Raw genomic sequence first — 144179 nt, forward strand, 5'->3', positions numbered from 1 at the left:
CACACACACACACACACACACACACACACACACACACACACACACACACACACACACACACACACACACTGTAGTTAAAGACATGTACAAAGTTTACCCTGTCATTTCACGCAGTCCACCGGTCATTTTTGCTTTTGTAATTTACAAGGCCCACACCGTTTTGGCATTTTGGAGTCAGACCTCGGTCCTATCCGTCCAACTGCTAGGTCATTTTAGCCCACAATGTAATCAGTTCCTAAATCCAAACCCATTCACACTCTCACTCATGCTTAAATAAATTCTTACTTATTCACATAATTATTCATCGGGTGGAGTACCACCAGTATATTCCTCCGTCACCTTTTACACCAAATATATACCTTACCTAATGAGGGTCGATGGAGTACTCAACATTCCGCCATCGGCCTTCTTCTTCTTTTTTTGTTTTTTGTTTTGGAACATACAGCAAGAGTACGGACCTATGAAATATCAAACTACATTTTTTAGCATGACTAGAAATTCATAAAGCAATAAAGATTGATTGACACAATAAGTACTAAGAATAAAAAATTTCGGTGCGAAAACAACAACAGCAAAGGATAACAACAACATGAATAAATAAAGGTGCAGACCTACCAAATAACAAATTACATTTTAACAAAACTAACAATTTGAAGACACAAACTAATAAATAAATAACAAGTAACAGATGCAATAATTAACTATCAACTAACTACAATAATTACTACAAAATCCATCCAAATACAGATCAAACGCTCGGGAAGCTAATAGCCGTCCTACGAGGAGGGGATCTCGTCCACAGTTTTACACAATTTAAAAGGCTGCTGTTCTTCATAAAACGGGTGTTTCAGGAGGTTGTGGATAAAAACCATTTACAAAATATGACGCATTGTCCTATGGAAAAGTCCACATCCCCCCCACATCCCGGGGACTAAATGCCCAGCGCGTTTAGAGAGCCCGACCCGAAGACAGCTCCGCATCCGGGCTGAACCCCAAGGGGATTGAACCGACCTCTACCTTAACGATTTCACGTTTACACTTTGATGCCACTATTTTGTAAGAAAGAATTTATGACCTGGTATACGTCCACTCTGTTAAGAGCAAGTAGGCTCTCCCAGCTGACCGGTTTGTTGATTTCTTTTATGTTGTACAGATTTTCAAGGAAGTCTATTCTGGAAGACTCGTATTCTGGACACTCTAAAATCAAATGCTTGATAGTTTCTGGTTGATCACAGGTGGCACAGTTTGGGGACGCTCTACGATCGGCCTTCTTACATTACACATTTACGCCAATACGTTGATTCACGGTTCATCCTGGTACTCAAAATTACTTGTACTAGAAACAATAAAACAGTTTCCTCCAAGAAAGAAACAGGGAAACCAGATACTGCTGCCGTGCGCAAGCACGATTATCATATCGGGTAGACTCCTTCTCGCTCTCTATATAGAGCCAAGGAATTGCACCGTTCAGTTTAGTAGGGCTCGTAAGCAACCTTTCTTTGCATGCAGGAAACACACAGGCTTTGGTTCAAAAGTTCATGTCTGTGTGTGACCCTCGCATGGCCTATCCTTAATCGATTGAGGGGTTCAATCCTTCTTCTTATGTGTATAAGAAATGAAATAATGATTCAAACGCATATTCAACTAATTTCTTGTCTTTATAATAACTGGACCGTCCTAATGATTGTATGTTCTTACTGCGCAATGGGACGGGCACAATCAATATTATTTTCGTGATGTATTACTTAAATTTTTAAGTTCCGACTCTGTCGTCAGGGACACATCGTGTTGTGACATAAATTATGACTCAGGGATGACGAAATAATTACACCTCGGGTGATCCCCTCGGATATTTTTTGTTTATTCTTCTTTTTCTTCGATGAGACTAGTAAGATTTCAATTGATTTTGATAATTACATTAAACAAGAAAAACGCATTAAAAACTGACATTTATTTATGTTTAGAGGATAACATAAACGAACTGTCCTTGGTCAATATATTTTCCGCCAAGATAGCATTGTAAATTTTTATTATTTAGAAAGATAATAAAGTGCTACTTCAATATTTAATTAATTAATAAAGTTTCTGTGATCCGTTTATCAATCTTTATGTTGAATTATTTATTCATAGAATAATAGATTCAACAGCATTTTTTCTATTTATCTTGTTCGTTTTAAATGAATTATTTAATAAAAATAATGTCATGGTTTTCTGGTATTTGAGGTCAATAAATAAATTGTGTAGAATCCAATTACAAAAGTTTGTCATTATTTATTAAAACACATTTTTATGATTGCAGCATGAATGTTTTTTTACAGAAACGACTGTATCTCATTAAAGCCAAGAAAATGTAACTACACTTTAAGTGTTAGGATTGGTCGCATGGGATTCGCAAGACCAACTTTTATTTTAGTCTTCACGTTACTTACAATTGATTATTTATTATATTAGTCTAAACGTCCTTGTAGGAATTCTGGTACTTTTCGGTAGTCATCCTAAGAGCGAATTGTTCCGTCGGAAGGCGGATATTGCAGCTCTAAAAGCTTTTTTCTGTTTTCGCAATCGGGCTTTAATTATTTCCAAACTGCAAAAGACCTTGCCGAACATCTTTCTCGAAGCTTGAACATCGCTCAAAACCTTTCATTCAACCCGTGTAATATTTTTCAGCCGCAAAGTTGTCTAATCCTTTCTGTCGGTCAATAGTTATCAACACAGACTTATTGAGACTTAAAATTCATCACGATTATTGAAAGATTACCTATAAAAGATATATTCTGTAATTTTTGAAGTCAAAAACTGACCTCAGTTCTTAGCGAATCTTGAAAAATCAACGTTTTTTTGGTGACGTTTACGTGTGGAAATAAATATTATAATGTAATTAATAAAAACAAAAAAATACTTGTAATACGCATAATGACATGCATTCCCTTCTAAATTTTCCTTCCTTATGAGTTCCTTTCTAAAATATGGTGTAAACTAGCATTAATAATGCTTTCCAAAAAGAACACAGATCTTGTGGATAGTTGTCAATGAATTAGTGACTATGTGCTTTGACACTTTGTATATAGTGTATCGTCTAATTCGTAATCCATGTAAATCCTAAGGTAAATAATATGTATCGCTATTATCCTTGGCAGTGCGGATTAAGCCAATGTCACCCTAGTACAACAGAGATCAAAAAAGACTTGCCTTATTTTGCAATTCGCACTATAATAACGACCGGGAATAAATGTTTACAAATCGTTCGTTACATATTTAAATTAGGATTAATCATGTCTAATATCCAAGGTAGGGTGTAGCATGCAAATCTCTTACCGAAGAAATGAATATAATGGCAGATAACAAAAGGCAATTTTTATACACTGAAATTTTTTAAAGGTATTTTGTGTTGTCGAAGACAGATGCCAGGTGGTAAATTCTATATGCCTTTGTTTTTGTCTAGTAACGGCTTGCACAATACCATTTCAAAACGAGAAAGTTTTCGTTTCAGGATGCCCGAGTTGGTGTACGAAGATACGGTAGGGGACGTAGAAGCGGACCTGGACCTTTGCACAGTCCCGGATGATGTCAAGGAATTTGCGAGGGTCCGGTTGGGAGAGACGCCCGAGAAGAGGATGGAGATGCTCGACGAACTGCGCGAGCTTATCTACGGTAAGCTTTACAAGTACTTCAAGAAAACCAGTCCAAAAAAATACACAAGCAGCAAAATTTGATCAAAAACAAACAAAAATGTATTAATTTCTAGCTTTAAACATTTAATCGTTACAATCCTAGTAGGGCGGTAGTGTTTGGCTCTGGCGGTAGTATATGGGAAAGTAAACCAGAACTTTTTCTGGCTGAAGTCTTCGAAATTGAGAGATGTATCAGTTCAATCTGAAAAAAGGGTACAAAATAAAGGACGTAATATGAAGACGGATAGCCTGGTAGCCTTCAGAGTACTAAGCTCAAACATTAGTAAATGCTTGTAAGTGCTAATTACTAGACTAAATTAAACGAATTAGGTATACAAAATAAATAATTAATTAAGGTTTTTAGTTGAGATGAAAAAAAGTTAATGGCACGAGAGGGATTCGAACCCACGACCTTCGGCTAGATACGCCGCTGCTCTACCACCTGAGCTATCGTGACCTCGATCCACTCGGACATCAACTCCCCATCTCAACCCCACTCATAAGGTCACGATAGCTCAGGTGGTAGAGCAGCGGCGTATCTAGCCGAAGGTCGTGGGTTCGAATCCCACTCGTGCCATTAACTTTTTTCATCTCAACTAAAAACCTTAATTAATTGGCCAAGCGGACCACGAAAATAGTGAATGAATACAAAATAAGGTTACTCTCGCTGAGTTCGAGGACACGTAGGAGTACAGAGAAAGGAGCAAGCCGTTCTGAGTACTATAGATGAGTACGTATCTTAGACAAAAAGACTCATGAGCATAGATGTAAGTCTGGGGGATCTATTAAGCTTAGACCACAGTAAGGTCAAAGTTGCGCGTTTTTGTTGGGAACAGCCCTGATTCAACTTTGAGCGTCTGTTTGGGGGCTGCCCTGCAACAATAAGTCACGTCTACACTACAGAGGCAGTTCCCTAAAAAATGCCTCAGGAGTAAGATATTTTTTTATCCTTGTTATTATTAATTAAAAATAGAAAAAAAGAAATTAAAGAAGTTAGTGGATCCTAAAATTGTTTAGCAACAACAATAATACATGCCGCAGTCATTTGGACTCATTTGGGGATGGGTTTGTCAACTTTTTAAGAATGACAGATTTTGAAAATCTTTCGCAAATGGTTGCTCCGAAGGTGCTTAAAGAAAACACAAAATTCAGAAAAATTCAATTTCCCATATCGTGAAACTCGCAACCGTACTCCGGCCACCCCAGGAACTACTTTTACAATATTGCGCAACATAGTATCACTTAACCCCGCTTTGATGGGGTAGCAACATTGTATCCCAAGGGGACATGTTGCGGGGCTGAATCTCGTATGAACCAGGAGTGATGAGACCCCCGCAACAATGATGCGCACTTTGAGTCCAAGGTAAGGGCATCGATCAAGAATTCTACTACCACAGTAAGAGCAATGTGTTAGATAATTCAATAAAAAAGTCATCACTAGAGGTTGTACTGAAATTTCATTTCGGGCAAAAAAATCTAGAACGTTTTTCGATTAATAAAACCTTAAACCTCTTAAAAAAACCTTAAATGTGCACTTCCAGACCCAAGTGAAAAGCTGTTCTGGAACTTTGATAGAGATTTTGAGAGTACCCAACAATGCGCAGAAAAAGTAATCAAAATCGTACAAGATCCAAATAATAGCCAAATACTTTTTAGATCCTGATGGAGCAACATCCATTAGAATCAGAGGTCCTTGGGAAGTATGGGTATCCTAAGAAAAATACCGATCTGTTCAAACCACAGGAACCAGGTCATCGTGGCTGTTGAAATATTTGCCTTTACCGAAGAAATGGCGTCCTTTGTTCGAACCGCTCCATCTGTCCTAACCAAAACATAGAAATGTCAAGCCAAGAAAGTACCTTGGCAAACGTTGTGTTGACGCATGCACATTTCAAAATTCATGCTCAATCGAGGACATTGTCGAGCCAAGGTCGAAGAGAAATTATTAAAAGATTACATATTTCATCTCTAACTGAATGTTTTGGCGCGCCGCATAACTCTCGCCAGTTGAACCAAGTCATCGCGAATGGTCGGTTGTCATGACGTTTGTAAAATTTAAAAATGTACGTTCTGTCTGCAAAAAAACGTGCTACCTTTCGACATTGAACGTTGCGATATAGACATTATCTGTTAACCACACGGGGAGCGTAGAGTCAAGAACAACCGGTAGGCAATTTGATACAGAGGTAGCTAACCTGTTTATCTTGAAACGTTTTTTTTCCTCCAGCTGATGAATGAAATCGATAGCCACAATAAAGTGGGAATTGAAATAAAAGTTAAAATTAATAACACGTAAAGCAAACTCTAAAATGTTTTAAAATTAATATAGTTTTTATAGACAAAAATTAAATCTCTAATAATCAATGTTTTACAAAATAGAGCATTTAACAAAATATTTTTATCTAATAAAATTAAAAATATTGTATATAAATTAGAGCTTAAGCTTAGTGCACGTAGTTCCTGTTGTTTCTAACAGAGTAGTTTGTGCAAGTAAAGCTGTTTTATTTTTGGATTTAGTGCAGAAAAGTAGGTTAAGGCAGAAATAAGGTCACGGTTTCAAACCCAGCAAAGCTAAGTTTTGTTTAAGCATAACTTTTTTCACTGTTCTTTTATTATCACCTCCAAAGAGTGCAGTTTTCCTTAAAATTGCGGTAACGCGAAACAGAATGATTTTAACGGAACGAATCTCAAAAGGCGTAACACACAAAAAATTTAAATTATAGAATAGCGTATTTAAAAGATTCGGTGTGGTGAACTGAAAGAAATTGGCTGTGTTGCAACTGTAATTGCGGAGAAAACCGGTCGGACTTAAACGCAAACCACTTTCTTTTGAGGCGAAGCAAAAATAACTGTCCCAGACGCTCTATGGAATAAGAGACAAAAATGATCGATTGATCACACAAATAAATGGCGTTCATTACCGATGATTTAACTTCAAACAGATTTCTCTTAAAAAGTAACCAAGGTTAATCAAGAATTATTTGTAAATTGCTGAATTGTCGCTTGTAAGACCAATTTGATGATTATTAATGAAATAATATTGTTACTGATATTTCATGAACATAATTAATAGTTTTGATTATACTTGAGAGAAACAGATAATATAGTTACCTATCATCTAGGACTGCCCTGATTTTGTCAGTTAGGGTTCACCCCCCCCCCCAGACCATAGGAGGCAATTTCAAAGTAGATAATATTGTAACCAGTGAAATTTATGTAAATTTGAACCATTGTATTGCGATTTCAAACGCTATGTGAAATAACACGGAATACTGTTTTCCTTTGTTCAAAATGTGAATCATGTGAAGAAAACGATAACGATTATCTTCGTAATTTTAGAATTAAGCTTGAACGAAGGTGAATTAACTTAAAAGTAGTAATTTTAGTCATTTACTGGTTGACAATTTCTTCCGGTTGTTTGATTCAATTGTATTCCACCTTACCATTTCATTCATTTATGAAGAATAGGTTTTATTAAGTGCATTTACAATCCTTTTATTTGTGTGCTGTCAGTGAGGAAGATTTAATTGAAATAGGTTTTCTTTTCTTTTTCTCACAGGCTTTTTACAACTACTTCTCCTTAGTAAGTTAGCCTGTCAAATATTTTTCTACATCACAGTAACGAAGGTCAAGTCTTTTGTGTGGTGTGACAAATAAACAAATAAATGTTAGGCTAAACAATTAATTAAGGTTTTAAGTCGAGATAAAAAAGTCGGTGTCACGAGCGGGATTCGAACTCTCGACCTTCAGCTTGATACGCCGCTACTCTACCACTTGAGCTATCGTAACTTCCCATCTCAACCGCACCTTTTGAATTTTGCCTCCGTTTTGCCATTTTTCAAATGTCGTGTGAACTATTTGATTCTCGGCGACAAGTGAAATGACCACGGAGAGCTTTAGTGAAGTATACTTCTTCATTTTAATTCATTAAGTTCACTATTTTTCGTGGTCCGCTTGATCAATTAATATCATACAATTAATTAAGGTTTTAAGTCGAGATAAAAAGTCGCTTTCACGAGAGGGATTCGAACCCACGAATTTCGGCTAGATACGCCGCTACTCTACCGCTTGAGTTATCGTGACGTCGATCCACTCGAGCACTAACTTCTCATCTCAATCCCACCTTTTGAATTTTCCCTCCTTTTTGCTATTTTTCATTTGTCGCCGAGAATCAAATTGATTACACGACATTCGAAAGGTGTCGTTGAGATGGGAAGTTAGTGTCCGAGGGGATCGAGGTCACGATAGCTCAAGTGGTAAGCAGCAGCGTATCAAGCCAAAGGTCGTGAGTTCGAATCCCGCTCGTGATACCAACTTTTTTATCTCGACTTAAAACCTTAATTAATTGTATGATATTAATTGGTCAAGCGGACCAAGAAAAATAGTGAACTTAATGGAGTTAGGCTAAACTATCTTCCATTACATAATTCTTGAGGATTGTGAAGCTTTACAATAAGTATTACTGAAGAGAATGAATTTACGAGCAATCGAAGTCAAACTAAAGTAGCAAAAGCATGGATTTACTTATGTTGCGTTTAGAATGAATAAATATTTCAAGCAATCTAGTAAACCAAGGTGAGAAGCAGTGACAAAAAAAAAAAAAAATCGTTCCTGGTTAATTGTGTCTAAGACCTATTGTTATATGACCTTGCCATAATCTAAGGTCTTTCCTGCATGTTATTCACATGTGCCCTGTATCATGGGGCTGGTGATATGCCCTCGTTGTAAGGTTGTAACGACCCCCCCCCCGCCGTATATCATACATTTATTGTTTTATTACATTTACAATTATTACATTTATTCTGGTTAGCAATTTTTGTCTTTTATTAATAAACCAGCATTTGTCTCAAAATATGGACAAAAAATCATCTATAATTAACGTATTGTACTTTTTCAGGCAATAGGGCCAGTTTTAGCTCAATTTTTTGTAGAATTGGTTGGTGATTAGTGACCGTTGGTCGATGATTATTCAGAAATCGTGAGATGCGGTTTGGTGTGATGTAGGTTTCAGAAAAACATTTTCTTTATCGTGCCACCGTTTCGATCTTTATAGAGATCATCTTCAGGGCCTGGGATTTACAAACATTGTTTAAATTTAACAAAAACATGTAGGATGTGGAAAAAAGTGAATTTATACAACGCAAAAAATATTTTTTATATACAGTCAGATTTTCAGTTGAATTCAATAATCAGAAGGTCGCATACTTGTTTTTTTTTTGTTTATTAACGAATTTAAATACAATATCTTTATTTTTCTTCTTCTACTTATAGGTTACCGTTTAATAATCGTGGGCGATCAGTTGACTAATCAATTGTTATCATCCATCGAGTTATACATTATACAGAATTTCAACGATCATTTGTAATTATATTATTCAATGAAAGTTAAAGAAAGGACGAAGGAGAAAAGGTAGTCGAGGTAATAAGTGCGTCTTCATGCCAGGGAATTGAAGTCGCCAAATCGAAAAGGATGATTCCTTGACCGTTGATTTACGTTATACAACAGGCGAGGCACGACGCGGACGAAACCGTACCAGTACCACACCACTACTCGCTGATTTGTTGCCATTTGCCATAGTCGCGGATACTCTTTCTCTCTCTCTCTCTCTCTCTCTCTCTGTCTCTCTCTCTCTCTCTCTCTCTCTGTCTCTCTCTCTCTCTCTCTCTCTCTGTCTCTCTCTCTCTCTCTCTCTCTCACTGTCTGTCTGTCTCTCTCTCTCTCTGTCTGTCTGTCTGTCTGTCTGTCTCTCTCTCTCTCTCTCTCTCTCTCTCTCTCTCTCTCTCTCTCTCTCTCTCTGTGTGTGTGTGGTTCGGTTAGTTTTATTTTTGATATGTCGTTTCGTTTTGTTTATTTAAAACATATACTTTTACAATTACAAAAAAAACATTACAAAAAAAAGAAATTTTACAATTTTCTTGTTCGACTTAATTGTTAATACTTCCGCCGTGTATTTTTGACGATAATTTTAAGATTTTGATTCCTTTGTTTCAGAAAGGGGCGAATTCGAACCATTGCGCATGGACGACGACTACTTGACTCGATTTCTCAGAGCGAGAAACTACAAACTGGAGCCGACCTACAGGCTGGTAAGCGTTTTGGTCAGCCTTCATAAACTTGAGCAACCGAGGAATGCTACGGCCCCGTTTGTTTTTACACCGCACAATAAATATACCAAGAAAATACTTAGGTTTTAATATAGCAATATAGCATACAGGGTTTCGTTGTTAGTGGCCTGGCTGAATTTCTCTTAAACTGATAATCTTATCGAAAAAGCAGCAACAAGTACAGCTTTGAAATTTTAAATGAGAACTACACCGTTTTACCCACTTTTTTAAAAGGATTTTTAACACTGAAGACAATGGCGGAATCAGATTTTAAACGGATAAAAAACAAGTTGACACATAATGTGAAAATAAATATCTTAATTTTGTTTTTATTATTAAGTATTTTCATTTTGCTGTTTTGATGCTAGTATGTTTTATGTATTTTTGGGATGGTATTGATGAATCTGCTAGCAGTGGGTAAGCACGTTTTTAGTAAATAAACGGTTTCTTAAAAAAATGTACTCTCAATTTACATCAAGAACAACAAACAGGCACGGGCACCTGCTCTTGGGCCAAAGCCCACGCAGGTGCCCCTTATGCAGAGAAAGGTTGCTCGATGTGTCCCTCATACTGAAAACTACAGGGAGCGTGTAGGCATGCCATCCAATCTGAAAATGGTACTCGAGTACTGCAGCGGGTTTCTGGGTCCCCTGTTCCGCTTTTTAGGGGAAATTGTTTTTTTTTTATTGTATATAATATGCCTTATGTGTTGTGTGTCTATATGTTATGTCTGAGTGCATGTATTTTTTTTTAGCGTGAATGGCGAGGGGTGAGGGTGAAATATAACGTCATCATCGCTCCTCGAACTTTGAGAGTGTATGAGTGTGTATTGGGGGTCGATGGCGGAATATTTATAAAAATACTCCATCGACTCCAATCTACAATAGATTAGTTTGAGTATATATAGAATGTGTGTACTGTATGGATATTTATTTGTATGAATGTAGAGTTTGAAAGGGTAAATAGAATATAGGCTTAGTTGGGGGCTGAAATGACCAAGATGTTGGAAGCGCCCCCCCCCCCCAAAAAAAAGGAACAGAGACGTTCGAAACATGTTCGTTTTTAAAGAAATACAACCAATTATTAACTAAAAACGTGCGTACCCACGGCTAACAGACCCATCAACATCTGGGGTTGTTGGTCCCCAAGAACAAACAACATATTCTTCTCGTCTCAAGAAATTCATAAGTATTTAGATAAAATGTGGCCATTAATTTTTTTTCTCTGCTCTGTCATTGTTTTGATATTGTTTGTTCAACTGATCTTATTGGATTTAGACAACAAGAAATGCACTGAAGCTAAATTCCAACTTTTTTTCAACTCAATTAACTTTAAATATCCTTCAATAACGGGTAGAATTGTAGACAACATGAAATGCTTTGAAGCTAAATTCCAACTTTTTTTAACTCAATGAACTTTAAATATCCTTCAATAACGGGTAGAATTATGTGCATTTTTAGTGAACGTTGATTAACAATTTGTTGGAGCCGTGATGGACGGTCAAGAACGAGGTAGTTTAGAAAAACACCTTTTTAATTTTTTTTTTGCCGACGTTTGGATTCGGATCATATTCAGGGCATAAAGTATGGCGCTATGCTTGTAGTGTCATGTTGGTTTTGTGGGAAATTGTTGTGACAAACTCGCAACAACTTCCTACACTTTATGCCCTGAGGATGACCCGAATAAAAGTCCAAACGTCGGTAAAAAAATGGAAAGGGGTTTTTCTAAACTATCTCATTCTTGACCGCTCCTCACGAATCCAACAAATTTTCTTCAATAAGCTTTTATCAGTGAGTCAAAATGAGTCAAAGTGAAGGAATTGCTCATCATGCAGTCGAGTTGTACCCAGAAGAAATTTTCCAATCGATTTTGGGTGTTGTGGTTCACTTTGCTTAATCGTAGTATACACGACATAAGGAGACGTGTATCCGTTAGGGGCCCATCAAGAAACAGACCACATAATTTGATGAAGAGCTAAATATTTTATTGTATATTCTCTCCACTCCTCCCTTCGAAAGTCTAGAGAAGTGTTTCGATACATCGAGATTAGCGATATTCTCAGAACATACAATTTTAAACCGTATCGATCTCATCTTTCCTGGGGCTTGATTGGAAGTTAATGCCCTTCCAGAGAGGTTGATTTGGAATATAGAAAATACTATTCTCCTATACATCCTATGAACTGATGAATCCAAGTCAGAAAGGGTAGTCTGAATCGGTGGAAGCATGTGGTGGGCACATGAAAGCCCCCGAATCAGGTTTCCATGTCATAACAAAATTGAACAACAACACATTCTGTGTCATAACTTTATTATTCTTCGACCAATTTAAGATTGCGCCATCGTTTTAAATGCAAAAAATCCTTTTAAAAAAGTGGGCAAAACGGTGTAGCGCTCATTCAAAATTTTAAAGTTGTTCTTGCTCTGAACTATCTGACTATAAAAAATGGTTAAAAATTTACAACTAGACTAAAAATATTAGTTTTTGTTTTGTCGATAACGTTAACTGTTCAAAGTTAATCCGAGCCATATACGGTAAAAACGAAACCTTATTTTTAAATAGTTTTTTTCAGTAGCAGGCCCACACACATACAAACATCTACATCCATTAAAGACTGTCGTACATATAATTACGTATATACAATTTGGACAGTGCTTGTATACATTACGTTTTACACTCTTTATTCTGTAATTTGTGTTGCTGTATTGTCAGGTTATAATAGTCTAACGTAATGTGACTACAGTCTTCACAAGAAAAAAAATCTTACCGTTAGAATAATTGTATCTTTTGAGAAGACTACTGTTTCCTTCCCAGCGTTGATTAAAATCCTAGATGTGAACCCTTATTTATGTACAATTATGACGTTTACAACAGCTTTTCCCAGTGCATTCGTTGCGATGTGAAGCCATATTTCGTAACTCATAACAGGGGCCACTTTGCATCGGTTGCACAATTCGGCTGCCCACTCGTGGATACCTCTTGCGGATTTGCTCCAATAACCTGCAGCCGTTGGAAATCCGGCATGGAATATTACCTTAGTAATCCAAGGTCAAGAATCGATATCCATGACCGCTCCATAGAAAAAAAATCCGTTAACAATGAATTAATAATTTCAAAATATCGATAAAGGCTTGGATAGAACCCGGCAAGAAACTCTTTTGAGGTGAAAGCGTGGGTGAAAGGCTTAAATATAAAACCAAATACTCAAAAATTACAATTCATCTATTCATTGTTTATGGACACAATTGTCCAAGACGAAATCCTAAATGTAACTATCTCGCCTGTATCACATTGACTGAATACTAGCTATATAGTTATTCAGATATCGTGAGATGCTGTCGTGCACGACAAAGAAAATGTTTTTCTGAAACCTACATCACACCCGACCGCATCTCACGATATCTGAATAACTATCGATTAACGGTCACTAATCTCTACACACACTAGCTATATAGTTCATTATTGTTCCCCTCAGACGTGCGATACCTGCGAAGCGAAATGTGAAAACAGTTCAATGGGTAGTTGACGTATAAAGATAAGTTTCTAGTTATGAAGAGATAACCCGCCAGATTTAGAATGTTACCGGGCAAGTTAATAGCGGATTCATTTCTCAATAGATTCCCGGTGTGTTGCACATGCCGGTCAATACTGGAACCGGTTGTGTGATTGTCAGCCTTTTCATCGTATACTGAGCATTCCGGGGTAAATTGTACTTCAAGTTTTCTTAATAGCTGTTTATATATTAGCCAATGAAATTTTTGTCTTCCTATTTGTTAAAAACGACGGTTCAAATACAATTTAACACGGCATGATTTCGGTTTGATGTTTCCTCTCCGACCACTTTTCTTCATATGAGAACAAGTCTAAATGTTCCTGTTCTAAAACTTACAAAAAAATGGCCTTCGCCCTGTAAAAGTCCAAAGGCAGTCTCCTAAATAGCTCTTATTAAACATAATTATTATATTCATGGAGTCAATTTTCCGGCATTTAGAATGTTTTTCGTTTCTGTATAATTATGAAAAAAAAATTCAAGGGCCAGTATATATGTGCTATTAAATCTCACTGTCGTATTTGGTTTGGGTTCATTACTGAAGATTCGTTGAATTGGAACATCGGCTTTCCTTTACAATTTTTAAAACTGGTAAACTTTCTATGAAAAATGCTAATAAACGCACATTTGAATAAATTATTGCTAAGCGTTTTAGCTGACCTTAGCTTCTTCTTCGACCGTTTTATTTTTGGCAAATAAACAAAACGACAGAAACAGAAAAAATTAAACATTATAATTTCAATGTGCTCAATGTTTATTACAACTTAATACAACAATAAATAAACGACCATTTAAATAGTTTTTAAATTCATATCAGATCAACAAACTCACTTCACAATGGCCTCGACATCATTAGTTCTCTCAGATTGCTGTCGATCCTTCTTGACTTCATAATTATAAGTCACAATTCGGTTATTAAAGATCCAGAATAGGTCGGATTATGTAGTGTTGACACTATGAAAAAAAAAAGTAATTTTACATGTAGCACATAATCCTTTAGTTATGATGATATAAAAGTTTATTTAGAAAAGAAAACAAAATATTACGTTTTTTTTATAAAATAACAAAATAATACTTGTAATGGCATGATCTAGTCGTCTGCCAGTTGACCCTTACATATTTACATTCAAAAAAAACTTAAATTAACATACAAATTATAAACTTAACATAAAATTATCTCTGCAATTCAGCGCATCTATAATATATCTATACAAACTAAACCAATCTTTCCCATTTAAATGGTCTATATACTCACGGAATGTCAAACGACATCTGTGGAACCAAATTAACCTAACGTTCTCCAAAGTTGGACAAACTGCCAAAAAATTAAACAAATCTTCCACCGTTTTTAGTTTACATATATATCATGCTTGGTCTCTTTCCTTCGGGCTGGAGTTGGAAAATCAGTACTTACAAGTACAAAGTACGAGTACAGTACTTGAAAAATAGTTGCAAGTACAATTACAAATACTGTACTTGGAATTGAAATAGAGTGAATAAATTCAAGTACAAGTACATATAATTGAAATTACAAGTACAAGTCTAAGTACTTGTACTTGTTAAGGTCAGTTACTCAAGTACTTGTACTTGTGGTCAGTAATTGTACTTTAAATACAACGAGTACTTTCTTTTTTTGGAACTTTACTATTGTAATGGATTTGTAGATACTGCGCAAAAACTGTTTTTACGGGCTTTTTGCCTATATTAGTCATATTTTGTTTGGATTATTTTGAAAGACATAAACTGCTCGCTGTTAAACCCGTACTTAGCAATCTGTGAATTTTATAGCTTGAATTTGAATTCGCATTCACATTTTGAACCGACCGTGTGGAAATACAGTATCAATAAAGACATATTATATCGAGTTTGTTCTGTATAATTACAACATTATAGAAACACAATACCATAAAACCATATCAACTCCACTTGGTCTTAATATTTATAAAGTAGTGATTAGGTTCTGCAATGTTCAAAGGGAGAAAAACCCCGTAAAAAGTTAATATTGGCGATGAGGGAATCGTCTGAAATTTTTATCTTTGAATATTTTACTAATGATATTTGTGTGTGTATTTGTTTGTGTACACGAGTATCTTAACGTAAGAGTTCGAGTTTTATTTCATTTGTCTCATTTAATATATAGGATTTGATTATTTATTACTAGTGTATTTAAAGAATGTTTAAACTTATGATGTTTTTAATCTATAATATAATTTTAGTTCTAAACTAGAAAACCATCTCAATGAGATCTCTTAAGACTTTAAATGTATAAGACTCATACATTGATCTTTTATATTTGTTAAGGGAATAGGTAGTAATTGTAAAAATTTATACATTGTCTGTATAAATATTTGATATGAGATTACTTAATTATAGCGACATCGGTAAAGGCGATTTGAATAGGAAAGGATTGATTGTGAGTGAGAAAAGAATAAAATTGAATTAATAAAGCTATACGGTAAAATTGTTTAAAAACATTGGTTGGGAAAAATTATTATAAGTGTAATTCAAATTGTGGTAATAATATTGCGATATTAATAATTTACAATGACAACAGTTTCAACTACATCTACTTGTAAACGGAAGTACAAGTACAAGTTTAAGTACAAGAAATTGTACTTAGGAACACGCAAGTACAGGTACAAGTACTTGTCATTGTATTCAATCTTCACAAGTACAAACACAAATACTTGTACTTGTACTACCAGTGTCAAGTACTTTTACTTGTACTTGTTCTCGCTGGAAGTCAAATTGCAAGTACGTGTCAAAGTACTTGTACTTGCAATTGCTATTGAAGAACTTGAGACTTTTAGATAACTGCGTTGTCCCGCCCTTTCTTTCACTGATGTTGCTGAAATAAAACACTCACACATTTACTCAAATACTTGAAAGAAGTACTTAAGTACAATTGTACTTAGGTTGTCACAACTCTGCCTCCAGCCAAGGCTTAAAATTTAAATATAATAATTGACCTCTCGCGCGAAAAATAACCTTGATCAAATTCCAGTTGTATTCCTTATACAAATGTTGTCTCCAAGATCGAAGTTCAATTTCTTGAATATTAAATGGTATGTAGAACATTGCACTTTTCTTAAACATTCTTCTTTATGATGAGTTTCTACTGCCTGCAATAATTGTACTGCCCAAATTTTGAAATCTTTCGCCTCTGTAGAATTTACACGAGAACTACAGTTCAGTCCGGAAGACAACACTTCCAATTCTTTAAACCAAAAAATGTTTTTTTTATTATCCCCTGAGCAAGGAGGTAGGGCAAATGATCTTGTTTCAGACCCAAAACCAGCCGTATATAATTTAAATGACTCCTCAACGTATACACAAACAAAGGTCTAAAGCCTAATTCCAAATAAAGAAAATAACTTGGTGTATAATAGGGAGCGCCAAACATCTTCTTAATAAAAAAACAAAGAAGTTTTTCTACCACTTCATACTGATGGTAGCCACATACTTGTGACGCATAACACATCACAGCCCTAAAGACGGAATTAAAAACTTTAAATTTACTTTTTAGAGGAACATCTCCTCTATTGAGAATACCGTTCCAGGTTATATTCAATCCTTGTTTAGCAACCCTAAGTTTATTGGCCAAATACATATTGAAGGAAAGTAGAGGAGTCAACGTTACACCTAAATATTTGTACTCTTTTACTACCTACATTCTTTTATTTTCTAAAAACCACCGTTCATTCTTTGATGGTCTACCGCCATTTCTAAACACCATAATCTTAGTTTTATTCAAGTTTACTGACAAATTCCACATTCGGCAGTATTCTCCCAACCTGTTTAACATCTTTTGAAGTTGTGCCGGTTCAGTACTCATCAAAACCACATCATCTGCATACATTAAACAGTTTACATTTGATGCTCCGACAAACAGACCACCACCCAAAAACTCGGGTAAATCGTTAATAAACAGCGAGAACAGAAGAGGGGAAAGCAGACAGCCCTGCCTTACACCTACTCTAGTTTCAAAGGTACTTGTGACCTCACACAGCACTCTCTGTCCCGCTATACAACGACTTTAATACCTCGATAAACTTACTAGAGATCCCATAATTAAACAGTTTATAGAAAATGGCCATTCTGCTTGGCGAATCGAACGCCGACTTAAAATCAACAAAGCAGCAGTAAACTTTTCTCCGTTTTACAGATAATTTCAATTTTATAATGTTAGTTAAACTAAAAATATTATCCTCGGCGGAATATTTTTTCCGAAATCCTGCCTGGCTCTCTACCAAGATATTATTTAAATTACACCATTCTTCTAATCTATTCAGTAGTTTCCCCGTAAATATCTTAGAAATAGTGTCAGTAAAGGATATTCCTCTATAATTACTGACAGTATTCACTTCACCTTGCTTAAATAAAGGAAAAAGGATAGATTTTTTTAATGATGATGGTACTAAACCTTTTTCAAAAATTAAATTAAAATTATCCAATAGTTTTTCTAGGAAGTTACGTGGGCTATTTTTAAAAAATTCATACGGAATTCTGTCTAAACCCGGGGCAAGTGGTAGAGCAGCGGCGTATCAAGCCGAAGATCGTGGGTTCGAATCCCGCTCGTGCCATTGACTTTTTTATCTCAACTAAAAACCTTAATTAATTGTAATATATTATGTTTAGTTCCCTAATACAATTTGAAGTTCATTGAACGATATTTTTGCGTCCAGTTTCACATCAACTATATTAGGAGGTGCGAACATAATACTTTTTAATTCCGTTGTGGGATTGAGAAGAACATCGAAGTGTTTTACCCATTCTCGCGCCTCTATAACAGAACCACAAAAATTTCCTTCTGACAAGTTGGCCCACCAAATTCCAAAAGCCCCTAGAATCTTTAACAAATTTAAAATTGTTACAAATATTACTATAGTACAGTCTTTTTTTAACTCCACAGATAATTTTTTTTTGACTGGGGCTTCCAACATCTAGGACATTTAAGCCCCCAACTAAGTCTATATTCTATTTACCCTTTCAAACACTACATTCATACAAATAACTACATTCATACACATAAATACATCCATACAGTACACTCATTCCGTTTGGTCGGTATTCCTCCACCGACCTATACTCAAACTAATCTAGATTGGGGTCGATGGAGTACTTTTATAAATATTCCGCCATCGCTCTCAACGTTCGAGGGGCGATGATGACGTTATATTTCACCCACACCCCTCGCCATTCACGCTAATAAATACATGCACTCAGACAAAACATATAGACACATTAGTTATTATTGTTTATTCATGTTGTTAATGCCAATTTTCTAATCATCGGATGTATGATTCAAAATTGTATTTATTTAAAACGGCCAATTTTACCATGAATTTTTATATATTTTTTAAACTCTGGCACAATCGTTCGACGCAGTATGGCATAAGGACCTTCTGTACAAATTAAAGAGTGTCCTGCCAAGTATCCTTTATTTTATCCTCTGCTCTTATTCGGATCCGGCAAGGACCAATTATGCCGACTACTGCTCAGTAGCCGCGGGAGTACCGCAAGGCAGTGTGCTTGACCAATCTTTGTGTGTCCTTTATACCCCAGTGGTCCCAACTAAACCTACCAGTCTATTGCACTATCATCCAGCCCCTGTCCTATAGTTAGTTGGTTGCGAAGATCTGCAGATATATGTGAACAACTTAGCAGATTGTTGTAAACAATGGAAAGAAGATAAATGCCAGCAAATGCGTCCGAAGAAAATCTCTTTCCACACTCTTCAACAATGTTCCTATCCTCATTCGTTACCTTGAGTTCCACCTACACTCACACTTAATACGGAATCAGCATACATGACTGAATGGACAAGACCAAAGGTCAACTCTACAAAGAGTATTGTGATATGTGGTACATAATCCTTTTATTATGATTGTTTACTCACGCTATTAACGCGAATATTCAAATATTCGGATACATTATTCGAAATTTGACTTGTTCCCCGATTGAAAACGACCGATTTTAACTTTAAGAAAACTGTGACATTTTCGACATGCTGGGAAAGAAGTTGATTTTTTTTTAATGACCAGCAAAACCAAATTGCACTATCTATTTTCTGTCATAGCTTTTATTAGCTATCATATTTCTCACATACAATTGTATATTCTACATTTGTATTTACCCTTACCCTGGAAATATCCGAACACCATCCTCTTCCCGAAAATTCAATGGTTCATCATATAGTCCAGTTAGTTTAATCCTCATCATGACCAAAGTATTTGAATAGAATGTTACTAAACTTGAATTCCTCTAACCTTCTCCTAGATCATCACCAAAAGCATGTGGTATGGGGGGGGGAGCTTTCTTGAAGTGACACAAGCGTCCGACCCATGTGTTACCCGAGGGTCTTCTGTACAAATTAAAGCGTATCCTTCCATATACCCACTACTTAATCCTTCGACGGCAGGGTACTATACCTATCCCATTGCATTCTTTTCCAATGGCATAGATTTGGAGACACATACCAAAAAAAAAAAGAAGAAAGATAAATGAGTGCATGTGCGTCCAAAGCAAACCTCTTCTCACAATCTACTAAAACAATTTCTATCCAGAAATCTAACTGCGTTTTACTTTGGGTTCCATCTGGACTCACGCCATGCATGCAATTAGCATGCTTAAACAACAAGACCTAAACAGACGCAACAGTCTACTCTGAAACTCATGAACATCAACAATCCACGTATCTACGAAAAACAATATTACAATTCAAAAATCTCTAACACAAACGATTGGACGTACGTTTAAACTGTTGGTATCTTGTAAACTTTCCAATATCCTACGTCTCCTTTCAATCTTACGTCCTCAGGTACCATATACATCCTCCATACGATGTCACACCCAGAATGGCCCATTTATCCAAAAATGAATTCCTCAAAAATAAATGACCAAGAAACAAAGTTTCAATATAAACACTTCCATCACTAAGAAAGAACTAAACTTTGTCCGACTATCCCTACAAACCCGTAATGCATCTCAGGTTGAAATGGGCACTCCTCAAGAACGGCTTCGAATTAAAGGTGAAGAAGTTTAACGCCTTCAGTGCTGCTTGACAGTCCAAGAATATGTATATCTTTGAACCTTTTAATCGTTTTTGAAGTATTTCTTGTGCACAAAATTCTATTGCATGGATCGATAGTGTGACCAAGCGGTTCGCTTGGTCGAACGTTATGTCTTTGACTTCTGTCCCCACTCCATGTTTGATCTATCTGTGTCCTATTAGTGTCAGGGTTTATTTCGTTATTCTTTCAAATATCTCTTGTTAGTTTTATTTGAATGGGTCTGTCACACAATTTTGTCAGGTATTTTTGTAGCTATCTCATTTAAAAAAAAATCTTATTAAGGATTTTAAGAGTAAGCTCTTAGGTCAGATTTTATTTCCTTTGTCCTATGAGGCTGGGAAAATGCAATTTAGTATGCCATTGTTGGATATATGAATTCAACGGTGGCAACACCAGTGCCATTTCCATTGCTCAAGAATGCATTGATCCTATAATGTTAAGACATGCAAACTTTGTACTTATGCCTTATTTTCTAACGACTTTGGTCACCATGGACAAGAGGTCTAATCGTTGTTATGTATAGCTAATTGATACCCCAAGTAATACTGCAAAATCTTTGGCCCACAATAGTTTTTGCTTTTTGTATTATTTTGCCTATATGTTTCTTCCAGGTAAGCTTTAGATTTAGTGTTATCCTAGATACTTTGCTCGTTGGAGAGTTATATTTTTCTAGTTGATCGACCTCCGTATTTTAAACTGATGTTGTATTGGATCTTCTTGAGGTCATTACAGTGAATAAAGAACATCACTATTGGGTTTCACCAAGCTTTCGGCGAATGTTCCGCCATCATCAGGGCCTAATTTATTTAAAAAACAAAATTTACATGAACAGAGTTACATAACACATTTTGTATAAATNAAATGTGTTATGTAACTCTGTTCATGTAAATTTTGTTTTTTAAATAAATTAGGCCCTGATGATGGCGGAACATTCGCCGAAAGCTTGGTGAAACCCAATAGTGATGTTCTTTATTCACCTGTAATGACCTCAAGAAGATCCAATACAACATCAGTTATATTTTTATTTTTTAAAAAGGGCACTCTAAGGTTTAGCTCGCTACTCTTAGTGAAAGGTATTTTGGTCGTGTTGACACCCTGATCTATATTATCACACCATGTTTCTACTAGGTTAAGAGCTCTATGCATTTGAGATTAAACAATTTCATCATATTTGCCCTTTATTATTACTACTAACTATTCAGTATAACCTACGATCTTAGGCTAAAGCTCTGATAAAACTTCCCTCACGAGATAAATCAAAAGCGTTTGCACTAAGGTCGCCCTTTCGTTATTTGCTCGTTACATTATACCGCAATTATTCAGAACCAAATTACCCTATCATTATCATTCATTTCAACCGGTTTTCCTTCTTAATTACCTTCCAATTGAGAATTTGTAAAAATAGTAAAATTTATTTACGTAGAAACATGAACGAACGCGATGGTTCAGTGAAGTTTGCCCATTATCATCATTTGGGATGATCATTTCCTTTTCTTAACATCATTAGGGTTTATAGAGGAAAAAATTAAGCTAAAATACAATATTTTTTTATTTATTATTTTATTTTATTGATTTTTTTAACCAGTTTTTTAAAATCTTAATTTTTTGTTGTTTGTTTGTTTGGTTATTTTCATTCCCAAAACTTATGAACCGGTGGCAATCACCCGATTTAAAATGGCCCGACTTCGAATCTAAAATCCGGTGAACTCGACGAAGAGGAAGACGAGCGGTTATCGTGCTTGTCCGCCCGGCAGCCTCGGAAATGACATAACACAACGAACTGGAGAGGGTCGGTGAACTCCGGTGAAAGTTAAGATCAAAAAGCAGCGAAAGTACTTTGCCGGTTTCAAACGACGTCGTCTCTATAAATTAAGTTCCGCGTTTTGTACGAAAATTGTACAAAAATCACCCTCTTAGCCGAAAAGTAATTGTTTTTTGAGTATCATTGTGAAATGCTCGAAATGCTTGGTCCTTTACCTTAAAACATGACTTTATGATGTAATTCATTCGACACTCCAACAAAGCATAACTTATCGGACTTTTCACCTTGTGTCTAAATATAGAACAAAACCGCAAGTAATATTAGCCTATTTATTATTATTATTGTTTTTATCTATGATTTCAAAATGCCAAAATTATTTAAAGCCGAATCAATTAATAATCGTTTAATAAAAATTAATAACCGTAAGTGTAGTCTATTGTAGTCTAGAGATGTGGTTGTTACAAATTTTGGAATTTCAAAGTAGCTAGATCAGGTCTCAATCACATTGAACGAAGAAATGCCCATGTGAATTGGAAGTTTTCTGAACTACTGTAATTCATAATATCAAGGTTTTGGAATGGTTACCAAGTCCTGCCGGAGCTTTCATCGCCTATAATAACTACTTTTATCTAACAGATCATCGGTTGTGATGAAATGTGGGTCCATTTCACCAGCATATCCCTGACATAAGTAACCTCGGAAACAACTCTTCCAGTGCCAAAACTGGAAAATTTAGTCCAAAAATGTCATTTTGAGTCTCTTCCTGACGGACCACTTCTTCTCAGTTTTTAGCTGTCCAGGGCAAAAATACTATAGCAAAATTTATGAATTTTGATATATTGGGTTGTCCGGAAAATAATGCAGGATTTTGGTATTAAACAAAAAAAAAGAAACTAGTTACTTTAAAGCAATGTTCTTTAATCAAAATAATTNATCCTGTAAACGTAAACAGAATATTTTATATAGATTTTTTTTAATGAAAACTTAAAATCCTGCATTATTTTCCGGACAACCCAATATTTAAAAAAACTTTACTATCCTTACATTTTTGTAGTTTGTGTTGTACTATTTATCATCAGTCCAGTTAGCAAGAAATATTTCATGTTATTTTTGATCAAAACGAAACGTAAAATCCATGGTGACAATTCTTATAGTGTGTTTCAAATGGGGGGGGGGGGTTATTGTGAAAAAAGGGCCAGAGGCGACGGTGGGAATCGAACCCACGACCGCGGCGTGAGTCTCTCATGCTAACCACTCGGCATCCTTACATTTTTGTAGTTTGTATTGTACTATCATCAGTCAGTACTATCATCATCAGTTATCAGGAAATATTTCATATTATTTTTGACCAAAACGAGACGTAAAATCCTAATGGATGTTGAAATTATTTAAAAACTTTACTATCCTTAAATTTTTTTAATTTGTGTTGTATTTACCATTTATCATCAGTCCAGTTAGCAGGAAATATTTCATGTTGTTTTTGACCAAAACGAAACGTAAAATCCTAATGAATGTTGAGTTCGTGTTGTACTGTTTATCATCAGTCCAGTTAGCAAGAATTGTTTATGGTTTATTTATGGCCAAAATAAGTCAAAAAAATTCTAATAAATTACAATTAATTAAGGTTTTTAGTTGAGATAAAAAAGTCAATGGCACGAGCGGGATTCGAACCCACGTTCTTCGGCTAGATACGCCGCTGCTCTACCANTGGATCGAGGTCACGATAGCTCAAGTGGTAGAGCAGCGGCGTATCTAGCCGAAGATCGTGGGTTCGAATCCCGCTCGTGACACTGACTTTTTATCTCAACTAAAAACCTTAATTAATTGTAATATATTAATTGGTCAAGCGGACCACGAAATTAGTGAATTTATCCTAATAAAGTTTGATAATTACTTTAAAACTTTACAGTCCTTACTTTCTTATTTGTGTTATCTTGTGTATAATCAGTATTTTTAGCAAGAATTGTTTCATGTTATTTTTCAACAAAATGAAGAAAGGATCTTAGTTCGTAAACACAAGCAAATGTCTGTACTAAATAAATATTTATAAATTAATTTTAGGGCGTTGGTTTTAGGTACTACGTTTTGTCTAGTGAACCTCTATAGAAGAGTCGTAAATTATATTTATCTCCATCTTATCGGTTTTTGTATTGAAGTCTTTAGTAATCTCAGTGGAGGTGTAACTATCTATTTTATCCATTATATTTAGTGGTCTATTCACCAAATTACTTCTTTCAAATAATTTATCTTTTTACGTAAGGTTTTGATTGTAATGAAAAAGCTAGTGTCACGAGCGGGATTCGAACCCAGGACCTTCGGCTCAATACGCCGCTGCTCTAACCACTTGACCTATCGTGACTTCGATCCACTCGCACACCTATTTTATATTTTCGTAGTTAGTCAATTTTAATTTGTTTGGATTGAGTTGTTTATCTTTCTATTCTTTTCTGTTTTGTGTTCAAGTTAGAAATCAATTAGGCATTTCAATTGTTTGCAATCACAATTTTAACGTTTAGAACATTTTGCGGGACAGCTCAGAATCTTTGTCATCGATTTTTCTTGGCATTTGTCACTTATGAACGGCGTTAATAACAAGTCTCATAGAATTTTTTTAAGATGAAATTATTCGTCACCTTTCTGTACTTAATTTTCATAAGGTCAATGTTACTTATAACAATTATAATGGTTGACATTAATCATTGGCATCCGTCACAAAACGACTTGTTCAGCCGGGGCTTAAGTGATTCGGGCTTTAGTCGCACTATCTCGTGGAATAATCCAACCTTTCCCCACCCATTTGACCTCTGACGCAGGTGAACAGTGGTAGAACCCGGCTGCTATTAACCGGTGAAATTAGCATTTTGAAAATATTAGCAGCCTGTTTTTTTAAAACACTCTCGCTTAAATCTTCAAGGCCTCCACATTTCGACTAACAAGGAAACGATAAAAACTCCCCCGAACTATTCCGTGTAATCTCTCATCCCAAAAAGGACAATGAATGTCGGAGCGACCTTACTTGTCAAATAGAATTTTTATACAAGTTAAAATATTTTTTGTAATTTACAATTAATTAAATCTTGCCAACTTTGCACAAAATATTCTTGTACACTGTCAACTTTATGCAAAACACAATGATTAAAGCGTTTAATACTTTAATCAATTAATGGGTTTGTCGGCTTCATATAAAATTTATCAATTCATATCATGGCTAGATTTTGAAACTCCAGGTGGATATAAACTGTATTTACGTTGGTATTCTCGAAATATTCTGAAATATAATTTTTAATTCGGACAAATGCAGTTTTGAATTTTCTAAGAAAAAAACTCCGCTCATTTGTACACAAGTTAGATAGGAAACTTATTGGGTTAATTCAATCTCCGATGTCGTGGTTGCTTTCATTGCTAACTGAGACTATCTCAACGACCTAAAGCATACCGAGGATTTCAAATGCATGTTTACCATCAAGACCCCAGCCATTTTCCAGTCAGCACCCGTTTAGAATATGGCAGTATTGTTTTGGGCTCCGGGTTCTTTTCGCTAGCACATAGTAAATAGGGTCTAGAAACGATCTCGATCCTGTTTTCAAAATGAATTCCGTTGATGGGGGTAATCTTCCCTTTTCCGATGGAATATCAGGTAGAATTGAACATTTTCAAGTGTAGGAGGATTTTTCTCTCCTTTTAGTATTAAATTGCAAGACATTTAATGATTCACGAGAAATAGTGTATACAATTCTGAAATAATTGCTCTCTTCCTCTCTTTCACCCTCTTTCACTCACTGCCTTTTTTCCTTTCTCTGTCACTCTATCCATTTCTCTCACTCTTTCTCTCTCTCTAACTATTTTTACCATCTATACATATTCTCTCTCTCTCTTTTCTCCCTCTTCCTTCCTCTCTCTTTTTCACCCTCTCTCTTCATTTTCTCTCTCTCACTATCTCTTCCTATCTCCTCCTCACCCTCTCTTCCGTTTACATGTTAGAATGGTCCTTGTGACCAAATCTTGTGTGGTTAATAAATAAGGCGCTCATAGTCATCATCATCATCTCTCTTTTTTTCTCACCCTCCCTCTCTTTCTTTTTTCATCTCTCTCTCGTTCTCTCTTCCTTCTTCTTTTTCCTTTCTCTTTCTCGGACTCTTCCCCCCTCTCTCTCTCTCACTCTCACTCTCTCTCTCTCTTTTTCTCTCCCCCTTCTCTCACACTCCCTTCTCTTCCTTTCTCGGTTACTCTATCTTTCCACCTCTCTCACTCTCTCTCTTTCTTTATCTATCTATTTATCTATCTACCTTTTCTCTCGCTTTTTCTCCCTCTTCTTTCCTCTCTCCCTTTCTCTTTTTCTTTTTCACCCTCTCTCTTTTATTCTGTCTATCTCACTCTCTTTCTTTCTATCTCCTCCTCTCCCTCTCTATTTCTCTCACTCTCTCTCTCTCTCTCTCTCTCTCTCTCCTTCTTTCTTTTCCATGTCTCTCCCATTCTCGTTTTTATTTCTCTCTTTCTCTCTCCATCTTCTATCTTTCCCTCTCTCTCACTTTCTCTCTCTTTCTTCTCTGTATCTCTCACTCTCTCTCTCTTTTCTCTCCCCCTTCTCTCACTTTCTCCTTTTTTCCTTTTTCTGTCTATTCATCTCTCTCATTCCCCCTCTCTATCTATTTATCTATCTATCTATTCTCTCTCTTTTTCTCCCTCTTCTTTCCTCTCTCCCTCTCTCTGTTTCTTTTTCACCCTCGCTCTTTCTTTTTATCTTTATCTCACGCTCTTTCTTTGTATCTCATCCTCTCCCTCTCTCTTTCTTTCTCACCCTCCCACTCTTTCTCTTTCTTTTTCCTCTCTTTCCCTCACTGTCTCTTTTTCTTTCCCCTTCTCTCCCTCTCTCTCTCTCTCTTTCTTTTCACCCTCCGTCTTTCTTTCTATCTTTCACTGCCTATCTATCTAACTATTCTCTTTCTTCCACTCTCTCCTTTCCTCTCTCTCAGATCATTACATCATGGTGTCGTATGGTTCAATATTTAAATTTGTACGTAAACCTCTTTATGTTTTGAATCAAATTGTTTTGAAACTCATTGAATAACTTATTGCTGTTGTTACACATTATAATGTTATTCATTGCGTATTTCTTTTGTTGTATGTCTTGACTCTTCTGTTTTGGGATTTTCCCGCTAGGGTTATACAGTGAGGAATATATACATGAGGTTTTTCTTTCGACATTTAACGAAAAGAAGTCAGTTAAAAATGTAAATAACTATTTCATTATTTTTACTTCGCTAGTTTGTTTGAATCTGTGATCGGTTCTTTACTGTGGTCAAGGACAAAATACGAAATTAAGGTGGGGGACCCTTTCTTGCAAGAATATGTTCGCCTTATTTCTTGGAGAAGCCGTTCGAGGTATTATTAATGACTGAAAACTAGTTCTTTCTCAAGACACTGTTTACATGACCGTATTAGAAATGACTCACGAACGGGATGTCCGTTTGATTCATTCTCTAAAATGTTTCATTCTGGGTATTGCAGCGGATTGGCTTCCGTAGAAATTAGCTAGCCGCAGTTGAGTGGGAAATTTGGCTTATTCACCCACTGTGACCAAATAAAACGGTTGAACATTTTGAATTTACAACAGACGTGCAATCTTTGAACGTCCAAAAAGTGTTGACAGTGCAAACTGTCTGTTTCCGGAACGTATATTTAAATATATGTTATTTTTATAGAAAATAATACGTAAAAGTTAATACAAAAATATTATATACTTAATTCTATGATGGTTCACAAAGTGCTCAGGTTTCCGCGAATTAAGAGCATCTCTGACGATGTGATTAAGGGTTTTCAATTATTGTACTCACAAGTGTATTGGAAGGGGGGCTGATTGATTGATTGTCCTGAACCATGTCAGGAATGCACATTTCATACCACATTGTGCATGAATTCCTAACATAACACCGGGTTACAATTATTTGTCTATAGATCCTCCTATTTTAATGTGTCTCTTTTTATTTATGATTTGTAAGCTGGTATTCAATCCAACTTTGAAAATGGACAAATCTGGAATTTTAGGTCACAGCCGAATAGTTTTTTATATAGATAACATGGGGATAGATATGTAGATGTATAATAGTACATATATACGTTTATAGAAACAGTAAATCATTTACAAAAAGTAAATAAGTTAATTTCCATTAATTTACACTGTTTGTATTCAATGTTTTAAATAACATGGGACATTCAGCGTATGGTGTAATCTCTTAACTACTTGATTAATTATCTCTTTATTTGACAATTTATATCAAGGGAAAAGTAATATAAACTCTTTTCGCTTAGAGAAATATGGTTTACCCTTCTATGCTGTAGTTTCCCAGAACTATTTTGTGGCATACCGGACAAAAGCAGATTTATGGGATAATTGATTAATATTAGTCTTCTCTTCGCCACCGCAATGTACTTCAAGGCATAGGCACGTCAAAAATTCATTAAAGGCTCATCGCAGAAACTTAACGCTAGACCTACTTAGCTAGGACGAGAATGGTAGAGGAACTGCTGACTGGACACTGGAAACTTAGAGACATTGCAAGCACTCGGATTGGTGCAAACAAATACAGGGACAACCAGGAAGAAGAAGAAACGGGGGAACATGCTCAGTTGATGTGAAGCCCAAAGCTTGAAACACTCGTGAGTCTTGAACAAATCTTTGGGATCTGTTAAGAAACCTCAAACTGAATAGCCCTAAATAATGATGCCCAATGGACCAATGTTGCGGTCTGCCATAGGCAGTTCCTAATAATCTATTACTTACTCCGTAGTGTTACGTCATAGTTCCCTATGACTCTACAAGCTACATCATCACTATGTTGACCCAAAGGAAAAATCGATTGTCTTTAGTATCCGATCCTTCACGTATTCCATATTGGCTGATATCTGGGTTTGAGAAATCCTAGACTGTAACCAGGAACAATAACTTGATGTGCATAATCTTCTACGAGGCGATGCTGTGCAAGCAGATCGAGCTCCAGGAAGGTGAAGCAGGAGTCTTTTTAAAGAATAGTGCCAATATAATTTCTATAACTCTATCTTGATGCGAGGCTTAAAGGTCAATTTCTTATCACGTTTCAGCCCCAGGTAGTTGATATTGGCAGAACCTATCGCGAAAGGCGATCCAACTTTACAGCACCGTCGCCTAGTGAACAGTATAGTCTAAGTATGTGTTTTGGTTTATTCTTCTACTTTTATTGGTTGCAGAATCAACCGATTCATTGGAAGATACTTAATAAGAATCAACCAAGCAAAAATAGAGAATTTACTGATGACTAAGGTCAACTAGTATTTTCTCAAATAGTGCAGATATTTCAGTAATAGTTGGAAAGAACTATTCTTTTGCCTTGTTATACTCACTCCATCATAACCATACTATTAGTATGCTAGTTAATGATATTTGAGCGTTTATTGAGTTCAGAAGCAAGGTAGTGGTATCAGTTCAATGATTTACACCACGTTTAGCATGTGTTACTAAGATGATTTTATTGAACTTTTTATATTTCAAAAATAGATGTGCTATAGGTACTTAGCTAGTACCTACAGAGGTAATAAGGACCCTGTAGAGGTCTACGATACACAAACTAATACAAATTATCAAGTTGTTGGATTGATAACGAGAGCTACCTGGCTAAAAGTAAAATAAGCAAGAAAAGGTCGCGATGAACATCTTTACACGTACCCTCCCGTACAGTGCGAATTTACAGAAATAGCTGCTCGCTGCAAAAATCCGCTGGCATGTATCCAGTAAGAATTCTTTTAATTTGAGCAGAAAATCTTTGTGCCGGATACGATAAAATGCTTTTTCAGTTTTTATACAATGGCCTTAGAAACCCCATTTTGTCATAAGTGACAAAAATGTAATCAACTGACCGGTATAGATTGCATGGAGCGGTCTCAATTGAAGTGGAGGAATTTGTGTCATGCGCAAAAAAAAATTACGACAATCGTAAATATTAAAAACCCCTTCGGTGGACAAATTTATGCTGACAGTTTTTCCGTCCGTCGGCTTACACATTTTATTCTCGACGTAATTAACTTTTTTTGTTTTATTCAGAGACAGAGGTGGGAGACAGTTGAAAAGCCGCTCCAGTATTTAAATCTTTCTTTTTACAGACAGTTTTCGTTTTACCCCTTTCCTCTCGCTTTACAATAATGAATAGTGCAGATTACAATAAACTTGTTCTAAAAGTTTTAAAAAGTACAATAAGTAAAAGTACCCTTTTTTGTGTACCCCTTTTGGATCACAGTGTGTATTTAATCTAGCAAAGGATTTCGGTGAATGTAAATTTAATTAATTAAAAGTTGGACCTGTATTTATCAGACAACAAAATCGCCAACCTCCTTACATGAATGGAGTTTCGGTTTTAGTTGTTTTATCATTCGATAAACAAATTTATTTTTTAATTCATCAAATTTCCTTTTTGTTTCCAGTTGAATAACTACTGCAACTTCAGGGAAGAGAACTACGAGTATTATGACGGCGTAAACCCGATGAATTTGTACAGAATCGGCGACGCCAACATTTTAAGCGTGCTGCCTTACAGGGATCAGAACGGAAGGAGAATCCTTATCTACAGACTCGGTGCGTGCCAAACCTCAAGGCTTTATTTAACACATGTCCTCCGAATATGGAAATACCCATAAAAAAAGTTTACGAGTGACAAAAGGTTAAACATGGAAATGAAAAATGCGACATTTCGGATTATCCTTTTATGACTTATAACGCATGCTGTCATAAAATAGTTACAAATTGTTGTGAGTTGACCGAATCCTGAGCAAATTGATTTGGTTTGCTCATTAATATTCCAGTATAAAAAGATCGTGATCCAAGAGAACTTTATGGTATAGGAGATGCCATACCAATTGTATTTATCCTACCTTATAAAGCATGTATCCTCATGTATAGGCATGTCATAATATTAATATGATATTACAAAGTATATAAAAAAACACTACAATTTTAGTAATAAAATCAACCAATTCATAAACAAAGTGCATTCCAGATACTTCTTAGGATCTTTTATTTTAAAATCCTCCTTGGAAGATTTTTATTATTCTAAGCACGCATTTTGTCATGTATCATATAAATATTGCGCGTTTTTCTTTCACCATTGTGTTTTTTTTATCAGTATTGACATGCAAGAGGGCGTGAGTAATTTTTTTAAAAAGCGTGCATTTTATTTTCGATTTTCTAGCACCAATCAAAATTTGAATAAAACATTTATAAAGGGAAAAAGATTGTTTCAAACCAAATATACCGCGTAAGTCGTAAAAAGGCTATAATACATGTTAGATTAAAAATTAACTAACACGAAGCACTCAACAAAAATAATAATAATAATAACAGAATTAATTTGTCCGTTTGTCTTTGTTGAGGATCGTGCGCCGTGTCTGAATCGACAGTAGCTCGACTCCTTTTTCTGACTTGAAGAGGTAATTTTATAGTATAAAGACAATTTCATATCATTTCGTTGTTTCTACATACCAGGAAGCAGAGAAAGATCGTCCGAAATTGGCATTTCGCTTGGAAAATCACGATTCAGTAAACATTTTCGAGGACGGGTTATCTATTTTGAAGGCCGTACAAAATGACCGCTTGTCAGACTTCTAGGTCAAAAGAGTCAGAAATCATATCTCGTGAACGAGTTTAAACTATGCAATGTTTCGGTTTTTTTATTTTCTTTTTTAAATCGAAAAGGAAGAAATTTATTTAGAAATCGTGAGGTGCGGTCTGGTGAGATGTAGGTTTCAGAAAAACATTTTCTTTATCGTGCCAACGTTTCGATCTTTATTGAGATCATCTTCAGGGCCTGGGATTTGTTATATGTAAACAATGCTTGTAAATCCCAGACCCTGAAGATGATCTCAATAAAGATCGAAACGTTGGCATGATAAAGAAAATGTTTTTCTGCAACCTACATCACATCAGACCGTATCTCACGATTTCTAAATAAATATCGATTAACTGTCACTAATCACCACACAAAAAAAAGGAAGAAAGTTTATTAAACTGGTCCTGCAAATAGTCAATTTAAGAGCCTCTCAGTGTTGCAAGTGCATCGTTAAAAATAAATCTGTATGCATTGAGAATAAGTATGTAAGTACAAAATTTTAAATAGTATGCTGATATCAGCACCTTGGTGTTTGGAGTTTGGTTCCCAAGTGCCTAGGACTCGCGTCCTGGAGCCGATAATTACAAAAAGATTCGAATTCGAGTTCGTCTAAATAGTCATGAAAACGAGTGAACGATCCAAACACGTCAACTTGTTCTTCGGATTGCGTAAAGTTGAGAGAAGCGAACGGATCGAAATCAGTTTAGATCTTTATTGATAATTGGATCGAACCAGTCTTACTAGCCCATCATGGTCTGCGAAAAATTATTCTCTTTGAGAAGAGTATATTTCAGGATCCAAAGGGGGAAATTGTCTACATTCCGTTTTTACCATAAATTAAATAGACAAATCTTTGTACCTAGGTATAAACCATTATTGAACGATCGTTCATAAAACAATTTTTAAATATTTTTATTATTTATTATATCTACGATATTTTTTAAGGGTAAACTTTAAAGAAAAATGTGCGGTGATTAGTGACTGTTAGTCTATTATTATTTGGAGGTGGTGAGATGCGGTCTGGTGTCACGTAGGTTTTAGAAAAACATTTTCTTTATCGTGCCAACGTTTCGATCTTTATTGATATCACCTTCAGAGCCAGGGATTTACAAACATTGTTTAAATTCAACAAATACCAATAACATTTAAATGTTTGGAAATTCCAGGCTCTGAAGATAAGTTTAATAAACAGGCTCCACATCAGACTACATCATCTCACGATCTCCGAATAATTTAAAGAAAAAGATGCCAGAATCACGACGGAGATTGTTGGATACGAGCTCACTGTCTTATTTTCCTGAGATCTCCAAAGAAATGAAGAACTAAAATAGTGGGTGTGTTATTGGATTAATTAGACAGTGTAATCGTAAATGATAGAAAAATAGAATTCATTTTAATTAACTAATTAATAAGTTTAATGAGTAGGAGATTGATTTAGAATTATGACAACCCTTTCCTCCAATACGATCTAAGTAGATCTATTGTGGAACCCCTATAAATTATAGCCATGTCTTGGAAAATGCACTTTTTCTTATAGGAAAAAGTTTTCTTAGTGCCTTTTTGCGGACCTCTTTTGCCGTGTGGCTGTACAGTGAATGAATGAAAAAATGAAACCAGTGCTAATGGTTCTCATTCACAAAGGATATGTGCCGATGTCTCTGGTTTCTCCTGACAGTCAGCTTGTTTCTGTCTCTGCTCTACCTATCTTTTTTAGGTGATGGTTAAAATGCAAAAGTCCTATAATTTTCTTCAAAATCTGCTTGCTGAGGAGTTCCTTTTTGAGAGATTTATAAATCTCTTGTTTGTTACTATAGTTATTCTATTTTATTTTATCCAACCCGATATATTTGCCAGGATAAAAGTTGATGAAAAAGAAAAAGTTCATGATAAAAAGAACGTTGTTGCGTCCAATGTTGACCAGGACATGCCTCATTTTCCGCAATTCATAAGCACGACGGTTCATAAAACTAGCCGAGAACAGGATTCAAACTGTTTCATATTTTGCATTCGCAACTGGCGTTCCCGACAATTGCACCACTCTTTCCCAAGGGAGCCCACGAATCGAAACGATATCGTTCTACAAAATTCGTGTGTTACGTTTCACAGGAAAATGGATTCCATCCGAAGTGCCTATGGAAGATTTGTTCAAAGCGTCGATAGCGACTTTGGAAGCCGGCATCCTAGAGCCGAGGGCGCAGATCCTCGGCGGTGTGGCCATCTTCGACATGGCAGACCTGTCGATGACACAGGCATGGTACATGACTCCGTCCGTCGCCAGCAAAGTTCAAGAAATCATGGCGGTAAGTGTCCTCACCGGCCGATCACAGATTTGACTCACGGCTTATTTTTTCTTCTTCAGACTAGCTTTCCGATGAAAATATCCGCCATCCACATAGTAAACGAGTCGTGGGTATTCGAGAAGGTCTACTCCATGTTCAAACCGTTCTTGACAACTAGGTACAAGGATATTGTAAGTATTAAAATACTACTTGTAGTGTACTATTTTTTTAAAATATTGTACTCGAACGTAAAACTGTTTCTTGGATAACTCGAAGCTTATTTGTATTTGAATTTATATGGATTTATAAACGCCCAAGTCTATACATGTAAGTACATATATACACGCATGTACAGAGTTGCCACCGGCAGTTCAAACTTTCGAAATGTACAATAAACTACCGCCAGGCCTCGAGAATATCCACCTCAAGTGTGGGTAGGCCAGGGTAAGACCTAAGTCTTATACGTCCAGCCACCGAGAGCTGTCAACTGGTAGGTCAATTCAACACCCAACCCATGCAGCTCCTAGATCCAAACCAATAATCACACTCTCACTCATTCTTAGATAAATTCTTTCTTATTTACATTCACTCAGTTAGGGGATGGATTACTCGATATGCCTCCATCACCCTTTACACCTATTGTACAACTATGCTAATTGAGGGTGGAAGGGGTACTCAGTATTCCCCATCAGCCCTCTTACACAACACGTTCACGCCAATAAATACATTCACTCTCAACACACATTAGGTACACAAAACTAGGAGTACTAAAAACATCCCTGTGTTCTCCAAAAATCGGAACAGATGACCCAAATATTGCTGCCTTGCTAGAGCACAATTCTTCTATTGGACGGCATTCCTACTCGCTCTATGTATGGAGCCAAGGACTGACCACTACCTTATGTTGGTTATCTTTCTTTGCATGCGGACATATATGCTGGCTTTGCTCAAAAGTATGTGTCCGTGTGTCAACTGTGTATGTCCAACTCTAAGTCGGGTTAAGTTGATCCTTCTTCTTCGGTTTTGATTCTCCGGAGCCACCTACCAATCGGCTCTTGACGCGTAAGAGCTAATCGCGATAGTAAAGTCAGGGGCCTACTTTATAATGTTACTAATTGTATTAGTTAAGATATACAAGTACACGAACTACGAAGTGCTAGCACCATTCCTTTCTATTTCATAACGGAGAAGGCCTCACTAACACAACAAATAATCTTACAATTAATTAAGGTTTTCAGTTGAGATAAAAAAGTCAATGGCACGAGCGGGATTCGAACCCACGATCTTCGGCTTGATACGGCGCTGCTCTACCACTTGAGCTATCGTGACCTCGATCCCCTCGGACACTAACTTCCCATCTCAACGACACCTTTCGAATTTTCCCTCCTTTTTGCCATTTTTCATTTGTCGACGAGAATCAAATTGATTACACGACATTTGAAAAATCGTGGGTTCGAATCCCGCTCGTGCCATTGACTTTTTTATCTAAACCGAAAACCTTAATTAATTGTAAGATATTAATTGGTCAAGCGGACCACGAAACTAGTGAATACAACAAATAATATTATAAAAGAAAAAAAAAACTATAAAAGGACAAGTCAGTACATGTATGGCTATCAAACCGGGATACCTGCAATCAAGAACATTTGTTTTTCAAGCAACACAGCTTGCTTTAGTTAGTGAATCGAGTAGGTTGCTGTTATTGCTTATTTCTGTTAACCTATAAATGAGCAAAAGGGCTCATTTTTAAGGCGGAATCAGTGAGCCATCTATTATTCCACAACCGTGAGGAAAATGGGCCATATTGAAAAACTGAATTTAATTTGGTTTTCAGGCCTGCAGCATTTGTGAGAAATAAATGAGTATTGACGACATTCACATTGTACACACCCAGAAGCGGTAGCATTACTTACCGTGGCCACGCATGTCAATTACTGGTGGTACTTTCTACTACTTTCAGCAAGTGCAATGTAGTGTTTGTTTTGCCCAAAGTGCTGCCCTTTTTTCGTAGGGTTAGTTTCTATTCTATTTCATATTCTATTTAATAGAAATTAGTGGTGCTATCTCCATCGAGTCTGTATAATGAAATTCTGAACGATTGTTTCTATTCAAAAGCCCTGGAAAAATGAAAATTGATCCATGTGCTGTAGGTTTTTCTAGTATGATTTCGTCGAGCCACAGTTAATAAATTGTTCGTCATCACTACTGAAAAGTAATCATCTGACATTATAAAAAAATGCAGGAGTAAAAGTAGCAGCAAACTTTTGGAAGTTTTCACTAATAGTGATAATACAGGCGCCCTGAAACTCGAATTAAAAATTTGTATTAATAGTAAAAATAAAGGCAGTTATATTACAAATATCTCTATTATTTGTGGCTGTCAATGAAACGGAATTCATTGTATTTTAAACAATTTTTCATGTACTTTGGGCTTTACCACTGTTTTGAAAAAAAATTGTACAAATTAAAAGCTACGTACTACATTGATATGTGTTTCATTATGAAACAGGGCTTTCCAGCCCGACGTGTCCACTCGAAGTTTATTCTTTAATTAATTCCTCGTTCAACATCTCTGTTTATTTAATTCAAATAGAAAATATACGTAATTAACATTTAAACAAAAGTTGATATTGCAAAAAATTATGAAAAGTTATCCCGTTGAGCCGCTTAAGTACGCCTTACGATGTTGCGGAGTCTAGAAGAATTTAAAATCTGGTTTTGTTTTTGCGGTCATGGCAGTGATTGACGTGAATGTATATTATTGGCTTAAGAAAGCACATTTTTTATTGTTGTTGGTTTATGCATTGAAAAATATTGATAGATAAATCACATCCAACCGGCGACAGGCAAGGCCGAATGCTTTAAAAGTTTCAATCACTCTACTCTTCAATTTCCTTCATATTTGACAAAAAAATATATCATGCCTAGTTTTTATCTCTTAATAATCTAATCATTTACCGTTCTTTTTAGAAACAAAGTACGGAATAGAGAAAGGTTGGATTTTAATTGGGTCCATTAAACCTTAGAAATTTTTTTAGTAGGACTGGTCGTTTTATCCTATAATGAATAAATTGTGAAGCTAATTCCCTGTTGTGAGATTTTTTCATGTGTTCTTCAGGTCAGCGTGTTATATTTTGTAATTTGGTAATTACAGATTATTTTGTTGCCAATCCTTGTCGGGTTGTTCTGTAGCCTCGTTTCAGCTTTTCGTGACCAGAAAAACTATCTTCAATGTTTGGTCTGTTTTTTTTTTTTAGACTTTTATAAAGCCTTGAAAGGTGGAAGGTTACGATATCTTTGTCTGTCGGAGCCTTTGTTGAATGAAATTCGAGGTTTCTTTATTGTTCCCGTCGGACTTTGAGATCGTCACTCCTTTTAATGTTTTTTTAAATTATGTATGCGAGCAGTTGTTAATTTGTATATTTAACGATTTTTTAGGGTTGAAGTATTTTGTATATTTCTAACTTTTCAACATATGTTTATTTTCATTCTTTTTTTACGTCGTGTAGTACATAGTTTCATGCTTGGCTGTATTGTTGAAGGTAGGTGATGATGGTTTTCTATAAGTGAATTGCTAGTTTTATTTTCCCATCACGGGCTGCGTAAAATTAATTCTTCTCTTTGAAGAGAATTAGTATTTACGGGATCACAGGGAAACTTTTTTTACATTCCGTTTGTAGCATAAATTAATTACATATATCTTTGTATCTAGGTATACATCCATTAGGTACTGTTTATTCAACCATCGTTCACAAATAATTTTTAAATATTTTTATTATTTAAAGCAAAAATATTTTTTTAAATTTATTTGTAAGGAAAAAGATTCCAGAATCATGACGGTCATCAGTTTCTTATGACCTTACAGTCATGTTTTCATGAGAAGAGTAAGAACTTTATTCACAAAGGCAAAATCGTGTCTCGCTATCCTCGGGGGCGATCTCTGGGTTACTTTTTTACACACATAATCAGGAACAGAGAAAGGTCTGGATTTTCATTACGTCCATTAAACCTGGGAAATTTTTAGTAGGATTTGTGGAATGTTTCTCCATTGAATTAAATTGCTAACTAATTCCCTGTATATTTGTAATTTGGCTGGTACCGATCATTATGCCGCCCATCCTCGTCGAGTTGTTCTGTCAGCATCGCTTCAGCTTTTTGTGACAAGAAAAACCATCTTCAATGTTTGGTCTGTTTTTTTTAGACTTTTATAAAGCCTTGAAAGGTGGAGGGTTACGTTATCTTTGTCTGTCGGAGCCTTTGTTGAATGAAATCCGAGTTTCCTTTATTGTTCCCGTCGGTCTTTGAGATCGTCACTCCTTTTAATGTTTGAGTGTTGTAAGTTATGTCCGTGAGCAGTTGTTAATTTGCATATTTAACGATTTTTTAGGGTTGAAGATAATATTTTGTATTTTTCAAAGTTTTCAAGAACATGTGTTTATTTTCATCGTTTTTTTACGTCGTGTAGTACATAGTTTCATGCTTGGCTGTATTGATGAAGGTAGGTGATGATAGTTTTCTATATGTGAATTACGTAGTTTTATTTTCCCATCACGGGCTGCGTAAAATTAATTCTTCTCTTTGAAGAGAATTAGTATTTACGGGATCACAGGGAAACTTTTTTTACATTCCGTTTGTAGCATAAATTAATTACATATATCTTTGTATCTAGGTATACATCCATTAGGTACTGTTTATTCAACCATCGTTCACAAATAATTTTTAAATATTTTTATTATTTATAGTAAAAATATTTATTTAAATTTATTTCTGAGGAAAACGATTCCAGAATCATGATGGACATTAGTTTCTTATGAGTCATGTTTTCATGAGAAGAGTAAGAACCTTATTCGCAAAGGCAAAATTGTGTCTGGCTAGCCTTGGGGCGATCGTGTCTGGGTTAATTTTTTTATATACATAATCAGGAACAGAGAACGGTCTGGATTTTAATTAGGTCCATTAAACCTTGGAAATTTTGTAGTAGGATTTGTGGAATGTTGCCCTCTCTATTGAATTAAATTGTTAACTAATTCCCTGTTTTGAGATTTTTCCACGTGGTCTGCAGGTCACGGTGTTCTTCAATGATCTGGGTGTTTTTTTTTAGTCTTTTATAAAGCCTTGAATGGTAGAAAGCGTTATCTTTGCCTGTCGGAGCCTTTGTTGAATCAAGTCCGAGGTTTTCTTATTGTTCACTTTGTCTTTGAGATCGTCGCTCCTTGTAATGTTTGTGTGTTGTAAATTATATTTGAGCTGTTGACAATTTGTATTGTTAACGATGAAAATTTAATTAATAATAATGGATTTTACAATCGATTGTGTATTTTGTAAATAATGAAAAATTTTTTCCAATAAATTTCATTTAATAAAATATTAATTTTACACTGTCTAATAAATATAATGATAATATGTAATAACAAATACACATAATTTCACTCATAGTGAATATAATAATACATTTTGAGACATTTTATTTAACTTTAATTCATACGAAAATGTGTTACTTCCAAAAGTTGTAGTTAGGATTTTGATTTTTGAAAAAATGTCTTTTTGGAGGATTGATCGAGGTTCCAAAAATAAAAGTGTCCCGCTAGGTCTGCGCGTGCTGTGCTTTGTAATTCGGGCATGGTACCTGTGATAGTAGTGCAACTGAAGTCATGCAACTTTTCGACTTGGCCGCCCATGTGAAAATGGTCAGGTTCTCTACAATTAAATTACGCAACAGGAGCGATACAACGTTTGTAAAAGTTTTTTTCCCACCCGAAGCGTGCTCATGAATCTCGCTAGGCGGACAGTTTGTAACAAAAGACTCGTAACCAGAACAAAAACTGTGGCAAATGCGTTTCAATTTTGGCCAGACGGTTCCAAAAGCAAATTATTATTTGTAGCCCAATGACGTTGTTTCGCCATAGAAAAACCCACCATAAATTAGAACATAGAATTCCGAGACCAAGCCAAATTCGATTTTTATGGTAAATTTGTGCAAAAAATGAATGAATTAATAAAGAAAAGGTGAATATATTTTATTTTTAAACGCCGTCAATTCTTACATAACAAAATCAACTTGAGGTCGAATTGCGGATATTAAAGTCATTGTAAGGCCAAGGTAAAATTTTCCCAAACAACAAGGCCTTGAACTTGCGAAAAATTTCTGAAACTAAAGATGACATCATGGACCATCTTTTACAATTATTGCGCAAACCAATTTGGATTTCGGATCCAATTAAAATAATAACAGCCTTTTAAAAATGTACACAAATTCGATAGACAATCTAAAAATTTTCCACTTACGTGAGATCTAAATTTCATATCAAGTCCTAAGGTCAGTTAAAAGAGAACAAGGATACATAGTATGAATAGGAGTGCCAGTTCTCAGTATTTCTCCCGGAGTCAGATAAGAATCAACAAAACTACTAAATTACTTTTTTGACGAAATCGGTTATGACGATCGTCGAAGACTATCAAACTTTATAATGAAATCGGTCTCCTAAATTTAGCTTTGACAAGCCAAGAAACAAATGGCGATAGATTTTTTCGAAACGTATTTTCACCGAATTTTTCTACAATTTCCCAATCGTGCAACAATGCCGGCGTTTAAAGGGTTTTCGATGATGAACCATGTTTGGACTGATGACAGAAATAACCATATAATAAACATACCCAAAAACATTATAGTCTGGTTAGCATTCACCCCCAGTGTACTCAATATTTCTCGGGATAACTGGGGATAAGTCCTCTCATTCGCGCTAATAAATTAAATTCCCATACCAGATTTTGTTCACACTACCTCAGAGTACTCAATATTCCTCGGGGTATTTGGGGACAAGCCCTGCCATTCACGCTAATAAATGACATACATACACCACAATTCATTCAAAATTAACGTGAGATAAATATGAGTTAAAATGAATTATTATTGATTTGTGCTGATTTTGTTGTAAATATATGCATTAATGTTGAATAAGACGTCTCGAAAAACAGCAGGGAATTTGATATAATATTATTCTTTTACTTTTTGATACCAATGTTTTAAGCTTTTTTATATTTCATTTTTAGTTTTAAACATTGTTTTTGTACAATTTGGGCAAATAAAATTTTTTACGGGATCGACCTGCATTTGAAATAATGATTGTGATGATTAGGTTGAGGTTGGTTAGCGTGGTTACAGATTGTTATTAACTTTTCAATTAATTAAGGTTTTGGTTGATATAAAAAAGTCAGCGTCACAAGCGGGATTCGAACCCCCGACCTTCGGCGACCAAATACGCCACTGCTCTACCACTTAAGCTATCGTGAACTCGATCCACTCGGACACTAACTTCCCATCTCAACCCTACCTTTCGAATTTTCCCTCCTTTTTGCCATTTTTCAAATGCCGTGTAATCTATTTGATTCTCGGCGACAAATGAAATGGCCACGGTGAGCTTTAGTGAAATATACTTCATTTTGCTTATTACATTTTATTAGGTTTCGTGGTCCACTTGACCAATTAAATTCTTTTCAATTAATTAGACAATTAGTGTCCGAGTGGATCGAAGTCACGATAGCTCGAGTGGTAGAGCAGCGGCGTATTTAGCCGAAGGTCGTGGGTTCGAATCCCGCTTGTGTCGCTGACTTTTTTATCTCAACCAAAACCTTAATTAATTGAAAAGAATTTATTTGATCAAGCGGACCACGAAACCAAATAAAATTGTTGTTAACAATGATGTTAACAAATTAAAGCACGAAAACCACACAAGTTATAGTCATCCTCGAGTCACAGCAATCTGTGTCTTGCAGCAACAAATCAGTCTTCAAAAACACTCAAAAATTAAGGTAATTTGTCAACATGTTCTTTCTAGATTATTCCACATACTATAATATAAAATAGAACAGTCAATTTTTGACTACAGTCCTCAGAAAAATCTCCAGATATAATTTTCATGTTGGGCCCAATAATGGAAAAAATGAACAAATTCTAAGAATGAATTAATTTAAGAAAATTGAAATACTGAAAAAAAGCACGTTTTCCTTTAATAGATACGTTTAAAATAATAGCCCATGAAAATTGCCGGAGGTGGTGCGACTTGTTAAGACTTCCTCGATCTTCAACATTTATCTGTTCTGTAGTGATGAAATTCCCACCGGTGAAGTGCGTCAATAAGCAAACCAGTTGTTTGTCCGGAAAGTATGCAATAGGAACTATAACCTAGCACAACAGTACACAAACTAACAATTTATTTTTCTTGACATCTTCAAGGAAACAAGCTAGTGTAAATACGGAATACTCGTTGCTTACGTGATAGCATAACCCAAATACTAACGTATACAGTAACGTAATGTGATATATTAACATTGCAAATAAAGTACTTGAAACTTCGTTTAAGCAATATATACGATAAAACATAAACAATTGTAACGTAAGCATAAAATAGTCGTGATTGTAGTTAGAGTAACACTTAACATTTCTAGTTAGCTATTAAAATTCCACAGCGCTAATAATGAAATTATAAACGAAAATTTTAATATAAATTCTAACATATAGAATGCCAATAGTTGAGTTTAAATTTGCCAAGAGAATCATGGGATTTTGTACTAGTTCCTAGAAAGCGTGAAGGACTTTTATGGTTTGTGAAGGAGGTAATTTGGCAAAAGGTTAAAAGAAAACGTAAAATAAAGGCGGCTCTAAAAATAGCGCGAGTTGTTAAGAAGCTTGTGTGAATACAGAAGTTGTGTTTTACATGACAACATAACCCAAATACTAACGAATGAAATTATAATGAAAATTCATTGAAATTATACACTAAAATTTTAATATAAATTGCAACATGTAGAACGCTAATTTTTGTGTTTAAGTAAACTCGATTGAAACCGGTTCGACCCCTTTAGCAGAATTCCTTCTTCTCAAGGGAGGATGCGGTGATGTCCACAAAACTATGGCACTGTCGAATAGTGGAATGAAAACGTCTAAAGCGAAACTGGTGGTAAAGTGGTAAAAAAACAATCCTGGCAGTTAGGAGGATTGCAGAATATTAGGTCATAGAGTAGTTTTTCAGGTCGATAATCACTACTTTTTACCAGCCTTAGTTCCTCGAAAAAGTGAAGAACTTTTATGGTTGTTGGTAGATGGTAATTTTCCCGAAGTTTAAAACGAAACTTAAAATAAAGTTGGCTGTAAACTTTTTCCTTTTACTCTTCCTGCCAACCGAAGGCGCTTTCCGATGGCGATTAGCGGTTAGAAAAGCCATTTTGTCGTCAGCTGCCGATGGCCAAAACTGGAAAGAGAGCGGCTCGACCAGTCACGCCGTATTGTCCTGCATTGTGTAACGGCCTCACGTATAATGAATGGTCAACATCAACCTTGACAACTGCCTCTGACCTTGTACCATCCTGGAATGAGTAAATACACGGCCAAAATCGGTTCGATCCGCTTTCCTGTGCCTCCGTTTGTCCGCGACGAAACAATTATTTTTAAAAGTCATTATTGTTTTTTATATTTCTGATGTATTATCAATATAAATAGTTATTCAGAAATCGTGAGATGCAGTCTGGTGTGATGTAGGTTTTAGAAAAACATTTTCTTTATCGTGCCAACGTTTCGATCTTTATTGAGATCATCTTCGGGCCTGGGATTTACAAACATTGTTTACATTTAACATTTAGGATGTGGAAAAATGAATTTATACAATGCAAAATATATTTTTTATATTAAATCAAAGTATTTCTACTCACTCAAAGTGTTTGTCTTCTGTGTGATTGTGCCATTCTTGCGTCAACTCAGTCGCAGCTACGCCAATATCATTAATCAAATCCAATATAGATAACATACATTTACCATTACATTACATTCCACACATCAAATATTTTTCATAGTCTAATTGTCCAACAATTTAGCTTTCCTTTTCCTATTTATCCCTTTCTATATAATCCTGAAAGGATAATCTGGCCGAACCATTACCAACACATTGTTTCCCTTCGTCGGCTTTTTTCACCTCAAAGAAGCCGACGCTTTATACAAAAATGTCTTTTCTATACCGACTTCCTTCCCCACCCCTTCAAAATCCAATGTATATAAACATAAAACTGGCTCTCTCAACACGACACGCAAGAATGGCACACTTACTCAGAAGACAAACACTTTGAGTGAATAGAAATATTTTGATTGAATATAAAAAATATATTTTGCATTGTATAAATTTACTTTTTTCCACATCCTAAATGTATTTGTTAAATGTAAACAATGTTTGTAAATCCCAGGCCCTGAAGATGATCTCAATAAAGATCGAAACGTTGGCACGGTAAAGAAAATGTTTTTCTGACACCTACATCACACCAGACCGCATCTCACGATTTCTGAATAATTGCAGAAAGTTGTGAAACACCTGTTAAAATAAGAACAGATCTCTTGGCTTTGCAGAAGGCTTGATAACAGGAAAGCACCTCAAATGGCACCATAAAGAAAATGTTTTTCTGAAACCTACATCACACCAGACCGCATCTCACGATTTCTGAATAATTATCGCTTAACGGTCACTAATCACCACATATTTCTACAATATAAATAGTATTTACTATAAACATACCCATATTTTAAATAAAAGGAGTGGATATATTTTATCGACCCACTGACTCATGCCACATTTTGAAATTAATTAATTATTATTACGTGAGCCAGGCGATTATATTGCAAAAGTATTCCTTTTTGAAGGAATTCGAGTGACGGAACGATTAATAATGTATAATCATTTGATTTGTCTGTCTTTTGCCCGTATTATTAGCCAGTTATCACAGCCTGTGCTAAAACCATATTTTTTAATGTATAATTAACTGTCCGTTCCTCTTAGGTGGCTCTTTGAATCTCGATTTGAGTTTTCCTACATTATTTTACACATCTTAGCATGTCAAGTGCCAGACAATAATATCGGCTTGTCCATAAAACAATGCAGGTTTTCATGTTTTCTTTCAATTACCCCTCTATATAATAAACTGTTTACATTTGATGGATTATTCTTTTTACGAATGTCAACACTTCTTAATCCTCTTCCAGGCAAAAATGTTTGTTTATCTGGAGTATTTCGTTACTTGAGAATAATTCAGTCTTTACTAAGAGTTTAAACTCAGTCGGGACGGTGCCCAAATAGAACATTAGGAAGTGTGGTGCGATGGCAGTGGGAGTTCAAAGATGGTTTAAAAAATTTAGAGAGAGAGAGACTTTAGCCTGTAAGATAAAGAAGGTCGTGAAAGATTTCTTCCTCAGATGATGATGTTCTACGAGCACGAGAAGAAAATCCCAAAACTTGCAAAGAATCCTTCAGTTTCAAATCGTTCCTCATGCATTAAACCGGCAAAAAATCCATATGAAGTTTGCGCAACACTTCTGTGCCGAAACGGAAACGGTCCATTTCTGGACATAATTGTTACTTATGATGAAAAGTAGACAACGATAACAGCAGTGGTTCTGGATAGTGGCTCGGCAAAGAAGAAACAGTATCACATTTTCCAAAGCCCCAATTCATCACAAAAAGGTGATGGTGATTCTTTGGTGGGCTTCATTTTGGCTGATTTACTACATCTTCTTGAATTCTGGCAAAACTGTCGATCCCGAAATGATCTCAAATTGAAGCAATGCACCAGAAATGGACTTTATTGAAGCTATATTTGGTCAGTCGGAAAAGGTCGATTCTGATACAACTGTCATATTTTCAGTCTCCTGAGCGTTTTACAACATAAAAAATTTATTGATCAAAAGTCATTAGAAAATGATTCGTTAACAATAAAGACACAAAATTATATTCAAAGGGTATGGAGAAGTTGCCATTATGTTGGCAAAAGTGTATTGGGATTGATGGAAGGTATTTTAATTAATAAAAAATATTTACACTCATTTATTTAATTTTGTTTTTATCACCACAAACCTACTTTTTTTTTTACATACAACCCAATAAAAAAGGTAAAGAAAGGAACTGAAATGGTTTTGATTTAAATCATTTTTGATGATGACCTTGTTCTACCGGTAATAAAAGGCTGCAGCCAATTTAACGAAGTGCATGCACTCCATAAGATTTTAATTTAGAAACCAAAACAGAATGATCAACTGAGGCAAATGCTTTGGAGATGTCTGTGTAGAGCGAGTCAATCTGAAAGCCATTGCATAATAGGCACACATAATTTTGAAAGCAAAATAATTTATAGAACGTCTCAAATTTCTTTGTCACAAATTGACAAACGTACAAAAGTTACCATTGTGAGAAAACCGCTGAACTTCGCGGACGTGGAAGTTAGAAGTGTTGTGGTCGCTGGTTCACCTTACCCTAATACTGACCAGAACTGATTATCTACGACCGCAGCACAATGTAACGTACAATTTCAGTGTTTCCTTCCGTGCTTATTTTTAACATTTTTTTTACTCGAACCCGATACAGCAAGCGATCATGTACTGATTAAAAACTAAATGTTTGTCCTGTCGACTATGTGAAATGTAATATTTACACAGACTGTTTTTGTTTTATTTTCAGTTGTTCTTTCATGGCTCGGATATGAACTCTTTGCACAAGCACATCGACCCGAAATTCCTGCCGGAATCTTACGGCGGGAAGAGGCCGGAATTCCATTATGCCGAATGGTTCCGGAAGCTGACAAAGAATAGAGCTGTAGTCGAAGGTAAGTCTCGCTAAGTAGCAAGTAAATGTTAAGAGCAAAACTTATCGTTTTATTTGCAATTTAGCCATGACCGAGCTTGGATACAAGACAGAATACAACGAAGACAATTCCGACGAAGACGACGTCAAAGATAAAGACGAGTAGCACGAAGAGACTTTAATTTTCAAAAACTAATGTTGTGATATTAAATAAGTTTTCGGAAATGATTTTTATCCCGTGTATAAAAGATACAACAATTTAGATTTAGGATTTTTTTCAAAATAATTGAATGTCAAGAGTGTATATATAGTTTATATTTATTTTTTGGCATATGGTGAAATTTTTACTGTCAAGTTTTGTATTTTAGCACATTGATAATACAAATAATATTTTATTTAAAGCCTTATTATTTTTACCTTACGAGGTCCTTCCACCTTATAATTTTATTTCGATATGTTGAGGTTTGGCTTTACGAGTTAAACACACTCCGAAGTAAACTAACATAAGTTAACATTTATACATTAAAAATATGTTGCACCACGTGAACAGAGAACAGCAAGAATCGCACATGCAGTATACAGCAAAGATAACTCTTATCACATTGAAGACAGCGTCCACCTCAACACTCCCCATCGAAATCGAAGATGTGACGATTTCAATTCCTATTCCTTCAGAGCAGAAGTTGTGCTTCACCTGGGCAGTGGTTTAGTAAGGATATCAGCTAAAGTTTTATCAGTCGATAAATATGTTAGCAAAACCAAACCTTAATTTATCGCCTTTCGTAAAAAATGAAATTTTGCGGCGATATGTTTCGTTCATTGCTGGATAGCTTCAGTGTACTCTGACGTGGGACAATTTCCTGAGTTGCTAGTTTTTTTATATTTATTTTTTTACGAAGGTTCGCAACAGCAGAGGTTATATCAACCCTCGGGGTGCCGGTGTTTTTGAAAAAAAAGCCTATTTCTAAGTATGTCGGATTCGAATGCTGGGCCGCTGGATTCGAACCCGGGACCTTTACGTTACAGTGATGAGCGCCGTCTCAACGCCTAAACCGTTGCGGCCACCGACGCCCCTGAGTTACGAGTTCTTATTTCATAAATCACTTCAAATATATTGCTTCTTTTGAGACCAAAATGATATCATGTAGTGCATTCGATACCACTTCTGTCTTTTTTTTTGTTCCAAATTCACCGGTTCTCCGGTCAACGTTAAAAAGATTCCAGGGTCTGTTATCTTCAGTACGTTTAGCCCAATCTGCCTCAGAATACTTAGGCAGTTTTTGTGTTGCGTCTGTAAGGCGTTTGAATTTTATACATTCGATGAACCTTTCAAATAAGTATTCTCTTGGTAGCCTTCCAGTTAATTTCAGTATATTTAGATTTGAACTGATTGAATGCATCAAAGATCTGAATAGTCAATGGTAACGAAATTTCTTCAATTGTTCCTCATTGGGCTGTTCTTCTTTCTTCAGTTTTTGGATCTGCTACCATTTGAGCAGAAGTCGGCCTGCAGGTTTCCATATGAAATCTTTTCAGTACGTTTACCACGAAATTTTCTGGCTAGTTATTATTCCAACGGGTACTAGTTTATATTCCAGACAATACTGAATTTTTCCCAAGACTTCAATCTCAAATCTTTCGCACGATATTTGTTGTTTGAAAATGACATTACGTCCTCAACATATAGCCCCAGGCTATTGGCTTTGTGTTTCTTCTCTGGCTTTTGTGAAATATGTTCGTGGATCAGACTGGGAGGGTCGATTTCCAAAAGTGCTTTCTGTAGCTTAAAATCCCATTTCCAGGTCTTCCTGATTATTTTAATCCACAGTAAACGCACTTTTTTCCCTTTCATTTACTCAGACAATTTACGTGCTTTCTTCTTCTTCACCTTTTTTGCTTTACAACCCTATTTATTTATTATACATGATGACACATTCATGTATATAATATATTAAATAGAAAACACTATCCAAACTTTTTAATAATTCTACAACTCTCGCTGTGGGTTTTTGTATTAATGTACAAAACCATATGTTATTGTCTATGTGATAAGTAATAATAATTATGATACAGTATTTAATTAGTACTCAATAATTCTATAATGATATGTATAATGTATTACAGCCATGGATGACAACGATTTTAGTCTTTCATCACTTTTTTAATGCTGTTTCGTCACATCCTGACAAATTTACGTGGATTCAAGAATACCAGTGCGTATCCAGCTTTTTGTGGTAAACATTCGACAAGGCTAGTAGACTGTTTATGTAAATTTTGTAATTTTTCCTGTTGGTTAACGGTTAATTATAACTCGTCACCCTAGACAGAAAAAAAATCAACAGTGGGACGTCATCTCGAGTCAGACATATTATTTACGCTATTTACACGCAAAACATTTAATTTACAGCGATAATTTAAGTATGGAAGTTGCGACCGTTAACTAAATGCCACCTATCCGTCAATAAACGTCTACTTGCATAGGCAATTTATAATTTTCACTGAGTAAAACAAAAACCGGAGGCTTGTAAATTCCTCCCCCCCCCAAACGTTATGCAGAACACAAGAAATGTCACAATTCAGTTGCACGTCTATTCCGAAAGGTACCAGATGCACCAAGGAGACCAGTTGCCAATAGGTGCCAGTAATGGGATTCCTCTAATTAAGCTGGCTGATTACGAACCATGCATTACCCGGTGTGCGGAATTGGCTGCCAATACAATTAGGATCTAACCCACACATTTATTAAGTATTCAGCTAGTTGTAAGTTGAACTTACGAACGTGGCCGGCGACTTCCCACTCTTTCTCCTGCGAGGCCTTGCTTCTTTATTTACGCGGGGTCACTCGAGCCACTTCTTCATTCTGCCATATGGAAATTTTGTTTTGATATAGACAAACAGACCTTGAATGCTCACCTTCTAATTTGTGGAAAAAACCGATACAGAAAAATGATTGAAAAAACAAAACTATTTTAGATGAAAAACAATTAATCACAACGTTTGCTTAATATGTTGGAACCGTGAGGGGGTAATTCAGAAAAACACGTTTTTGAAACCCACTCACAACAATGTCACACAAAACCAATTTGACACCACAAGAATAGCATCACACTTTATGCTCCGAAGATGACTCAAAGAAAGCTCGAAACGTCAATTAATCAAAAGCGATGAACAGCAAAACTGATAGAATCAAAATTTTCTGTAACATCAATAGATTGCTTTCGATTGAAAGTCATTATATATTTAGTTCATATAGTTAGCTTTTTTAAGGCTCATATTGTACTGTCAGAATGATTCAGCATAGGTGATTCAATGCACGTTGTGCTCTTATAAAAGTTTTTAGGTTGGATATTTTCTTCCTTACAGATCAACAATCCCTCGAGACATTAAGTCCTCTGCAAAAGGCTTGAATGCTGAAAAATTACTCTCTGCCGTGAAATATCATTTGTATACAAAGAAAACAGTGAACAGACAAAACTGCTTAAATTAAAAAACATGTACATTTTAGTTTCTTTTTTCTTATTATTTATTTTATTTCATTTGGGTTTCTCCAAAAATTTTCGGTTGTCTCCGTCTATCGAATGAAATAAATAATAACTTAAAAAATAAATTAGTGGCGTCAGTGTCATAATTGTTAAGGAGTTGACAATGTGACTCATCACTTTAAGATAGAAGTCCAAGGTTCGAATCCCGCTGCCCTCTATTCGAACCCGCCATATTTAAAAGGGGGCTTTTTCAAAAAGACTGGCACCCAAGGGTTCACGTAACGTCGTAAAAATAATAAAATAAAATAAATAAATTTGAAAAACAACGTACTGATGAGAAAATAACATAAATGTTATCAATTTTTGATAACATATTTGTCAGGAATTTAAAATATGAATCAACAGTTAAATTAGGTTTATACGAACTATAATAATAAATATTTAATGTAATACATGTTGTATTAACTGAAACCAACTCATTTATCATAGAGAAAATAGTTAAAACCCACTTTAAAGTTTTCATTGATTCTTACTGTTACACCTAACAAAAGATTTTAAAATTTAACATATAATCAATAGATAATGGGATGAATGCTCTCTGATCTCATTAACTGATAACCTCTCTAGCCTGCCGACAGAGATGTAAGAATAAACATGAAAAGGTGATTTTGTTTTCTCTCTGTATTTATCAAATTGAGATAATTTAGCAGTTTGTATATCCAGTTTTCTTTGCACAAGGGTGAGGTGGAAACTAAATATAAATTTCATATCAAGTGACCTTTGTGGCAAATTAGACAATCTGATCTGTTTATTAACTTTTTAAACAAAACTAAAGTATTTTCATTTGATTTCAAAGGAAACATTCAAAAGTGCAGTTTGTATTGTGATAGTATTTCTTCAGAACTGGAAACAATTAAAAATAATTGTGGCGTTCAATGACCTATCTTGTTTCTTATGCCCTCCAGAATGATAATATTGTGTAGGCTATTCCCTCCGAGAGATAAAGGATCAAAGCAAAGTTAAATCATTCAGTGAACAACAGGAACTCTTATCATTCGACTGGTGAACCCTGCACGATGATGGAACCAATTGTGACAGCCGATGACAAGAAAACAGTAATGGAAGAACTCCGTGCATTGGTTAAAAGTAAGGAGCAATTAATTCTAAGTTGATTTTTTTCCATAAAATAATAACATTCCAGGTGAGACGAAACTGAATATTGGCGATGACGAAAAGATTTTACTGCGCTATTTACACTACAGCAATTTTGACGCAGAAAAGGCTTTCGCGAAGGTATTTCTTATAAAAAATGATTTTTTTTCCTTTTTGTTAGTTTTACATTTAAATATGTTATAGATGAAAACTGTGTACAAGCTAAAATTGGACAACATGCAATGGTTCGCTACTTCAGTGTTTACAGACAGGCAGAGGATGGCCCTTACTCAGGATGTCCACTGCCTTTTAAAAGACAGAGATCAGCTTGGGCGGAGAGTCTACCTACTCAGACTAGGTGAGCGTGATGTATCTTAATATCTTTATGAATGAATTACATTAGAACAACAAACTAAACATAAATAAATAATTTAAATTATAAAAAAGAAAAGAGATGATGATATTCATTTTTTAAAAGAAACTTTCGTAGATAACATTTTCAGCCATAAATTAATAAAATAATGATTTTTTTTATATGTCTTTATTGTTTAATATATATACAAAGTTTACAGATCGGCAGTATATATTACAGAGCAAGAAAGACGTTCCTCATGTTTAAAACCGTCTGAGGAAAATAATGATTGTTAACCAATAATAATTTTATATTGTTCATTGAAAATAACGAACCATATAAATTGGTAATAAGTATTTTTTTGTATTGTAGGAAATGTGGCAATAGGCAAAGTAGAGCCTTGGGAGAACTTTCAAACGGATGATCTTTGGTTGGAACTGGCAATGGATGAACAAGAGGCTTGGGAGAATGGGCTCGTTTACATATTCGACTTGCAAGGACTCTCTTGGAAGTACCTCAGGTACTTCACACCTCACAATTGCAAAGTCGCTTCTGCTAAAGCCGAGGTACATTGCTTTTGAATACCGTTTGAATTTGATTTGTACCGGATTGATAACATGTTTTTATTTTCAAGGGGATTCCTGTTAGGAAAATGGAGTACCATGTGGTAAATTCAAGTTTCCTTTTGAACAGCCTAGTCACTATTGTCTTTCCATTCCTTAGCGGATCTACTAAAGAAAATGTAATGAACGTAGTTTATTGTTTTTTTTTTATTAAATGTTAATCTATGCCATATTTTTTAGATACACTTCCATAAGTCAAACTGGTCTTCCCTTCATAAATATGTAACTCCTGATATCCTCCCAGTAGAATACGGCGGAAAACTTCCATCTTTGAATTATGATGAATTAAGAAATTATTTATACGAGGGCGAAGATAGATTAAAAGGTTAGTATTTGATAAAATTTAACCAATATGAAATAAATATGTTCAATTTTTTTTTAGAACTTGTGACTTACGGCTATGAAAAGTGAATCATATTATTCGTGTGAGCTGGCTGTTTTATCGTATTACGTTAGTTACATGTGGGCAAAATCGACAAATTATACTTTTTAAACTGTAAATGTTATCAGTTTTTTAAAACCTGGCAAAAAAGACATTTCGTTGAAGCAAACGTATAAGCTTGTGTAATTTATTTATAAGCAATAATGTATGTTACTCTTTTATTACTATAAATACATGAATAAACTATTATTAATGTTATGTTTATGAAAAGTTCTGTTACAAGTTCCCCTTAAAATCCATATATTTATTGATCTCCTGATTTTGTGTTTTTATAAAATTTGGAAATCTATAAATAAAATTATTTGTATTTAGTTATATTTGAATTGTTCAAATAATTCAATATTTCAAAAAACTGTCCTTTTGTGCGTGAAAAGGCAATTGTAACCCGGTTGGACATCCCTAGGTACTCGAGGTATAGTTTTCGACCAATTCACATAATTTATATTACCATGATTTATCAAAAACTGACGGAAATTTATGTCAACCATTATTATAAATAAAAACAGTTTTATTTAAACTCAATGGAACTATATATGAACATTGGTGGTTCTTATGCTTTTGACAGCAGTCAATGTGGGCCATTTTGTATGAATCAGCCGAACAACTTCACCAGAATCAACAACATTGTTGTATCATGGTTAAGTGGAATAATGAAAGGTTTTCCTTAATTAGCTATGTTTCTCTATGCATTTCATAGACAGTCTGGATTAAACAATAAATTGCATGCCAAGCCATTAAAATGAGCAAGATTGGAAGTGTTCAATGTTCAGGACGTTAAGTTTTCATTAAACTTGCAGATTTACTCACAAATGTATATAATAAAGCAAACACAACAAACAGACTCTAATGAATATTCTGTTTGTAAAGCTCATAAGTAGACGTTGAAAAGTAATTTAGATATAAGGAGATTTATTGTTGTCTAACAAAAATGTTAAAGTCCAATCTAATCTTTAACGTTTTTGTAATAAAAGATTAATAATCTTGTTTATTTGTCAAATTATTATCTTAAATCAATTGGTATTTAAGACAATATTAGGATAGCTGATAATAGACATTGTTTGTTTTAAATTATCATTATTTTTCAAAATTGTAAAGTGATAATGCTTCATTTGTTCATTCAAAATAACTTCCTTTAATAATTATATAAATAAGTGTTAATGATAATAGGTAGCAAAGGAGGATGGTAGTGCGCAAAGTATACCTGTCGGTAGATGATCCTCGGAAGACCTGACTTATAGAAGAAGGGTTATTCTCACCCGGTTAAGAATAGGCCATGCAAGATGGACATACGGACACTTACTTTTGGGGCAAAGCCAGCATATGTGTCTGGCGCAAAGAAAGATTAGGTGTAGGTGTGATGGAGGAATATCGAGTACTCCACTCTCCTAACTGAGCCAATGGTATGTAAATGAGTAGGACTTTATTTAAGAGTGAGTGAGAATGTGAATGAATTTAGGAACTAATTGCATTGGGGCTGAAATGACCTAGCTTGGCTGTGATAGCCTCCGGAGGCCAACCTCGCCGGCACAACCAAGGTCTGACTCCAGTCTACCAACACGAGGGGTGGGTGATGCTCGCTACATGCCAGGAACTGATTAATAATTGTAAATTACAAAAGTTGGAATTGCCGGTGATCTGTGAGAAGTAATAGTCTCAACTATGAACTTTATACAAGCTTGTGTGTATGTACAGATTTGAGCTTAAATAAATCAATAATCAGTACTGTGTTATTAAATGTACAAAACACTTTATTGTTAATTATTCCAGCTATTTGTAATTGTTTTGACCCGACAGATTTGAACTAATGAAAAGAAATTATACTATTATTTACAAATTATACTACAATTTGATCATTACGGTTTGTCCTGGTCTGCCAATCCTCGGTGTGCTCCTTCAGCTGTGTTTCGGCATTTCATTATTTCCGTTACTGCTTACCAGTTATAGCTTGGATGGTGTGATACAATTAAAATTTGGCAATAAAACAAATTGCTAGTGTTCTTGTTTTTAGTGTTTTTTCCTTATCAATTGAGTAAATATCATTCAATGGAAGTCGTGTTTTCTGGTCTTTTGAACCAAGAGTTGTCATTGCCTGAGATACACCAACTCAAATGCAGAATCCAAATGGTGTCGGGATGCAAACCATCTTTGATGCCTACTTTCCTTCCACACAGTCAAATTTTTATAAAATGACAGATCCAAATAGTGTCTGGATGTTATCGATCATCCTTGTCTGTGAATTTTTTTTCTGTTTAGAATAGATAACATCCAGCATCCAATCCTTCCATCAAAAGTCCTTAGACAGATTGTCAAAGCTCCTTATTACGTCACTAACTTTTCTATCCACAACGACCTCAACATTCCTTTTATCAATTCCCGCTTTCAAAAATTTGTCATCAACCTCTCAATCCTTCCTAACCGTTCTACCCGTGACCTCTGTTCACATTCCCATCTCGATAACCCGCCACGTCGCGTAAATCGACGATGGCCTCGGGACCTCCTTGCCTCTATTCCTCACATTGAATGCCAGCACTGACTGGTTTCTCATGTCATGTGTCCTCCGGGTGCAGCGCTGGCATTATTGTTAGTGACGTGTGAAAATAAAGTTGTTTTTAATCACATTTGTAATATGTACGTATATGTATACAGCAAAAGTCAAATAATTTAAAAAAATATAGAAAAGACGAGGATGATTAGAAATTGTCACTCTACGTAGAAATATGTTAACATAAATTGTCTTTTCAAAATGTTGAAAAGGATTATGGTTACTAGGAATTTAGGGTTCCCCAAGAACTGCAGATTCCTGACTTGTTTTACTTTCCTAGTTACTTAGTTCAATGCAATCGACTAATCCTTGTGCTAAGGAGTGTCATTGACTATCGTTTCAACAATTCCTTTCTATGGGAATTCTTTATATTCCATGTTTATGTCTCCATTGAGTGGTTGTTTTCCATTCGAATATGTTATGAGTGGCTGTATCTTCCTCCCTATTGCATAACCTAAATATGGGGGTCATCACTGATTATATTTTCTCAGATGCCAATGGCCGGTTATAGTCCTACCATACACCTCTGATTTCAGTGAGTACAGGAGCAGTGAGTTTGACAGTATTGGTTTGGTGAGTATAACATCTTGCACTTCTAGAGTTTTCTACTTCTCTTTTTCTCTTTTTTTGGATCCATTCTGTGATGAGAATTCTGGTTATTTTTGTCTTACCAAGAATTGGTTCAGGACCTATACTGAGATAGTTTACTTATGGACTAATTTTTTACAGTTATCTAGATGTCAAGTATTTGTACTCATTATTAAACTGAAGGAAATCTCGAAATGCGTTTTTCAACGTTCCACTACGGTCTACAATCTGTGTTGAAAAAACACACTTGTAGATTTTTTTCAGTTTAATGATGAGGAGCTTTTAAATGCTTTAAATTTGGATAACAGCAAAAAACAATATTTGCTAGTAGAACTATATTTTTCATCTATTGAACTGGTATAACCATTTTTTTAAAATATTGCCTTATTGTTTTCAACATTGGTAATAAATGATTATTCGGAAATCGTGAGATGCGATCTGGTGTGACGTAGGTTTAAAAAAAAAAACATTTTCTTTATCGTGCCAACGTTTCGATCTTTATTGAGATCATCTTCAGGGCCTGGGATTTACAGACATTGTTTAAATTTAACAAATACGTGGAAAAAAGGGAATGTATACAATGCAAAAAAATATTTTATATAAAAAGTAAAAGTGAATTTATACAATGCAAAAAAATATTTTATGTAAAAAATAAAAGTGAATTTGTTACATTTAAACAATGTTTGTAAATCCCAGGCCCTGAAGATGTTCTCAATAAAGATCGAAACGTTGGCACCATAAAAAAAATGTTTTTCTGAAACCTAAGTCATACCAGACCGTATCTCACGATTTCCGAATAATCATAGACTAACGGTTACTAATCACCACACATTGGTAATAGAACAAATTTTATAATAGATATAAAATTTTAAATCTTTATCATTATTTAGATCATGAATTATGTCGAGTAAATTAAAAAATTCAGTAAACAGTCTAAGTTAAACCAAAAGTTAGAATTTAATAAATCAAAAACATTTTTTTAATTAAGCAAAGATATCATTTGCTAGAGCACCATGTATATAATTTAGGTACTCTGGTAGGGCCAGAGAAGTTACAATGTACCTCGATCTCGAGGTTGAAACTATCCGACGACCTGAGTTTGATCCTATCCTGCCATTTCTCCCGAGGTATTTTCATTATAGCAGCCCTTGGGGCGAGTTCAATGGGGCAATCGAGTTTCGCTTTGATTTCCAGAAAAAGAGCGGGCACTAACTCCTCGATCTCCTGCTCCTCCTCGGGCATCCCGCCGTCTTCGTCCTGGTCGAGCTCCTCCTCGACGCGGTCCTCCTCCGGTACCGGGATCAGCTCCCCTTGTGACCTGCTCATGTATTCGGAGTTGTTCATGCACCCGTAGGAGAGGCAGCCGAAATGCTGGAAGCCCGAGTACGAATACGACCTGGCCGGGAGTAACTGAAAACAAACTGGTCACGTTAAACGGATGTGGATATTTTAGCGAGTCGGCTTACATGTTCGTCGAACATGGCTTTCTGCCTGAACTTTTGAAAGTCGTACAGCGCGTACAAATTGCGCTTGACGACGAGTCGTCTTAGGCTGTGGGCGATGTTGCGGAAATGGTTTTTGAAAATTTTATGCTGCTCATTGCCCAAAGAACAAAACCAGGCTCCGTGCACTGTATACACAGATATGAGTTTGTAGTTTCCTGAAAAACGAGTAAATTGGCTTGTAGTATACAAACTGTCCTTCATACGCCAATAAACTAAAACATTGTTGTTAAGTTATTTTTGATAGATAATTACAACAATAATACATTTTAAAACTGTATTAAAATGAGCTATTACATAACGCAGCTAAGGTTTAAAAAATTAGCATTACTAGGTAGGAAACATTCGAGAAAAATCAATTAAAATGTACGGGGTATGAATCATATATACGAATATTGCCTATAAAGAAAACTTTTTCAAGAATCAGTGTGCGGAAATCGCAGGTCTGCAAAGAATATCTCAGAACATTTCTCTGGTTTTCGAGGTACTAAGTCCAGCCAGTTGTCTGATAAAGATTTTCTCTCTTGGAAAAACAATATAAACCCGTTTTAAAAATATCTGTCAAGATCGGGGATGAAAAAGGATTCTTTATCAGAACGTTTAACTACGACGATCCGGAGAACAAAGCAAGCTGGTGGGTATTCATGCTGTCCTAGAAAGGAGTCTTTTGTTATGAACTTCCAGTCATCAGACCGTAAATCCGAGTCTCACTGCGGACAACAACTAAAAATATTAAAGAAGACAATTGAAAGAAAGGCACTAAGGTATGCCTGGTGTCAAAACGTTAACTTGTTAAAAAAAATTCACACTACTTTTTATTAAACTGAAAGTATTTTTATAGCTCAAATTGGACTATTTCCTTTTTTTCATTCTTTCTTTCTCAGGAGTTCCCTCCTGAGCACTGCTGCTGTACAGCTTATTGTACTATATCCCTGGCTCCATTTTTTTGGGGGCTCGCAACACAAGTGTGGATTTGAGCCCCCGGTGTGCCGGTGTTCTTCCATCGAAGAAACTCATTTTTGAAGGGGGTTGGGACCAAATTCAGTGTAGCTGAGATCTGATCCCGCTCCTTCCATTGATGAGTGCCGTGTCAATTTCTTTCAATTGCGGCCACCTTAGGCAGAAAAAGTCCAGAGTCGACGGTGGGGATCGAACCCACGACCGCGGGATCTACTAGCCGAGAGCCTGACGCCTTTACCACTCGGCTACTGGACTAGTACCATAATAACTTGTCTAAGACAGATCACTAATTAACAATAAAAATTTAATGGACGTTATAACACGTTATTTATTATATTGGTGATTGTCAAGATTGCCCCTTCATAATACATTTTTTTGATAAGTGATGATGCTGGGTTATTTTTCACGCATTCTTATGTCTTAAGTATAGTAAATTCAACACGACTTTTTCTTCATTGTTTCAGTGACTTTGGCAGGTAATCTAATATAAAGGAGAAGCATGTAGTGCAAAAATGTCGGACGTTAGGCATGACCGAACCCCGATTTACAGTCTTGAAATAAGCGAAAGAGATCAGCGGCATAAATTGTCAGATCATTTCAACACTAAAATGACGAGGTAAGAGACACAGTGGCAAGTAAAACTAATTTTCCATCGTTTCTATTACCCTAAAAATTCTTTCACAAATAGATAAATAGCTGTTAGGTCACTGAACCAAACCAATTACTACATGTTTTGACCGTGTATTGCAATAAACAGCCAATTTACTCATGCGTTCTATGTAGAAGTAATATAAAAAAAACTAAAATTACAAGGGTAAGTAATTTTGGGAAAATGAAACTTTTATCTGTCGTTTACCTGATTCGGCTTCGAAGTTTTCCTGTATTATCTTTATCGGCGTGATCCTGTCGTGAAGGCAGTCGAGAATGTCGACCAGCTTGGCTCCGGAGACGGACGGATCTTTGTTGATGCTTTTTTCAACGACGTCCTCGAAGTAGTCCTGGAAGGCCCTCGCGTTGACGCGGATGTTGATTAAGCCGACTTTTGTCCTTTTGATCGGCGGCGTGTCTATGTACTCGTCTATCATATCGACCAGCTGCCCGCCGAACATGGAGACGAGCGGCTCGGGCCGGAATGCGTACCGCCAGACCAACGCGTATGTCATTTCATACTAAAAATTAAATAGAAATAACTGCTGAGGTTTAAGTCCAAGACGACGATTTTGGATGGCAACTTACGTCGAACTGGACGTGTTCCAGGTAATCGCGACCCAGGCACATCGCTTTGACGTCGTCTGGTAAGTGTTGCATCGCCTCGGTTGTCAGCGCGATGTCCTTCTTCATCTTGGGTCCCAATAAAAGGAAATTCTTGTTTACAACCCGTTCGGCTAACTTCTTCCATTTGTGGGACACGAGCCTCACGGTTATGCAGAGTTCGTTATTCTTGATGTAACTGAAATTTTAGCTATGTCAACAAATACGTTACACAGAAATTTTAGAACACTTCACATGCTCATATACGTAGATATTAATTTTACATTGCATCTCTCACAAAGCCTTGCAGTAAAAGCTTCATTGAACAGCAATAGAGCGAGAATGAGCTTACTTCGTAAATTCACTAATTTCGAGGTCCGCTTGACCAATTAATATATTACAATTAATTAAGGTTTTTAGATGAGATAAAAAAGTCAATGGGACGAGCGGGATTCGAACCCACGACCTTCGGCTTGATACGCCGCTGCTTTACCACTTGAGCTATCGTGATCTCGATCCACTCGGACACCAACTTCCAATCTCAACCGCACCTTTTGAATTTTCCTTCCTTTTTACCATTTTTCAAATGTCGTGTAATCGGATTGGATTCTCGACGACAAATGAAATGGCCACGGAAAGCTTTAGTGAAGTATACTTCATTTTAAATCATTAAATTCACTAATTTCGAGGTCCGCTTGACCAATCAATATATTACAATTAATTAAGGTTTTTAGATGAGATAAAAAAGTTAATGGCACGAGCGGGATTCGAACCCACGATCTTCGGCTTGATACGCCGCTGCTCTACCAGCTATCGTGACCTCGATCCACTCGGACACCAACTTCCCATCTAAACCGCACCTTTTGAATTTTCCTTCCTTTTTACCATTTTTCAACTTCGTAAAAATGATCAGAGAGTGTAAAAATTCGGAACATTCAACCGTACGCTCAAATCTTTTATGTACATTTTAAGGCATTAAGTAGTTGTGGTGTACTCACGTAGGAATAACAAGGTTTTTCATAGCAATTAAAATTTGTTTCATCTTATGAACTATGCAAATATTCCTACGCTTATCGTATGGTCGACTTAATTGAACGATGAATGTCTAATTTTAAAAGAGAGAACAAAAAAAGAACAAAAAAAGAACAAACAGATATCTTAAATAAATAGATATATTCTAGCATTTTGATGTAAAAAGAGTTTGAAGTATAAAGATCCTCTAAATCCGTCAAAATTTTGACCAGGCAGAGGTGTGAGATGAAGTCATCTAAGAAAAAGCTCTCGTTATGCGTAAAAGGAAAAATTCGAATTGTTTGCTCTATTTCTTCATGGTATGAGCAGTTCGCCATTTATTTTAAAAGCAACGTTCAACAATGAAAAGATCATCAAAAATCGGAAAAATAGGATGCCAGGAAAAACCGGCAACCAAAAAAATTTTAATGATCCGACTTCTAGACTTCTAGTTTAGTTATTCATTTCTTCGGATATAATGCAAACTGGGAAAAGAGTACAAGGGATACGCTAATTCATACCATTCTGGTTCACAGGGCTTTTGTTAAACTTTTAGGGCCGGCAAACTACTTGGTCATCGCCAGTCTCTTTCCTACATTTGCATTTATTCATTTTACTTATCTTTTTGGGTTTTAAAACTACTTATTTCTTTTCCTTTTTCTCCAGTCAAATTAAAATGTTTAAGGTGTAATGGTGACAAACTTTATTTTCTTATCCTATTGCTAGCATTTCGGGACCTCAGGGCCTCGTAAATTGTGGATATAATAACACAAATACACAGTAACAAGATAAAACATAATAGTCTGGTTAGTGTTTACACTTCCCCGGAGTACCCAATATACCTCGAGGTAATTGCGGATATACCCCCTCCATTCACGGTAATAAATGACATTCACACACCATACTTCGTTCAAACTACCTTAGAGTACTCGTTATTACTCGGGGTAATTGGGGATATCCCCATCCATTCACGCTACTAAATGACATTCACACACCATACTTCGTTCAAACTACCTTAGAGTACTCGTTATTACTCGGGGTAATTGGGAATATCCCCATACATTCACGCTAATAAATGACATTCACACACCATACTTCGTTCAAACTACCTTAGAGTACTCGTTATTACTCGGGGTAATTGGGGATATCCCCATCCATTCACGCTAATAAATGACATCCATACATCAAACTACCTCAGAGTACTCGTTATTCCTGGGGGTAATTCCGACTTAAATAATCGTAACAAATTCATACCTGAAAATTTCCAACAAAAGTTCGGGTGGAATCCTATCGCAAAAACAGAATTCGGGTTCTTCCAAATTTTCTCCGGTGCCCTTTTCCCGAGTCGCCAAGCGCTTCGACATATCAAATAATTTCCGTTTGCCCTCAAGTAATAAACCATTTATTTTTTCATTTCTTAGTAACCGTTAATAAAAGTTGCGCAACATCGAGCTAAACCGTTGCTTAGCAATTTGAATTCGGAAATGTTTGTAAATTTTATTTAAGGCATAAAAAAAGGTTTCTTTCGCGATTACAATTTTCGTGGTATATTCAAAGATTTCCTAAGCTGTTTTGAATTTTTTTAGTGACTATTTTTCTCTTAATAATTTTTACATATCTCCCCATTTATTTGTGCCCCGCTGTACAAAATTTAACGCGATGTTGTAAAACCTAATTGCGGAAAATCATCATAAACCACAATAAATCGCACGAGATGCTTTTTGCAATCACTCAGAGGATGTAAGCTCGTACACTTTGTTTCAAATTTGACCTTAAATACTGTATAATACTGCATATTCATTCAGTTGTAAGTAACTATTTTCTCATATTATTTTTGTCGATAAAGAAAAGGGACATTGACCAAACAACTACAAAGCACCTTCTGAACACATGAAATTTAAACTATCTATTAATAATAAATATATTACATATGGAAAAGATTGTTTGATTTTATAAAATAAATAGTGTTATATGTTGCTTATCGAAAACATTGAATCCGCACACACAGTTCAAAAACATACACATAATTGACTTAAAATGCTCATTACCCACTGAACCGATCAAAATCCTATTAAAATAATTTTCGACATATATATACATACTCAAACTTATGTGGATGTACGGGTGCCGAGTTTACGGATTATTACAATAATCAAAAACTGCAAAGCTTTCACTCAAAGATTTTACGACTTCCTGCCCCTTCTTATGTAAGTAATAATACGCTTCACGGGGATCTTCAAATGTCAGCTTTCTATCGAAAACTATTACAAACGTATTCATAGTAAGCTGTAGGGTCACAGTAACACACACGTACATTTATTCAACCCCACAATTATCCAGTGAACGACTGAAAATAATATACAGGGTGTTCTTTTTAGCTGCCCCGGCTGAATTTCTCTTGAACCCATGACTCTGTCAAAAAACAAAAAATACGTGTTTAATATTTGCTATTCTAGTTTGAAATTGTTACCTTTTTTGGAGAAAAATTATACAGGCTACCTCAGGCCTTTTAAATTGGTAAAAAAATGACAAAGTTATGGTAAAAAGTTTGACAAAAAACAACATTTGGTTTGCTATTTGTTAAACACATTTCATGTTCGAACTACCTGTCTTGTGTAAAGATGCAGAGATTTGCTCTTTTACACCCCCCTCCCCGAACGATACAGTCAGGGGAGATGGATTGAAAAGAATTTCCTATCCTTTGCCGCAGTTCTTCAACTGAGGTTGCTGGGTTACGATTTGCGTAGACACTGTTTTTTAAATGGCCCCACAGAAAATGGTCAAATGGACTTAAATCGGGTGAACAAGGAGGCTAACAGATCGGGCCGTGAGTTCCTATCTACATATCCCGGAAGTGAGGATTTAAACAACGTCTCATCTGCGAAGAATTGTGTGCGGGGCATCCATCAAGCTGGAGAATCATTCTTTGTCCTTGTTACAGCGGAACATCATCCAACATTGTTAGTAAATCTCACAAAATTGAGGAATTGAGCACCATTTAAATTATGTGTGGTGATTAGTGACCGTTAATCGATAATTATTCAGAAATCGTGAAATGCGGTCTGGTGTGATGTAGGTTTCAGAAAAATATTTTCTTTATCGTGCCAACTTTTCGATCTTTATTGAGATCATCTTCAGGGCCTGGGATTTACAAACATTGTTTACATTTAACAAATACATTTAGGATGTGGAAAAGTGAATTTATACAATGCAAAATATATTTTTATATTCAATCAAAGTATTTCTATTCACTCCAAGTGTTTGTCTTCTGTGTAATTGAGCCATTCTTGCGTGTCGTGTTGAGAGTGCCAGTGAGATTTTGCTGTTATATGTTTATATACGTTGGATTTGAAGGATCCCAGGCCCTGAAGAAGATCTCAATAAAGAACGAAACGTTCCCACGATAAAGAAAATGTTTTTCTGAAAGTTACATCACACCAGACCGCATCTCACGATTTCTGAATAATCATTTAAATTATTTTCGTAGAAATAAGGCCCAATTAATTTATTTCCGAGAAGTCCATACCAAACATTGATACTGTGAACCATCTGGTGATGACGAAATTCTCGGATTTCCCTCTGCCCATGTTCGAAAATTCTAACGGTTTAGTATATATTTAGAGGTGAAGTTGGATTCATCAGTCATAGGATGTATGGAAGAAGACGCCTGTCATAATCATAGTCCCGAAATCCCTGGACAGGATGGGAGCGATACGCATTAAAATTGAAAGCCTGGAGTTCTCTAATTTTATTTTTTGAAAAATCTAAAACCCTTCTAACATTTCGGAGAGAGGAATTCGGATTTACGCGAACATACAGAAAATTTATTCAGCTACCCGTCGAAATTACGCTACCGGTTTCTGTTTGCCATAACTAACTTCTATTGAACCATTGTTTTGAGCTTATAAAATTCTTTTAAAATGATGTGTGAAAGTGTGTAGGATCGTATTTGAAATTTTGAAGTTAAACTGGGCCTGAGGTACCCTGTATAATTTTTTCTCCAAAAAAGGTAAATATTTGAAGACTAAAAAATATTAAACCCGTATTTGATAGCGTCATTGGTTCAAGAGAAATTCAGCCCGGCCATCTAAAAAGAACAGCCTGTATATCAGAAAAAAAAATGATTTGACCGGAGAGTGGCCAATGGGTAGCTTCTTCTAACGCCAATTGATGCCAAAAGAAAAATCGAACCTACTAGCTGTGTACAATAATTATTTAATCTGGTTTGGGATGTTATTGCGTATGTGGTCCTTCAATGAATCATACACTGTATTATACAGTTGCCTGCATAGGTTTAGGCAACTGTATAATACAGTGTATGATTCATTGCAGGACCACATACCCAATAACATCCCAAACCAGAATATAATCAAGTTGGTCGATAATTGAACAACCTCCTTAATAATTATTATAAATAAATGAGGTAAAAACAAAACTTTGCTTATGATGAGCTTGGGTTTTGTGTCTATAACTTGAACAATGTTCATGTATTGCACCTTCATCAATATTAAAACTTTTGTAGCCCTGCGTCCATCGACCACGGGATATGATTTGAAGATCTGGTTCCTGGCCAGGATATGAAGAAAAAGCGAAGTACAATTATTTATCGAGCTTTCGGCCTTTGTAAAGCCATCGTGAGGCCTATACATTTACATAAAATAAATTAAAAGGTATATTTTGTATGTATCAAAAACCAGATCTTCAAATAACCTGTTCCCATCAACGTAGTACAAAGTTTGTCCTGGCATTCAACAAGATCTACTCCGATATTCTTAAAAAATTAGGAAATATTTTTGAAAAATTTTCTCATTGTAAAAGCAGAAGATTGTTTTTATTGAACTATTGAGAGCCAGTACCAAAAGTTTAACCAACAACTATTTACCTTCAACTTTAACCCCACACTTGCCGAAATTGGTCTAATTTCAATCTGTATATATAAATAAATATTCGAGACTGTCAGTTTCCAACTAACAGTATACAAAATGTACCTTTTAATTTGTTTTATGTATGATTGCCCTATAAAGGTCGAATGCTCGGCAAGTAATCGTTGTTTGCTGTTTTCTTCATACCCGGAACAGAAACCACATCAAATCACATTTAAATTTTTATTTGAGACATAAAAAGCCTACAGGTGTGCTTGTGAAAGTCATCAATGCCCGAAGGTTTAACGCTTTATCGACGTTCACAAGTTAAAACGTCATTGGCCATTAACTTTGATAAAACATGGCCACAACTTTCAAGCAGTAACAAAGTCGTATAATAAAATACAAGGCATAAATCCTTATTTTTCTTATTGATTTGAATCATACCTTTGCTAATATTTGATGATAGGTTTCACTGCAATTGTCACATCATCATACAAGTAGATTAAAAAAAATGAAATAAAGAGATCATAGCTATGGTAACGTGGTATTTTACAGGCCGTCAATGCCATTTATAGTAACTATTAAAATAACTTTACAAGTGAAATTGTTCTGCATCTAGAACTCTATTGTATAGGTAATTGAAAACAAAAAAAGATAAGATTTATGAAAACATTTGTATATTTTTGTAACAGATTGGATAATTCATTGGCTTGCATATGATACATTTTAAAAATTTAATTAAATTGTTCACTTCTGAAATCAAACAATTGAGAACTTGAGATGAAATACCGAGTTTAAAAACGTTTTTTCACGATTTAATGAAGCTTATGATCACGATATAAATTATAACTTACTTTTAAATGTGCTTTGTGTTAGATGTGTTATTATGTGTTATTAAAAACGCTTTAACATAATTCTTTGGAAGTGGAAGGATCGATGGATTAAGGAAATTAGAGTACTTTTACTCTAAAGGACTTCAACAACTCTGGCAGATCAACTCTTCCATGATTTATACACCCTATTACAGTAAGACCTCTTGAATACAAAAGCCGATGAGTTTGGCTCTAGTTTGTCAATTTTGGTTGTTTTTTAGAAAACTTTATTGGAAAATGTGTGTTTCTTAGTGACATGCTGTTTCAAAATTTGTTGAAATCGTGAAGGCCGGTCAAGAATTAGGTAGTTTAGAAAAACACCTTTTCATTTTTTCCAGACGCGTTTCAACCTTTATTCGGGTCATCTTCAGGGCATAAAGTGTGGTGCTATTCTTGTGGTGTCATATGTTGGTGGTTACACTTTCCCACCACACCAATATGACACCACAAGAATAGCAGCACAATTTATGCCCTGAAGATGACCCGATTAAAGATCGAAAAGACAGAAAAAAAGAAAAAGGTGTTTTTCTAAACTACCTCATTCTTGACCGCTCCTCACGACTTCACCAAATTATTTATTGTGAAAGAAAGAAAGTCATAGAAAAACCTAATGAATTCTGCAGATTCTGAAAACAAAAAAACTGAACCGATTGCCAGTTGACTCTAGATTTCTTCATAGTATGATTGAGCTTTCAAAAATTGATATTTTGAAAAACCGATAATTTATACAGAAAAGTTTTGTTTTCATACAGTAATGATAATTTTATGCATATTTTCCTACAGCAGTTTTGATAGCAATCGATGAGTTTTTTTCTTTTGTTAGCAAAACATACTTCCTAATTAGTGAAACATGTACAATCGATAATGTTTTAGTATAAAATATCCATATATTTTCATAAATTACAACCCTCATTCCTAGTGTAAAACGTCGCTGGAAGTTTACAACTTTGTTGGCTTGCTTGTTGAAAATTGAACTCAATAGTTTGCTTCGCGTTTTAGTCGGAATTTTTAGAGAATTTGAATTTGTTTAGTTTCGAATGAAAACTTGTTGAATGGTCAATTGTTTTAACGTTCAAAAACCCTCCACGAAAGGACAGCTTAAGAAATCAAAGGCGTTAATGGATTAGTTTAATGGTCTCGATTGAAGTAATTTCTGAAATACAACTCAATCAAAACGAAAAGAAACATACTTAGCTGGCAAAACGTTCTCAATTGGAAATATTTAAAAAAGCCCGCATTTCATGTTGTGGCACAACCATTTGACCGAGTGGCCTAAGGGTCATTCTATAAATTAATAAACTGCCAAATACCCTCTAGGATTATCCTTTGCCTTTATCAGAAGGGTTCTTTCTGATTCGACAAGAATCAGATTATTCCCAACTACTTTCCAACCGCGGGAATATCGCTTCGAGCAATCTTTTACGTGCTTTATACTGCAGAGGTCACAACAACACCTTCCAGTCTATTGCACTATCATCTAGCCCTGATCTTACAGTTGCTTTGGAAATCTTTAGAAACATAGAGAGAATTTAGCAGATTGTTGATGGAAAGAAGGTAAACGTAAGCAAGTAAAGTTTAAACTCCGAAGCGAATCTTTTCTTAAAATCTACTCGAAAAACGAACAAACGCTGCTGTAACTTATTTGGACGTGCAGTAGTGAACTATGGGGTAACGCTAAACCTTCCAATATTCAACGCCTTAAATCCTTTCATTTTCAGATCAATTATACATCTTCCGTATTATGACTCCAATTTTCCACAACAACTTTAAAATCTTAATATTTAAAAATTTAATTTCTCTAGAATTTACCCAGTTCCACAGTAAAAACTTCAATTATCCCAATAGTGTTGCCCAAGCCTTGTCCAACAGATCTCGATCATAAAATCCGATAAGGTGAAGTGAAGTGAAATTGTGGAATAACTTTTTTTTTTCTATTTAGAAATCGTGAGATGCGGTCTGGTGTGATGTAGGTTTCAGAAAAACATTTTCTTTATCGTGCCAACGTTTCGATCTTTTATTGAGATCATCTTCAGGGCCTGGGATTTACAAACATTGTTTACATATAACAATTACATTTTTGATGTGGAAAAGTGAATTTATACAATGCAAAATATATTTTTTATATTTTTGTGGAATAACAGATTTGCTTGCCTCAATGCATGTCAACTATGTCACGTGAAGGTACATTAATATTGGATGAGGTTATTCTACATACGAACTGGGACTAAAAAATCCCAATCGTCTATAGTCTGATTATCAATTGCATTTGAGTATTTCACTTTTTGTGATAGTTCACTTATCTTATAGTTTTCATAGCAACCTCTGAGTTATTTCACCACTTTTTCTTATAAAACCATAGTATTTCATAAAATATGAATCGTGCTGTAAATTTGATTGCATCAATGAAAAAAGCATTAAAATACTAAATGTTGCATTTTTAAAACGAGTACGCAAACAAGAACAAAATTTGTTAGAACATAAAATTTTCCGAGTTTCCAATTGTTTAAGTATGATTTTTCTTAGCCTGTAAATATTGCCAGATATGGCAACAAAAATGAGCTTTAAAGACATTTCATTTCAAAGTCAGTTATTATCAATTTAAAAGTAACGTTAACTGAAGACTTGATTTTTTGATTACGAATGGTTTAAAAAATTAAGATATTGAAACATCTATAAAAAAATAATGAACGTCAGACAAAGTAAACTAATTTGAATATAAGAAAAAACAACAGCACAGATTTAACCTCGATGGAGTTCTACACATGGGGACCTTTTAAGAAACTCTATTCGAAAAGTCTATTGGGTACCTTTTACAACTAAGGAGGACAGCATAAAAAAGGATTGATGCTCTAATTGTATGCTCTAATAAGAGAACAGAAGCAGGATGAACTGTTGAGAGAAGAAAATCTGAAACAGCTATCAAGAAGGAGGACTTTTTGAATATTTAAGTTTTAAAAGCTTGTGTTTTGTTATATGGCTCCTCTATTGAGAAAATATACTTAATTTTATAAAATATTTTTTAACACTTAATGAAAAAATCACTTTCATTTTGCACATTTCATTCTCTTATCATTCTTTATGTTAGATGAAATTTTATTTATTTTATTAAGAGGGTTCGCAACAGCAGAGGTCATATCAACCCTCAGGGTACCGGTGTTTTGCCCATTTGTAAGTATGTCGGATTCGAATACAGGGCCGCTGGATTCGAACCCGGGGCCTATACTTAATAGTGATGGGCGGCGTGTCAATGCCTTAACCGTAGCAGCTGCCGACGCCCCTTGAAATTTAATTATTTATACCTTTTTATGATAGTGTGTTGTGATATTTTTCAGCATCACAATATACTTTGTAAAATGTGGGGTTTCCTTTTTTTTTTTGTCTCGAACAGTTTAAACAAATCGTTTTAAAAATGTTTATATTTCGATAAAAAAATTCTTGGACAATGTTTTTTATTAGTAGTTCTATTTTTATTGTTACAATTAAGGTTAAAGAAACCAGGTATTCCGTTGGAGTTTGACTTATTTAGAACGGACGTTAGGGCTATAAAGTCCACCTTCAGCTTTCCAAGTTTAGAATTTCGAGATATCTCAACTAGCAATAAAAACGGTTCATGTCAAAGTTATACATGAAACTATGGGCTGACGCAACAGTTGTGTGGACATCGGAAAATCCCATATGCAAGGAAATATCATGCTTATTAAAATAGAGCTCGGGCAAGATGTCCAATAAAAGAAACGAAAGATCAAAAAATTGAAGTGACCACATGGCTGAAAGGACGCCTGAAAGGTTAAGAATTATAATTTATTGTTATTACGTACAGTTTTAATTTATTTACCTCTTGGTTGTTCGTTTGCACCAGGGGCAGTTGGTTATAGGAAGCAACAAACAACCCTCGTCGACAGGTAAGCCGTTTTTATTATCTCTACGAAGAAAGGGAAAAAAGATGACGAACGCTCGGCATTTGTAGAATCGTTACATTGGACGGCACCAAAAGAGGGTTGTTAAAAAAAGATCCTTTCGTGACACAGTTGTGAAGGGAGAAGTGGCCAACCACAAGGCACTAACTAGGGAGAAAGGCCCGAGGCGATTTGCAAGGAATCTTGAGAATTTAACGAGTGCGGTAGACAATCAGTGTCAAGAGTGGAGCACACACAAACTGGGAACTTGGAAAATTAATTAAATGATAAACGTTTTACCTAAGGATTACTTATGTACGACACTCAACATCATGAGCTTTCGACTCTGTTCGGCTCCGGCCTTGCCCGATGAATTATCAACGGAGCGAACTGTAACTAGCCAACATCAAAATTAATTCAATCATCGGGAAATCATTTGAGTCAAGATTAAAACAGCAATAGTCAACTTTGAATACTCTCTCGAGGGGGCGTTGGTGGCCGCAACGGTTCAGGCACTCATCACTGCAAGGTAAAGGTCCCGGGTTCGAATCCAGCGGCCCTGCATTCAAACCCGACATACTTCAATTGGTTTTTTTCAAAAACACCAGCACCCCGAGGGTTGATATAACCCTCGTAAAAAAAACCTCTCGATAATACAAATGTCTAGCGAGAATTGGGAGACCCGAATGATGGTAAACGACCGAATTATATAACTTAATCACATCCTTCATTTTCTCAGCTTCAAGTAACTGCAATGGGTGGTAGTTAAGGTTAATTTGTATTAATCGTTTATGAATGGTAGCCTAAACATAACGGTAACTAAGAAAAGGAGAAATACACAATAGGCTTTTTGACTTTTTACTATAAACAAAGGAACTAATTTAAAAAAAATTAATTTGCAAAAAAATACTGACTGGAGTAAGTACAAAGAGAGGTATAGAATGTGGAGCAATAAAAGCATATCTTGCAAGACAGGCATTCCATAGTGCTCAATTTGTGCTATGAGGTGAGATAACCCGACGTATTTTTCTGTAAGAAGGTGAACCTGAAGCCCGGAACTCTCGTTAATGCATTAATCTCGTGTTCGGCATTTACTAGAAGGCTTGATGACCCTGCATTCTCATCTCCTTTTACGCTCGCCATACCTCGACAATAATAAGCGCAGAGAAAAACAAAAAACGTCCGCAATACCATTAACGATTGCGTTTGCCAGAAGTGCAGATATTTATTTATTACAGAAGTTGTCATCATAAAACAACTGGCATAATGAGATTCATTTGGGAGAAATTTCAAAAATAAAATATGTGAAATGAGAACGAGGTTCATTTCATACATGGTTTTTGAAATGAAAAGTACAATTGGAATGAAATGGGAAATCGAAATGAGAAGTTTGTGGCATGGGCGCCGGACTCACGGTATATCATGTGGTTAGAGCATCGGAGTATTCATCGGAAGATCATGGGTTCGAATCCTGACTGTGAAACAAATTTTTCATTTCGAAAAACCTTGTATAATTAAATATATCTAATAAAAATATAAATATGTAAAAATAAGTATTGGTGGTACATTACTCTTTATTCTTATTTATGGAATATAAACCATTAAATACGTGTTTAATGTGTGGTGATTAGTGACCGTTAATCGATATTTATTTAGAAATCGTGAGATGCGGTCTGGTGTGATGTAGGTTTCAGAAAAACATTTTTTTTATCGTGCCAACGTTTCGATCTTTATTGAGATCATCTTCAGGGCCTGGGATTTACAAACATTGTTTACATATAACAATTACATTTTGGATGTGGAAAAGTGAATTTAAGTGAAATACTTTGATTGAATATATAAAAAAATAAAAAATATATATTTTGCATTGTATAAATTCACTTTTCCACATCCAAAATATAATTGTTATATGTAAACAATGCTTGTAAATCCCAGGCCCTGAAGATGATCTTAATAAAGATCGAAACGTTGGCACGATAAAGAAAATGTTTTTCTGAAACCTACATCACACCAGACCGCATCTCACGATTTCTAAATAAAAATGTGTTTAATTTTTGCCTTTGTGTGTATTTTTCTATGAGAATATCATTTTAGTTTGAAATAGAATGAAAAGTTGTAGATTTAATCAGAAGTAAAAATAGTTGGTTATGAATTTCAATTTACGTAACAATACTGCCCATTAGGCTTACATTTAATTAAAGACCATTTAAATGTTAAATTATGCCTAGAGGAAGCAACTATAGTTCATTCCATCAATATTCCCAACAGTTGTCCCTTCAACCGGCGGTGTATTTTCAGAATGCGCATAATATGAAGTCAGCTCCGTACGATATACAGAACCCAACAATTTGCACATATTTGCAACCCGAACGGAGCCTAATCGTGTTCAGCTGCTAGTCTCAAATAACATGATTTTTTTACAGTCGTTTGCTGTAAACAAAATTAATAAAAAGGAAAAACTATATTAATTGGGACTTCTACGAAAAGCTAAATAATTAACCAAAACTTGGGAAACCAAAACTCCACTTCTACACTTGGGCAGATGGTTCTCTTCCTCCACTAAAACATATATTTTTTCTAACTTTTTTGAACAAATTATCCACAACGATCTCAATATTCCTTTGTCGACGCACTGATCCGATTCCAAAAGTTTCGCGCCACCTGTCGATCCAACATAACACTCCTGCTCGAGCCCTCTACCCCCGAGCCAATCCTGAGAACCCTTCATGCCCCTTAATCCCTCACACTGAATACCAGCCAGCATTGGCTCGTTTCTCATGTCTTCTCTGGGTACAGCGCTGGAAGTAGTGTAAGTTCTGTGGCCTTGTGAAAAACGTAATATGTGCTTACATGTGTATTCATTACTTTAAGAATAAAAAGAGCTTCAATGACCATATAAAAACATCTGTAACGCAACCATCCCAACAGTTTTCATTTTTTTAGTTCTTTTTTTGGGCCAGGTAAAAAATGATAAACCGCTCGCCCCCGACAAAATTACCCAGTAAGGATCTTGTAAATAATCCACTCCTTAAGAATTCAACACGTAGAATTCTGGTGCTTCTTACATCGATCGTTTCAATGTTTCACTTTGCTTATTTCTCACCCACCTGGGAACATCTTGTTATTGTATTAATCAAAAAACCCTATTAAACTTGCCAAGCTTCGTAAAAGTTATCGCTTCATCAATTACCACTGCACTGGAAAATCTTTGCAAGATGTCTCGCAAAACTTCTACTCTATTTATCAAACAAATTGACACCTGATTTCAAACTTGATTTCCGTCCGCAGTATTCATGCCAACACAAGCTCCATAGAATAAGAACTTTGGAAACAAAGGAAAAAATCTATCACGCTCTATTTGTTGACACCCAGCAACAATTGGTATGTCCGCATTCTGGGCTTTTATTGGAGATTAGGGAAGAGCTGCCAGACTGTACCGACTTGTGAAATCATATTTGACCAACAGAACTTACAACTTTAAATACATCACTTCAGTAAGAAGACATATCGGAGCCGTAGTTCTATCTGGGGGCCTTTTCTTACTTGTGCTATGTCTCTGACATCTCCAGATCTAACCTTACCATGACTCCCATGTAAGCAGTTGAACTTGTTAGTATGAGTAGGGACAAAGGCGGTCTAATAGCTTCCAAGCAGTTACAAAAACAGGCTAACAAAATTATTGACTGGAATAAAAAATAGCGTATTAAAGTAACTCCAGAAAAGTCCGTCCTCGGTTCAATTTACCTGGAGAGGATTAGAAACGAAACATATCGAGGCGATTAAATTGATTCCATGGTGAAAAAAGCAGCGTGAGATTGAATCAATTTTTGGATTTTGTCAGTTCGCTGCAGCCGACATGTGAACTAAGAAGTCTCAGAAGGAGCATGCTGACCTGAGAACCTATAATTGTATTGACAATAGAAGTGGATTCGTAAGAAATGAGGACAAGTAGTAAATTCACTATTTTTCGTGGTCCACTTGACCAATTAATATCATTCAATTAATTAAGGTTTTTAGTTGAGATAAAAAACGACATTTGAAAAATGGTACAAAAGGAAGGAGGGAAAATTCAAGAGGTGCGGTTGAGATGGGAAGTTAGTGCCCGAGGGGATGGATCGAAGTCACGATAGATCAAGTGTTAGAGTAGCGGAGTATCAAGCCGAAGGTCGTGGGTTCGAATTCCGCTCGTGACACTGACTTTTTTATCTCAACTTAACTTAAATTTTTAAACGTAATTAATTGGACAAGTAGTAAAGTTCTGAGCATATTAATATTAATCCGACATGAAGCAGATGTATTGTACTACTTTCACCTTTCAAAAACCTGTGAAAGGGACTCGACTATACAGAAATCACACAGATCCAACACTGAAGATGGCGACTAATCGAAATGCGAATGACTGACGAAAACACCGAGGGATATCAGACTGATCGGAAATGACTACATTTTAGATTCATCTCTTATCCCTTAAAATACTGTGATATCCACGAGCAAATATTAATAAATAGCAAATATACCATCTGTAGAAATGTATACAGTATGTAATGAGATATAATATTAATCATTTGTATTTATCCTGAGGGAAGCCAGCAACCAATATTGCCCCCCCCCCCCTCAAGCTTTCTGAGCTGTCGTAATAAGAAGGTCCCGGACCCATCTCTCTTCATCGCTTTACTGGGTTGTAGGGTCGGGTAATGTTTGATATGGATCAGGCTAATGTGTTAGGGTCTGAGGATTGTTTGTTATGGAACGTGGAAAATTTTGTGGGGATTTATTTATTCAAAATGAGTATTTTGAGATCGTTGTGGAGGGACGTATTGGAGACATAGTAGGGAGCGTTGACTATGATTCTGATTGGTTGGAAGGACTGAATTTATTTAATACTAGTATGTTTAGCAGTGCCCCACAGTACTAGTCCATTTGTCCAAATTCAGTTGTTGTAGATAGTCTGTTTTTTGTCGACATGTTAGATTTCTGTCCAAGAAGTGTATAGGGAAGTCCGAAGTGTCTGTTCAGTTTCTGCCTTTTTATCTGTATTCGTCGATTTCAGGTTAATTATGTATCAATATAGAACCCAAGGTAGCGTGCGCAGTCGAAAGGAATTTTGTTGGGAAATATTGTGAGGGGTTTTGCTTCTGAGGTTAAATGTAACACGGGTGCATTTGTTTTCAATTTTTATCCTCCGAACTTTGTTCCATGTGGCTATTCGTTCCGTGTGTGATTGGAGCTCCTCCGAGGTGTTTGCAGGATCGGGTTCAGAGGAAAACATGTCGTCTCCAAAGAATACAATGAGGTTAGAGGGTGTAGTTGGGAAGTTCGAGGTGTAGAGGAGGTACAGGAGTGGTCCGAGCTCAATAACCTATGGCACTCCCGTTCCCACAGGACAGTTGGAGTACTCCGACCTTGGCGAACTCGGAAAAATCGTCCTGTGAGGTAGGAGCTAAGGATGAGGTGTTTGGAAGACCTTTCTGCGGGTTCGTAGCACAATGAAAAAAGTAAAGTAATTTCTGTCATCCAGTTGAGTGTCGCGAACAAGTGGTCAAACGACTTTTTTCTTATATTCTCAATTAAAAAACTGTGGGCTATGACGGGATTCGAATCAAGAACCGGTTGTTCTAACCACTCGGGTACTGCGGTATGCGATAATGCGTGAGAGATTTTTCCTTATCTTAAATTCATGTTGAACAGGCGGAGAGGCTTATTGGGTCCGTCCATTCGCGGTTTTGTTCTATTTAAATAATTCCCACCATTCTGCGGGTTCAGCACGAATTCACCAAATTGCATACCCTCGACCATCATCAACTCTAATCATATAATTGATAGAAGAAAAATTAATCGCAAAAGTTCGTGAAATGTTTTGTAGAGAATGTCGCGTTAAGCAGAGCGTGACTCGAAATGGGAAAGTTGTTTTCTTAATATCAAGGTAAACTTTTAATGAAAAGAACTTTTTCCTTTCAATGTGCAGTTTGGTGTTTTGACTTTCAGAGGGGAGAGAAAACACGAGAAAAATAACACCAATTCAACAGGTGTATATTACATACGAACACGATTGGACAATGTTACACCCACACTTCGAGTAAACATAAAAATCTTTTGCCGCAACTTTCTTTTCAGTATTCGGCTTCCGATTACTTTTTCCTACTGTTTTTTCAATACCAATGCCAAAGCCGAATCATCGAATTGATGTATAAAATGTTAACTGTGGTTTTATTACACATTAACAGCGACATTGCTGGATTTTATTTTTATTTTTATTAAAGTAATCAATTTTTATGTGCAATATAATACAATTTTATATGAAAAGAAATAAAAAATATGAAAAAAACAGTTCTGAACACAATAATAATAAGAATAATTTTGTCATCCGTGGGTATAATACTACAAGCGATATTGGTGAAATGAATATTTTTCTTAATATTCAGCTCCGTCCGGAGTCCCGCCGTAGTGTCCCATCACTTCAAGGCAACTGCTAATACATGAAAATCAGTACAGTTAGAAAGTCAGGAATGAAAATTTCATACCGCAAGGGACCTGAAGGTGAAGGCATGAAGAACCAATAAAACTAAATCACCGGGAAAAACCGCTGAGATAAGTAAGATTGATAAACCTGAGGAATAAGGGAAAAGTCATAGAAAATGAAACCGGATGCGCTGAGAAAGATAATCAGACATCTAGGATGATCCAATGATTTTTTAATTTGGTGAATTTGAAGTTAATAATAGCAATAATAATACAATCTTTATTGTTTCAATAAAACAAGATTTATGGTCGATAGGCCGTCTGAAGAGTAGCATTCTTAATTATATATACAGGGTGTCCTTTGTAGATCGCCCGGCTGAATTTCGCTTGAGCCTATGACACTATCAAAAATACGTTTTAATGACTATTGGTCTAGTTTCAATAGTTAGTACCTCAAGCCCAATTCAACTTCCAAATTTCAAATAGACCCAACAATTCTGACACATGATCGCTTTATGGTTTTATTTTATGGTTAAAAGTTTGAAAAAAAAAACCAGTCATTTGGTTTTCTATTCATTAATCACATTTCATGTTTAAACCGTTTGTTTTGAGTAAAGATGCAAAGATTTGCTCTTTCTAACCGCTCTTCATCGGTGCTCAGAAATAGTAATAGAGTCAAGGGAGATGGATTGACAAGCATTTACTATCCTTTGCCGCAGTTCTTCAACTGAGGTTCAAATTTCAAAATTATTTATTTACTCTTCATATACATGTATGTATATATGATTATTCGGAAATCGTGAGATGCGGTCTGGTGTGATGTAGGTTTCAGAAAAACATTTTCTTTATCGTGCCAACGTTTCGATCTTTATTGAGATCATCTTCAAGGCCTGGGATTTACAAACATTGTTTAAATTTAACGAAAACATGTAGGAGGTGGAAAAAGTGACTTTATACAATGCAAATAGATATTTTTTTTATATTCAATCAAAGGATTTCTACTCACTCAAAGTGTTTGTTTTCTGCGTAATTGTGCCATTATTGCGTGTCGTGTTGAGAGTGCCAGTGAGATATTGCTGTTTTGGGAAAGAGTGGGGAAGGAATTCGGTATAGAAAGACATTATAAGGAGTCGGCTTCATTGAGGTGAAAAGAGCCGACGATGGGAAAAAACATTGGTAATGGTTCGGCCAGATTATCCTTTCAGGATTATATAGACGGGGATAAATAGGAAAAGGAAAGCTAAATTGCTCAATTCCTTCAAAATACAACGTATATAAACATAAAACAGCAATATCTCACTGGCACTCCCAACACGACACGCAACAATGACACAATTATACAGAAAACAAACACTTTGAGTGAGTAGAAATACTTTGATTGAATAGAAAAAATATATCTTGCATTGTATAAATTCACTTTTTTCCACATCCTACATGTATTTGTTAAATGTTTGTAAAACCCAGGCCCTGAAGATGAACTCAAAACAGATCGAAACGTTGGCACGATAAAGAAAATGTTTTTCTGAAACCCACATCACACCAGACCGCATCTCACGATTTCCGAATAATTTTCGCTTAATGTTAGAAAATACTTCCAGGTGGTTTTTTTAATAAAAAAATTAAATACATTACTTATTTATGATTATATGGTAATCGTGAGATGGGGGTCTGGTGTGTCGTAGGTTTTAGAAAAACATTTTCTTTCTCCTGCCAACGTTCGATCTTTATTGAGATCATCTTCAGGGCCTGGGATTTATAAATTTGTTTAAATTATACACATACATTTTTATTATTTTATAAATTCTAAACCTACGTCACACCCGACCGCATCTCACGATCTCCAAATAATTAATAATTCGTCGAACATTCTGAGAATATAACCCTTCCATCGGACTTTTTTTAAAATAATTAATTATAATATTATTAATATTTTACAAGGTCAACAATTTTCAACAATATATATAAATATTTATTTGCATTGTATAAATTCTCTTTTTTCCACATCCTACATGTTTTTGTTAAATTTAAGCAATGTTTGTAAATCCCAGGCCCTGAAGACGATCTCAATAAAGATCGAAATGGTGGCACGATAAAGAAAATGTTTTTCTGAAACCTACATCACGCTGGACCGCATCTCATGATTTCTGAATAATCATCGACAAACGGTCACTAATCACCACACATTTCTGTATGCATACATTTACAAGTTAGAAACAAGAGTAATAATACTTTACCTCTCCACTTAAATAAAGAATATATATTGTTTTACAACTTAAATGGTAGAAAACCTGGACTACAAAAACCCAACCCTCAGAAATAGAGGTTATGTATGATAAGCGTAGATATTGTTTTTTATCTGGCCGAACAGAATATCGACAAGTGGAGGACAAATGATCGAGGAGGCCAACTGGTCGGGCACCTGCAAAGAATTGTGTGCGGGGCATCCATCAAGCTGGAGAATCATTCTTTGTCGTTGTTGCATCGTTGAGGAACTTCATCTAAATAGTGTTGGTGAAACCGCCCTCAAAAAATTGAGGAACTGAGCACCATTTAAATTATTTTCTTAGAAATTAATGTATTTCCGAGAAGTCCACACCATTCCATAATTATTCAGATATCGTGAGATGCGGTCACTAATCTCTACCCATTCCATAATGTGAACCGCCTGATGATGACAAAATTCTTACGAACTCAATTTAATATTATGATTTATTCAATTATGATTAACAGCAACTTACCCACCATTTCAAAAGTCTAGTATTATGAATTTTTTCAAATTTAATAAAAGATTCCATTGATTACAATAATTTGTAAGTGCATTAATTGCTAATTGAAGAGACAAAAGATCAGGAGTCAACAGTACAATATAATCTGCAAAAGCTCGCATATTATTTTTTACATTATTTATCCAAATTCGTTCTTCCACAAACTCTTTAATGTATAAACATTGAAAATAACAATGGGCTTAACACGAATATTAATATCTGTAGATTTTTTATATTATCTTTGATGCGATTTTACTCTACCATACAAAAAGTATATGCCTTTTCCAAAGTAGATAATAAATTCACTAATTTCGTGGTCCGCTTGACCAATTAATACATTACAATTAATTAAGGTTTTTAGTTGAGATGAAAAAAAGCTAATGGCACTAGAGGGATTCGAACCCACGACCTTCGGCTAGATACGCCGCTGCTCTACCACCTAAGCTATCGTGACCTCGATCCACTCGGACATCAACTCCCCATCTCAACCCCATCTTATGAGCTTTCCCTCCTTTTGCTATTTTTCATAGCCATTTCAATTGTCGTCGAGAATCCAAACCGATTACACGACATTTGAAAAATGTTATGACTAATAGTTCAATCTCGGGTTATTTTCAGTATTATTTTAACTGATTATTCAGAAATCGTGAGATGCGGTTTGGTGTGATGTAGGTTTCAGAAAAACATTTTCTTTATCGTGCCAACGTTTCGATTTTTATTGAGATCATCTTCAGGGCCTAGGATTTACAAACATTGTTTAAATTTAAGAAATACATGTAGGATGTGGAAAAAAGTGAATTTATACAATGCAAAAAAATTTTTTATATTCAATCAAAGTATTTCTACTCAATTATATTGATTGAATATAAAAAATATTTTTTTTGTTAAATTTAAACAATGTTTGTAAATCCCAGGCACTGAAGATGATTTCATTAAAGATCGAAACGTTGGCACGATAAAGAAAATGTTTTTCTGAAACCTACATCACTCCAGACCGCATCTCACGATTTCCGAATTATAACATAATAATTTTAGTTTGCATTTATTTTACAGCGTTATCTTTTTTTTCCTTTACTTTATTTATTTAAATGACAGTTGTTCAAATATACGGATTTATTTTGTGTAAATTTGATTGATAAAACTCGCACATCAAAAATCAATTTTGATAATCTCGTATAGAATATAACAGAGTTAACGGTTTACATTGTAAATCAGAACCAACTTTCCAATATCAGCGCCCAACTCTGTCCCCCGAAGATTCAATTAGATCTTGAGATCTCGGCAGGGGTTTCTACCGGTGTTCCAACCCTGAACAAATGTGGCACAGGGTACATTAAGATGCAGGTCGGATCCCTTATTACGCCAGAAAGAAAGGAAAAACTGTCAAGCCCCGAGGTAAGTAATACATCAAGGACTTTATATTCCCGGCGATGTTTGAGCAACGGGGAATAATACAAGCGGCATTAGGGCGAGGGTTAAGGATGTCAATGCCGGAAACCCCGCATCGTGTAAACCGAGGTAAAGAATGTGCTTCGACCATAGGTGGATAGCAGAGTCATTTGTGTTGAAGGTGGGGGAAAAGCACCCGTAGGTATTTTTGTTGTTCATCTACCGAAGAAAATTTCATTAATAATTAAGAAGAAATCCAAGGTACTGAAGATGATTTTATTAAAGATTGAAACGTTGGCACGATAAAGAATGTTTGTTTTTGTAGGCCGTATAGTGTATAAGATCGCCTCTTTCCGTCACAACGGATCTACCTTCACGTTCTCTATGGATTTTGTTCTGGAACCACGCACGAAACCACTTCCCAGATATGGCTGTTGTTTCAGAACCACGCACCACTCCTAGAAGACTCTCACTTTCTGAAGCTTGTTAAATTTCTAGTTAAACTAAAAAAAAGGGTAAATTAGTTCGGTGGGGATTTATAGGCTTTCAGTATCGCTTTGACGTCGTTTTCATATTTAGAAGAAAAAAAAATGAATTTTTCCATAGGATGGGTATGTTTTTTATTATATCGGTGTGAAATATCTTTTCCTTCATTATTAATTTTTTTTAAAGTTCTAATTGATGACAATTCGATCAAAAGTCTTATCTTATTGGGCTTTTGCATGCTCGAGCTGTTTTCGGTATACAGGGTGTCGTTGTTAAATGGGCCAGCGGAATTTCGATTGAGCTAATGGCCCTATCAAAGAAATAAAAAATACGTGTTTAATTTTTTTCTGTCTAGTTTCATATTTTTACCTTTTTTGTAAAAAAATGATAAACGTACCTCAGGCTCGGTTCAACTTCAAAATTTCAAATACGACCCTATACGTCCTGACATAAAACAATAGCGGAATGGGATTATAAATTGGACAATTTTCCTTCTTAAATGTACAATTATATATGTATATACGAATGTTCAAATTTATAATTTAAGGTTTTGTATTTCCGCTTGATAGAGAAAGGGAGGGAGGGAGAGAGAGAGAGAGAGAGAGAGAGAGAGAGAGAGAGAGAGAGAGAGAGAGAGAGAATTTTGTAATCAACACGTTACATTTATTCGTTTTACATTGAACTCTATAAGTATTTACTTACAATTACTTATTGAAAGAAATATTGCAGTCAACAGGATAATTGAGCAATTCAAAACTAAATCACCAATATAATAAGTGAACAAAAAGACTTTTAAAAATACACGGATTATAAATTGTCAATATAAATCTATACATAAAAGAAAATTATTCAGAAATCGTGAGATGCAGTCTGGTGTGATGTTGGCTTCAGAAAAACATTTTCTTTATCGTGCCAACGTTACGATCTTTATTGAGATCATCTTCAGGGCCTGGGATTTACAAACATTGTTTACATTTAACAAATACATTTAGGATGTGGAAAAGTGAATTTATACAATGCAAAATATATAAATTTTTTTATATTCAATCAAAGTATTTCTACTCACTCAAAGTGTTTGTCTTCTGTGTGATTGTGCCATTCTTGCGTGTCGTGTTGGGAGAGCCAGTGAGATTTTGCTATTTTGTGTTTATATACGTTGGATTTTTAGGGGTGGGGAAGGAAGTCGGTATAGAAAAGACATTTTTGTACAAGGCGTCGGCTTCTTTGAGGTGAAAGGAGCCGACGAAGGGAAAAAATGGGTTGGTAATGGTTCGGCCAGATTATCCTTTCAGGATTATATAGAAAGGGATAAATAGGAAAAGGAAGGCTAAATTGTTGGACAATTAGACTATGAAAAAAGTTTGATGTGTGGAATATAATGTAATGATATATGTAGGTTATCTATATTGAATTTGAAATGATATTGGCGTAGCTGCGACTGAGTTTACATGTATCTGTTCTGTAATTCATGCTGTGTTTATCTGTGTTGATATAAACCATTTCTAAGAAATTACGTTTATGCTTGTTTTGTCCTGTATGTAATATTTTTGGATTTTTTAAGTCGAAATTGTGTTGGTGTTCAAAATGGTGGGGAACGAGGGCTGTAGGAAGCAAAATCTCACTGGCACTCCCAACACGACACGCAAGAATGGCACAATTACACAGAAGACAAACACTTTGAGTGAGTAGAAATACTTTGATTGAATATAAAAAATATATATATATTTTGCATTGTATAAATTCACTTTTCCACATCCTAAATGTATTTGTTAAATGTAAACAATTTTTGTAAATCCCAGGCCCTGCAGATGATCTCAATACAGATCGAAAGAAAATGTTTTTCTGAAACCTACATCACACCAGACCGCATCTCACGATTTCTGAAAAATTATCGATTAACGGTCACTAATCACCACACATTTATACATAAAAGTTTTAGGCACTAAAAATAATATCAACAAAACAAACAGAAGTTATACTCCAGATAGTATGTTTTCAGTGTCAATGAAAACTTGATAAGAAATGATTTTTAAGACTATTTTTGAAATTGCTGATATTTTTACATAGTTTTATGTGTATAAGTATTGTAGAAAAAGTTATTGGCACCTTTTACCGAGAATGACCTATGAAAATGTTGGTTTTTTTGCTTTACGGCTCGTAGGTTGGAGTTTGCAAACCTTATCACTTTATTATGAGGTTCAGACATTTTTTTATTTTTTATGTATTTGATATTTTCGTTTTTGAACTTTTAAAATTTTTACAATCTTTCATTTTGAGAAAGTTAAGAAATTTAAGTTGGGAAAACTTGTTATATATATACTTCTGTTATATTTCCGTTTTAGGACGTAGATGTATATATATTAGAGAGCGAGTGTGTGTGTATGTGTGTGTGTGTGCGTGTGTGTGTGAGAGAGAGAGAGAGAGAGAGAGAGAGAGAGAGAGAGAGAATGTAGAAAGGAATTGGTCAGCCAATTGCAGATTAATCTCATGATCGATTATACAAAATTAAATGTTGCAGAAATATTTCAGAAATGGTAAACGCCTTCAGACACGGTAAATGCTAACCAACAACGCTGGCAGTACGTGCACAGTTACAAATCCTAAATATATTAAAGTTGCTCTTGAATAGGTATCGTGTATGACATTAAATAAATACCACGTTTAATTTTTAAAATAAATTAACCTTGTAAATGTACAATTCAAATGCCTAATAAGTATTACAAATATTACAATATTAAGCGATGGATGAAACCAGTTAAAGATTTTTTCAGTAAACTAACTTACCTAATAATTGTGTGTATTTATTATGAAAAATTTACCGTGTCCGATGGTTTTTGTATTCTGTTTGTATCCTCCTCGCTTAGATTTAAATAATAGGAAGTAGCTAAAAAAACCCCCGAAAATGTAAGCACCCCCTTCCTCGAAAAAGTACAAGGCAAAGCGAGCACATTATTCACAGGCTTTATCATTCGGCGCGAAGTCTCGAGCATTAACAAAATCTTTTAAAATTCCCTAAGTTCCAAGTCTAAAAACACACTTCTTTTTAGATTTAAACGAGTTTAGCGCTTAAGTGAATTGTTTAACTTAGAAACAAGGGGTATTAAGAGAAAAGGAGTTGATAAACTTTTCAAAGGCCTTTCCAACTCTTCTCTTTGAAGTTCTATTCTAATGTACATCCTGACCGGTTTGAACAATGCCATGTGTTTGCTGTTTCTGGAATGCAAGTTGATATTACTAAAAAATTACCTTTGGGCTGAATCTGAAACGCCAGTCGAAATGTTATATATCTCACTCTCAACTCGACACACAGTAGTGACACATCTAGACAAAAAATAAACACTTTGAGCCCCGAAGATGATCCCAATAAATATCGTAACGTTGGCACGACAAAGAAAACGTTTTTCTAAACCTACGTCACCAGACCGCATCTCACGATCTATAAATAATTATATATGTATACACTGTTCATACACAACCGTTTCTTCATCCTTATCCTTATCATCATCTTCACTTTTATTATCTTTCCTTGCGCTCTCCACTTTTGCTTCTTATTCTTAGACATCATCTGTTGTCATTTTTTCAAATTCTGTCTGTATTTTTGAAGGCTCACAATCAGTTACGGACGCTTTCTCGCTCTCTTGTTTATCCTTAGAACTTTTGTCTTCCAGTTTTGAAGGACTTGACCGGCTGAAATTAGAAGGTGTTGTGTTTGAATGTGTTAAAGCATCAGGTTTTACTTGTCTTTGACGATGTCAACATTTTACACTTTTCCGTTTGTCAATTCTCTCAATGTCATGATTCAAAATCTCAATAAATTTCAATTTTTTTTTTCAAAATCTCTCTCTTTTGTCTGCAACTGTTAAGTTCTGTGTGCACACTCTGGTGTAGATCATTCCCATTCGGTTTACATTCTAGTTCCACACCTTCCATTCATCACTACCTCGTAATTGCTTCTTACAAAAAATAAAAATAAAATAAAATAAAAAAATTACAAAAAAATTACAAATTCTGCAATTTATTTTAAAATATGAACTCTTGCAGTCGGCAAAGACCATGGTCTATCGGAGCTCATTACAATCTGTCATAAAACAGGAATTTACATACATACATGTCTTCCATACAAGTCGAACCTTCTGGATATTATAAAATGGAAGCAGTTCGATACAAATCAATTTATTTGTTATTGCTTAATCTGACTGCCCATGAACAACTCGTTGGCAGGCTATTGTAAGAGGTCCCTCTGAGCATTAATTTAATTAGGTTTCTTTATAGGGTAAAACTCTCGAAGTGTAGTTTAAGAATCTCTCCCAAGATAGTGCATTCAGCAAGAAAATGGAGAACATTCTCCACAGTATGTGAGTTGCAGAGCGTATACATACCGCTACTACCCCAGTAGCTATTTAGAGAGTTCAAGTACAGGGCTTCATATCTGCATTTAATCAGTCATCTAACGTTCTTGAATGACAATCCCTCAAAATTATATTTATTTACATTAAACGTACTTGTATTTGGGGAGAGCTGACAGTAAATCAACTAAAACATATTAAGCAGGGTGGGCGACCAAACCCGACGGGTTAAATGCCTGGGTAGACTCGTACCCCATAGTAAACATTCGGTTCTAAACATTCACAACGGTATTGCCTGGAGATCCTCGATAAGTGATTTGAGAAAAAACTGGGCAAACAGCCAATGTTTTCCCTGGATGGGAGATCCAAAAGGCCATATTTTTTTGCCTAAGGAATGCCAATGTAAAAACCAGGAAACATTAGAGCTGATAATCTCAGTGGCTGTGCTTTTGGATAATCTTGATTTGGGAAACAAGGCGGTTTTTCGGACGTGCGCAAAATGAAGCTGTACAGTAAAAAAAAAAGAACTGTGGAGATTATCACAATTTGGTATTGAATTAGGTAGTGCTAAACGTTTACGTATAATACTGAACTTTTTCTATATTGTGATGCTGTTGAAAGCCCCATACTTGACGCCTACAGATTCATGTAATGCTGCTAAGACACACAGCGTTAAAAACTATCATTTTGATTTGATTTGGACGATATCCTCGTTGACCGGGGTCCCGCAGGTCCTATTAATGGCTAATCATGCTCCAGACGCCTTTTGCTTGAATTGTTTCGCCATCGAAAGTCCGGGACTGACTACAATATCTAAATATTTATATTCGTCGACTGCTTCAATCCTTTGGAAGTAGCACTAGTCAGAACTCTTTAATCTGCCACACTTCCTGAATAGTACTACTTTTGACTTTTTAAGGTTATATTCAGGTTCCATTGTTCACAATAATTAAATATTTCTCTTCAGAGTGTAAGCGCTCTTAGTAAAGATTTGTAATTGTATTATGGGCGTTCACGATGTTTGTAAGATATTAACTCGTGTTAACTCAAATAGAGAAATGTTCGGTAAGATCGTGAACGCCCTTTTCTTTTCTTAGCATGTTAAAAGTTAATTTTTTCGCAATGCTGCGCGTGGCGATTGATAGAACCAAAAATAAAGCTATAAATATTGAAGGCTTGTTGTTGTTTGTTTTGGTTTTATTTTTTGTCAAATTGTAAGATGCCAGAAGTTAAAAGGAAAATTAGCCAAATCTTTCATTCAAAATGCTATCTATGCGATCGACAAATACTAACAAATGACACACTTCAATTCGTCGTGCCGAAATACCTTGAATGAAAGTATAAGGACAGGTCAGAAATTAACAAAAGAAATGTACTGGTCTGATTTAATTAATGCGTATTTAAGATTAAAAATACATGTAAACAAAAAACAGCTGTTAAATTCATGGTTGCCTTGTTTGTTACCTACGCCATAATGGATAGCAAAGTTACTACATTTTCGACCTAACACCTAGCATTGGCCCTGGCAATGTTAACTAGCCGATTCTCTCTCACAAGTCTACGTCATCATTTTTCTCGATCTAACAGGACCTAACAGAGTTAAAAGGTTAACACAAAGATCGTGAATACCCATATTGTCTGGTTATAGTAAATATTTTACGGTAGTGATCCCTATTTTTATACCATATTCCAAAACCTGGGGAATATCGTCTAAGAATAGAACAAACAAAAAAGGACTTAGGGAACAATCCTGTCTAACATCACATTCCTCTTTAAAAGCTTCAGAAAGCTTCCGGCCCGACCTTTCATTCTTGATTCCGTGATATCAAAAAATTGATTTTATGAATGAGAGAAGTTTCATTGTTATGATAATAATATAATTTTTAATTAGGCCTTGTCCATTTCAAATTAATTAAGTTAATCAGAGTAAAGATGCTATTAAAAGTGGAGCAGCTTATCTAAATCCTATTTGGTATTCTCTGAGCAAATCATTCCTCGACACAAAAGCTATGCGGTTAACCAAGAAGCTCGAAAAAATTTTTCTGCGGCATCTAGACATGAAATACCTTCCTCATTACTGATTTCAGCATGCTTAAGAAGAGATAATATATTTGATTTACGAAACGCCTAATGTGATGTGATTAAAAAAATCTAGGGCAGTATATATAAACTTTGGGAGGGGGGGGCAAACTTGTAGAAATCATTTTTGATTCTGTCAGAAACATGGGATTTTTTGCTTTTGAGATCATAGACCACATTTCCAATCCATTAAAGAAAAAGGCTTTATCCAAGGAGGGAACAAGAATTTTAAGGAATCACGTAATTTAATATCGCCCTGTCATTCCTGTTCGGATTTAGAAGACTGTAACCTAGGTGAACCATTTGCCCAGAGGAATGCTGTTTAAGAAGAATAATAAATATTACTTTTCTTTCTAAAATTGTTAATTCTCTTCTGAAACTCATTGGAATATCTAATTGCAGAAATGTGTGATGATTGGTGACCGTTAATCGATAATTATTCAGAAATCGTGAGATGCGGTCTGGTGTGATGTAGGTATCAGAAAAACATTTTCTTTATCGTGCCTACGTTTCGATCTTTATTGAGATCATCTTCAGGGCCTGGGATTTATAAACATTGTTTACATTTAACAAATACTTTTACATTTTTCACCTCAAAGAAGCCGACGCTGTATACAAAAATGTCTTTTCTATACCGACTTCCTTCCCCACCCCTTCAAAATCCAACGTATATAAACATAAAACACCAAAATCTCACTGGCACTCTCAACACGACACCCAAGAATGGCACATTTACACAGAAGACAAACACTTGGAGTGAATAGAAATACTTTGATTGAATTTAAAAAAAAAATATTTTGCATTGTATAAATTCACTTTTCCACATCCTAAATTTATTTGTTAAATGTAAACCATGTTTGTAAATCCCAGGCCCTGAAGTTGATCTCAATAAAGATCGAAACGTTGGCACGGTAAAGAAAATGTTTTTCTGACACCTACATCACACCAGACCGCATCTCACGATTTCTGAATAATAATTGCAGAAAGTTGTGAAACAGCTGTTAAAATAAGAACAGATCTCTTGGCTTTGCAGAAGGCTTGATAACAGGAAAGCACCTCAAATAAGCTATTCTCGTAAATTCTGTTTAGCAGAAGAAGTTCAACAGAGCAAAAACAAAACAAAATTTCCTACTGTATTTATGCTTGTTTCATGAAAATAAATATTATCGATGCAGCTTGTTTCGGTTTGTTCTATTAAAATGAGTTTGTAACCAACTTAACGTGAAATTATGATTATTATGGACTTAGTACCTATATAAGGTCACTGTTGGGAGTCCAAATCTTGGCAGGAGTAAACAAAATGCCCTTTCTGTAAGGGTCTGGGGTAAACTTAGATAACGTCTTGCTTTTCCAAGACACGAATTCGACAAGCGTCTGAAAGAGGTGCAGTGCGAGAAAAGGGGCGGCGAGGGGAATCCTTTGAGTTTGCCATGGCAAACAACAATTACACGACCTGACTTCAGGACGCTCTGAACGACGATGTAAAGCTGGGCAGACTGAAAGCTCATTAGAACAGGATGTTATTTACGTTACTCTCTTTTAAAAGTGTTCCATGTTAAAAATAGTATTGAAAACCCTTTTTTACTTTACCAGAAAAAAGGAGATTGTTACATTTATTTAATTTTTTTACTTTACCAGAAAAAAGGAGATTGTTACATTTATTTAATTTTTTTACTTTACCAGAAAAAAAAAGATTGTTACATTTTTTACCAGAAAAAAAGGAGATTGTTACATTTATTTAAATTTTTTACTTTACCAGAAAAAAATATTCTTAAACCTTAATCAAATTAATTTGTGAAGAATTTTTTTTTTTAATTTTTACATTGTATTTGAATAATGTTTTAATAAAATTGGCTTTGTTTATTTTCCTTCCAACCTACTAAAACTAATTTGTAACGAATGGTGCGTCGAAAAGTGACTCGCCTATTTTTTGGTACGAGACACAAAATAAAATGTGCCAACGTTGATTTTCCTATGGTGCACCGAAAATTGACTCACTTTCTTTTATTAACGTATTAATCAAAGGAAATAATCCTCTAGTCAGATTTAAACGCACCCACGTTGATTTTCCAATGGTGCGTCAAACAATGACACCCTGTATATGTCCGGCTCAATATTTGTTAGTAGCAATCGCAAATCCCCACGAGCACTAATTTCTGTTCGGTTTTTTTTGTGTGATGAGGTTCATAACGGCACTGAATCCACGTTTTACCAAATAGAAAGACGGGAAAATAGTCAACAACTTCTCTACAATAACCCATAATGCAGGATATCAAATTGGGATCTGTTTTTGTAACCAGAATTTGTGATAACCTTGTTCAAACATGGTTTAAGTTCCTCATTTGTGGATATTTAAATAAGTTTTTCCTGTATTAGTTTGGATTTATCTGTGTTTGAGATCTGAGTTTGTCCACGCGCAAAAGGGTTCAACACCCAGTCGGGAATATCCAACTGAAGAATGTCTTCAAATCTTTGGATCAGGTCTGTATGACGAGCCGTTAAGTGTTGGCAGTAAGCAAGCAAATCTTCATCTCTAATTTGCAATTTAGAAAGATGTGGAAACTGAGAACATTCTCTTCTTTCCAAGTTCGTTTGTGCAGAAAAAAGTTTTGCAACAAACGCAGACGCTTTCAAAATAGTTTCGTTAAATTTGGCAAATAAATCAGTCATATAGGCTATGTTATATTTTGAGTTAATTAAATTGTGTCGCAAATCATTGTCTTCATTTTATATTAAACCTTGCATGGACCGTTCAGAGATCACCAAATCAATTTTAATTTTCCACGCCCCCCCCCTCCGAATGATTCCGGGGACCCCTGGTGGTCCGTAGGGACCACTTTGGGAACCACTGCTTTAGACCAATCGTCTAAAGACCAACGGCTGTTTTCTCGAGCAAATAGGAACCGTGCAATTCTGTGTGTTCTAGTTAATTCTTGTTCAAGTTGATGAATCACTTGAATAACAGTAAGGTACCAGTTTCGCAAAATCTCAAAGTCCAAAAACGGTCATTCTGTGGTTCTGTTACCCTAGGGCGTATATCTGACGGAACGCCCATTATCAATAAGTGCCACACCACGTACATCATCCTCAGCTGTAAGTGGCATTTTTGAGTATTCGATTTGAAATTAAGAAAACAAATATGAAAACTAAACAGTTTATTGCTTGAGAATTCAAATTAGGTTGAATAAACATTATCAATTCCGTAAAAAGTAAATTGAAAAATCCTTTATCCTTGTTTTGTATTAAGGATTAAGTATGTTTACCTCTAATTGATATTCCCAATTTAAAACATTGGTAAAAACCATGAGACAAATGAAATGAAAAAAAAAAAAATCAATTGGGTAGAATTTTTTGTCTGTCAGTGTATAATCTACTTTGCTTCTTCACTTGGTCACAAAATAAGTTCTTTCTTATTTTATGTTCCAAAGGATGTAAATCTTGAGATGTTACTTGATTAAAAATGTAAATCTCTTGTAAAAGGAATTGTTCAGTCGGATACTGAAGCGGGTCTCCTTTTCTGAGTGTATGCCGAAGCGTGTAGAGTTCGCCGTTTTAAATTAACGTGAGGGAAGCCGCTCTGAATTAATTAATTCAACTCTTAGCGCTGTGAATTGTGTTCCTTCGCAGGGTTCACGGGCCGGGGCAAAGCAAACTGGCGCGCCTTAATCAAAACGCCCTTTTCCAGGTAAAAACGAGGGCGGAGACTCCCCATAATAATAACAAATCCTTGAACGTTAACGCTAAATCAACGTTAAACGTGGGATATCAACAACACTTGAGCGGAAGCTGAAATTAGCCCTTTGTGGGAAATTGGCCCTTAAACCTTCCTCAAAAGGGGCCCCTCCGAAAACTGAATAATTTCGCTTGATGAATCCTTCACCAAAAATCACTGGGGTTAAACACGAAACCAAAGTTTTGACTTTCAGACGTTTTGAAAGAGATGGAAAGTTCTGCTCTTTTTCTAAACAAAATGTTAATAAAAATGAATGAACGTGTAGTCTCACATTTATAATAACAATAATTCAAACAATAAAAACTTGAAGTTGGTGCCTCGGTGTTCGCAACGGTTTAGGCGTTGGCACGGCGCTCATCACTACAAAGTTCCCGGGTTCGAATCCAGCAGCGCTCATCCTGCATTCAAACCCAACATACTTACAAATGGGCAATATTTTAAAAACACCGGCACCCTGAGGGTTGATATGACCTCTGCTCTTGCAAACTCTCGTAAAAAAATAAATAAAAAATAAAAAGTGAATTTATTGCTAAAATGTAAAAATAATAGATTCTATTGACAAATTTCCATGATGAAGGAAAGCCTCACTTTGACTTTCTCCCTCGGACATCTACTACACTTCAACGCTTCACATACTTTCGAATTTTACACCACATTTCACAAATATAACCTAACCAGAAATAGTTCGCTGGTGTACAACTTTTACATTAAAGAAACCGTTTTAGATTTATGGTTAATTTAAATTTATGATCGTATTTTTTATGCAAAAAATAATTTTGACATATCGCTGGAACTTGGAATGCGAAAAAACAATTTTATTTGAAAATTACAGACTTAAAAAAAATTATAAACAAATAGCATGAATTTTATGCCGTTAGGTCAATAAATGAAGAAATGAGAGATCAAGTGATGTTTTCTCCACTTTATTAGCTAACACATAGTACAGAAAAAATAGATACAATTGGTACAAATTTCCTAGTTCAAAAGAAAACTATATAAATTTATATATTTTGCTGCCAGCAGAACAATGATAAAAAAAGAAGATGTGAGGGTGAAAGTAGTAAATGGGAGATATAACATTACTAAACGTGTAGGAAAAAAACAATAATAATAATAGTTATAGTTAACTTGTTAGAATAAATTAAACAAACATGGAAAACTAAGAATTTTCCTTGTTAAATAGTAGGTACAGATTTTTGTTTTTAGCTATATTCTAACCAGTAACTAAGTAGCCAACACTTGACTTTTTTAGAAAATGTTTTGTGATTTACTTTCCATTTCATCGCATTAGGGACCAAATGGAACCACTAAGAACTCACACAGAAAACAATTCAACATAACTGTTTAATAATTATTCAGAAATCGTGAGATGCGGTCTGATGTGATGTAGGTTTCAGAAAAACATTTTCTTTATCGTGCCAACGTTTCGATCTTTATTGAGATCATCTTCAGGGCCTGGGATGGAAACGTTGGCACGATAGAGAAAATATTTTTCTGAAACCTACATCACACCAGACCGCATCTCACGATTTCTGAATAATTATCGATTAACGGTCACTAATCACCACACATAACTGTTAATTTTAGTTGGGGCAACACGCTATTTATGGGACATCTCATATCATATTTAATTTTTTTAAATATTTGTTGATAAACTTTCCAGCAGTTTTTTCTACAGGCGATCTCAAATTAAATATGCCACTCTATAGATATATTTAAGATTGTTTTGCACTGGCGATGAATTTAAAATAGGTCGAAAGCATGACAGTAAAAACAGATTTTTTTTTCTTCAAAACCATACCTTGATTCCTGAATATTCGGGTAGTAAACTTCTCGAAAGTCGTAGCTACTTACAACTTCGACAGATTTTGAAAGAAGGGAGTTCGAGCTATTAATTCCGGTATCTCATATACAAATCCAAGGAAGAACAATGAACAAAACCTCCCCGAATCTAGCAATAAATTGGATCACGTTTTCAACATCCCACAGGGCTCTTTACAAGATCCGAAAATATTTCTGACAGAAGGGAATGTAACGATCGAGAAGGGCAACCCCGCGATCGCGATGTAGGGAGGATTGTGGTGAGTGGGGACATGAAACCAAAATTTATGAGGAAAAGGCAAAATTATTACCTCAAATAGATTGGCAAGAAAAATTGTCAAAGTGTACAGATAGCAAGGCATGAGTATTCGAGAATAAATAAACATTATAGGGGATAGTTTTGGAAATAAATCAGACACCGAATGAACCAGCTTAGAAAATAATAACTTAAAAAAATATCAACTAAAAGCGAGGATTGTGTAACTGTATTAACTGTTTTCACTGTGAGAAGTCACTTTTTCACTTACAAACACTCTGGATGAAACAAAGTCACTGGCACGAGCGGGATTCGAACCCACGATCTTCGGCTAGATACGCCGCTGCTCTACCACCTGACCTATCGTGACCTCGACCCACTCGGACATCAACTTCCTATCTCAACCCCATCTTATGAGTTTTCCCTCATTTTTGCCAGTGTTAATCACGATACAAGTACACTTCACTAAAGCTCTCCATGGCCATTTCATTTGTCGTCGAGAATCCAATCCGATTACACGGCATTTGAAAAATGGCAAAAAGGAGGGAAAACTCATAAGTTGGGGTTGGGATAGGAAGTTGATGTCCGAGTGGATCGAGGTCACGATAGCTCAAGTGGTAGAGCAGCGGCGTATCTAGCCGAAGATCGTGGGTTCGAATCCCTCTCGTGCCATTAACTTTTTTTAATCTCAACTAAAAACCTTAATTAATTGTAATGTGCTAATAATTTGATACATTGAGTTTTGTCACTAAGCAGCACATGCTTCTGGAGTAAAGTTAAAGAGCGAGCTTTCCTAATTTTAAGAAATAACAACCACTCAAAGATATTGTTTAATAGATTGCTAACTACTAATTGAAGGAAGTTAATAAATGGAAAAAACGATAGACAATTCTTTCATTTTCAAGAGGATAACTTACGTTCCAGTAATTTTGCTCAAATTAAAATATTTGATGAAGAAATACATACCCAACATCAATTGTTGTTACAAATACAAAGATAAAATGAGCTCTTTATAAACTAAACTCTAGGTTAAGGAAGAAAAGTTGAATTTATAGATTGTTGTACAATAGGTGTACGTACATTCGTGTAGTTAATTTCCAATCAAATACATTGGTCAAACAACACAAATAATAAAGAATATAATTTATGGTCCTGTTTCTGTTTCTGTTCTGATTATGGCAAAAAATCCAGAACTGGTACTGGTCTAAAAACTATTCGATATCAAGTAGGCATAAATTTGACTTTTTAAATGTCGAAATAATTAATAGAGTCTCAATTACTCAAAAGAAGATTAAAAGAGGTACTAAATACTAAAATGGAAAATAATAATTCTAACATTCAAACAGATACTATGGGTTTGAGTTCCTTTTATGAAGATTTTATGAATTTTAAAAAGAGGTCCTTTAGGGTAAGGTTGCAATACTGTTTCAGTCCTTGGCAATGTATATGAGGAAATATGAGGTTGCCTGTAAAAAAAATTAAATATGTAAATCTGAAACATATCCAAGTTCTATATAATTATATTGATTGTTAAATCAATTGCACAAATATGTTTTTCATAATGTGAACTTAATATAGGCCTCGATGATGACCTTAAAATAAGTTGAAAGCTTGGCAAAAGCAACTAAATTTGCTTTTTCTTCTTCAAGTCCATACTTTTATCTAGAGTGTGCGTAATTATTAATACATCGAGTGGTCATGACCAATGAGGAAGAGCCTCATCCGATTGAGGATACACATATACAAGACGGCATGAGCATCGCAGAAACCAGTGTTTGGAAAAAATTAGTCATGTCTAATGATTAATGATTGATCACTCAGACCGTTAGTCATGATTGGTAGTAAGTGATTAATTTAGTCATTAGTCACAATATAGTTAGTCATGACTAAATTTCGATAAATCATGTTCAAATGGGTGCAAAAAAATGAAAAATACACTTCATCACTTTTAAAAACAATTCTAACAGAAATTTATTTCATCAAAAAGAAAATCCTTCAACACCTTATTTAACAAAAATCCATCTTCCAATTATAACTAAAATTCCGTCGTTATGAAAAGCCAAAAAATAATGATAATGATCATAATAATAATAAAATAAAATAAAAAAAATCCTAGAACAAGATACGCTAAACTAAATAGTAAATATGTTTACATAACCGATCAATGGAAAATATATTTCTTTGAATTAAAATTTATTCCACTTAAAAGGAGATATTTCTACATTATTTGGAAAATACACCATGTAGGGGTCTTGATTGTAATCAAATAGACATGTAGAATAATTATGTAACTTTGGTTTTCGTTTATGATAACAATTTTTGAAGGTTGGCCTTGAGCACGACTCTCATCTCAAAATTTTTATCCGGAGTCGGTTGGATTTTAGTAAGTTGGTCATTGTAGCCAGAGTTGTGCAAAATCAAACTAATTCAATCATGATTAAGAATTTTGATTGAAGTTTAATCATGATTGAATTAGCCACGAGTAAATTAATCATTATATGATTTAGTCATACCTCATGATTGAATTAATTATGATTAAATCATATAATGATTAATTTACTCATGACTAATTAAATTATGATTAAACTTCAATCAAAATTCTTAATCATGATTGAATTAGTTAGATTTTGCCCAACTCTGGCAGAAACCCACCCAACTATTTGTATTCACCCCGCGTCCTTTTTTTGGTGGTTCAGTATCTTTCGTTCAATTGATTAATTCGGAAAAAGAAATAATGAAATCTTCCAACCAAAACGTCCTGCCATTGAGAATGGTTTTGAAGGTTTCTGTATACGGGAACTGGATCTTTACGCGGGGATTGCTGTATCGTCAGCAAAAGTGGAAAGAATAAATTCTGGAAGGATAAAAATGTCAGCAGTATTTATCTTGTAAAATTGATTTCCACGAATGCTCTCATTTGGGGTGACAACTTGAATAGGATAAACAGAGGAAGCCACACGATGCAAATCCAATGTCCAATTTTCCATAAAGCTGTATTACCCCCGTGCACATCTGCCCGATGCCATGCAACGCCCTATTCTCCGCTCTGCGATCCCCACTGTCCAGATTTTCGGGTAGCATCGAGTACAGTCGAAGACAAAAGAACCGGACACTCATATCTTTATTCAAACTACATGTATTATTGTCGTTATACTAATTACAACATACTTATTTTAATATAAACCAAATTAAGCGAGATCAAAAAATTTCAGTTTTTATAAAAAAGTTTAATTAATGTAATAAAAATGTTCATAAAGGTACACCATTTTCGTCGAGTAGGACACTCATATTTTTTGTAGTTTATTTCAAACTATGTATATGTTATTTTGTCGTTACATTAATTACAATTAGTAGGTTTCGTGGTCCGCTTGACCAAATAAATTTTCCATTAATTAATCTTTAATTAAAGTTTTGGTTGAGATAAAAAAGTCAGTGTCACGAGCGGGATTTTTTTTTTTTTAATTGGCCTTATGATCTTGCATATTAGCCATAGTACGAATTCTTGTGTGTTCAAATTGGGGGTTATCGGGAAAAAAGGGCCAGAGGCGACAGTGGGATTCGAACCTACGACCCTCGTCTAAATAAGCCGCTGCTCTACCATTTGAGCTATTGTAACTTCGATCCTCTCGGGCACCAATTTCCCATCTCAACCTACCTTTCAATTTTTCCCTCCTTTTTGCCATTTTTCATTTCAACCAATACCTTATTTCATTCATTTTTTATCTCAGCCATCTATCACCTTAATTAAAGGTTAATTAATTGAAATTAATTACAATATTCTTATTTTAATGTAAGCAAGTTAAAGGAGATCAAAAATTCATGTGTTTTTATAAAAAAAGTTTGATTATCATGGTTAGGCAGAAAATTGATCAAAACACCGGAATAACTCTATTTAAAACAATTAAATTACTCTAACAATTTATTACATGATTGTGCTCATGATAAAATTTGACTAACAATTTCTTACATGGTAGTGTTCATAAAATTTAACTAACAATTTATTACATGGTTGTGCTCATAAAATTTGACTAACAATTTATTACATGGTGGTGTTCATAAAATTTAACTAACAATTTATTACATGGTTGTACTCATAAAATTTGACTAACAATTTATTACGTGGAGTGCTCAAAATAGTGCATTAAGAACAAAAGAGGCGTCGCGATTGTGATACTGATTTGTGATACACGCTGTGTGGTTACGTGGCGGGCGCTTGACGTCGAACATATGTGCACACCCTACCAAAACGTGGCAAGGCGTCGGGTAGAATCGGGTAGCGTCGCATAGCATTGCATTGGGTAAGTGTGTTCTCCGCTTAAGTCTGTTGTTCGAGTAAAGTAAAACTAAAGTCATACTTCTCATCAAGGAGGGTGCTTAATGTACAACTTACCATTGGTTGTGCTGATCGAACAACTTTATAATTTTTCATATAATTTTCAAATAAAAACCGTTGTTTAGTCCATTTTCGAAGCCAGATCCACTAGTGTGGCAAATACGAGTCTGGCGACCTATCTACTCGGCCACTGTGGTCCCTTTGTACCCAATTATCTTAAAACTAAAAGGCTAAAAATAAATATATCGATTCGATGTATTAAAATTCAACACTATTGTTGATATTAATTATATTAGAAATAATCACAGGGACAAAGTTAAATATACTTCGAATTTGGCAGTATAACTTTGAAGATGTCCTATTATTTTTAAATAAATGTTTGTATATCGCTATAATGGCCGAATATATATCATTATTATTTAATGAACAATTTTCAAAGAAAAAATTGTATGCAAAACTGGATTATTTACTTGTCTTTATATAATAGAAACATTTCATTTTTCATAATATTATAAATCAGTTGAATTTTGTGGATGTGATTAGTATATATTTTTTTATTATTATTTTTCTTGGTAAATTGTTTACTTTCATAATTCAATATCGGATTGCTCGTTATTTTGGTTTCAGAGAAAAAAAAGATATGAAAGTCTTCTTTAGTTTTTGTCTCTCTCCACCCACACTTTTTTATCTTCTGTACTTTGCCGGTTTGATTCCGGTTCGTCGGAATGCTCGGATTGCTAGAAACTCATCGCCCTTCGTGGTTCTCCTCCACCCCCTTGAAATGTTTCTTTGTGATCGATTGGGCTGCTCGGATCAATTGGGCCTTCCACTTCACGAATCGCTTCTCCCAGACCTGTTGATTACGCCATGCCATTCCCTCCTTCTATTGACTTCTTGGTAGGAAACTAAGAAATCTATGTATACACCTAGAAAGAGAGCATATATCAATCTACGTCAAAATAAATGTTTGTAGTTTTACAAATTATAATATTCAAGCAGGGAATGTCGTAGAAGAACTTTTTGTATTAAACTACAATATTTAAAGTGCAGCAATACATATCGCACACCAACAACAAAAGTGACACTACTCAAAAAACAAAAAATTTACAGAAGAGACAAATTAATGTTTATTTTCTTTACTTATGTATAAAGTACACGCAATTAAGGTTATTGGCAATACAAACAATCATGATTCATCAATATTGTCTTTCGTTTGTCCAAGACTTGGGCGAAAACACAAAACTTTAAAAATCCAGTTGTACTACCCATAAAAACTACCCCTTTTTGAGTTTTGACACTTTTCTTGCATACATTGGCTCTTGTTAATTTAATTTAGTATGTTTGCTCTAACGACATTGGTGGTCAATGAATGACTAGGTATTAATTTTTTATGATAGTAAAGACAAACTACAAACCTAACAAACAAGCATAGATATCTATGTAGTAAGTTTTACTAAGATTACGTTTGACCCAAACTATGTGCTTTCCTCCTAGAGTCAGTGCTATTAGTTATTTAAAATACAAAATTAACTATTGAAATAAAGATTTTATTGATTATTAAACGTAGTGTAATTAAAACTGTTAATCTTACAAGGAGCCGTCGGTCGTCAACGAAGCAACTAATAAGATCTAAACAAGAACAGGGGAAAATAAATATTAAAAAATCTACGTAAAAATAAATAAATATATAATGTCGCCTTCTGAAAATCAAATGAAAGAGTTATAATTACTATAAAATGCTTAGGTACAAACAAATAAAAAAAAGCTTTTCTCAAATATAAATTTCCTCCTTCAACAGAAAAACAACTAAAATTTAGCTTATGGAATCAATTCAAAACAATACGTAGATACAATTTCAAGAAAATAGGAACGGGCACACTCCGGAAGGTAACAGGGATCCAGGACTTATAAAGCAAAAAAACGAAAAGGCTTACCTATGTTGAGCTTAGCGGCTCCAACCGCTTAGTGCCCTTCTCCCTCCTTATCCTACCATTCCAACAAAATTTAACTAATAAATAATTTTGCTTCCTTACAATACATTAAAAAAATAGTTGAAACTTTAAAATACTGTAATAATTAAAAAGGCAACATTGTACAAAAATATGAAAAAGCAATTTTACAATTAAGAATGTTTGGTGATTAGTGACCGTTAGTCTATGATTATTCGGAAATTGTGAGATGCGGTCTGGTATGACGTAGGTATCAGAAAAACATTTTCTTTATCGTGCCAACGTTTCGATCTTTATTGAGATCATCTTCAGGACCTGGGATTTTCAAACATTTTAAACTAAATTTAAACAATATTTGTAAATCCCAGGCGCTGAACATGATCTCAATAAAGGTCGAAACATTGGCACGATAAAGAAAAGGTTTTTCTGAAACCTACATCACAGCAGACCGCATCTCACGATTTCCGAATAATTAAAAATGTTATTAAAATAAAATAAATGAAACTTAAATAATTCAGGATCACTCTGAATCACACTATAGTGTTGAAGAAAAAATCAAAATCACTTCTTACTTCTAAGCTTTCGACCTGTATTAATGTCATCATCAGGTTTTATAAATTTCACATTACGAAAAACATATTTGAACTAGTGATTTCACAATTGTTTTTCGTAATGTGAAATTAATATAGGCCCTGATGATGACAGTAAAATAGGTCGAAAACTTGGCAGAATTTTCATTTTTTCAAGACCATACTTTGATTCAGAGTGTTCATGGATAAACTCTATCGGTGCTAGACATAGTAAACGTATGATGAAACAATCCTCACCGAGTTTGGCAAAAACACCGCTGCAATTGGAGAGGGCCAAACTCAGAGGAGTGGTAGGACTACTAACCGGTCACTGGTATTACACTACAACTCCTCTGAGCTTGGCCCTCTCCAATTGCAGCGGTGTTTTTGACAGTCTCGGTGAGGGTTGTTTCATCATACGTTTACTATGTCTAGCACCGCTAGAGTTTATCCACGAACACTCTGAATCAAAGTATGGTCTTGAAAAAAAGACTACTAACCGGCCACTGGTATCTGAGAAAACATCTACACAACATGGGTATATGCAGCGATGACCCCATTTGCAGATTATGTAATGAGGAGGAGGAAACAGCCACTCATATCATCTTCGAATGCGAAGCAACAGCTCAATGGAGGTTTAACCACAAGTACGGAAAAAACTTAGGGAATCAAATTGCAGCAGCAACAGTCAATGACCTGATACTTCTAAAGAAAATGATTGAGTCTATTGCACTGAACTAAAGAACTAGGAAGGTACAATAAGCCAAAAAGCTGCAGCAAAAAGCGCAAACCCCGTTTCCTAGTATTCTTTTTATCATACCATACCATTGTGTTCGTGAGTTAAACAGTGAACAATACTTCCTTTTAGGTCCAATTACGGACATGCAATCTTCTGTTTCGCATAAAATATAATAGTGGTAATCCAATATTTACCATATTTTGATTTTCTTTAACATTTTTGACCTGCAACATTGAACGTGAGCATTCATGCTTCTCAGACTTGTTATTGAAATAAAACTTTTCTTCTCACGAGAAGATCCTTTTGCCCTAAAATAGTTGCTAAAGAGGTGGAATTTGAAAACTGACAGACTTCACTATCATTATTGATGGCAGTTTTCTTCTTGTTAGTTGCCAACAAATTTAGAGTCAGTTTTGTTGATGAGAAAGTCATTTTTTTATTATATAATATTACACACACACACACACACACACACACGCACGCACGCACACACACACACACACACACACACATACGCGCGCGCGCACACACACACACACACACACACACACACACACATATATATATATATATATAACTTGTATGTTACTTGTAACGGGAAAGCCACCCGAGCCTGATGTCTCTCCCTTGTGGTAGAAGTTAGCACTTTAATTTAAATTATCTATATAGTAAAATTTAAAAAAAACTTTATTAATCTTAACTGTGATATCAAAATGTAACTGAAAAAAGTAATTTAAAAAAAAGAGGCATGTCATTATATGTATATTGTACCGAGGTACTGAGTTTCACCATTATCTTAAATAAACATTATAAATGCAGTTTCTTTTTCTCGAGTTAAAGCCCTGATGATGACGATATAATCGTCGAAAGCTCGGCAAAAACTTAAAGGATTGTCCTTCTGTTGTGACCTCACCGAAGATCCTTTCTTCCAAGTTAAAAAAACTCTAAATAATGAAACGCTCGAAGTTGGGATTATTGATCCTTTGACTCGCAGAAATAGATTATTAAACATATTGGTCGGTTATTATAACAAAAAGCTCGACACAGAACTAAGATATACCACTTTTCGTGAATGAAGACAGTACGTTTCCGCCGATTCAAAAGTGATGCATGGCCCTTCCTCGCACCTAAGAGTCCATCTATTGTTGGGTCATTCTTCCGGTAGCATCACACACCCGACTACTTCTAAAAAACTAAATAATCCGTTTTTAGTATTTTTCAACCTGTCACTTCGCTTGTGGGTGTGCGATATATGCGTATACAAAACGCGTATATTTTATTTTATATTTTTAAAGAAAACACTACACAAAACCATAATCAAATGACAAAAATTTTCTGGCGATAATCGGATAGATTTTACAAAACTGAAAAAACATTAATAACTTAAGTTAATTTATTAATTCAATAACTTACATTAACGGCAAAAAAATCTAATATATACTGTATAAAAACATAATATGTACATATAGTAATTTGTTAATACGATATTTCTTGTCCTTTGACATTAAAACACAATAAAAGAGTTATAACTAAATATAATAAATCAATCAAATCAATTTTGAGAAAATTTCTTAACAAACAAGAAAATTTACGCACCATATAAATTAATCGTAGTAGAAAAGAAAAATCTTACTATAAAAAATAAATCGTTAGCTGTTAACATTCCAACCGAAAATACAATAAATTTCAGGTCTGATTTCGACTTTGAAAAATGTGTGAGGAGAGAAATCTTGAAAGTAAGAAAGATGGGATAGGGTTTCGTACTCCATCATGCGTTATTTCAAGGTTCATTCACGGCACGTGGTTTGTGGAGTTGTCATAAAAGACGAATCAGTTGTTTTAAATGGACTGTTTTTCTAGGCAGGTAATACTTTTTTAACGATCGTGCAGACAATCTAGCCTTCATGCTTGGAATTTTTATCTCCTTCATCTGGACCCAATTTTACTGCTGGAATTTTAGTGTTGATAGGTGTTGTATGTGATATCAGCCATAATATTATAATCGTATATAAAATGTGAAAGATAAAACGGATTTGAAGGAAAAAAACATTCAGTTCCTTTTAGAAGCTTTCTTTCATTTGAAACTATTTCTAATGATTTCCACTGAAAACCGTTTTCTTAAGGGAATGGATGAATGAATGAACGTTTTATTTTATATAGGATTAGTGGTCTGATTGACGAAATTGCTTCTTTCAATTAATTATTCTTTGTATGTAGGATCTTGGTTGAAAAGAAAAATTAGTGTACGAGCGGGATTAGAACCCATTACCTTCGGCTAAATTTTGTTTAGCCAGTTTTATTTATTTATCATTCAAGATTTTGTCTCAAGGGAAACTTTTCAATCTAACGTTATTTATATAATTACTATAAAATAACGTTCTTATCTTCTATTTTATACAGTTTTAAACATTATTTTAAACTCTTAAAATATTATTTGAAATTAACTAAAAAATAATAAAATAAAATAATAAGTTGAAAAAAGTACTTTATTTAGTTTTCTTTTATTTTTAATTTAAAATTGTTTACACTTGAAAATCGTATTATTTCTTTTGGGATTAGTACATAAACCCTAACACTTTTTACAGAAAAAGAGTTATACGATCGGCTAATTTCGGATTTAGTATATGTATATCTAATATACATATTTAAACCTCTTTGCAATTTAGACCCACTTTTCTTTTCTTTTTCGGCCGGCTAACTGCTTCGGTCATTGCCGGCACCACGCGTATATCTTTCTCACATTTTGAAAAATCTGCACTTTTTACTGATAACTTCATTCTAATTGGCTTCACGGGACTTTACGGTTTTGTGTTGCATTTCTCTTTGTATCCCCCCACATGATGTAAATTGAAGTATTTGACCATTTACATACATACACATTTATACTAATAAACCTAGTTTCATAATATTACAACTAAAGTGAAGGTCGGCAAGATGGTTCTAATCTTGCCGACCTCCTTCCATTCTCGCGAATAAATACATTCAAACGGTATGTACAAATTCCACTCATCCATAAAACTAATCCTAAGATTTTTTGACGGCCCTGTGGAGTACTCGATATTCCTCGACAGCCACGTCCATTCACACATAACCTCTCACGCTAATAAACACGATCATAATAGAAAGGACGCAGCATCTCGGTAGTATTACTACAACCAAGCAAGACGCTGTCGACCCTTCCCACAATCATACTACAAATATATTATCACTAACCTAATTCGGTGGGCCTGTGAGTTACTCGTTATTCAGTCACGGCCGCACTCATGCATGCTAAACCACTCACGCTAATAAATACGTTCGTACAATACAATGGGGGAGGGAACCACATGTGGGGGTTATATGCGGCTGTAGGCGTTTATTGATTTTAAATGTCATAAGTCGTTCTTTTAGACCCACTTGACGATCATATCATATATTTCGGCTTAGTTTACATTTTGAAATTCAGTATCAAATCGATGTAATTCAGAGCATCGAAATCCAGCACAACGGCAGTAATACGACAATCGATAGTTAATAAACAGTATAGCACTTTCGGAACAAACTTCTTAAGTCCGCGATAACCGGCGAATGTTAATTAATCGGCTGGCAAGGTCTTAAATCGGTAGAACTCGGCTTACCAACTTACGGAAGTGCAGGGTGTTGGACAGGTGTCAAATACTGCCAACAATCAAATACTACTTTTTTATAGTTGACCAGACGAATTTATATAAAAAGTCATTTTATTTTTTCTCACTATTCTATGGAGTTTTCCAAAGAACAACATTATTTGGCTGGAAAAACTGCATAAAATAATAATTATTAAATTCACTGATTTCGTGGTCCGCTTGACCAATTAATATATTACAATTAATTAAGGTTTTTAGTTGAGATAAAAAAGTCAATGGCACGAGCGGGATTCGAACCCACGATCTTCGGCTAGATACGCCACTGCTCTACGACTTGAGCTATCGTGACTTGGATCCACTCGGACACCAACTTTCCATCTCAACCCCACCTTTTGAATTTTCCCTCCTCTTTGCCATTTTTCAAGTGTCGAGGTCACGATAGCTCAAGTGGTAGAGCAGCGGCGTATCTAACCGAAGATCGTGGGTTCTAATCCCGCTCGTGCCATTGACATGTCAACTAAAAACCTTAATTAATTGTAATAATTATTTATATTTATTTGTTTAAACAATTGCTCTTACAAATCGAGTTCATGTTATTTTAACAGAAAATTGATATAATGTTGAAAATATTTGAAAACATAATGTAGGTACTATGTATTATTATCGTTTACCACACCTAATTAAAAGATCAAGAGAAAGTAGAACTGTAAAAGGAAAACAATGACCACAAAATAATGACTGGAAACCAGATGTCCCAATGTTTGGCTATTAATTTTACACAATTTACACAGAAAATACAATTGTATGAAATCTGCTCTAAAAAAGGAACCTAATTCAATAATCCTAGCTGATAAACGAACCGCAACTTGAAAATCGATTTTATATTTTAAATCAACTTTACGGAATAATTTAATTAATAATTATATTTTATATTTTCACTAATCTTAAATTTCACCAAAGCAGGAAATTGTGAGATACACTTATATATCGTACTTCGATTCTAGAGCTCTCTTTATACACAGCGAAAGGTAGTGATTTTCAAGCTTGAATACAAAACCTTTTAACATGGAGCAGACCAACTTTGAATCCTGTTGGATCCAAAGCTGCTCCGCCCCAATCATTGTTAGCAACTCCTTTAACTGTGCCGCCCAGTTTAGCTCGGTATGAATATCAACCCTCCGCATTATGGTTAGAAAGCAAATGTTGGGAATTCCCTCTTCAGACATTTCGAGCAATTTAATCCATGACTTGAGATTTTTTTTAAACGCAATCATTACCCCAACTGGTTTATCAAAAAAAGCAACATTTCCTCTATTAACGGGTGGTTACCTTCTCAAATTACAATATTTTTATGGGAATTCTATTCATACACCAATCGAATCAAATTGTATTAGACATATCTTTTATTATTTCTATCTCTTGATTTTTTATTAATGGTATATTCATGAATTGTAAAGTTCTGTTTCGTTTCTAAATAAAAAAAACCCATTTGCACGTTTTAATCTTAAATTTTTAATCTGATATTCGATTAAAACTTGTCCCTCAATTTTATATTTTATTGCTGAAAAACAATTGTACGAACGAAACAATTTTAAGCGAAAACTTACTTTCATGAATCTGAATTAAGTCTGCATTTTAGATGCCAAACCTACAGTTTTTTCTCTCAGTCTGTTATCAAATATATTTTTTAAATTAAAAATTCTAGAGATTTCGTGCTATTAAATTTAATTATAATGGGAAAATTAACCTATTTTCTTTTATTAAATAACATTTTGTGAACTTGCTCATTCGTGTTGTTGACATCCAATTTTTAGTTTATAATGGACATCTAACCAATGAATACTGCTATTTTTTTTTTATAAAATCGATTTTTACTCACATCTGGTATTTCCTGATTGAGTCAAATTTTACTACATTTTTTTGTTTAGGGGGCGTCGGTGGTCGCAACGGTTTAGGTATTGACACGGCGCTTATCTCTCTTAGGTAAAGGTCTCGGGTTCGAATCCAGCGGCCCTGCATTCGAATCCGACATGCTTGCAAATGGACAAAAATAATTTTCTGTTGTTATTACCTGTGACCATATAAAGCCTAGCGAATACTCCAAATTTTTATGGACTTTTAAAATTAATTGATGACTTATACGATATATTGCGCTGTGTACAAGATGTGTTAAAAAAGTACCACCAAAATCGCTCTTGTAGAAACAATGAACAACGTCAACAATAATTAAATAAAATTAATGACTTAATAATAATTGTTGCGTTTCCATAAAAAATATCTATAATATTATTATATTGTGGGCTAATTTTTGTAAATAAGTTTTGGATGATGTTCAAGCAATCTTCCAAACAACACACTGGCACTTTCCTAAAGTACTGTCAGTAATCAGATTTTATTTTACAGAAGGATCAAGTATACAACAACTGCAACAATTAAAAACATGTTTTCTATTAATATTGCTATGTATAGTTTATGCACATATTTATTTCATTTCTTGGTTGTTAGATTTACAATTTGTGTATCTTTTATTGTAATTTAATTTTGAAAGAATAAATGAAGGTTAAGGTAATTAATAAATCAATAAAAATAAACAACTTGTTAAAATCTTATGCAATTAAGTAGATTTAAAAGTTGACTTTTGGGGCCACGGTGGTCCAGTCGCAAGGGCGTCCGACTTCTATTGTAGTTGCCATGCTAACGGTACTGGGTTCGATTCCCAGCATAGCCCTGGGAACTTTATTGGAGAATAATACGCAAATTGGAATTGTAAAGTGGATTGACATCTCAAGCACGAATCCCAACGAAAGGTTATAAGCCCTATAAGGAATAACATTACTTCGAATAAAAAATAATAAGAAAATAAAATCTGTCCAAATTTATTTTGGTAGGATTTTATAATAAATAATTTATTTCAGAAGTATATCGTTGATTTAGAGTAGGTATAAAACATTTGTACTCAAATTTTAAAATTCTCTCTCTCTTTCTTTATCTCATTCTCTCTTTCTTTCTCTCTCTCTCACTCTCTCTCTCTCTCTNTCTCTCTCTCTCTCTCTCTCTCTCTCTCTCTCTCTCTCTCTCTCTCTCTCTCTCTCTCTCTCTCTCTCTCTCTCTCTCTCTCTCTCTCTCTCTCTCTCTCTCTCTCTCTCTCTCTCTCTCTCTCTCTCTCTCTCTCTCTCTCTCTCTCTCTCTCTCTCTCTCTCTCTCTCTCTCTCTCTCTCTCTCTCTCTCTCTCTCTCTCTCTCTCTCTCTCTCTCTCTCTCTCTCTCTCTCTCTCTCTCTCTCTCTCTCTCTCTCTCTCTCTCTCTCTCTCTCTCTCTCTCTCTCTCTCTCTCTCTCTCTCTCTCTCTCTCTCTCTCTCTCTCTCTCTCTCTCTCTCTCTCTCTCTCTCTCTCTCTCTCTCTCTCTCTCTCTCTCTCTCTCTCTCTCTCTCTCTCTCTCTCTCTCTCTCTCTCTCTCTCTCTCTCTCTCTCTCTCTCTCTCTCTCTCTCTCTCTCTCTCTCTCTCTCTCTCTCTCTCTCTCTCTCTCTCTCTCTCTCTCTCTCTCTCTCTCTCTCTCTCTCTCTCTCTCTCTCTCTCTCTCTCTCTCTCTCTCTCTCTCTCTCTCTCTCTCTCTCTCTCTCTCTCTCTCTCTCTCTCTCTCTCTCTCTCTCTCTCTCTCTCTCTCTCTCTCTCTCTCTCTCTCTCTCTCTCTCTCTCTCTCTCTCTCTCTCTCTCTCTCTCTCTCTCTCTCTCTCTCTCTCTTCCTCTCTCTCTCTCTCTCTCTCTCTCTCTCTCTCTCTCTCTCTCTCTCTCTCTCAGTATCAGCCATTCATCACATGTAGACGTACTCTTATCCATTGATTAGTGAGTGTCTACGTTGTAATTTGTACATACGTTATATCTGAGCCCTTAAGAAATGTCAAATATAGGGAAAAAGCTTGGCAATTCATGAATATTTCACAGCTGACTGACTACAACCCTGATAAATTACCCATCCTAAATTTAGTTTTGTATTTTGTTTAAAACAAAATGTCCAGAAAAGATTGAAATTTAATAAAACATAAATATAAAACAATTTTTTAGATATATTTTTACGTAGTTACCGTCTGAAATAATAATCTGTAGATGCAGAAAGAATTTGTTTCTACTTAAGTAAAGTGAAACAACAGACATAGCTAATAGAAATTCAAGGACGATAATAATACTTTATAACAATAATGGCTGGCTAATTATCAAAACTAGAATCTATTGTAAAATCAAATGTAGCATAAAATGTTGAAGGTTGTACATACTGGATTACTAAACTAATTAATAAAAATATGCGAACCAGAGGGTAACAGGATGACAGTGAAGTAATAAAAGTAAAGAAATATATTATTTATTTTTTTTATCTATATATCAAAAATTGTCATAGTGAAAAATGGGAAATTGGAGAAGACAAATGCTCAGGAAACCTGTTGGAAGAGCGGCTCAGTATCATTTACTTAACAACACGGCCATTAAAGTTATTCTCATCATTTATTAGATTGTTCAAACAATCTTACAAAAGTTAGAGTACAAAAAAAAGGGGGGTACTCTTCAAATAAAAATTATCTTGTAATTAGATCTAATTTTTAAAACTTGTATTAAAAATCTTACACAAAAACGACCATTTATACATTTGCGATAGCCACTTGTAATATTAGACTTGTCAACAATATCACATTGTATATTTGATTAGAGTGGACGGTATTAAAATTTAATGAATGCCGGGAAAGCTTTAATTTTAATTAATTTACAATTGAATGATTATTTCCAATAAAACAACTGTGAACGAAATACACAAAAACACAGAATGAATTTGAAAGTTATTTGATGTGTTGAAATCGCAATTACACTGAAGAAAAATGGTATTCTTGGTATCTGGTTCACTTACTCTTTTTAAATTTCACTAACACTTCCCGTCAACACATCCACTATTTCGCCTACACTCCAAGAAGGGCTGCCAACGTCTGAACCATGTGCTCCGCCTTGAAGGATCACCCTTGATGGAATTGTTCGTATGCACAATTTTGTTATCGATCTTTTACTAATACCACCTGCTCTTTATTCTAGCTACTCGAATCTTACCATTTGCTTCGAGATGGGTGTCGATGATTCGAGCCATTTTTCAGCGTAAAGAAGGAATTGTCTTCCTAATCAAGATTTGAAAATTTCCGTCAATTCCACTTTCCTCTCGTTTGAAAACTGTTAAGGTTGTTTCTTGATCAATGAGAGACCACAACTGTTGAAGTAACTGCTGCAATTGCTGCCACTGGTTAGGTCTGTTAACTGAAGGATGGGTAAGGGATGGTTGAGGATATCGCCCATCAGGTGCGATGGAGTGAGGGGAAAGAGACCTGTAGTCTATTTATCTCACTGGAAAATGGAATCAAAGGGCGTGAGTTGATACTTTTACTACTATTGTATTTCAATTAATTAAGGTTTTGAGATTAAAAAAAGTCAGTGTCACGAGCGAGATTCGAACCCACGATCTTCGGCTAGATACGCCGCTGCTCTACCACTTGAGCTATCGCGACCTCGATCCTCTCAGACACTTACTTCCCATCTTAACCTCACATTTTGAATTTTCCCTTCTTTTTGCCATTTTTCAAAACTCATTTGAAATATATTAATTGGTCAAGCGGACCACGAAAATTAGTGAATCTACTACTGTATGTTTTTATGTCTGTCGGAAATATGTATTAGAAAACAAGAAAGACGTTCCTGTTTTGCTCTTTTCTGAGCAAATAACGTAATAAATTCAACATAACTAACAATAGCAACACCTAAACTCTTTTGAGGTGTGTCTGAGTTTGACCGAAGACTCACATACGCCTCCAAAATGTGGAGCTCCAGGCGGTTGAAAATGTCACGTAATTTTATCCTGGGATATGGTGGTGTTTAATTTTTCTTTGAAATCTTCTGTCGTCCCCTATTTTTGTAACTCTCGATATGCTCTGACAAAGTTGGTACCGTTGACCTTAGGTTTACCTTGAGATGAAACGCTGTAATGCAGCAATGAATGACTCTGCACTCCCAACCCTTCACAGTGCTATTAATCCCTAATAATTCTTACCACTTCTAGCAAATAATCATGTTTATTAGCAAGTATAACTAATTCTTAACACCTCGACGTTACGCCTTTTATGAATTTGGTTTTTGTTTTGTATTTTTGAAGGAAAATAAACAGGCGAAAAACGGGGTAGTAGCAAAAAAAAGTTAACAGAAAATTAACCATCCTCAGTATAAAATTGTAGACAGAAGGTAGTCATCTAGTCATCAAAGACTTAAAGTAATTATTCAGAAATCGTGAGATGCGGTCTGGTGTGATGTAGGTTTCAGAAAAACATTTTCTTTATCGTGCGAACGTTTCGATCTTTATTGAGATCATCTTCAGGGCCTGGGATATACAAACGTTTTTCAAATTTAACAACTACATGTAGGATGTGGAAAAAAGTGAATTTATACAATGCAAAATATATTTTTTATATTCAATCAAAGTATTTCTATTCACTCAAAGTGTTTGTCTTCTGTGTAATTGTGCCATTCTTGCGTGTCGTGTTTAGAGTGCCAAGATTTAAAGGTGGAAAGGGTTGAGGCACCGCGATGTAGATATGGCTTTTATTTTTAAACTTTCAATAAACTTGTGAAAAATGTTATCATGGGGCTGGATGTGACTTTTTTGGAGTGACCATTTTTGCTTAATCGATTTCATCGATTCGTCACCAGGTAGTGCGCATGATTTAGGTAAGGATTAGGTTAGGGTTAGGTAAGGCAGGGCTTTATTGGGGTTGGGGTGTGTTACATATCCATGATTGAATAAAAATTTATTTGATGTATTTTAAATTATTATACGAGCTGTTATACGCATTAAAAATAATGATTATGAGAATCACGATGAGGTCATCAAAAGGAACAAAACACTTTTTTTGCCAAGGTTTCATTGATGTAGAAATATATTCCTCATAATCATTATTTATATGTATTTTATTCTTTTTGTTTTACTTTAATATTGATTTTATTACTGAATAAATGTTCATTTTTTCTTCCATTTCACATTAAATAGGTAGAAATCTTTTAATCAATTACGTAAAAATTAACTGAAGTTCCCTAACTACTACTTCGGGATTATACAGTATTATAATTAGAATTTTTAAAAACAGGATTTTCTAAAAGGCTTTTTCAAATTGGGGTTGGGTCGCTGTTCATTCCACACAGAAAATAACTCGGTATTACTTCCACAATCGGTTTCAATGGGAAAAAACAGCGAACCCTTAATGATTCAGGTAATCTTGCTGCAGCGGAACGATGAAGGGTCGGTAGAAGCCTCCCTCCACCGATATTTATCACCCCAATTACCAAAGGGGCGACCTTCATTATAAATGGATTATCTATAATAAATTTCCTTTTATTAAATCGCATTTTACCCAAGGGGCTTTATTACAAAGAACGAACTTATTGTCCTCTGCGGAAGCGCGCCAAGCTCATGTTTATAAGCTCATAAGAGTGTCGCAAACTCTCCGATACCGGAGCAATGTACGTGACCCACATAAAAAGCCCGTTCAAAACATATCGTTGAAAGGACGTAAAACATATCGTAATGGTATTTATCGCGTTTTCAACAGAATGGAGAAGAGATAAAACAGTCCAAAAAATCAATTCTAAATCATATACATGTAATGGATGCAGTTTTCTTTTGTGAGTACGACTCAAATTTTCCATAAATTAACTGCATAAATGGAATATTAAAACATTAAACATGACCTATCTATAGATAAAATATTTTTCTTTTTAAGTTTAAATAAAATGATTATTCAGAAATCATGAGATGCGATCTGGTGTGATGTAGGTTTCAGAAAAACATTTTCTTTATCGTGCCAACGTTTCGATCTTTATTGAGATCATCTTCAGGGCTCAAAGTGTTTGTCTTCTGTATAATTGTGCCATTCTTGCGTGTCGTTTACACTCAGTGTGGGGCACTCCCAACCCGACACGCAAAAATGGCACAATTACACAGAAGACAAGCACTTTGAGCTGTGAAGATGATCTCAATAAAGATCGAAACGTTGGCACGATAAAGAAAATGTTTTTCTGAAACCTACATCACACCTGACCGCATCTCACGATTTCNGAGAGAGAGAGAGAGAGAGAGAGAGAGAGAGAGAGAGAGAGAGAGAGAGAGAGAGAGAGAGAGAGAGAGAGAGAGAGAGAGAGAGAGAGAGAGAGAGAGAGAGAGAGAGAGAGAGAGAGAGAGAGAGAGAGAGAGAGAGAGAGAGAGAGAGAGAGAGAGAGAGAGAGAGAGAGAGAGAGAGAGAGAGAGAGAGAGAGAGAGAGAGAGAGAGAGAGAGAGAGAGAGAGAGAGAGAGAGAGAGAGAGAGAGAGAGAGAGAGAGAGAGAGAGAGAGAGAGAGAGAGAGAGAGAGAGAGAGAGAGAGAGAGAGAGAGAGAGAGAGAGAGAGAGAGAGAGAGAGAGAGAGAGAGAGAGAGAGAGAGAGAGAGAGAGAGAGAGAGAGAGAGAGAGAGAGAGAGAGAGAGAGAGAGAGAGAGAGAGAAAGAATGAGGCGGAGAGAGAGAAAGAGGAGGGAGAGGAAAGAGAGAGAGAGAGAGAGAGAGAGAGAGAGAGAGAGAGAGAGAGAGAGAGAGAGAGAGCGAGAGAGAGAGAGAGAGTGAGTGTGTGTGTGTGTTGTGAGAGAGGGAGGGAAATTGTAGGATAAACAGAGGGGAACTCGTGCTTAATAATGGAATATATTAGTACACAAACACTAATCACAGTTATTAAGATAATGAATTCGTGGAAATCTTCATTTGATTCTACTTCTTTGCAAAAATTTCACGGTTCAAGGCTCTAAATCAATTACAGAAGGCAATTCGAATATCACCGACTCCGCAATTTTTTGAAATAACTTTCGTTGAATCCTTTCTTCAATTACTATAACCAATCCGTCTCTAAAATCTGCACTGAAACACTGAAAACATACTCGCTTGCTATCGTCGTTAAGGAAATTATAAAAATAAATAAGTAATTAATTTTTTCCTTTAGTAACACCCTTAATAAATAAGGATTTATTTTTACAATAAATACATGCACCTTTATGATATTCAATGTAAAGAAAAAGAAAAGAAGAACTTTAAACAAAATAGTCATTTTAAGGCAATTTAATTATACATTTAATTAATTGTAAGCAATAAAATTAAAGGCAAAATTGATATATTAATTGTTATATTTATATCCAGTTAGAACTTAAGGAAAAACGTACTAAAATATTAAATATTTGTTTATTTGTGTGGCCTGCTGTATTTTATTATATAACCCATTTATTGCAAAACTGGAGTAAAAAAAAGGAACGATGTAAAAAAATAGAATTTAAAAGAAAGAAAAAATGTGTGAGATTATTTAGACCGGTTTTTTAATTATTTGCATGTAGTCATTGAAATTTTTAAATTTATTTTACACTTTTTACAAAATAAGGTTTTATTTTGTTTTCACACTTCGTACAGAGAAGTCAAAAACACATGAACAATAGAATTTAAAAGAAAGAAAAAAATGTGTGAGATTATTTAGACTTTTTTTAAAATTATTTGCATGTAGACATCGATATTTTTTAATTTATTTTACAGCTTGTACAAAATTAAAGGTTTTCTTTTTTTATCACACTTCGTACCTGAGAAGTCAAAAACACATGAACAATTAGGATGTAAACACGGTGTTGTGAAGAGATGTATTGATTTGCTATTGCCCTAGTACTATTCCCGTGAAAGGTATAGCCGGCGGGCTTGATTAGGTTGTTAACTGCCGGAGGAGCCCAATTCCGTGGGGGTCATCACTTGCCAATTCGAGAATACACAATAGAGAAACAGGCAGATATTGAAAGACGGTTTGGAACAGTGGTTCAAAGTCATACAAACTCACCAATGGACCAATTACGTCTCACACCTCCCACACAATTCCTATGCAATGTTCGAAAGATTTGAAATTACATGAGTCGTTCATTTTGTGTTGCAAATCACTGACTTCCTTCACGGTTCGAAGTACTAATTTAAAAACACAAGCAATATCTACCAGCTTAAACTTGAGGATAATGAATTACGCAATTGCAGGACAAGAGGACGTCAAACCTGCACGTCATACTTCAGTGTGAACTGCACGTATATTCGAGAACTCAGCTCATAAAATTGATAATAACTCAAAAAGGAACCTGGCCAAAAACAATTCAGGCAATATTTAAAGAGCACAATAAAGAATTTTGCAAATTTATTAATAATATAGACTGAAAAATTTCTATAATTTAGGAAAAATTAATAGTAAAATAAATTAACTAGTTTCGTGGTCCGCTTGACCAATTAATATCTTTCAATTTATTAAGGTTTTTAGTTGAGATAAAAAAGTCAGTGTCATGAGCGGGATTCGAACACATGACCTTCGGCTTGATACGCCGCTACTCTACCGAAAAATGGCAAAAAGGAGGGAAAATTCAAAGGAATGGTTGAGATGGAGAGTTGGTGTCCGATTGGATCGAAGTCACGATAGCTCAAGTGGTAGCGCAGCGGCTTATATATCCGAAGGTCGTGGGTTCGAATCCCGATCGTGACATTGACTTTTTATATCAATCAAGACCATAAAAATAATAATTAATTGAAAGAAGAAACTTGGTCAATTGGTGACTAAAAAGTAAATGAATTAATATTTAATAAGTAAAAGAAATATCACTTCACTAAACCGCTCCCCGTGGCCACTTCATAAGTAAAGCAGCGGAATATTTATCCGAAGGTCGTGGGTTCGAATCCCGCTCGTGCCATTGACTTTTTTATCTCAACTAAAAACCTTAATTAATTGTTATGTACATATTATAAACCAATAAAAAAAGGCTTATTTTATTTATTTATGTCCGATGTATTTGCCTCCGCATTCCATGTTAGTGTTTATTCTGTTTTTTCCTAGTTGGTCTGTCTTGTCGATATTTTGTCTTAGTCATTTTACTTTCGTTTTTGTGGTTTTCGTGCTGTTTTTATGCGTAGTTTTTGAAAAGTTTCTTTCCCAAGGTATGTGAATGTGGTCCATTTAGTGTCTGTTTTTTGAGGTGTTGTTTTGTTTTTGTGTGCGTGTTTTGTTTATTATTTTGTTGAGTGTTTATGTGTTAGCCGTCCTTTTAGTTCGCACATCTATTTGAGTTTCATAAATTTCTGCAAAATTCTCATTTTGAAGCACGATATGATAGTAATAGGCGAGTAATAAGCCCGGGGTTAAAAAATAGTTTTTATTTGTATAAGGGCCTTTCGTTCTATTCTTAAAAAAATATACATTTTTTTGGGTGGATCGATGAAAAATTTGAGGGGTTGTAAAATCGGAAGAACGGCGGCGGCGACCGCCGACCCGGGCCGATGTCGGCCGAAACAGCTCCAGGGTAGCCAGTGCCACCTCGTCACCTCAGCCGAACGCATCTCCGCGATCTCCCTCGACCCACCCCTCAAAAACCGCGAGATTTTCTTTTTATTGTGACATGTGTTGCCAGCAATAGTTGTGCAGTGCCACGGATAACACGCCGGCTTTCAACTATAAACGGTAAAAATACTATTTATTAAACATCTCCCTCGATTACACTTTAACCGAAAATAAAGCTCTTCTATTAAGATGATTATTCACATTTTTAAACTAAATTTTTTATTTTATTGACAACTTTTTAATGATCTAACAAAATAAGAAGAAATGACATGACTAATAATGTATTAAAGTTCAAACGTCAAAATACAAATATATCTTCAGTTTTCAATAAATGACAAAATAGAACCGTCACGTTATTTATTATTTATATAAAACGTTTATTAAAAGAATTGCTTAAAATTCCTTAATCGTCTATATGAACTGTTGGCATATGAAATGTTTTTTTTTATGTTGTTTAGTACGAGTAAAATATTTACTTACCTTATGTAATACTTAGTTTTTAAATACTTCCTTTTTACTTTGTTTTCGAAAGACCGTAGAAAAAAGCCAAAGAGAAAATTCCGTTTAAAATAAAAGAGTCCCTTATAAAATAATATAATCAACCAAAATAAACTGACTAATCGCAAAAAGCTATAATTTTGCTGAAGCTGGTTTATTTGAATTCTATGAATTTTACTAGGTCAAATCTTGTTTTAGAAGATGATCTATGAATTATGATTTTAATAATATATTAGATAGTTTTCAAACCGTTAATCTTATTTTAATGTATATTTTTCCAATTCTTCGCGGAATCTTATTGCGTTGATGTTTCTCTGGAAGTTAGAATATTGCAAAATTCAACTGCTTGTTCTTGCCCGGATTAAGCTCTTTTTTGGTAAGTTAAACCGATTTTCTACCCGCTGGGGTCTCACAGTCTTCTATGTCGCTAACAATATGTCCTGTCGACGATATGAAAAATAAAAAAAGATGATTTTTATTTTATTTCTCGTGAAACAACGATTTTCAGTTTTATTTTTTATTTTTTTTAGGTGTAAGTATTAATTGTCAAGTCAACTTGAAATAGTACGTATCGGTAAGGAATTTTGCGAGCTTTACGTAAATTTAACTAAAAATAACCACTATTGAAAATGATTATTTTTATCGGTTTCAATTCCAGTCTGAATAATATTAATTTTTAAAAACGAAATTTGAGACAAAAAAATCCAATGTCACCTGTGGTATTCGAACCTACGGTATTCGAACAATGAGTTTTTTATCTGAATTTTTTGTTTGTTTAAAAGCTAATACCGATAATGTATGAATCAAACCACATAATTGAACGTAAAATGTAATTTTACAATAATAATATCAATTCTTTCGGTTAAAAACTATGATATAAAAGTATATTGGAAAAGCTGTCGGATCAAACAAATTTAAATAATCAAGGCAATCTGTTTAAAATAGATTTTTTCTTAATGTGTGATTCAAATGGCGTGAAAATTTACAGAATCATTATTGTGCTGCTTACTTTTATTTAAAATATAGAAATTTTTGATTGTATCTCGCATAAATAAGCAAATACACATTAATAAAACAAAAAATTTAGGTCCAGTTAGATTTGGCAAATTGTTGCTTAACACATTATTGTTAAAAGAATCATTTGTGGCAATGTACCAGTCAAATTATATTATTTAAATATAAAATATATTAAAAAATTAATATTAAAATAACCCACTTCATTTGTTCAACATAGATGCAATTAGGTAAAATTATTGGAAGTAGAAAATATATCAATTATCATTTGAAAGAACCTATTTCCAGTTTTGATATAAAATTTGTAATTTATCATAGATTTTGGAGGAATATTGGAGTGGCGTTAAGGCTAAATTATAACCGGTTTTAACTAGATACTTTTAAAAGAAAAAGAAGAGAAAGTTAGAAAAAACACTAAATTAAAGTAACTGGAGGGCTTAACGTTCAACTACTTGTGGGTCACAGACGAACTACGTTAAAACACTTTTTTTATATTATGATTAATTAAAGTCCATGATCCATGGCGGGATTCGAACCCAGAACAACCCCTAACAGCTAATGCACCGCGGTATCCAACTTAAAATTAAAAACTGCAAAACGAAAATCGTCAAATAAACGACTTTATTTGGTTTTCGTGCTATAACACAATCTATTTAATGAGCTGTTGAATCTTCTAGTTATAGAAGACATGATTAAAATAATATATTTAATGAAAATTTAAAATTAGGTGACACGTTAAATAACTGAAACTTTCAACAATCTCGGGCGTATTTCAACATAAAAATTTTTTTATGCAAGTTATGCCAATTCTCTGTAATGAAAGATGCCGTTTCTAATAAAAGTTATTAGTTTTAATTTATATATCAACTTTTCCATCATGTATATCAACATATTTAATGCACCAACAATTGTTCTTAAGAACTGACGTTGAATTTTTAATCTAAGGATGTTGATTTCATAATTGTTAAAGGAGAACAAGAAATAATTTGACGATAACTTCACGGTTTTTAAAATTTTACTTAAGCCGGGAAAGATTGTAATGTGAAGGCGTTACGGACGGCGGACATGGTGGGTGAAGTAGCACATCCCAGCTCAAATGCAGCAATTTTTGCCGCGTCGGCAATGACGTGCAACACTTTCCTTTTTACGGACGCTCGAGTTTCAATTTCACTGATGTACACCTTGTTTTCTTGCGGAATCAATTGGGCTTTGGAACGTTCATAAAATGCATCGATATCTGTTATGAGGTGTACGAAATGGAAACATGCACTGATTGGTATTTTGTAGTATACACTTGTATTTGATTAACTACAATGCTATGCAAAACTTTTCTTTGAGCACTTATCACTAATTTTCTTGAAAGTAGATAGTTCTCTTAGCGTTTTCATGATCCGTCTTTATTTTTTTTATCAAGACATTAATTTAAAACGTGTCACATTTTTTTAATAAATTATGCGAGAGGGGAATTCTATTTAGTTGAAATTACAGCGTTAATACTCCTTGTCGCGCTCTCAATGCGATGATGGATGACTTCTCGGCTGATGCAATTCTGTTGTTCTACAAGGGCTCCCTCGAGTTCTGTTAAAACTTCAGAGCGGATCACGGTTGCCCCTGGGGGAAAAAAAAAAGAGATTTTATATAATCACGCAAAATTATTTATAAGTCAATTAATTAAGGTTTTTAGTTGAGATAAAAAAAGTCAATGTCACGGGAGGGATTCGAACCTTCGGCTAAATACGCCGCTACTCTACCACCTGAGTTATCGTGACTTCGATCCACTCGGACACCAACTTACCATCTCAACCCCACCTTTTGAATTTTCCCTCCTTTTTGCCATTTTTCAAATGTTATTTATAAGAGCCGTTATCTCGTGTGTGGGCGTGTCGGCGCAATCAAGACTTTTGTGCCTGGTTGGTCGATGAAGCTCGTTCGTATGTTTTCGTTTTCCCTTGATAAACAAAATGTTTTGTCAGTATAATTATATATATTTTTACCAAAGAAAGTCAACTGATTAAACCTTTTGAACAGTTAATTCATCACGACTTTCTCTACGGTTTTACTTGTTTATTTTATTTCTCCAATTTCACAGAATGAAATGGTCTAACAACCATAGATTTTTTTGAGGTCTACAGTGTAATGAACAAGTACTTTTGTTGCTTCCAATCAATTTGGTCTTGCCTCGCTGTTTTAGTCTTTCATTAGTTTCATTTTAACTTATGATGAATAAAAAGTAAGTACATATATGGACCGGTTATAAATGTGTGAAAGCAGGAATGCAGAACACTTCTTGTGAAGAAAATGCGCACTTAACTTACAAAATACAGCCTTTTTCCTTAGTACATTTATTCAGACCTAAACAATCAAATATTGGTCATTACCTATCTGTTTAGTTTATTACTGAAATTAGCGAAAGGTAGAAACGCGTCTGACGTACAAAACAGCAAGAGTAGACACATCCAAAAAGATATAACAATAATAACATAATATAAATACTATTATTTTAACGTTTTTAATTGTTATTATTCCTAAATACTGAAAAAAGAAAGTAACCCAAAAGATTCTACTTGTTTGATTTGTTACTAGTTTGAATATTTTTTTTACTCTTTGTCTATTTTTTCTTATGGTGGTTTCAAGTGTTACGTCTTGTTTCAAATATTAAATGTTTAATTCAGTTAGGTTTTGTTTGTTTACATTGAATAAAAGAAATAAAAACTTTCTGTGAGGCAAAAGTGAATAAAATGTTAACGCATTTTTACATAGAGGGAGTAGTAGATTAACAACACAATCTGTAATGACTAATAGTTCAATCTCGGGTTATTTTCTGTATTATTTTTAACCGATTTTTCAGAAATCGTGAGATGCGGTCTGGTGTGATGTAGGTTTCAGACAAACATTTCCTTTATCGTGCCAACGTTTCGATCTTTATTGAGATCATCTTCAGGGCTCAACGTGTTTGTTTTCTGCGTAATCGTGCCAATTCTTGCGTGTCGTGTTGAGAGTGCCAGGATAGCAATATCAATAGCAAGAATGGCACAATTACCCAGAAAACAACCACTTTGAGCCCTGAAGGTGATCTCAATAAAGATCGAAACGTTGGCACGATAAAAAAAAAATGTTTTTCTAAAACCTACATCACACCAGACCGCATCTCACGATTTCTGAATAATCATCGACAAACGGTCACTAATCACAACACATTATTTTTAACGATTGTAGATGAATGCGAATAAACATTAGATATATAAAACAGAGGCGTAAAATCACCGTAACCGTTTATCCGTTTATCTAGCCGTGCCTCAAAATTGCCAAATCATTCCCAAATCTAAAATTAAATACTTAAACAATAAAGCAATTAAAACGCGCACACACAAATACACTCAAAACATAACTTGATAATATTTATTTTTGACATAATTACGGTGTACTCATTATGCAGAGTTTTGATCATGGATTTTAATAAATGCCGTTCGTTTATGTTCGAATATGGCTGTGCTAGAAGTCAAGGAGGTTTTCCCGCTACAATCCCGCTATTATTTACCAATTTGCAATTTCGGGCTGCGGTCAAAAGCTCTCGGAAGTTTTGCTAAATTACCTCATTGAATTCGGCGTACTGATTTGATTCCGGTCGAGCTCTAACCTGGTTTGGGTCCCGTGCGGAAGCCCCCGCCCACGAGAGCGGCCCAATGAAATGGAGAATTCTCAAGTAAATTCGCTCTACAACAGCAAACAAAAAAGAAAAAAAGACCAAAGAAAGAAAAGAAAGAAAAGAGGGGAAAACCCTAAGAGGTAGAAACCAGATGAGAATTTGCTTATGCTTTGAGGCGTGGAGTATAATTAGATTTTTAAAGGGCCTCCCTAAGACTTTTTCTCTTCGATATTCAGAAACATCGACAGTTATTACGGTTCCCAGGGCAACTGCCTCCCCTCGCCGAGCTCAAACTGGGCTAATTTAAACCAAATGGATTGATATCGGCCAAATTTATACAGAATTAATCCATTATTGGGATATCCGACACTCCGAGGTGTCGGAGGGGGTTAAATTAATTATTCCCCTACAAACCACTGTTTCATTCCGCCTACAAAGATTAAAAAGAACAATGTTTTGTCTATTTTTCTTTATATCAGACAGTTTGCAATTCCTTAATAGGCTAGTGCTTTGCATTTTTTCAGAAAATGCTTTGGGAACAGACAGCATTTAACCACAATTTAAAAATTTAAGTGAGAAAAAAAACTATTTTCATATTTGTATAAAGTAAAACAGTTCTATCATGTAGAGTGCACTCGCCAACCCATTTTCTCGGCAGGAATGAATTTGATCCGAGTTATATTTCAGTAGTATCTGGTTTAATACAGCATCGTTTGTTTTAACCAATTTTTTTTCTCCCATAAATAGGTCGAATAAGCAAACAATTGTTTCTACTACAACTCATAAAGTTAACAAAGTAAGTGGGTGATTTGTTTAATAAATTTTAATGATAACATACCAATCACGTTCGTATCATAATTACAGAAGGTGGTATCTATTAAAATATATGATTTGTGTCCAAGAGACGAAGTAGAGTAGGTTAATTTATTTGCTAGCAACCAAGTTGGTTTTATTTTTTACCCCAATAAATCCTGAATATAAATTTTTAAGAATTTAAAAAATATTTTTGATCTATCAAAATATTCAAATGTTTCGGCATTTTTTCAAAAATCCATAAATGTTGATAAATTGGAAATAATTCTACCATCAATCTTCAGCAATAATTATAGCGGTTTAGAACTCAAGAAAAGTATGTGTTGGCATAAACTTCGTCTCCGTAAATAATTTTTTTTTTTGCCTTATGATCTTGCATATTAGCCATGGTACGAATTCTTGTGTGTTCAAATTGGGGGTTATCGGGAAAAAAGGGCCAGAGGCGACGGTGGGAATCGAACCCACGACCGCGGCGTGAGAGTCTCTCATGCTAACCAGTCGGCTACCGCGGTCCCCCGTAAATAAATTAAAAGTTATTTATTATTATTTACTAATTTAACCTTATTTTTCTAACTTACAATGCCATAAAAAATAAAAAATAATAAAACGTTGCTAACGGAGGTTTATAGAAAAAAACTTCAATTGTCCAGCTCTAAAATCCAGCGGTCCATTTTTTGAGAAGAAGAAGAAAAGAAAAACTTATTACGACCTTTGCGTGAATCCCCTTCAGACGAAGCAAACTCGTTTCCTTACGAGTGTAAAATAAAAATGAAAAAAAATTTGTTCCACAAACTCAAACAAATTAATCGGAAAAGACAAAAATTGGGACCTGATCCAAATAAATTATAACAAAACCTTCAAAAAAATAAATGTGTTCTGATTTAAAAAAAAATAAAAATATGTGATCTATGACATACGCAACTAACACCTTGCCATTTACATAAAAAGTGCAGGTGTCTTCAAACAAATTGAGAGAGAGTCCTTGCTCGTCCTTTAGTGGCTCAGCTCGCACTGCCCGAGCCTGCGGTTGGGGATTAGCTTATCCTTTGAGATAAGCTCCTCATTTTTGAAAATATTGTTATAAATTGTAGCCAAAAAGTAAATATATATTGTTCCTATAAAAGTATGTACGATTTCAACGAAAAATTATATACAAGAAAATTGGTTAAAAACAAAAGTTTTCTATCTATTTATATCATAATAAATTTCGATTTAGTAGCCAAAAGAATCATTAAACACGTAATCTTACGTCTTTAGCCTCCTTATTTTGAAATTTAATTGTACGATTAATTTAATCTAGCAAGTAAAACAATTTACTTTTTTTATGAGTTTCCATCTAAAAGTTTTTGAACCTTACTTAAAAGACTCGGGCCACAATAATTTATTGAATTAACGAGATTCCGAGATCGTTGGTCCAAAGGGTGTTAAGGCCAGCACTTTTCTTTATTTTCTCGGCTATATTTCTAAGCCTAACACTAAAGAATGGCTCGATGGTTTGGCTTAGACGGCTATTTATGGTGAGATGGTGAGTAAATACTATATGAAATTGTCTTATATTTCACAAGGGGTAAACAAACATTTCGAAAATATGCCATGCATATAAGTTCAAACGGGATATTTTACATCAAATGTAGCCGACTACACAATTAAACAATTTATTGGGGTTCTGGGGGTAAATTATTATTTTCCTACCGCTATTCATTACCCTTTCACAATTATAACGGTAACATTGGTTCTAAATATGGTATTACTTCATACGTTTACGAGTTAATAGTTAAAATATGTGGGAAAATAATTTGGCTACACTCTTCCGATTTGAATAAACAATGAATGTTGTGATTTGTTTATTTTTGCATGTTCTGTCTGGTGTCTTGCCTTTTTCCCGATGATTCAAAATCGCTCATGCTGAACCTATATAATCCAAAGAATTGTTAATTAATGCTAAATTTACTACATTATAATTTTTATTACAGTACATTATAAATTCTACAGTATGAATGAAATCTTTTAAACAATTGACTTGGATAAAAAATCCAATGCTAGATCAATATCAACTTCGAATTAGGCAACAATAAGTATCTGTGTAAACATTTAGAACTTGATTTCATTCACTGGGTTGGTCGGGTAGGGGCTGGAATGTTGAATTTGAATTCTATACCCTTTAACAATTCTGGAACCAGAAACTGTACTCTATGCCATTTAGACGAGGAAGAGGTTAGAATTAAGGAACAAACACAATAAGCCCTAGTAATCAACACCAAAGATAGTAGCTATTATAATTTCAGTTATTAATAAGTTAAAAAATTAATTGATATACAGCGACTATGGGTTGTATGTGAACGAAAAATCCAGTTGGCTGATGTTTCAAAACAGGCAGAATCACTTTCTATTCTTAGAGTTCTTGAACCGCTAGAAAGGAGAACAGTTAACAATGAGCAGAAAGTTACAGATTGATGACAAATAGTCAAGTCGCCGTAACAAATACGAACAACCATTTGACCGTTCCGGAAAAAACACGCCAAAAGCGGAATGGTTTATCTGCTCGTACGTTGGGCATTTCGTGGGTCAAGGCTCATCAGGGGATTCATGGAAACGAAAAGGCAGATAGGTTGGCTTAAGAGGCAGCCCAGGACTTACCTCTTCACGACTTAAGTCGAAAATGAACCGATCACGAGCCTAGAGGCGAGGTACAAGCTTGCTTAAGATGCAGAACGATTGAGAATATATATGGTGTGCTTGCAAGAGAAGGCAACTGGACAGACAAAGCACTAGAGGTTCTCTTATAACCTGACCCAAGTACAAGTACAAAATAAATACATAGATAAACTGTAATAATAACTGCCATCAAAGTGACCAAAGTGAAGAGAAAAAAATTGTAAGTAAAATTGTGTGTTGATTAGTGACCGTTAGTCGATGATTATTCAGAAATCGTGAGATGCGGTCTGGTGTGATGTAGGTTTCAGAAAAACATTTTCTTTATCGTGCCAACGTTTCGATCTTTATTGAGATCATCTTCAGGNATATATAATTTCTGCATTTTATAAATTCACTGTTTTCCACATCCTACATGTATTTGTTAAATTTAAACAATGTTTGTAAATCCCAGGCACTGAAGATGATCTCAATAAAGATTGAAACGTGGCACGATAAAGAAAATGTTTTTCTGAAAGCTACATCGAACTAGATCGCATCTCACGATTTCTGAATAATCATTGTAAGTAAAATGTCGTAATTTAAAAATCATATTGTATTATTTATAACTGTAAAAGCCTGTAATCTTAAAGAGAGCAAGCTGAAAATAAAAAAAGCAGCAATATGTAAATTCGTTATTAAATCTAAACAATATTAATTTTTTCCATTAATGTTACATGGTAACAATAAGCGAGGGATATGCAGGAGAAAATGAAGAGATGAAAGATAAGTTGAGAGATTTGACTCTGATCCTGAATACTTTTTATTTTCAACTACACAATTGGAAGATATAGATAAAGGAACTGGTTTTGATTTGAAAAACCTTTTGTTTTCTCTTGGCAACAACCTAATATAAGCTTTATCCGAAATCATTGCTTCGCAGATCGATGTGCCACACAATTATTGTTTATCATAACAGATGAAAAAATTTATTATCATTTTAGGACACATTTTGGAAAGATCATTTTTAAAAATCACCTTAAAAAATTTCTGATTCCCTTTTCTATTGGATCAGCAATTTCATTCTTTATACATAAAATTCTGCTTGAATTAATTTATTCATTCGTTGTAAAATTTAGTTTTAGTTATTAGGGATGGCTAGGGGTTAGAGTTTGATTACTCAGAAAGTTGTCCAACACCTTACCCAAAAGGGCGTCATATTCATTACATGTTTAGGAAATTCTTCGTACAACTTACAACTTTACTGCTTGGAAACACTCGTATATCCTAATATTCCCCAAACTAAAAAACCCAACACATTTTACTACTTTATATAGGCCAATAATAATAAATAAGTCTAGTACCTATTTCGGGGGAAATTTTGGAAAAAAAAAACTCCTATTGAAAATAATTCTTCCAATACTAAAATTGCAAAACAATCCCTGACCATCAATTTAGTTTCTACAACAGCCACTCAATTGTCCAACGATGGTCTCAGAATCATCCCTTGTGATGAGGAAGTACCGATCTAGGGTCTTTCTTGACGTAAGCCAAGCTCGGGTTTGCGACCCGGGCTTGCTGTTCATGCTCATTCTTCACTCGACCTATATTTATATACTAATACTTCACAGTTATCTCAATGACCCGTTTTTCCAAGTCCTTGAAGGCATTTCCTTCTCAGAATTTTCTCTATCCATGCTGGGGTTTTTCAAAGTAGCGTTCTGGCCCCCACACTATACCAGGTCTAGAGGGCCGCGGTAGCCGAGTTGTTAAGGCGTCAGACTCTCGGCTAGTAGATCCCGCGGTCGTGGTTCGATCCCCACCGTCACCTCTGGATTTTTTCTGACGCCTAAGGGGACCGGTGGCCGCAATTGAAAGAAATGGACACGGCGCTCATCTATGGAAGGAGGGGGACAGTTCTCAGCAACCCTGAATTTGGTTCCAACCCCCTTCAAAAATGAGTTTCTTCTATGGAAGAACACCGTCACATCGGGGGCTCAAAGTCACACTTGTGTAGCGACCCCCCCCCCCAAAAAAAAAAAAAAATGGAGCCAGGGATAAAGTACAATAAGCTGTATAGCTGCAGTGCTCAGGATGGAACTCCTCCAGTTCCTGGTATCCGTTGAAAAAAAAAAAAAACCTGCTCTACACAGCTGCCATTCCATAACATCCTCAAACTACCACACTCACATTTGCAAAGATTCAGCGATTCTCTCTAGGAAATCCAATCCTGTATATCCATCTTGTGTATATTCGCTCGAAACCAACAAAAACATATCTCACTACTAGAGTTTTGATGTGGAAAGAAAATAATACAATTTAATAAAGACAAATACACTCAAATTACTTTCACTGTCCGTGATAAGATCGCTCCTGAAGTTTTCTTGAAGAATATTTCTTTCCGACTGCCGACAAAGTGTCTTACCTTGGACTGTACATCGACAAACGCTTGACTGGAATCTTCACACATGACTGAAGAAGCCAAGAGGTTATGACACGATACAGGGCACTTGCACCATTTCTTGACAAATAGTCTGATTTACATCACAACAATAAAATACTGATTTATAACACGATACAACGCCATACGGATTGGAAGTCGAAACATTAAACATCTGCCACATCCAAACTTCCAATTCCACAATCCTTCGAAAACTGTATGTTCCATTTTATGCATCGAACGTAAATACACATACAGACTTAATGCTTTCATTCAAGACGAAATTCGTTTCCCTTACAGCAAATTTTATAAAACCCTCCCAACCACCGTAAAATCCTCCCATTCACATCCAAAACCTCATATCCCAACAAATTCCCCGAACCTTCCTCGACGAAAGAGAGGATGGCCTCGAGATCAGCAATGATAGTGAAAGTCGTATTGATCCAACATTAATTAAACAGACAACATTTAACATAACTGGATACTACTAATGGATATTTTCTCAACTCTTATTTTTAATTTGTTATACATTTCTTATTTAATTGTTACATGAGGTGGTTGTAATGCACTGAAAATTAAATGAGAATAATAAAAAATGACCTCTCCGTTTTATTTCAAAATTTCTGTATATCTTTTTGTCTATACATTGTACAAAATAATGTACCAACGTTAGTTCTGATTCTCGTGAAAGAAAAGTTTCGTAATTATATTATTGTGTTCGCCAAAACTATGTTTTAGTCTAATTGGAAATCTGGAATATGGAGGCTTGGGTTGTCATGGAGACGTTTTCCATCCTATTCACCTTTGCTCGTCGCTTTCCCCTCATAGCTATATTTAGGGAATATGTACATTAAGTTACAGTACATGCTTGATGGGAATTTCAGTTTTGTTTCTGTAAACAGTTCTAGTAAAGGGGTTCCCTGTAATCTCGTAAGTATAGCATTCAGTAATATCTCACTGAAGTCTCCTTCATTTTACACGACGAAAATGGTGATACAGATGGCATTACAGCGATTTTTGTCGACCTGTGGTGTATCATCTAAATAGAATTTTCCTTTTTTGAAAATTACTTTGTAAAAGCAATGACCAGATTGTATGCACCAATGATAATAATAATAACAGTAATGTGGGGGCGTCGGTGGCCGCAACGATTTAGGCGTTGACACGGCGCTCATCACTGTAAGCTAAAGGTCCCGGGTTCGAATCCAGCGGCCCTGCATTTGAACCCGACATACATACAAATGGGCTTTTTTTTCAAAAACACAGGTGAACCATCGTAAAAAAACAAAAAAAAAACCATTTATGCGATAATAACTTCGATTAAATATTCCCCAATAAATTACACACTGAACGAAATGAGTGTTCTAGTATGTCAAACTAAACTATTCTTGTTTTACGATTACTTTTGGTGAACTTTGACTTATTTTGGGTTAAGAGTTTAAGTCATAGTCTTTTCTATTTCTAAAAATATTTGTATAAAACTTGTAAGCCCCCGTTAGCCAACTGCGCTTTACTTGATCCATTCCAACACAAAAAACCGAACACTTCTATTTCTTTATTTTTCACATTACTGCAAAGGTAACTTACAACCTAAATGCAACATTAATTACTCGTGGTTTACCTATATTTAGTGTTAATAATCCTTTTACACCCTTTAGTTAAAAAAAAAAAAAATCAGTTTAATTTCATCCTTTCCAGACTCCACGTGTCAGGTAATTTTATTTTTATTTTATTTTTAATTATTTTCTTTCATGAAACATTAACAGTGAGTAAATATTTAATTTTTTGTTAAAAGTATGGTTTTAAGTCAAGAATCTGTCGCGCGAGCAGATACTTTGGCCAACGACGGAGGAAGCGTCCGTTAAATAGCCCAAGTCCTGGGCGTACAGTCCTCTACCATCCACATTGGTCTACAACGGTTTAGGGCCACCGGAAGTTTCGATCGAAGAGAAGTTAGTGGTCGACCGCCATGTACGAGGTTAGAGAAGATCGTTTTATTGCTCTTGCCGCAGTACGGAACCGTCATTTAACGGCTCCTTTGATAGGTCAACTCCAAACGGTTCCAAATGTAAAAGTGAGCTCTAAAACAGCCATCAGAATGCTTCGTGAGAATAGCCCATTCTCTAAACAACCCGCATCTGGTCCTCCACTACAGTAGAGCGGCGTCGGTTCGAAAATGAGATTCTCCTTTGGACTCTTGAACAATGGGGGCTGTTCTGTTCACAAATGAATGCCATTTGGTATGTTGTAATTAGATGACGGGAGTGTGTGTAGAAAAGACGTGGAGAACGCTTTGCTTCATGTGCCATGCATGAGCCCACAGCCTTTTCAAGGACAGGCAGTTACGATTTCAGGTCGAATCAACGTCCATGCCATTGCCGAACCGATTATCATACTGAAAGGAGCTTTTTTTCTGAACTATGGTACCTTGGTGAAGTTCTTCTGGTTGTTGTGATCCCATTCGCTCTATTGTCGCCCATTACTTGGAGGATTTGGTGATTACGCTAATGAATTGGGCATCACGTTCTCCTGGCTATCCTACAGAAGACTTATGAGGCTAAAAAAGAGATTGGTTAGAAATCGTTTGCCGCCCCAACAATCGTTGAACAGCTTCAAACCGCTCTTGTTGAAGACTGGGATTCTGTTTCACATGACAAAATACGATCCCTTATTTATTGGATTCCTAGGAGTTTCCGGCCCTCCGCGAGCAGAGCCAAGTAATAAATTATTAGTTAAAATTTAATTTATCACTGAACAATTTGGCGGTGTTTGGGTGAATTTTTTTTCAAACCATCACAATTAGATAATTTTTCTTAAAATTCATGAATTTCTGATCTCGTTTAATTTTTGGTATGGTCGTTTTCATTAAAATAAGTATGTAATATAATGATTCCTACATAAATACATACCGTTTGAAATGAACAACAAAATACGAGTATCAGATTCTTAGATTTTGGTTGTATTTCATGAAGTAAAACAACGATTGATTTAATTAATTAAGGTTTTTAGTTGAGACTGCTAAGTTTGCATCACATTGATACTTGGATATTCATTTATGGCTACAATTAATGGACCGTAGGGATTATTTAGGGCAAAGTTACGTCAAGAGTTCCTCGACCGTAATAAAAAGAAACAAATCTTTGAAATTTAAATTTTTAATGGGATCACCGAATTGGTAAACGGTCAAATGTATTTTGTATCAACAAGACAAGCTTAGACATTCTTCAATATAAAAGAACTGCTATTAAAAATGCAACAAAACGTACTCGGGCCTAATAACATTTAAAATTAAACGTCTATTGTATAGATTATCATGATTTCTACCGAGATCAATGGGTGCAAGATGATTAATACAAAATCATATATCATATCTCGACATATATGCAAATATAATAATTCATACATTTAAATAAAATGTAATTAATATAAATTCGGACTGCCTGTTTTCCATATTTACGACTATTGAAATTAAATTAGTGGTTTTTGAAATTGAAAACTCTTGGAAATTTATACGGATTTAAGTTTGATAATTGGATTCTATGAGCTGGACCATTTTTGACACATATTTATTCGTTTTTTATGGAAGCTAGCGCTAACGGAATGGGTAAAGTTTTATTCAAAAATTCATTAGTTTTCGTGGTCCGCTTGTGCAATTAATATCTTTCAATTAATTAAGGTTTTTAGTGGAGATAAAAGAGTCAGTGTCAGGAGCGGGATTCGAACCCACGACCTTCGGCTTGATACGCCGCTACTCTACCACTTGAGCTATCTTGACTTCACATAGTGTAGAGTAGCGGTGTATCAAGCCGAAGGTCGTGGGTTCGAATCCCGCTCGTGACACTGACTTTTTTTTATCTCAACTAAAAACCTTAATTAATTGAATGATATTAATTGGTCAAGCGGACCACGAAAACTAGAGGATTGATTTAATTTTTTCATATTGCATACCTTGATTAAATTGAAGGGTACAAGTATTTATAATTATACGTATTTAATAATAAGACAAATGCAAATAAACTGGATCATACCGTATTGATCCCAATCGACTATAGAAATAAATGCAAAAAAATTTCCTATCAATTAAATATAAAGAATTTATGCCGGTTCATTAGGTTACCTAATTCGGACTTTCACCCCAAGGGTTGTCACTCTCGGTTGTGCTGACCTTAGTGTCTTTACATCAGGGAGTTTACCCACCCGTTATGTGGCTGGGTCGCTAGTATCCCCCTTAAGCCTAATGCCCATGAGATCGTCGCTTCCCAACCAACGGGGTTAGGCTCCGACGGGGGCTATCGACATCTAGGTCATTTCAGACCCAAACGAATACAGCCTATAAACTAGTGTAATATTTACTACTTAAATTGTATAAATCAGTCGCACAAATAAATATACATACATATAAATACATTCATGCATGCATTAATTTTGATTAGTCGGTACTGGGTTTTCCTCCATCGACCTATACATATTATTAAAAATCTAACTTAAATTAGGGTCGATGGGTACGTTGATTAATATTCCAACATCAAACCTAAACACACACAGGTTAACCTAAACACGCTGCTTGACAATGTTGATGCTACATTTCACCATATACTAATAAATACACGCAACTAAACACATGATAATAAAACACCGAGTATATAACTATGTACCGTAAAATACACAACTTCCTCTAAAAAACAAAACGGGAACCAGAAACTTACTGCAGTGTTCATGAACCATTCTTAAACCCAGCGGCATGCCTACAGGCTCTCTGTATGGAGCCAAGGCATGACACGCCTCTATTATGTGAGACACAAGTAACCTTTCTCTATGAGGGGCACCTGCGCGGGCTGTGGCCCAAAACCCCAACCCGTGTGTCTCAATTATGTTATTCCTTCCTTAAACCTTCAATTGCAAATGATTTATTCTTCTTATTGATCTAACCATTTTCGTTCTCTTAAAGTGTTTTTACTTTTTTAAATTTTTTTTTTAATTAAGGCCAACGATTGATTAATTTATTTCATGTAGCATAGTTTGAAAGATCCGCTTGACCAATTAATATCTTTCAATTAATTAACGTTTTGGTTGAGATAAAAAAGTCAGCGTCAGTCAGCGAAATTCGAACCCAAGACCTTCGGCTTAATACGCCGCTGCTCTAACCACTTGAGCTATCGTGACCTCGAACCACTCCGACACTAACTTCCCATCCCAACCCCACCTTTTGAATTTTCCCTCCTTTTTGCCATTTTTCAAATGTCGTGTAATCTATTTGATTTTCAGCTACAAATACAATACATATTGTTCTTACAATATTGATCCCCATCGTCCATAGAAATCAATGCGAAATAATTTTCCTTACAAGGAAATAGAGAGAATTTATGCCAGTTCAATTATGTTATCGAAGACGAAAGTATTATATTTTATATTTGAAAATTTCGGTGAAGCAATAATTAATATAAAATATCCAATTGCATATTATTTATTCTTTGAAATGTTTAGTGATAATTCCATGTATTAACCAAACATGCGTACAAGAAAGGGTGATTTTCGTTTTTCTGTATTGATCTAAACCGGGCTCTTTTCTCTTTTCTTTAAATTTTACGTTCAAGGAATTCTACCTTCTCGTGTGTGAGGTTTATAATTCAGAGCTCCTTAGTCCCTCCATCAGGCGCATTGGGCAAAGAGTATCCGGATCTTACGTTTTTCTTTCAAGGAGAAAGAGTTCGGTGAATGACCTTTGGGGATCTCGGTATCTCTCGCCCCATCCTTCCCCCTGCCGGACTTGGAAAAATTGGCAGACCGTGATCCAGCCTAGAGCTGGTTTTGTACCTGTTTGTTTGATCAAATACCGACACTGTAACGTTACAAGAAATATATTTTTAATAAAATCCCTTGTAGATTCTTTGGGTAATAAATATGCTTTGTCAGCAAGCAATAATTGCTTTGTTAAGGTTTTAGGTGTGTTTTTAATATCACACGTAACTAATAATTATAGAATTAGGTTAAACTAAAATGCATAAACAAGTTAAATTTTTAAAATATTTTGTTGTAGTGTAAATCTAATATTATAATAAAAGAAAGAAAAAACTATTAGATCGAGTGACCTGGTTTTGCTTAAATTTTACTTATTCTAGAGTTTCACAAGGGGTCACCCCCCCTAAGGGCACAAAGGGGAGCCGCCAACTTTAACAAAGTCCCCACCCTACGCGGTTTGCTTAGCTTACTGAGTTTTCAAGCGCCTTTGGAAGGTGTTTGGCTCTCACAATTGATAAAATTAAAAAATAGGCAATTGGGTAGAAATTTAAAAAATTTATGTATGGAAAAGAGAAAGATTTATGTCGGTATCTTTGCGGGATGGATTTTGACTGTTGAAGATTATCGAGTAGTCTACTCAAATTATTTTTATTATAAAATAAGTTACAGGGAGAATCTCTCAGACCAAGACAGTCATATTAAAGCTATTAAAACGAAGTATTTAAATTGATGTAATATAAAACATTAAAAGAGGATCCAAATATATAAAAATACTTCAGATTTTATTATAGACCCTACGTAGATATTGGACAAAAATTTCCATAATTCCTTGCAAGAAATTTAACACAAAAACTATGAGGTTGACGAATAGTATAGCTAGCGACCTGGACATTTATCTCACTAAAGAGCGCTAGACAGGAGTAACGGCCGTTTATCACATTCCATATGGAGCATATTCGCATAACCAGAGGGAGAACATTTTTTAAAAATTTATTTAAGCTTTTAATAAACACATTGTTGTGCTAATCTTGTATGTACATAATCCGACCTACATGGTGGTACTATCCTATTTTGTAAAAAAGATAGTTCCTACTCACAGAAAGTTCATAGTACATGGTGGTACTATGGCACATGAAGTTAAGTTGCCGCCGGCGAAAGTCCTTAACGAAAATAAATGGTGAAATAATTTACATAAATTACAAGAGCATGTAACCACATCTGAATTATAACAATTTAACAACAATAATAACAATTGATAATTTATTCTATCGGAGATTATGTCCGTTGTTCTTTGATGCTTGAGTTGTCTAGGTGATCGTCTAGTTACCCTCTCTGCAAATTCCGCCAAATGCAGGATTGTGTCGGCTCTAATAATGGCGGTTAGTAGGGTCGATGCATTTTTTTAATCACATTTTTAACTTCCGCGACGTTTAGGTCTTTAGCACTTCGTTTGCTAGACTTGGATGCGCATAATTTGCGAGTTACTAGCAAGTCCCAGATTGAACATCCGTATTGCCAGACAGGGCGCATAAGTGAAAGGCAGAAAAATCCTCTCATGAGGCTCAGGCCTTAAATGCTGCTTTATTCCTTTGGTTCACCCTTCGCTTTCTGGTATGAGTACCTTGTACTTATTTGTGAAGGTATATTTTGTAGTAATGGCATCGATTTGCATATTTAGGCATATGCCTGTATCTCCGGCCTCAATTTCCATTGCCCGGTGACAATGGGCACTATACCATCAAACCCATAACTGCCAGCGTGGTTAATAATAGTCGGATGATAGTAGTTGTATAAAAAAAATACATATAAAACGAAATTGTATATAAAATATTTATCCAACTACAGAGACATTCAACGTCGGTTCACTATGTTAATCTTACATAAAATTCTAACAAAGAACGAATGTCAAAAGAATTTTTGATTTCCTTTGTTTTCTCTTCTCTCAAAGAGAGCAGCCACCCTCTGAACGAATAACCCTGAGCCTGATTGTATTAAAAATGAGGCCAAACTTATTTAGCTCCCGGCGCCGAGATTGAAGGATGAATATTTATTATGTAGTTATATTCCGTCGCCTGGGGGAATTTCCTACGAGTCATTTTTCTTGATCGCAGTTTTGGGATCATTGCATACAAAAAACTTTTTTTTCCTTCTTTTTTTACAGGGGTTGATGTATCGCACAAACGTTAAACGACCCTCGTGCCTTTTTAATTGGCGACGGGACCGGAATTCCAAGCGTGTCCTTTAACAGAATATGCTTTTGTAACAAATCAAAGAGAAACGGATTAGAAAACAATTTTGTTTTGTTTTAAACATTCTTTTAAATGTGTGTTTGTATTGATTTGTAAACAGTTTTAAATACAGCAACTTTAATTTTATGTCTTGAATGAGCATGTGTTACGTTGTTCAATAACTTCGTCCGCCAATACGTTGTGTATATAAGATCTAATACCTTCATTCACCTGGTAAAAGTACATCAATTAACACACAGCTCCCATTTTTTTGGAATAGCCACAGTCATTTTAAAATATTAACGCTGAATGGCAAATAAAAATTATGAAGCATTGTGATAATATTTACATGTAACATGACTATACTAGATAACTGTAAAAGTTATGGGCTTTTAGAAAATCTCTATACACTGTTTTTTTAGACGCATCCATTATTTCGTCATATAAAACAAATGACACCAAATACAATTAGATTCGTTGCGTATTTGAGGAGATATTTCAATTCAAAAGCTTGGGATATTTCATATTTTGAATGTTGTTCTAAGATCTATTGGCATAGTTGCTCATCTATTTTGCTTTAACTGCAGTTAAATTCTGTAAATTTGACTCATCGGTGCAGAGAATATGGGATAGGAAATCGGGAATTTCCTCCATTAACAATTCCTTTCTTGCGCATTAAAATTCATTCTAATCCGCCCAGGCAATTTTAGTACGTACAGTCTAGTAGTTTCATGCCTAACTGTCTTGTAAATGGAAAAAAAAGGTAGATCACTTAGCTTAGATATTTGAGAAATGGCCCTACCCTTTAAGCTTGTTTTTCGAACCTTTCGTTATCGAAAAAAGTGGGTGTCGCATTGAACTAGAGACACCATGTATTTATTTATCTCTATACATTCCAAATTTCAGATGACTAACCTGACTTCAGAGATCTGATCAATGATTATTCAGACTTTGATTGAATATAAAAAATATTTTTTGTATTGTATAAACTCACTTTTTTCTACATCCTACATGTATTTGTTAAATTTAAACAATGTTTGTAAATCCCAGGCCCTGAAGATGATCTCAATAAAGATCGAAACGTTGGCACGATAAAGAAAATGTTTTTCTGAAATCTACATCACACCAGACCGCATCCCACGATTTCTGAATAATCATCGACTAACGGTCACTAATCACCACACAGATCTGATCAATTTTACAATGAATAGAAGATGCAAAAATATCAGAAGTTAACAAAATATATTGATACAAAAAAGAAATTAATAAAAAACGTTAAGATGTTTGTAACTTTTTAATATCAAAAGTGATGTAACTAATGATAATTCAAGAACTTGTGAAATAGTGAAATGATTTCACGTTATTGCGTAATGAACTGGTTAACCGTTTCAAATTCCCTCCTAAAATTCCTGTGTCTCCTCAAATTATATATTATATTATAAAGCGGACAAGTTGTGAACCAGGAAAGGAAATAACGCCGATACATCAGAATTAAGTACGTTTTGTCAATATGTCATGGTTTTGTTTGATAAGATATGCGCTTGGTAATCGGTTTTGTTTGATTTACGTCTGGTTCGATATGTTAGTGCTCGTTCCTTCTGCCCAAGAGATCGTTGACACGAACGACTCTCGTTTGTCACTAAAAATAACGTGGAAGCAATTGTACAGTTAGTGTGCCATATTGGAACACGGGTTTGGTAGATTCAGTCACCTATTTTTTTTTCGAGGGTTCGCAACAGCAGAGGTTATACAAACCCTCAAGGTGCCGGTGTTTTAAAAAAAAAACAAAAAACATTTGTAAGTATGTCGGGTTCGAATACAGAGCCGCTAGATTCGAACCCAGGACCTTTACCTTACAGTAATGAACGCCGTGTCAACGCCTAAACCGTTGCGGCCACCGATGTCCCCTGACAAATGTTGGATGCCTTATTTTGAGACTAGGCAGTTCTGAATGATTGTATTAAAGAACTAGACACCTATTACTACTCAAGAAGAAATGCACAATAAACGTTATAAACATTTACTTTACGATAGTCTACCAACGTCAAAACAGAAAGAAATATGAATGCATGGTGTGTTTTCAGTGTATAATTTAAAAAAATTAAACATTAAAGATAGTCAGCACTTTTAAGCTCAAATCATAGCCTTCCCTATGCTAAGCTCGCTTAGGCTGCAGAAACAATTGAATTGGAATGGAACTAAACAATTCGGGCATACAACCATAATCAACAAAATCAGACACCCATTATTAGAAATGGGGACTGATTATATGATCCCGGAAATAATCTTCAAAACTTCCTATAAAGACTCAACGGACTATAAGGGAGAGGAAGAACACAGGAGAGCATCAGATACAATGATATGGTACACAGATGGATCCAAAACAAACTAAGGAACCGGATCAGGCGTTTTCTGTACAAGCCCAAAACATGAGCAATCAAACTCATTAGGGAAATACACTTCGGCCTTTCAAGCAGAAATACATGCCATCACTGCTTGTGCCCTGAAAAATCTTAAAAGAGGTTATACTGGCAAAAAAGTCCTCATAAGATCTGATGTCCAAGCAGCCATTAAAGCATTAGCATGTAAAAGAATCACATCAAAATTAGTCAGTGAAGGCATCTAAAATCTCCAAAACCTGGGGAAACACAACAACCTGATGATATCTTGGGTGCCAGGGCACAGGGGAATTTTGGGTAACGAGAAAGCAGACAGACTGGCCAGAGGAGGATCTGCAAGACCATACATAGGCCCCGAACATATTCTTGGGATAACAAAAACAAATATAGATCCAAACAAAACAAAAGGAGAAGTGGGTAAATTCTAGCGGTGCTAGACATAGTAAACTTACGATGAAACAACCCTCAGCAAGACTGGCAAAAGCACTGCTGCAATTGGAGAGGGCCAAACTCAGAGGAGTGTAGGACTACTAACCGGTCACTGACATCTGAGAAAACATCTACAAAACATGGGTATATACAACGATGATCCCATTTGCAGATTATGTAATGAGGAGGAGGAAACAGCCACTCATATGATCTTCGAATGCGAAGAAACAGCTCAATGGAGGTTTAACCTAACGTACGGAAAAAAACTTAGGGAATCAAATTGCAGCAGCGACAGTGTACTGACCTGATACTTCTAAGGAGAAGGATTGAGTCTATTGCACTGAACTAAGGAACTAGAAAGGTACAATAAGCCTGAAGGCAGCAGTGCATGGGGAGTGCAAACCCTCCTTCCTAGTATCCTTTTTCACCATACCATACCATAGTCTTCCAAAGTCGATTCGAACTATTTAAACTTTCCGAGGACATCATGGGTAGTCCGACGTGATTATGTAGTTTAGATAAGAATAGACAGTATGGCTTAGTAATGTATGTTGATGTTTATTTATTTATTCAATAATAGCTTATTTATATGTAGTGTATTTATTAACTATTTATTTGTATAACATATCTAATTATTATTAAAAGCTTGCACAACTTAGGTTAATCCTGGCTAGTGTCTCCTACTTTATATGTAAAGAGGATACTAGCAAGGGGAGACCCATTTAATTCAATTTAAACGAATGCTAAAAAGATACAACTCATTTACCTTCCTCAAGCCACACCTTTAGACAGGTAGGGCCGGAGGAAGGCGTGAAGCATAAAAGCCCCTTTTGTAAGAAATTTTTAGGTAATTAGCACAGGTGGATGGGCAAAAAAAAGAAAAAGGTCTCCAAAGTGAAAATGTACGAATCACTGTCGGATAGGATAATCTTCTACGTGGTGGAAATTTTTGTCAATTCTTTTATTGGTATGGAAAGAAACTTAAATTTTTTCCAAATATTTTTGTACATAATATGTAACAATGCCGATTCATTTTGAAGATGGGAACAGGAGTCACACAAAGCAAATAAAAAAGCTTTAAATAATTAATCTTTTTATGTAAGGTTTTTGGTTGAAATAAAAAGTTTGTGATATGAGCGTGATTCGAACCCACGATGTTCGGCTAAATACGCCAGTGGTCCACCACTTTAGCTATCGTGACGTCGATCCACTCGGACACCAACCTACGACCTTTCGAATTTTCCCTCCTTTTTGCCATTTTTCAAATTCAAATTCATTGGTGTCCGAACGGATCGTTGTCACGATAGCTCAAGTGGTGGACCAGTGATGTATTTAGCCGAAGTTCGTAGGTTCGAATCACGCTCGTGACACTAGCTTTTTCATTTCAACCAAACCCTTACATAATAAGATTAATTAATTGAAAGAAGTAATTTGCTCAATAGACCACTAAATGGGTTTAAATAATGTTGAGGTACTAGATAAAAATATTAGATATGATGGATTTTTTATTTTCCAAGTATGTTTTAAAAAAAGTTAGTGTATGTATGTATGTGATGAGTGATGATCATTTTAATAGGCAACGAAGGAATGTCTTTCATAATATGGCAGTGTTTGAAATGAGTAGAAGTGTGCTGTTGTCAAGTGGTTTTAAAGTAGCTTAGTGGAATCTTTGAGCAATCATTCACTGAGTGAAGATATTCAATTTTCATTAAACTCTTCATTTAACCTTTACTGTAATTAGAAATTATCTTTTGAAGTTTCGATCTAACAGATAATAACGACACATTAGTATAGACAAATATAATTGAAGAATAAATTATTTTAGCGTCTCTGAAACTTCTTTTTTATTTTGATGAAAAAGAAATCGACCACGATTAATGTGTTTGTGATCTGGTTTCTGGCCAAGTAGAGAAAGAAGTAGTCTCTGATCACTTGCCAAGCTTTCGGCCTTTATAAGACCATCATCAGTGAAGCATTATATTTCTCACATTGACATTACGGAATGACGAAAAAACTACGAGGTCTCAAAGTATATGACGTTGGTTAAGTTGAAATTGAGACAAGTTTTTTGGTTTTTTCGGAGTAGAAGGCCATGACGAATACCATTTTTATTGGATTTGAATTGGAGGAAGAATCCGAGCGATCAAATGATCGACTCCTTTCTATACAATATCCAAATTCAGCGGAAAACATCATATTGTATTATTGTGCTGAGGTCTGAGAAGAGATAAAACCTGTAGCTTGATCGTCTCCGATAATCCCGATCCGCCTATCTTCCCTGGTTTTATCGTCCGTTTGTCCGCCATTATTAAATTTGTCGATTTGCCACTTTACAGGGTCTGAGATAAAACGATCATAAAATATTTACGTATAATAACTAGAAACATAGATTTTTTTAGTGCGTATAAGGTTATTAGAAACCTTTATGTATTTATTTATTTTTTGAAACTAAAGTGAAGCGAAATTGAAGTTGGCTTGTAATTTAGAAGCACTTATAGTTTATGTTATTACTGTTTTTATGTCGACCTGGAATCTATTTCCAGATTGGAAAGGAAAGATATGCAGGGTGAGCTTAACTTCTATCCCCTCTGTATTTTTTTATTGGGGCCTTTATGAGAAAACCCTGTGATGCATATTTTTTAATATTTTTGGTCTAGTTTCTCATGAGCCAAAAACTCTCTCTAGTTTCCTCTAACTCTCTCTCCTAACGAGATACGGATAGGATCTTAACTATTTCAGATGGCAACACATAATTTTTTTTAAATGGTTTTTGATGCTGAATTTAACAGTGTAAACCGTTTTCAATTTTGAGCAACACCTTTTCAAATTATTTGCGAAAACTATTTCCCAACATAGTTTTTGAAAACACGAAATATTTTCCAACTTCTTCAGCCAATTTTATTTAGCGAATGACTTGGTACAAAAAAAATTCATAACTTTTTACTTGAGAACGGTTGCTCCAAATTAAAAACTATTTGTAACTTCAATTCAGCACCAAAAACCCCTTTAAAAACGTGTGTTGTTTTGTAGCTGGTGGTTCAGCAGTTGGTTGAAATATTGTCGAGTTAGATGCATGTCAGAAAATTTAGAACAATTTTTTACACAAATTCTCAATCAACAAATGCTTGTATTTCACCCATACCTTGAAAAAGACCCGAATGAAGGACGAAATGCCGGAAATTAAATGAAAATGGTTTTTCTGACATACATCTAACATAACCGCTCCTCAATGTGTCAACCACTTTCAAAAAATGTACATTGATGAGTATAATTATTCAGAAATTGTGAGATGCGGTCTGGTGTGATGTAGGTTTCAGAAAAACATTTTCTTTGTCGTGCCAACGTCAAAGAAAATGTTTTTCTGAAACCTATATCACACCATACCGCCTGTCACGGTTTCTGAATAATTATCGACTAACGGTCACCACACGTTGATGAAATCACAACTATTTAGCCTATGAGAAACTAGACAAAAAAACAAAAATTTAAATGCCTCGGGTTTTTCACAAAAACTCCCCAATGAAGAAATTGTAAAGGGATAACATGAGGTAACCTCATCCTATATATGAAAAAGGTGTACACAAATGTTTGACAGACAAAAGTAAAAGTATATGATTATTCAATTATTTATACATTTCATTGTATTGTCATTCTTGATTTTAAACGATTTGACCTGTGCATGGAAATTTTTAAAAGTTTATTTAGAAATCGTGAGATGGTGTCTGGTGTGATGTAGGTTTCAGAAAAACATTTTCGTTATCGTGCCAACATTTCGATCTTTATTGAGATCATCTTCAGGGCCTGGGATTAACAAACATTGTTTACATATAACAATTACATTTTGGATGTGGAAAAGTGAATTTATACAATGGAAAATATATATATATATTTTTTTTTGTAAAGATCGAAACGTTGGCACGATGAAGAAAATGTTTTTCTGAAACCTACATCACACCAGACCGCATCTCACGATTTCTAAATTAATATCGATTAACGGTCACTAATCACCACACATTTTTAAAAGTATTGGTAATTTCTTATCCCCTTATTCCTGCCGTTTAAGTTGTAAGGTTTAAAGTAATTGTGTGAAAATTTGTACGGATTTTCCAATTCCAGTACATTCCATCTTATATCCAATTGATCAGCACTTTCGACCATATTTAAAGTTACTTTCTCACAATCAATTAACTTATAAAACAGTTTTTTTACCTATTTTAACTTTTGTAAGAGTATTGTATATTTTCTATCTATAATAAAATAAAACTACCCGTTACAGAAACTGATAAAATATGCATTATTTCTGCTTGGACTTATGTTATGTTTAGTGCCATTATGCTTTTATTAAGACTAATAAAAATTATAAATTAAAGCTCAATTAATTGCTCAATTAAACTTAAGGTATTTACAGATTCTTTCCGAGCCTTTTAATACTTCTTTTAAATGTTTAAAAGTTCTGAAAAGTGAGTGGTGAAAGGAGATGTAAACTCCTTTAAACTTCTCTTCTTTCTACCTTCCGTGAGCCCTAGGCCAATCGATATCGTTTAATTTTATTACCGGAGTTGGTAATTTTGAAGAAATTACTTTTACAACTGAAATAAATTGAAAATATCTCATCTCATGGCAGCGGAGAATCTCAAGTAATCACTGACAACCGTGAAGGTCTTTTTAAAATGGTAACGTTTCGACGACACACCATCGGCGGAAAAGTAAAAGTGATTGCTTGTGGTGTTATACGTCATTGTAATAATTGACGTAATTGGATTCCATCATAAGCTGTCACAACGATGGTATGAAGCATGGCACGAGTTAATTAGGACATAAGCAAACATCGATAAATGATGTAAATAAAAAAAGTGTAGTCTTTAGAGTTTCCAAATTCTAAATAATCCCAGAGAAAGAGAAAGTGGTGAGTAAGAAGGGTTGATGAAGAATAGGGAAACAAAGAAGAAGGGAAAGAAACATAATTTATTTTGTTATAAACAAACATTTTACGTATTTTTGTATAAAATACAAGGATACATTTCGTTGAATTTGTTACTTTCTAGTGGAAGGTGGGTCGTCACGTATTTCACCCCAAATGAACGGAAACTGTAGTCATCGCAGGGCGGTTTCCACCGTCTGTACCGGTGAGCAATAAAAAAGAAATAAAACGCACCACTTTGAAGAGACTTATCCTACCGGCATTTGTGGGAGAGCCTTTCTCCATTAAAGGACCGGGTCCTTTGTGCCGGTCTCTCGTTTTACACTTGCTAAACGCAAAGGATTAATGAAGGCCTCTGATTTACATTTTATTCTCCCAAAGGATCAGGCAGTCTGTTGGATTTGTTACATTACATTCTGCCATATTTAATTATCATCATTAAGTAATTCTTTTTGCTACAATAAAAGGAATTTTTCGACTAATTTTTATCGTCAGCACTATCAAGAAATATCCAACAATTTTTATAAACCACTGATAATAACATTATAACGAAATTTCGTCCCAAGGCATAGAATAATCAACTAAAACATTTATTCTACTTTTCACGAAAACTGGAACTCGTCTCAACAGAAACCACACAGACCCACTACTGAAGATAGCGAGTAAATGTGTGGTGATTAATGACCGTTTGTCGATGATTATTCAGAAATCGTGAGATGCGGTCTGGTGTGATGTAGGTTTCAGAAAAACATTTTCTTTTTCGTGCCAACGTTTCGATCTTTATTGAGATCATCTTCAGGGCTCAATAAAGCTCGAAACGTTGGCACGATAAAGAAAATGTTTTTCTGAAACCTACATCACACTAGACCACATCTCACGATTTCTAAATAATAGCGAGGAAAACTCGCCTGTCCGACCAAAGCATGTATAGTGTGGTTTGAGACTCGAGACCCCGAAACGGCTCACTTCGTGTTCTCTTCCACGGCCCCTTTTTTCTCAATCCGAGTTCCTTCATTCTATCCTGTGACCCCTCCCAACCCTTGGTTGCAAGGGGGGTAGTATCCGGGCACAAAATAAAGGTGCAGTCCAGAGGGCGTGGCAACCTCTGTAAAGCACAAGCTGTACTCGTATCGGCCTAGGGTATGGACGGCGGGTGTCTTAGCAGAATACACGAGGTCCAGTGCAATAGATCCTGTCTGCATAGACGGGGGAGGGTGTATGGCCGTCTGTAC

The 144179-nt window shown here is 35.1% G+C and overlaps 4 protein-coding genes and 1 long non-coding RNA gene across 5 annotated transcripts in view; 4 read left to right on the forward strand and 1 right to left on the reverse strand.

The window, feature by feature from the left end:
* The first annotated feature begins 3464 nt into the window (after positions 1 to 3464).
* On the forward strand, positions 3465 to 47084 carry LOC106668772 (alpha-tocopherol transfer protein-like). Its single transcript, XM_024226767.1, has 7 exons — positions 3465 to 3651; positions 9664 to 9758; positions 30613 to 30763; positions 33900 to 34093; positions 34153 to 34263; positions 46561 to 46705; positions 46770 to 47084. The coding sequence occupies exons 1-7, from the start codon at positions 3492 to 3494 to the stop codon at positions 46847 to 46849; spliced, it is 936 nt and encodes a 311-aa protein (XP_024082535.1). The 5' UTR covers positions 3465 to 3491; the 3' UTR covers positions 46850 to 47084.
* A 3837-nt stretch (positions 47085 to 50921) lies between these two features.
* On the forward strand, positions 50922 to 52765 carry LOC106668700 (alpha-tocopherol transfer protein-like). The gene is made up of 7 exons (XM_014397674.2): positions 50922 to 51311; positions 51367 to 51458; positions 51522 to 51675; positions 52042 to 52235; positions 52304 to 52411; positions 52473 to 52617; positions 52675 to 52765. The coding sequence occupies exons 1-7, from the start codon at positions 51242 to 51244 to the stop codon at positions 52701 to 52703; spliced, it is 792 nt and encodes a 263-aa protein (XP_014253160.1). The 5' UTR covers positions 50922 to 51241; the 3' UTR covers positions 52704 to 52765.
* A 4066-nt stretch (positions 52766 to 56831) lies between these two features.
* Positions 56832 to 62046, reverse strand: LOC106668865. The gene is made up of 5 exons (XM_014398014.2): positions 61843 to 62046; positions 59563 to 59776; positions 59183 to 59495; positions 57331 to 57524; positions 56832 to 57274 (listed from the first exon to the last, which is right to left on the reverse strand). Exons 1-5 carry the CDS (start codon positions 61950 to 61952, stop codon positions 56861 to 56863), a joined length of 1245 nt encoding a protein of 414 aa, XP_014253500.1. The 5' UTR covers positions 61953 to 62046; the 3' UTR covers positions 56832 to 56860.
* Positions 62047 to 62243: 197 nt separating this feature from the next.
* On the forward strand, positions 62244 to 65978 carry LOC106668866. The gene is made up of 3 exons (XR_001340819.2): positions 62244 to 62328; positions 62435 to 62795; positions 65613 to 65978. It is a non-coding gene; the product is annotated as an uncharacterized LOC106668866 (long non-coding RNA).
* A 50193-nt stretch (positions 65979 to 116171) lies between these two features.
* Positions 116172 to 144179, forward strand: part of LOC106666991 (neuroligin-1-like) — a 641234-nt gene continuing 613226 nt past the window's right edge. The window contains exon 1 of the mRNA XM_014394572.2: positions 116172 to 116309. The gene's annotated coding sequence lies outside the window, so the exon portion shown is untranslated. The remainder of the gene's footprint in view (positions 116310 to 144179) is intronic.

The sequence above is a fragment of the Cimex lectularius genome, unplaced genomic scaffold, assembly GCF_000648675.2.
Source record: "Cimex lectularius strain Harlan isolate CLEC.00 unplaced genomic scaffold, Clec_2.1 scaffold142, whole genome shotgun sequence".
NCBI classification, from domain to species: domain Eukaryota; kingdom Metazoa; phylum Arthropoda; class Insecta; order Hemiptera; family Cimicidae; genus Cimex; species Cimex lectularius.

Bases quoted from the DNA above. Each gene is read 5' to 3' on its own strand.
- LOC106668865 (XM_014398014.2), bottom strand. From the start codon at position 61,952: ATGTCGAAGCGCTTGGCGACTCGGGAAAAGGGCACCGGAGAAAATTTG. The intron at 59,496-59,562 runs GTAAGTTGCCAT...TTTAATTTTTAG, and splicing joins TGGAACACGTCCAGTTCGAC to TATGAAATGACATACGCGTT. The intron at 57,525-59,182 runs GTAAACGACAGA...CTCGTTTTTCAG, and splicing joins AAACTTCGAAGCCGAATCAG to GAAACTACAAACTCATATCT.
- LOC106668700 (XM_014397674.2), top strand. From the start codon at position 51,242: ATGATGGAACCAATTGTGACAGCCGATGACAAGAAAACAGTAATGGAA. The intron at 51,312-51,366 runs GTAAGGAGCAAT...ATAACATTCCAG, and splicing joins ACTCCGTGCATTGGTTAAAA to GTGAGACGAAACTGAATATT. The intron at 51,459-51,521 runs GTATTTCTTATA...AATATGTTATAG, and splicing joins CAGAAAAGGCTTTCGCGAAG to ATGAAAACTGTGTACAAGCT.
- LOC106668772 (XM_024226767.1), top strand. From the start codon at position 3,492: ATGCCCGAGTTGGTGTACGAAGATACGGTAGGGGACGTAGAAGCGGAC. The intron at 3,652-9,663 runs GTAAGCTTTACA...CCTTTGTTTCAG, and splicing joins ACTGCGCGAGCTTATCTACG to AAAGGGGCGAATTCGAACCA. The intron at 34,094-34,152 runs GTAAGTGTCCTC...TTTCTTCTTCAG, and splicing joins AAGTTCAAGAAATCATGGCG to ACTAGCTTTCCGATGAAAAT.